The following is a 144,179-nucleotide window of genomic DNA, read 5'->3' as shown; positions in this document are numbered from 1 at the left end:
TTTTTCATAAAAGACAGTGTTGATTTCTGAGTTCTTAATTCAATTCCATTGGTGTATATGTCTGTCTTTATGCTAATTCCATGCTATCTTTAATGTGATTTTCTGAAATATATTGCATATTCACAAATCATAACACCCAAATTGTAAAATCAGTGTCTCATTATATGCTGTGCATTCATCACAAATTTTGAACATTTTGATTATCATAAAATATAAGAATGAAAATAAAGATAAAAGTAAAAAAAAAAGCCCCAAAACATTCCAAACTCCATCTCCACCTCTTACTGACATTTAACTTGGGCATATTGCCTTAGTTATCAATAATAGAAGTTTATTACAATGTTATTGTTAACTATACACCCTAGATTGCACTGTATGTATTTATTTCCCTATATCATCACATTTTGATATCTTGCAATATTGACATTCATTTGTTCTTACTCATGAAAAAATATTCTTATATTTGTACATTTAATCATCATTATTTTCTACTCTAGTCTTTGCTAACTTATAAGCATCAGTCTTATCCTTTATCTCTCTTTCTGGTGTCATACATGGCCCCAGTCTTCCTCCTTCAATCATACTCACACCCAGCTTTGTTCAACATTCTTATATTATTGTACTGCCATCAGATAGTATGCTGCTATTCATTTCTGGATCTTTACTATCAATCCTCTTGAACATTTTATGCTTCTTCAGCATTAAATGCCCTATTTCTACCCTCTTTCTATGCCCTGATAATGTGTGTTCTTGACTTTTTCCAAATTCATTCACTAATATTAACATTAATTCATATTAGGGAGACCATACAGAATTTTTGATTATGGCTAATATCACTCTACATAATGTCCTCAAATTCATCCATGCTGTTTTATATGTGCCATGACTTTATTCCATATTGCAGCTGTGTAATATTCCATTATATGTATATACCACGTTTTGTTTAGTCACTGGTCCATTGGTGATATTTTGGCTGTTTACATCTCTTGGCAGTCATTAATAACTCTGCTATAAATATTGGTATGCTTCACATCCTTGTGTGTTAGTTAGATTCAGTTGTCAACTTGGCCAGGTGAGCATACCTAGTCTTGTTGCTGTGGACATAAGCCAATGGTAAATGAACCTCATCTGTTGCTAATTACATCTGCAGTCGGCTAGGAGGGGTGTCTGCTGCAGTGAGTGATGTTTGACTTAATTGGCTGGTGCTTAAATGAGAGATCACAACGTAGCACTGGTAAGCAGCTTGGCATTCCTCATCTCCACACTTTCAGCTCAGCCCAGGCCTTGGAGATGCAGAAAGAAGTCACCCCAGGGAAAGTTGTTGGAACCCAGGGCCATGGAGAGAAGACCAGCAGAGACAATCCTGTGCCTTCCATGTAAGAAAGAACCTCAGTGGAATGTTAGTTGTCTTTCCTCTGAAGAACTAACAAAATAAGTCCCCTTTTATTAAAAGCCAATCCGTCTCTGGTGTGTTGCATTCCAGCAGCTAGCAAACTAGAACACCTTGCTTTCAGTTTCTCTAAATATATACCTGATAATGGAATTGCTGGATCATATGGTAATTCTATGCTTGGCTCCCTGAGGAAACATCAGATAGCTTCCAGAGGAGATGCACTGTTATACCTGCCCCACAACAGTCAATAAGTGTGCTCTCTCCAGATCCTATTCAGCACACATCATTTTCTATTTCTTTGAGAAAGAGCATTCTGGTAAGTGTGAGATGATAGTTCATTGTGGTTTTGATTTGCATTTCCTTAAGGACAAGTGAGGTTGGCATCTTTTCTTATGTTTTGAGCCTATTTGTATTTCCTCTTTATAAAGGGTCTGCTCATTTTTAAGTAGAATTGTTTGTCTTTCTGTTGTTGAGTTGTTGTATCTCTATATTTTATGGATATTAAACATTTAACTGGTATATGATTTCCAAATATTGTCTCCCATTGTGGAAGCTGCCTTTTTACTTTTCTGACCAAGTCCTTTGATGCACAAAAGTGCTCAATTTTGAGTAGATACCATTTTCCTATTTTTTCTTTCATTGCTAATGCTTTGGGGATAAGGTGTAGGAAACCACCTATGCTCACAAAATCCTTGAGATATTTCCCTTTATTTTATTCTAAGTGTTCTATGTCTTTGGCTCTAATTTTTAGACCTCAGACACATTATGAGTTAATTTTTGTATAGGGTGTGAGATAGGGATTCTCTTTCCTTTCTTTGGCTATGGATATTCAGTTTTCCAAAATCGTTGGTTAAATAGGCTGCTCTGTCCAAGTTGAGTTGACTTAACTGCCTTATCAAAGATCAATTGGGAGAGTGGGATAAGATGGCCTAGTGAGATGTGGAATTTAGCTCATCATCCATAGCATCTAACAAACAGCCAGGAATGGTATAGAACCACTACTGGGGGAATCCAGTGACCAGAAACACAGAGTACATCAGTCTGGATTAAGTGGAATGCAGAGACCCCACTCAGAACTATAAGTCCCCCAAGTTGCAGAGACCAGAACCCTTCTCCAAGGGCATGGCAGGATTGTTCCCAAAGGGAAAGGAAACTAGCAGCAAGGGCTAACTCAATCAATCTTCAATTTCAGAATTAACAAATTCTACATGGAATAAGGGCTAAAGGAACTAGGACTTTCTGCACCAGCAAAGAGGTGACTGGTTTGACACACCAAGAAAAAGCAGAGATTTTTTTGAGTTGGAAAGCATGAAACACTGAAATTTGCTGAACTCCAAGTGAAGAGATACAAAGAGCCTTGAAATGCACGGGGCCATATAGACATTCAAGCTATTCATTGATAAACTCAAGGAGCAGAGGTCCAGCACTGAAAAGGCTTTTTTCCTTTTTCACTGCTTAAACATCTCATTAGATAGAACTGGAAGCAATCTCAGGCTCCAGAACTACCACAGGCAAAGGTGAAAATAAGTCTTTTCTGAGAAATAATGTAACTAGTGAGTAAAAAAGAGTTAATTCCTTAAAGAGTGTATTTCCACCCAAGAGAAAAGAGATTGGGCCCAGCTCAAGTACAATCTCTCCTTCAAGGAATTCAGGACCCAGGGACTGGAAAACAGAAGCAACTAAAGTCAACCTACTTTAACTCTGTATAATTCTGTCTTGCAGGGAGAGTCTACTGAAACTAAAGGCACTCAATCACTTTAAGCTGGTGGGAAGTTATGGACCGACACATAATATGATGGGTAGAATAAGAAAACACAGAATTCAGGGAATTCATAGGAAAATCTGACAAGCTTCTGGATCTCATGCAGGGAAAATTGTAGTATATTCGTTCCTTCTGAGACATGGTATTGTGTGGCCTGGGAAAATCTGACTGTGGTCAACCATATTTAAGAAGACTCTCCTCAAAAAAAGGGGGGTCTATATAGATAGTACAAGAAACAGAGAAAAAGAACAGAAAAATTCTGATCAGTTGAACAGAAATGATGCTAGAGGTCTAGAGTAATTTAAATTGAATGTCAAAGAACAGAAAGAGAACAAAGCCATCCAACAACAAAACCCTAGGTAAAAGAGTGGAAACAACCTTCAGAATAAACTGAATGAGGAAGTCAAATGTCTAGACACCAATAAAAAAATGAGTTGTAGTAAGAAAATCAAAGATATGGCCCAGTTAAAGTAACTTACCAGCATTTCTGATTGTGCTGGTTTGAAAGGAAGTATGCCCCCTAAGAAAAGCCATTGTTTTAATATAAGTCCCATTTCATAAAGGTAGAATAATCTCTATTAAATACTATATGTTTGAAACTGTAATTGGATCACCTCCCTGGTTGATGTGATTTAGTAAAGAATGGTTGTTAAACTGGATTAAGGAACGACATGCCTCCACCCATTTGAGTGGGTCTTGATTAGTTTCTGAAGTCCTATAAAAGAGGAAATATTTTGGAGAATGAGAGATTCATAGCGAGCAACACTACAAAGCAGAGAGTCCACCAGCCAGTGACCTTTGGAGATGAAGAAGGAAGACGCCTCCCGGGGAGCTTCATGAAACTGGAAGCCAGGAGAGAAAGCTAGATGATTCTGTATTCACCATGTGCCCTCTCATCTGAGAGAGAAGCCCTGACTGTGTTCACCATGTGCCTTCTTACTTGAGAGAGAAACCCTGAACTTCATCAGCCTTCTTGAACCAAGGTATCTTTCCCTGGATGCCTTTGATTGGATATTTCTATAGACTTGTTGTAATTGGGACATTTTCTCAGCCTTAGAACTGTAAACTAGCAACTCATTAAATCACCCCTTTTAAAAGCCATTCCATTTCTGGTATATTGCATTCTGGCAACTAGCAAACCAGAACACTAATGAAACACAGAAGTTGAACCAGCTAATTCAGGATGTTTGAACAGACATGGAAAATCTCATCAAAAATCAAAGCAATGAGTTTAAGGAAGGATATAAAGAAGACACTGGGTGAACAAAAGGAAAAACTTGAAAGTTTGAAAAAGCAAGTCACAGAACTTATGGGAATGAAAGGCACAGTAGAAGATATGGAAAAAAATAGAAAACGTCAACAGTAGATTTGAAGAGGCAGAAAAAGGATCAGTGAACTAGAGGACTAGAAATCTGAAATCTGACACATAAAAGATAGGTAAAACAATGGAAAAATACATGCAAAGTCTTGAGTTGAATGAAAAATTGAAGCACATGAATATATGTGTTGTGAGTGTACCAGAGGAAAAGATTAAAGAAAAGGAAGAGGAAGGCTAATAGAGGAAATAATCACTGAAAATTTCCCATCTCTTATGGAAGACATAAAGTTACAGATCCAAGAAGTATGGCATACTCCAAACAAATTAGATCTAAATAGATATTCTCCAAGATTCTTACTATTCAGATTGTCAAATGGCAAAGACCAAGAGAGAATTTTGAAAGGAGCAAAAGAAAAGCAATCCATCATACACAAGGGAAGCTCAATAAGACAATGTGTGGATTTCTCAGCAGAAACCTTGGAGGTAGAAGACAGTGGTAGGGTATATTTAAATTTTTAAAAAGAGAAAAACTGCCAATCAATAATTCTATACCCAGGAAAATTTGTCCTTCAAAAATGAGGGGGTGATTAAAATTTTTTCAGACAAATAATCACTGAGAGAATTTGTAACTAAGAGAGCAGCTGTGCAAGAAATACTAAGGGAGAATTACAGGCAAATAGGAAAATGAAGGAGAGAGAGGTGTGGAGAAGAATGTAGAAATGAAAATTCTCAGTAAAGGTAAAACAAAATTCATTTTGACATATGAAATCCAAAAGACACAGTGTAGAAGAAAGTACTGTCTTTACAGTAATAACATTAAATATTAATGGGTTAAATTCCACCATCAAAAGACTTAGGCAGAATGAATTTAAAAACAGGATCAATCTATATATTGTCTACAGGGGACCTATTTTAGACCCAAGAACAAAAATAGATTGAAAGTGAAAGGTTAGGAGAAGATATTTCATGCAAACAGTAATCAGAAGAAAGCAGGACTAGCAATACCACTAACTGACAAATTAGACCTCAAATGTAAAACATAAGAGAGACAACAAAGGACACTATGTATTAGTAATATAATCAACTCAGCAAAAAACATAACAATCAAGGACATTTTTGCATGGCACCAGAGTGTTCCAAATTATATGAGGCAATCACTGACAAGACTGAAGGCAAAAGTAGAAACCCTACCATAATAGATGGGAACTTTAATTCCCTGATCTCATCAGTGGATAGATCATCTACAGAGACCAATAAGGAAACAGAATTTGAATAATAAAATAAATGAGGCAGACCTAGGGTGCATTTCTGCAGCCCTATAGCATGGCTAGTGTCTTGGTTTGCTGTAGGAGAGGGTGGCTGTAGGAAGGATTTTTGTCAACTGAGATAATTTCCAAAAGTACACATTTGAGCTTTAGTGAAAGGCATCAGAAATTAGTAGATGAAAAACACTCAAAAAAATTGCATGCCCAGGTGCTAAAAAAGGTAGAGAATCAAATTAAGGGAAATGATCAAAATCCTTGGGAACAGAATCATGACATAGGCCTGGAGAGTTAAAATACTCATGAGGCAGGGCCCTGAAGATATACTTCTGCCCTTACCAACTGAAATGCAAGCTGTTTGTGGTGGGCCTTAATGACTGCTATTGAGATAAAAGCATTTGCCAGATTAATAGCTCTATACAGGTACCAGCAATGTGTTAATTTGCATTTTGTATATTAAGCTTTATTTTCTGATACTCGACAATCCTGCCTTTTTATTTAATAAAATTTACTGGAGTTGGGATTAGATTAGGGAGATGCCTTAGTTTAGCTTGAAGCAATTTTTGGAAGGATTAGGGACATCATGTTCTCTTTTTGCTGTGTCTAGGTGAAGTTGGGGAAGGAAAAAAATTGCTTTGAGTCAGGCAGACACATCACTAATTGGGCTGTGACAGGAGCAGATTTTAAACTTTTGTTGTTTCAGGAGAAAGTTTTTAGAATTTTGCTGATTGGTTATGGCTGCTATTGGCCTGTGAATAAACTTAGACAGACATTGTAAGAGGTAAGGTTTAGAAGTAAAATTAATAGGAGGATAATTAAAGAGGAGGGAGTTGTTAACAAGATTTAAGGGCAAAGGATGAATTGATAAAATCAGTTGTTATTTTTGGAGAGTTTAGCATCTTCAAGTTTCAGAGCTTCTGAGCTTCTTTGGCACTGGGACAATTTGGAGGTTTTAAGTTTCTGAAAAACAAACTTCATTAGATTTTTTAAGGTTTTTAGGAACAGTGCTGGTTGGGATTTGCCAAATTGTGGCAGTTTGTAATATTTGGCTGAAGTTTGACTGAGAGTAACCTCCTGAATAACTTCTCAACTTGATTTGAAATATCTTAGCCATTGAAACTCTATTCTTCCCCCTTTGGTCTATTCATCCATGTCAGCATCATGCTCATTTTTGGAGTTTATGTCTCACAGTGCTTGGGCCAGCCATATTCTGCAATGATAAGGTCAGTTGTATTTTATGCTGTTAGTTGCCAGGTATATATCCCTGGAAATCATGTCCCATGCTGGGGATAAGCTCAGAGTTTGGCTTAGAGAGAGACCACATTTGAGCAACAGCAGATATCTAGAGATGGCTGTTAGGCACTAATTCTAAGTAAGCTTAGTTTTTACTACTACAGAAATAAATTCTATAAGGGCAAGCCTTAAAATTGAGGACTTGGCTTCTTGGTAATTCTGAATAGTTTTACTTTTCCCTGTTATTTAAGAGACTTTCCAGACACTTTTTCTTTTTTTTTTTTTGTCCTGATCACATTGAAATGTGAATATAAAACATTAACATGTATCAAATATCAAGATTTTGTTCCTTATTTTAGTTTTTACATTAAATAAAGTTGAATTACATTGTTTAATTTACTAGATAGATTAAATTAAATTAATTAGATAGTTTAAATTATGGACAAAATAAACTTTTAAAAAATCCTACACAAAAGTCAAAGTTTTAAAATATAGACTATTATTTTTTACCATGTGTATTGGTTTATTTTGGTTTTAACTATATCAGTTTCATTACATTGTTAACTGGAGTTTGAGGGTCATAAAGAATAAGTTACCTTGGAATGCAATGATAATAGTTAATTTTTACAATTTGAGCTTTAATTGTTATGAATATTTCTAAGGGAAGCTTTTTTAGAAATAAAAATATTAGACAGGGTGGGCCATGGTGTCTCAGCAGGCAGAGTTCTTGCCTGCCATGCCATAGATCTGGATTCAACTCCTGGTATCTACTCAATCAAAAAAAAATTAGGCAGTTGTTTATATTAAAAAATTATAGCAGAGGTTTTGTTCTATTATATTTTTACACTTTTACTAGAGTTATGTTATTTAACAGATAAAATATATTTAACAGATAAAATATAATATATATTTGTTTAACTTTTCTTTTAAAGTTGAGTACATACATATTTAGAGAAGCATTTAAGTAAAACAGTGCAACTGACAATTTGGCTGTTTTGATGATTTGTAGCCTCTTTTTTTAAATGACTAAAACCAGGATTAATAACACCATACCTTTGCTTAACATTATATAGATTAGTATTAGATATAATATTGATAGTGAGAATACTGTTAAATTTTTAGGAATTTATACAATGTTTAAATTTATGAATACATTTTATGCAATAGGTTAACTTATTTTAGTACCTTAGCACTTTATTTATACAAGGTTAAAGAATAAATTATTTGTAATAGTTTTTTCCTAACAGTGAGGCTTGTTTTTTGAAACAAAGGATAATGCCAGCATAAACATTAATAAGGATATTATTTTGATGTAAAATATTTTAGTCACAAAATTTGGATGATTAAGAAAAATCATTGTTTTAAATACTTTATATTAAGACCATATTAATAATTTATGTTAAAATAACAAAAATTCTAATTTTGTATGAATTTTTAGCATAAAACAAAAACTTTTCTTTATATGATATAAAGACATTCCATTTTGGTCAGTAATGACTATGAGAGACAGATTTTTATAAACTTCTTTATACTCTTTACAATCATTTTATGATTGATTGAACTCATTTCCAAAAATTTTCATAGCTTTTCACAAACATTCAGAACTTGTAATTAAAAATGGCTATAACAAGTAAAATTCATTTTCTTTCACTCTTTATTAATTTTTTATTCATTTGGGGCTTGTCATTTACAATCACTGTCACAAAATAAATTCTTTTTTTTTTACTTTTTATTAACTTCTTGATACATTTCACCTATAGTCTTTGTTTATTTAAATGCTATACAATTAGAAATAAATTTGATAATATATTTATAAAGCTTTTGAACCCTTATACTTCCTTTCAATAATAGCATTTATGAGGGGAAGAAAAGCCAGAGATTTATAAAGTAATAGAGGAAATAAAGACATTTATGTTTGGGTTTAGGACATGGCTAGGCATTTATATACTCTATATTTAGAACACAAAAGTGATTATTTTATAATATATTTAAACTTTTAGTTTAATTTAGCACATCCTTAAATTTTTTCTTAACAATATTTTTAATTTCTAAGTAATGCCAGAAATGTGCTAAGTAACAGTTTTTAAAAACCATTTTAGAGTTTTATTTGTTTAAATGCTACATTCTTATGTAAAGGTTTTATACATGCTATTTTTATGAGGTCATTTTTAAATTTTTTTGCTTTTTAAATTCTTTTGGTTGTTTTATTCCCTTGTTATCACTGTTTTATATAAAACCTTAATGCATGTATATTTTAACTAGAATATAAACCTTTAAAAGTTAAGATTTATGTCTTTTATATCATGACAGACTGGAGTTAGTAAAGTTATTTTATAACTTCAAATTCTTATATATGTTGAGGTAACAAACAGCTAAGTAAAAAGGGTTAGATTTTTCAAACTTCAGTTAAAGCTATAATAAATCCATTTATATTTTTATTAAATTTAACTGATATTTTAAATAAAATATACTTGAAGTATTGGCATATTTGAATTTTATTATATTTTATATGCCTTATTATTGTTAGGTTCATTGCTCAGCTTATGTAACCCGTTATGCTACTTTAAGAGAATTTTCAGAATGTACTTATTATATTAGCTACTTATTAGTGGGTTTATTTAAATTTCAGGAGAACATACTAAACAGAATAAAATTGCATTTGCTTATTTGAAAGATTCATTATTTAATTTCATCTATTGTTTTTATGATTTTCTAAAATTTCAAAGAACTTTAAAAATTATTGATTATTAACTTTTGGGACTATATTGAGTTATAGAATTTGTTTTAAGTTTAAATGCAGGAAAAATTTTTAACTGGTTGCATCAATAGGATGATATTAGGCTTAGTGTTCATTAAAAATTTTTTTATTAATTTGCTGTTACTATTTAGAAGTATGTGACTATACATTAAAAATGCATGCAGAGGAGAGTGCCAAGACTGCAGGTTAGTGAGGTGTGAGATTTAGTTCCTCCCCCAGAACAGCTACTAAATAACCAGGAAGAGTACAGAACAACTCCTGGAGCCATGTCAGTGACCAGACACACAGTATACACAAGTCTGGGCCAGCTGGACTGCCAGCAAGCCCCCCTGGAACCATGACTTCCCCAAGCAGCAGTGACTGACACCCATTCCACACAGGCTGTTTCCCCAAGGGGAAAGGAAGGGGGTTTTGCCAGCAGCAGGGGCTGAGTGCAACTAAGCTTCAATTATGGAAATAATTCTAAAAATAGGCCCCTCTAGCTCACCTGAACCTGGTCAAAGCAGAGGTTGCTGATTTTTGCCCCAGTGCTGAAGGGGCAGTGCTGACAGAAAAAGAAAAAAGAAAAAAGGAATCAGATATATTTTGGATTGGATAGCATGTAATACTTGAAAAGGTCTGGGCTCTGAAGGGAAGGAGGGGGCACATAAGATCTGAAGGTGCACAAAGCAACATACCAACTTATACTCTTTATTGGCAAACCTGAGGAATATAGGTCCTGCTCTGAGAAGTGTAGGAGCCAGGGTTAATGGAAAATCTGTGGAATTTATTGGGGGCAACTGGCTAAAGCATCAGCAATAAACTGTGGAGACTGCTATCTGCTTAATTAGAGGGCAGTCTGAGAGGGAGAGAATGTTTGTTTTCTCTTAAGCCCAAGGTCTTGTTAGCTATCTCTTGTATGTAGAGAGTAATATACTGACAAGTAGGTACTCTTTTTTTCATGAAATGTATGCATACTTTTAGTCACCTAAACCCTGTAGTACATAAGCAGGAACTAGTTAAGAATAAAGTTGTCGGTTGTCTCTACTGCTAAAGCTTCAGACCCCCTGATCACTTTCTCTCTCTCATTTTTACTTTAACACCCATTAGGGTCATACCAGCAGCCAACAGAGAAGGATTTTTCCCGTTCCTTTTTTTTTCTGTGGCTATGTTTCAACAAAGGCTGGACTGCCTTTGGAGACAGCTGCAAAGCTTCTCAGGCAGCAACTGCCCCAGGCATAGGCAGAAATAAGCTTCTTGCTGAGCTTGTCTGCAGTCTGTACCTTCCCCATGAGATGGGTGGGGCCCAGCTCAGGTGAATTCCCTCTCTCAAGGAATTCAGACCCCAGGTTTTGGAAATTTAAAGCAAGGAAACCCAGCCTACACCTCTCCTCTGTCTCCACCATGCCCCCAGCAGGGAGAGTCTGCCAAAGTAAAAGGTACCACATCACCTAATACTGGTGGGACCTGCAGGCAGAAAAGTGCCAATGTACTGGGAAGGATAGGAAAAACACAGAGTCCAGAGACTTCACAGGAAAGTCTTTCAACCTGCTGGGTCTCACCTTCAGGGAAAACTGATGCAGGTGACTCTTTCCTCCTGACAGTAGGCCAGTATGATCTGGGAAAATCTGACTGGGATCTATAATACCTAAGGAGACCCTTGTAAGTGGAGGGGGATGCACCATACAGGCAGGGTAAGAAAGAAGAGAACAAGAACTGAAAAATTCTCCTGTTAAACAAAACTAAGCTAGTGGCCCAGAATAAGCTGAACTGAATGTCAAAGAACAGATAGACAACAAATTCATCCAGTAAGGAAACCCTAGGTAAAGGAAGTGAAAGCAATCTCCAGAATAAACTAGTTAAGGTAATTAAATGTCTAGACACAAGCAAAAAAATAACAAATCACATCAGGAAAATTGAAGATGTGGACCAATCAAAGGAACAAACAGACAATTCAAATGAGATACAGGAGCTGAAACAATTAATTCAGAATATATGAACAGACATGGAAAACCTCATCAAAAACCAAATCAGTGAATTGAGGGAGGATATAAATAAGGCAAGGAATGAACAAAAAGAAGAAATGGAAAGTCTGAAAAAGCAAATCATGTAACTTATGGGAATGGAAGTCACTGTAGAAGAGATGAAAAAAACAATGGAAGCCTACGATGGTAGACTTCGAAAGGCAGAAGATAGTATTAGTGAACTGGAGGATGGAACATCTGAAATCTGACAAGATACAGAAACTATAAGAAAAAAAGTAGAAAAATCTGAGCAGGGACTGAGGGAATTGAATGACAATATGAAGTGCACAAATATATGCGTAGTGGGTGTCCTGGAAGGAGAAGAGAAGGGAAAAGGAGGAGAAAAACTAATGGAGGAAATTATCATTGAAAATTTCCCAACTCTTTTGAAAGACTTAAAATTATAGATCCAAGAAGTGCAGCATACCCCAAAGACAATAGATCCAAATAGATGTACTCCAAGACACTTACTAACCAGAATGTCAGAGTTCAAAGAGAAAGAGAGAATCTTGAAAGCAGCAAGTGAAAAGCAATCTATCATATACAAGGGAAGCCCAATAAGACTATGCATAGATTTCTCACCAGAAACCATGGAGGCAAGAAGACAGAGGGAAAACATATTTAAATTACTAAAAGACAAAAACTGCCAACTGAGAATTCTATATTCAGCAAAGTTGTCCTTCAAAAATGAGGGAGAAGTTAAAACATTTTCAGACAGAAAATCACTGAGAGAATTTGTGACCAAGAGACAGGCTCTGCAAGAAATACTAAAGGGAGCACTAGAGGCAGATGCAAAGAGAGGAGAGAGAGGTGTGGAGAAGAGTGTAGAAAGGAAGACTATCAGTAAAGGTAAAAAGAAGAAAAATTAGATATGACATATAAAACCCAAAAGGTAAAATGGTAGAAGAAAGTGCCACCTGTATAGTAACAACACTAAATGTCAATGGATTAAACTCCCCAATCAAAAGACATAAACTGACAGAATGGATTAAAAAACAGGACCCATCCATATGTTGTCTACAGGAAACACATCTTAGACCCAAGGATAACACTGGTTGAAAGTGAAAGGTTGGTAAAACATATTTCATGTAAACAACAATCTGAAAAGAGCAGAGTAGCCATACTAATATCCAACTAAATAGATTTCAAATGTAAAACAGTTAAAAGAGACAAAGAAGGACACTATGTGTTAATAAAAAGAAAAACCCAACAAGAAGACATAACAATCATAAATTTTTATGCACTGAGCTAGAATGCTCCAAAATACATGAGGCAAATACTGAAAAGAGAAATAGACACATCTGCTATAATAGTTGGAGACTTCAATTCCCCACTGTCATTAATGGACAGAACATCTAGACAGAGGATAAATAAAGAGACAGAGAATTTGAATAATACAATAATACAATAAATGAGCTAGACTTAACAGACATTTATAGGACATTACACCCCACAACAGTAGGCTGCACCTTTTTCTCAGGTGCTTATGGATCACTCTCAGGGATAGACCACATGCTGGGTCACAAAGCAAGTTTCAATAAATATAAAAGATAGAAATCATACAAAACACTTTCTCAGATCATAAGGGAATGGAGTTGGAAATCAATAATAGGCAGAGTGCCAGAAAATTCACAAATATGTGGATACTCAACAACACACTCTTAAACAACTAGCGGGTCAAGGAAGAAATTACAAGAGAAATAAGTAAATATCTCGAGGCAAATGAAAATGAAAACACAGCATATCAAAACTTATGGGACACAGCAAAGGCAGTGCTAAGAGGGAAATTTCTTGCCCTAAATGCCTATATCAAAAAAGAAAAAGGGCAAAAATTGAGGAATTAGCTGTCCACTTGGAAGAGCTAGAGAAAGAACAGCAAACTAACCCCAAAGCAAGCAAAAGGAAAGAAATAATGAAGATTAAAGCAGAAATAAATGAAACTGATAACATGAAAACAATCGAGAGAATCAACAAAACCAGAAGTTGCTTCTATGAGAAAATCAATAAGATTCATGAACCCTTAGTGAGGATGATAAAAAGAAGAAAAGAGGATGTAAATAAATAAAATCAGAAGTAGAAGAGGATTCATAACCACTGACATCACAGAGATAAGGGAGGTAATGAAGGGATACTATGAACAACTTTATGATAATAAATTTAACATTTAGTGTAGAAATAACACCAATGCCATCTAATTTTTTTCCATAAAAGAAAGGGAACAATTTCTGACTCATGATACCAAAACAAAAAAGAAGCAGCCCAAAATTAAATTACATCACATGATAACAGATGTAAAATTATCAACAAAATATTTGAGAATTGACTCCAGCAACATATAAAAAGAAAAATACTCTGTTATCGATGGGGGGTTATTCTAAAAATACAAAAATTATATTAATTAATATTTACAATAGGTAATCAAAGTACTATATCAATTTAATAGTGTAGTGAAGAAGAAAAAGTGTATGAAAAATTAAACTTGAATTCATGACAAAAACTCTGAGCACACTAGAAATAAAGAGTAAATTCCTCAACTTAATAAAGGAATTTGACAAATTCCTATAACTAACATCATTTAAAATGGTAAAAGATGAATATTTTTCTTTAAATACAAATAAGTCAAGGAAGCCTTGCTCACCATTTTCACTCAACACACTACTTTAAGTACTGGTCAACAAAATTAGGCTAGAAAAGAAAATTAAATTGAAATATATAATATGTGATCTCTTTTTTCTGTCCTCTCTCATTGAGCATAACATATTCAAGATTTCCATGCTGTATTATTTGTCAGTACTTTGTTTTCATAACTAAATATTATATTGTGTAAATATAACACATTTCTCTATATTCTCTTCAGCTATAGACATTTTGGTTGCTTCTATCTTTGATTATTGTGAATATTATCACTAGGAGCAAGTGAATATTATTTTTCTTTGAACACCTGAAAGAGCATTGCTTGGCTAAGTAATGAGCTCAACTTCAATGACTTTGGTATTGCTCAAGAAAAAAGATTTGATCAATAGATGACAGGGGACACAGGCTACTTATTGGGCATGATGCTTTGACTATTTTGACTAAGAGAAGCAGCCCCTCATAGCAGGAAACCTTCCAGTGATTTCAGTGAAAGGGAGCTTTATATACTTTCAGTGAAAGTATAAAGTCAATAGAAAACTCAAAAGATAAAGGAAAGGAATGGAGGTACTTACATTTTAGGCAATCTCACATGATCAATGCGGTAGGGATTCTCTGGTTCAAGCAAATCAAAGCAGATTTTGTATGAATACAGTTTGGATGCTCAATACAATTCCTTTATGTGTTTAATAAGAGCTGCCAATACAACCCATATGCAATAACCAGATCTATGGCACACAACACATTTAAAGATGGAGGATACCAGAGTTTCTAAAGTCCATCAGTCCAAGAGCCAACATAGGTGTGTATCAATAGTGATAGGTCTCAGAAGGTGGTCTGATATGGCATCAATGAAAGTATAAAGCTATTAATGGAATGCCAGAGCACAGTAGGAATTTAAAATCATCAATCAGAGTGGCAAGATGTCCATTTGCTTTGTTTATCTGATAATCACTGAGGTTGCATCTACCCTTGATTTTTATGTCTCAGATGCCTGGTCAGTAACATCCTTATTAAGGGTGTGCAATTCTGCAGTCATCAATTGAATCTATATCACATCTTCATATAAATTTTTTATCACTTGTTATAAATATGTTATTTTCTTAACTTGTTTACATTCCAATCGCATTCAACTTACAATGTTTTGGGTTTCAAGGTCACTACTATTTTCTTCAATGTACAACGATGTACTCTTTGATCTTGAATCACAGTAGTTTGCATATACTTTTTATAAAAATCTTTACACTTTAATTCCTAATACCATCGTTATGATAGCTACTATAATTTCTTTAACATGCTTGGACATCTTCTTTTCAAATTTCCAAGATTAACTTTCCACACTGTCTGAATGTTACTTTAACAAATTTTCTTCTAAGTATATATGATTTTTATAAAACTGGTGGGCATCCAAGAGCTCATAGCATACTGCAAAGTATTTTCCATTTATCTTAAAAGTGCAGTCATTTCATAACATATCAAATTCTGACAATGTTTTATTTACATTCATTTTGATTCGTTCCTTTTTAACCATATGATAAACCTCATTGTTCAATCTCAGAGTTCCTTTATCTTTTATGCTCAAGTATAATGAATTTTTCATCAATAGTAATGTTTCTAATTTGTTGAAATTTGATAGTCTTGGAGAAGAAAGTCCATATTCCTTTCCTTATTCCAATAAGTTAAATATATACAACTTATTTATATATATATATATAATTATATATTATTTTTAATATACATAATTTAAAAATATATAACTACATATTATTTTTAAATATGTATATTACAAATATATATATATTATTTTTCATTTTTGAAACATTATAATTACCCAACTACCTATATTATAAATTACTGGTTTCTCTGACATTTCAGCAAAAGTATTAGATATATTTATTTATGGTCTCTGTGTAGTTAGATATTAGGAACATAACTAGTTTACATATTCTATTCTGGTATCACTGTACCTTCTGTTTCTGTTGGTGCTTGATTTGTCCCAAGCATACAAACTCTGCTTCACATTTGGGTAATGCTGTAATATGATACCCTGATATCTTTTTCCTGCTTTAGGGGAATATCAATTTTTTGCATGCTTAATCACATCCATTGTCAAAAGTCACATCTAATTTGGATCTAGTTGGATTCTCAAAGGTATTTGCAGCCCAGTTGTTTCAATTATGAATAGTAGTCTTAAAATATTCTATATATCTTTAAGTTTCTGTGTTAGTGAAAGTTCTCTAGAGAAGCAGAACTCACTGGATATATGTATAAATCTGAGATTTATAAAGGTGTCTTATGCAAATGTGAGAGTCCAAAATCCGTACATCAGACTATGAAGCTGGCAGCTCCAATGAAGGGTCTGGATGAACTCCACAGTAGAGGCTCATTGGCTGAGGAAACAGTGAAAGAGTCTCTCATTCCTTAAGAGACTTCAACTGATTGGATTAGCTTGTTCTCAGCTAAAGCCGGCTGCAGCACTTCAGTGTGCTTTGGTTCTTTATCAGGAAAGTTGACCCGGACCTTTATTCTTGAAGTTTCTGGGTCTAGGTTGGGTTGTTGTGGTTTTTCATTGATGTTAATCACAAGACATGATGGTACTAAGAGATGCTGTAGGGGATCTCCTATATTCCCGGAAAATGCTTCTTTACCTCCATTGTGTAGCTGTAGCCCTATTCCCCCTTAATATTAAGGAATAACCCAAGACAAAGCATTAATCACCTTTTGTGGCTGTGGATTCAGTGGCATGAGAAGCCCAAAGTGGCCAGGTGACAGTCTTAACTTCCAGTTCAATGGAATCATTTTTGTATCTTCTGGTAGGAGTACTCATTCAATTGGACCTAAGACCTGTAGACAATCAAAGCTTAAGTTTTCAAGTACAAGAAGCAAAAATTCCTGGTGGATCATGAGGGGTGACAGTGAGTGGCACCACTCCTATTTCCATCTTTTGATTCCTGGACCCTTGAATCCTGACTATGTGAGAAACAACACCATAGAGTGGATGCTAATTAAGACCATACAACAATTTTATCCTCCTGGAGAAAATTTCCCTAGTCCTGCAAGGTAATGCCAAATAATTGGTACTGTAATGGGTCTTCAAAAAGCTATTCCACCATTCTATTAACACGGTTGGCTCTGGATGATGGGAAACAAGGTAAGAACAGAGCATTCTATGAACATGTGCCCTTTCTCACACTTCATTTGCTGTGAAGCATGTTCCCTGATCAGAGAAAAATGCTGTGTGGAATATCATGATGGTGGATATAGCAACCTATAAGTCCATGGTTGGTAGTTTTGGGGTAAGCATTGCATAAAAGAAAGGCAAACGCATATCCAGAGTTTATCTATTCTTGTTAGAACAAATCACTGCCCCTTCCATGATGGGGAAATTGTCCAACGTAATCAACCTGGCACCATGAGGCAGGCTGATCACCTCAAAGAATGGTGCCATATCAGGGACTGAATGTGTGTCTCTGCTGCTAGCAGATTGGACACTCAGCAGTGATCACAGCCAGGTCAGTCTTGTTGAGTGGAAATCTATATTGCTGAGCCCGTGTATAACTCCATCCCTACCACCATGACTATTTTGTTCATGAGCCCTCTGCCAAATGATAAGAGAACTGAGGAAAGAGGATGACTTGTATCCACAGAATGGGTCATCTTATCTATTTGGTTATTAGAACCTTCCTTTGCTGAGTCACCCCCATGGTGAGCATTCACATGGAACTATTTGGAACTATGTTCTTTGTACATGAAAAGATTTATCCACATACCTCTCCCCCAGACCTCTTTGTCACCAATTTTCCAATCATGCTCCTTCCAAGTCCATAACCATCCAGACAAACCATTAGTGACAACAAATGAGTTAGTACAAATGCATGTCTGGCAATTCTCCTCCCAAGCAAAATGAACAACCAGGTGCACTGCTCAAAGTTCTGACAAGTGGAAGGATTTCTCCTCAACAAGTGTCTTTTAAGGATATGCCTCTATGTGGCTAGAATGCAGCAGCTGTCCACTTCTGGGTGGTCCCTGCATGTCATGCAGAATCATCTGTATGATGATGAAACCAGACATGATGTTTCTCTTCCTCAAATAATTCACTGTAAATTCCACATGAGGACATAGTTCTGATCTGAAAAAGAGAAGATAGTATGACAGGTGCAGGGACCATGGACATTTGGACCACTTCCTTATGTAACTTACTTTTGTCTTCAACACCTACCTGCTTGAGACCTAACTCTCATATATCATTTCTATATTATTATGGAGTTGATAGAGTGCTGCTATGCATACCCAACCTTATGGCTTGGTGGTTCAGACAACATCCAGTTCATTATAGGGAACCCAGGTCTCATGGTAACTTGGTGCCCATCGTTAAGCATTCAATCTCTACTAAAAGCTGTTTTTCAAAAGAACAGCAGTCATCTGCAGTGAATGGTAAGGCTTTGCTCCAAAATCCTAAGAACCTGCATTGTGAGTTTCCTACATAGGCCTGCCAGAGTCTGTAGCCAGTATCCCTATACCACTGACACTTCCACACCTTTGAATCTGCTGGATTGAATGGTCCAAGTGGCAGAGCAGCTTGCACAGCAACCTGGACCTGACACAGGTCCTCCTTTTGTTCTGATCCCCACTTAAATTTATCAGCTTTTTAAAATCACTCAGTAAATGGACTGGGAGTAGCATACACAAATGCAACAATGAAAAATATGTTGTCTCCAAAATCCAAAGTGCCAACTAGACGTGCCTTCTTTTGTGTTATAAGAAGGGCCATATGCACAGCTTATCCTTCACCTTATAAGTGATATCTCAACATGCCCCATACCACAGACACCTAGAAATTTCACCGAGGTGGAAGCCTACTTTATTTTTGTTGGGTTTATCTCCCAACATGCAAATGCCTTACCAGCAAGTCTATTCTATAGTTGATACCTCTTGCTCACTAGATCCAATCAACATGATATCACTATAATGAACCATCCTTGAGAGGGAGAGAAATGATCAAGATCCTTGGGAACAGGATCATGACATAGGCCTGGAGAGTTAAAATACTCCTGAGGCAGGGCCATGAAGATATATTTCTTCCCTTACCAGGTGAATGCAAGCTGTTTGTGGTGGACCTTAATGATAGTTATTGAGATAAAAGCATTTGCCAGATCAATAGCTCTACACAATGTGTTAATTTGCTCAAACCACACCACATCTGGAACAGCAGTTGCAATTGGAGTCAACACCTGGTTAAGTTTATGGTAATCTACTACAATCCTCCAAGACTCATCTGTTTCCTGCACAGACCAAATGAGAAAGTAGAATGAAGATGTGGTGGGAATCACCACTCCTGCACCCATGCATTGTTTAGCTCCTTAAGAGTGACACTAATCTCTGCAATTCCTTCAGGAGTCCAGTATTGCTTCTGATTTATATTTTGCCAGTTAGAGCCAATTCCAGTGGCTTCCACTTGGTCTTTCCTACCATAATAGCCCTCAACCATGTGCTGGTTTGAAAGGATAGATGTCCCCTAGAAAAGCCATGTTTTATTCTAAATCCCATTTCATTAAGGCAGAATAATCCCTATTCAATACTGTATGTTTGAAACTGTAACCAGATCATCTCCCTGGATATATGATTTAATCAAGAGTGGTTGTTAAGCTAGATTAGGTGATGACATGTCTCCACCCATTTAGGTGGGTCATGATAACTTTCTGGAGTCCTGTAAAAATGGAAGCATTTTGGTGAATGAAAGAGATTCAGAGTGACATAGCCTTGAGAAGCACAGTCTGCCAGTCAACAACCTTTGGAGATGAAGAAGGGAAATGCCTCCTGGGCAGCTTCATGAAACAGGAAGCCAGGAGAAGAAGTCAGCAGATGATGCTATGTTCACTATATGCCTTTCCAGATAAGAGAGGAGCCCTGACTGTGTTCACCATGTGCCTTTCCAGATGAGAGAGAAACCCTGAACTTCACTGGCCTTCTTGAACCAAGATATCTTTCCCTGGATGCCTTTGATTGGACTTTTCTATAGACTTGTTGTAATTTGGACATTTTCTTGGCCTTAGAACTGTAAACTAGCAATTTACTAGATTCCTCTTTTTAAAAGCCATTCTATTTCTGGTGTATTGCATTCCAGCAGCTAGCAAACTAGAACACTCCACAACTCAGAGAACCAATGTGGCGATTCTGCAATTGCTGATTATGTCAATTCCACTTATGCATTTTGAAACTGGGGAAATGACCACAACTGTGAGACAGAACTGAGTTGAAACTCCATTGATTACCTGACCTTCTTAAGTCTCTACTCTGGCTGATGGACCAGGGTGATGGTTTGTGGTTCCTGGAATTAGTGTCATTTCTGGATCAATGTCTAATAATCCCTGAAATACTTGATCATTTCCTTTTCCCCAGTGCAGTTACCTTGGTAGAATATCATAAGTCTCCTTGGAGAAGTTTGGGAAGAAGGTTAAAGTGTAAATTTTGGGCAGTGTAAATGGTTCCTTCCCCAAAGATATCCCCCCCCCCTTTTTTAGGGGCTCTGAATCTGTAAACTGTCTCAAGCCTGGGAATTGATTAAGTGGCTGTGACTCTCTGTTTTTGTAATTCAACTTAGATTTCTGTTCATTTGAATTAGAATTCTTCTGCTTATACAGCCCAGACAAAAATTTGGTAGACAATCCATCTATTGTATTTCTAGGTACTCCATGATCTGCTTGCAATGTCACAGATCTCTGCAAATCAGATTACTTTGACTGCAACTTTGAGTCTGCTCTTCATTATTATGGCCATGCCCACCTTGGCTATGGTGATTAACTATCACCACCTGGCTTCTGCTACTTTGGATCTGATCACCCCCATTGTGTTAAAGGATTCCAGGTCAGTGACAACTGTTCCCACTGTAATATCTGACCTACAGAGAAGGGTGGTTACAGAGCTCTTCAGAGATGATGGAGCTTGTCTCACAAATATATTTCTTAAAGTTCTGGTGAAAAATGTGTCATCTTGACATTCTTAGGATGTGTGAGCAGACCTTCCATGATAAACCCACTCTAACTATCCAATCTCTCTAAGCCTTTGGATCCCCTCATCTACATTAAACCAGGGCAGTTCTGGCATTTCAATCTCAGGAAATGTTGGTTACCTTTTGATCTATGTTTCAGCCAACAATCCAAACAAACTGTTAATGTCTTTTCTAACCCCTTGAGATATAAAACTGAATGTGGAATTTCTGCTTATTGGACCCATATCAATAAATTCAGCCAGATCCAGCTTTATATTCCTTCTATCATTATACCACATACTTAACATACATTCTCACACATATTCCCATGAGTTCTGTCTATATTTATAGGAAAAATCATGCAGTTCTTTTGGAATATAGCATATCTCTTGATAGCCCACACTTCATACCTCATGTTTCAGGGCCTGTTGGGATTTTAGTCTACTTACAGATCTTGAAGAAAAGATGGGTAGTGGGGATGGGTCATGAAAAGAAATAGAATTGCTTTTCAAGCCAATTGCCACAGGGCATTCTGCAGCAATTTAATCTGGTGAAACAGGATGTGTTGTTCCAGACAGAAGATTGAGGACTCTTTCCCCAGGGGAAGTGGTTATAGGGTTAGCAGGCACTGAAGGGTTAATTTCATTAGCTGGAGGTTGGATGGTGGACTCTTATGGACAACTAGAGGCTGGAAGCTGAATCCTTCCAGGGTGGAAGTCAAGAAGGTTTATACTCAAAGCAGTCCATTATAGGTCTGTCTACGAAAGCCTGAAGATTCCAGAGATCCCATCTCTCCATCATCATCATTATCAAACCATATGCCACTCTCTCACGTTTCAGGATCCCATTATTTTCCAATCAAAGCCCTTATTTTAGCAGCAGATATCCTTCAAGGTTGAGATGTTAGATTATGTTGTAAATCTGATACTTAAGAATGAGGCTTTGTTTCTGGTTTTCAGAAAACTCAAGTCTAAGACCACAGGAAATAATATTTTCTTTCAGAACAAACATGGGAACATTTACATTATTCATATGGTGCTTAAATTGCAAATATGAAGACTTCAGCTCATCTCTTTCCCTCATCACCATATTCAGCATGACTAGCAACAACTAGCCAACACTATTATACCTCTTATATAATAGTGTGGAATTTACAGAAATTCCACAAATTTCTGTAAAGGTATCAAGAACACTTTCACTCAGCGACTTGCCTTATAAAAGTATACCATTAGTGGACTCTAATAGTGATATATTTTGCATGTCTCTCTTGCTGACTTATCCCATGGATCATCAGTGCCACATTAATTATTGGAAACAGAGTCATTTGTGCAAATGAGTCTCATCACAGTAGCAAACCAATTATAAAAACTCATTTTTAAAGATTCTATTTCTCAAGAATCCCTCTTGATACCAAGCCATATTAGTCAGGGTTCTCTAGAGAAAGAGAACTAACAGGAGATATCTGTAAATATGAAATTTATAAAGCTATCTTATGCAACTGTGGAATGGAGGAGTCCAAAATCTATAGGGTGGACTGTGAACCTGTTAGCTCCAATGAAGTGTCTGTATCCACAGGAGAGGTTTACTGGCTGGGGGAGCAGTGAAAAAGTCTCTCTTTTTCCTTAAAAGCTTTTGACTGATTGGATTATCCTTTTGTAGGAAACACACCTTAGTTGATCATAGATGTAATAGTCACAGATGCAATTAACCACTGATGATTTAATTTACCAGCCTTCTAGTTTATCAATGAGCCACTAAATATTTTAGCTATGATCAGGCCAGTGTTTGCCTGACCAGAAAACTGGGTATCATTACTTGGCCAAGTTGACACCAGAACCTAACCATCACAAGACTTAATAACAAAGATTCAAAATAAAGTTAAAACTGATTAAATTATAAAAAGAAATGGGGAAAGATAATAAGTTTAGCTTCTTTTCAAAACAAAGTTTTGAAGTCCTTTGCACTTCTATTCAACTTGTATTGTAAATTCAAGCAAATATCAAAAGACAAGAAAAAATAAAAGACAGACTAAAAATTAAGCAATAAAAAATAATCAATTTATGAATGGATCAATTACCTATACAGAAGCCCCTAAAGAATGTACAAAAGTACTATAGATTGAACAATGAATTCAATGAGTTTGCATGATGCAAGTTTATTTTACAAAGCTCAAGAGTATTTCTATAAATTAGCAATGAGTATGAAGACATTGAAACTTTAAGATAACATTTGCAGAAACATTAAAACATGTAAATCATTAAGTACAGATTTACCAAAAATGGGCACACTGAATGATGTGAAATATTACTAACAGAAATTTTAAAAGATTTAATTTAAGGAAAGATATGTCTTAATCAAAACTTGCAGTACTCTATGTTAAGATGTTAATCCTCCCGAAATTGATCTATAGATTTCATATACCTATCAAATAAAACTTTTAGCAGTCTTTTTGTATATATGATCTGATTGTAAAATTTATCTGAAAAATTATAAGAATGAAAAGAGCCAAAACAACTTCAACAAAGAACAACAAAATTGGAGCAACTATATAACTGATATCAAACTTATCTTATAAATATATACAAGTGGTCCAATGGAATCCAAATAGGCCCATAAATAATCTCATGCATAAATTAATAATTAAGCTTTGAACAAATGTTCAAAAGCAATTCAGTAGAGAACATGTATAGTCTTTTCAAGAAATATTCCTGAAAATCTGCGTATTTGTATGCAAAAAAAAAAATGAACATGACCAGTGGGCAAAAAATTCTTAGAAAATATGCTAAAATCAAAATCATATGAGAAAAAAACAAAAATTTAACTTTATTGCAAATTAAGAATGTGTGCTATAAAAGAAGGAAAAAGGTAAAAAGGAAAAGGTAAAAGAAGGAAAAGTTGAGCCAAATATTGGGAGGAAATATTAGTATATCATATACCTAGTATATCTTGAAGTTTGAATTATGTCCCCCCAAATATAATATTTAGATCCCAATCCCTGGACCTGTGGGTGTAAACCCATTTGTAAATAGTAAATCTTTGAAGATGTTATTACTTAAAATATCCAAAACTGAATGAGGGTGGCTTAATCCACTATGATTGAAGTTCTTATAAACAAAGGAAATCTGACAGAGGAAAAGAGAGGCCATGGGAAAGCAGACAGAAACTGGGTCAGCAGAACCTGAAACAGAAAGGACATGCTTTTCTATCAAATAGGGTCCCAGAGATTTTTTGCCATCCAGAATACTAGCTTCAGGAGGAAGTGAGTCATTTAGTCTCTGAAACTGTGGGCTAGCAAATTCCTTTTAATAATACAATCTATTTTATGATATTTGTGGTAGCAGTTGGAGACCTAAAACAGTATTTGGTACTATTACAAATACCTAAGAATGTAGAAATGGCTTTGGAAATGAATAATGGATAAAGGCTGGAAGATTTGTGATGCACTTGACTGACAAAGCTTAGATTGCTTTGGACATTAAAATAGAAATATGGACATTAAAAGTACTTCGAATGAGGCCTTAGAAGGAAGTGATTAATTTTTTTAAGAAACAGAAGGTTGGTGATCCTTATATTGAAGTAACTGAGAACTTGGACTATTTGCATTCTGATGTCAGAATTAAAGTGGAACTCATAAATTATGAACTTAAATACCTAGCTAAGGACATATCCAAGCTAAATGTGGAAGGTAGAACCTGACTTCTACTTGCAGATTATAGTAAAATGTGAGAGGAAAAGGACACTCTGAGGGCTGAAATATCAAGCACAAATAAAGCGACAATTAGTGGTTTGAACATTTCTCAGCCTATCCAGTTATTATGCTCTAAGTCTAGGGTCAGAGAAGTTCTAGTCATTCTAGTCAGGGACTTCCTCAGGATTCTCCAGAATTCCAGGAGAGCACCATTTCCATATAAGGATTTAACTTAATAACTCTTTGCTAAAGAGGGTGTGCTTATATATGGATTCATTTTTTGTCAGCCATTTTAGTGGATGTCAGAATTGGAAACCCAGTCATCCAGAAAATATCTGTGGAAATTTCCACTCTCTCATGGTTTGTTCCCATTGCCTCCCACCTTGAACAGCACAGAAACGGATAAGATTTTTCCAAAATTTGTATGAGCAGACATACTGCCATCTTGGACTGAAAAGGACAGAGATGGGATGAAATGAAAGATAAATGACTTCAAGAGCAGAAACATGGAAGCAGATGTCTGGACCAAAAAGATCACCTTGACCAAGAGAGCAGACACCAATATAAGTGGAGATGGTAGTTCTGGCTCTTTCTTGCAGGTGGCAGGCCTTGCACAGCAGTGTTCAGAAGAAAACTACCACAGGATGGCTTAAAGATAGTGAGGCAGTGTCTTCTGGCATTTGCAAAGACTCAGGCTGCACAACAATCTTTTGGGTTTAAGAGACTGTATCCCAGCATTTCCAGAGAACCTTGTTGCCATTCCAATTCTCAGAAAGGATATGGTCTATGCCCAAGTGTTTGGGAGAATATGGCTGCAGCAGAAGCTGCAAGAAACTGAGTTTCCACTCTCTGAAGCCCAGAGTGCAAAACGTCGAACCACACATGACCCTAATCGTTGAAATCTAATGAAATTTGAACTGTTGGGTTTTGGACTTTTGGGGGATGTAGGAATGCAGTGTTCATTCCAATTTTTCTCCTCTGGATTGAAAATGTCTAACCTATATTTAAACTGCCATTTTACATTCAAAACAGACATCTTGCTTTTTTAGGATTACAGGTTAATTGGAGAAAAATTTTACCTCAGACTGTCCATAAATTTCACTGATTTGACTAATATTTTGTACTTGGCATTGTCACTGGGATAACTTGGCTTTTGTGATGTTGTGGTAGAAAGAATGCTGTTGTAGTTTGCTAGCTGCTGGACTGCAATACACCAGAAATGAAATGGCTTTTGAAAAGAGAAATTTAATGAGTTTCTAGTTTACAGTTCTAAGGCTGAGAAAATATCCATAGAAGTCTATAGAAATGTCTAATCATAGGCATCCAGGGAAAGATAGCTTGATTCAAGAAAACCAATGAAGTTCAGGGTTTCTCTATCATCTGGAAAAGCACATGGTGAACATGGTCCAGGGTCCTCTCTCATCTGGAAGGGCACATGGTGAACATGGCATCATCTGCTAGCTGCTTCTCCTGGCTTCCTGTTTCATGAAGCTCTCCAGGAGGCATGTTGCTTCTTCATCTCCAAAGGTCATTGGCTGATGGACTCTGCTTCTCATGGCTAAGTCATTCTTCTCTGCTGTCTCTGAATCTCCTCTTCTCCAAAATGTTTCATCTGTTATAGGAGTCCAGAAACTAATCAAGCCCCACCCAAATGGGTGGAGACATGTCCCCACCTAAAGCAGTTTAACAATCACCCTTGATTAAATCACATCTCCAGGGAGATGAGCTAATCACAGTTTCAAACATATAATACTGAATATGGCTTAGAAGAAATGGCTGCCTTTACAAAATGGAATTAAGATTAAAACATGGCTTTTCTAGGGTACATACATCACTTCAAACTAGCACATTCCATACTCTGTACCCTAAAAAACCCCACGTTTTCCCCATATACAAAAACACTAATTCCATCACAATAGCAGAAACTTAAAACATTTCAGTAACAATCAAATTTCAGCAACAAACAAACAAGGTTAAAACCAGGACAAAGTCTCATCAAAGTTAGGTACAAGCATGTTCTGTACTCAGGCAAATTCTCCTCTGTTTCTGGACCTTTGAAAACTCACAAGAAGTTATTTGCTGCCAACACACAAAGGAGGAACAGCCATGGGATACATAAACACATTTCCATAGGGAGGAAGGAACACAGGGGTCACTGGACACATACAGTTTCAAAAACCCACAGGGCAAAGTTCATTAGATTTCAAAGTCTGAGAATCATTTTTCCCTAGGGCTTCTGAAAGCAGCAGTCACAACCTTTCTAAGGGCCTATGAAAAGGACTGCCTCTCTACAAACACAACCTTGGGGGACATTGGGTAAAGACAACCTTTCTTTCCAAGCATTAAGGCCACATCTGGGCTCTCTGCCATCTTCTGGACATATGCTCAACCCCTCCATGTGGTGGCAGACAGGCTCTCTCCAAACCCCCAAGGAATGTGCTTCAGCCTCTCCAAGACCCGAGGTGGTATGACTCTTCCACTGCAATGAGGTGGAAGGCCCATCCACCTCTTTTGGGGCAACCTCACCCTCTCCACATGCTTGGGTGGGTCTGCTCTCCTAGCCTGAGGCTTCTTGACTTCAGACCTCAGCCTTCATGATTCTGTCTCTTCGGTTATTTTTCTTCCAATGTGTCCCTTCTCTTGTCCCCCTCAGTCTCAACTGGCAGTGGTTCTCTTTATACAGATCCTGTAACATTCTTGTTGGCTTTCTATGCCATAGCCTAGCCATCAGACTTAAGGAGTTTCCACAAATCCTTCCTGGATAACTCCATGTCCAACCCTGGCTTTCTCTGAAATGGGCTGACTGGTTCCACACTTGGTCAAGTCCTCATGTGGGGCATTGCTATCTGGCATCTCCCTTCCAGGAAACCCAGAATTCTCTGGAACATCAGCTTCTGGTTTCTTTGTACCTGAGTTCAGTTCTCAGTTTATCTCTTTCCTGTTGCATTTCACTATAAGCTGTGAGGAGAAAGCAGGCTGCACTTCCCACATTTAATTTGGAGATCTTTTCTGCTTAATATCCAAGTTCATGGCTTGTAAAATCTGCCTTCCAGCCAAAGTCACTAGTCAATTTTGTCAGATTATCTGCTAATTTAAAACAAGGATTGCCTTTCTCCCAGTCTGCAACAGCGCATGCCTCATTTCTGTCTAGAGCCTGGTCAGAGGTATCTTTAGAGTCCACACTTCTACCAACAGTCTCTTCGAAACGTTCTAGGCCTTCTCTATCAGGCTTCTCACAACTCCTCCATATTCTCCCCCTTATCCATTTAAAAAGCTGTTCCAACATGTTTGGCATTTGCAAAAAGCAGCAATAGCACCCCATTCTCAGTACCAAAATCTGTTCTAGTTTGCTAGCTGCTGGAATGCAATATGCCATAAATGAAATAGCTTTTAAAAAGGTAAAGTTAATAAGTTGTTAGTTTACAGTTCTAAGGCTGAGAAAATGTCCATAGAAGTCTATAGAAATGTCTAATCATAGGCATCCAGGGAAAGATAGCTTGATTCAAGAAGGCCAATGAAGTTCAGGGTTTCTCTCTCATCTGGAAAAGCACATGGTGAACAAGGTTCAGGGTCCTCTCTCATGTGGAAGGGCACATGGTGAAAATGGCATCATCTGCTAGCTGCTTCTCCTGGCATCCTGTTTCATGAAGCTCTCCAGGAGGCATGTTGCTTCTTCATCTCCAAAGGTCATTGGCTGATGGACTCTGCTTCTCATGGCTAAGTCATTCTTCTCTGCTGTCTCTGAATCTCCTCTTCTCCAAAATGTTTCCTCTTTTATAGGACTCCAGTAAACTAATCAAGACCCACCCAAGTAGGTGAAGACACACCTCCACCTAATCCAGTTGAACAGCCACTCTTGATTAAATCACAGCTCCAGGGACATGATATAATTATAGTTTCAAACATACAGTACTGAATAGGGATTAGAAGAAACAGTTGCCTTTACAAAATGGGATTAGGAGTAAAACATGACTTTTCTAGGTATATACATCATTTCAAACCAGCACAAACATATTTACATGTGAGAATATTTTAGGGTCTAGGGGTGGACTTTTGGGGATTGAAGTGCATTCCCCCCCCCCCCAAAAAAGGCATGTTCAGTTTCCAAACCCTGCTTCTGTGCGTGTGAACCCATTTGTAAATAAGACTTTAAAGATGTTCATTGAGGTGTGTCCAAAATGAGTGAGGTAATCCTTAATACAATATGGCTGAAACCTTTATAACCAAAGGAAATTAGGGAGAAAGAAACACCTCAGGGAGTAGCTAGAAACTGGGAATCTGTGAAGAGACAGGAAGAGGTGTGCTACTTCCATTGCCAAGTGATAGAAAAGTGAAAAAGTCTACAAGCTTGCCAGCCAACCAGAGATACCATCCCAGGGAGGAGAGAGGTTGTTTAAATCCTGAAACCATGAACTGACAAATTGCTATTGTTAAACCAGTCTATTCGGTGATATTCGGTATCCTTGCCTTGGGGACCAAATGGGATCAATCTAGAACTCCAAAAAAAGTGTGATTTGCATTTAAGTGGATCGGCCCAAAGCTGATTGAAGGAGCACAACATTTGGCAACTGCCGTTCTACAACAGTCTCTCTTCCCCTACCCCTACCCCCTGAGGGCCCTTTTTATGTTGCACTCCTCGTGAGCTTGTGTTCTACTCTGGTTCTCTGTGGCCTTGGGTTCTCGTGCCTAGCTATGTGGAGTGTTTTAACTCATTGCAGTGAATGGCTTCAGAGTCTTCATCCCTGGTATGAGCTGGGTGCTATCTGTGCTGGCCACTTCCTCTTAGCAATGTCTTGGCCCCAACAGGGCCAAGACAGAAGTTTCCTATCTGATGTTCTACTCTTTGATTGATTCAGCATTTCTGGACTCCACCCATCTCTATCATCCTCCAGATTTATAAGTGTGGGGGATTTTTACTTTAATTTGCTGAATTTCTGTGGAGGATTCATTAAGGATGTCTTATGTCCTTGCTGACATTTTACATCTGCCCTTTAAAGAAAATACGATCTCATTCAAGTTTTAAAATTTATTTATTAATTTAAAAAATTTAATAAATGAAATAAAACATTAACATAGACAATCAGTAACGCACAATGTCATCACTTAGTTGCATATTCATCATTTCTTAGAACATTTGCATCAATTCAGAAAAAGAAATATAAAGACAATAGAAAAAGAAATAAAGCAAAAACAGAAAAAGAGATTATACATACCATACCGCTTACCCCTCCCTTTCATGGATCACGAGCATTTCAAACTAAATTTACTTTAACATTTGTTCCCCCATTACTTATTTTTATTCCATATGTTCTACCTATTTGTTGACAAGGTAGATAAAAGGAGCATCAGACGCAAGGTTTTCACAATCACACAGTCACATTGTGACAGCTCTATCATTATTCACTGATCCTCAAGAAATGTGGCGACTGGAACACAGCTCTACATTTTCAGGCAGTTCCCTCCAGCCTCTCCATTACATCTTGAATAACAAGGTGATATCTACTTAATGCATAAGAATAACCTCTAGGATAACCTCTTGACTCTGTTTGGAATCTCTCAGCCATTGACACTTTGTCTCATTTCACTCTTCCCCCTTTTGGTCAAGAAGGTTTTCTCAATCTCTTGTTGCTGAGTTTCAGTTCATTCTAGGGGTTTTCTCAATACCTTGATGCTGAGTCTCAGCTCATTCTAAGATTTCTGTCTCATGTTGCCAGGAGGGCCACACGCCTGGGAGTCATGTCCCACATAGACAGGGGGAAGGCAGTGAGATTGCTTGTTGTGTTGGCTGGAGAGAGAGGCCACATCTGAGCAACAAAAGAGGCTCTCTTGGGGGTGACTCTTAGGCCTAAATTTTAAGTAGACTTGACCTGTCCTTTGTGGGGTTAAGTTTCATATGAATGGACCCCAAGACTGGGGACTCAGCCTATAGCTTTGGTTGTCCACACTGCTTGTGAGAATATCAAGAATTCAATATAAGGAAGTTGAATTTCTCCCCGTTCTCACCATTCCCCCAAGGGGGCTTTGCAAATGCTTTTCCACTCACTGATTGAATCACTCTGGGATACATTGGGGCATCTGTCTGGATGAACCAACAAAATCTCATGTCCTACCTGAGATTCCAAGTACTTATGGTGTTCAATCAAACTATCTACATAAGTTATATTAGGAAATGCACGAGTCAATATATAAATTTTGTACCAAATATTTTTTGCTTTAGTCTCACACATAAGGTGAGATTTTAAAATGTTAATTACCATCTATTTTCAGCACCCTGTAGTAATGACATTCCTTTGTTCTTCCTTATGCACAAGCATTTTTAAAATTTGTACATTTAGTCACTATTATTATACACTCTAGTCATTCCTAGATTATACCATCTTTCTTTATGATTTCATTTATGCCCCCAGCCCTCCTCCCTCTATCATTTTCACACGCAGCTTCATTCAGTGTTTTAACATAATTGCATTACAGTTAGGTAGTATTGTGCGGTCCATTTCTGAGTTTTTATATTCAGCCCTGTTGTACAATCTGTATCCCTTCAGCTCCAATTACCCAATATCTTACCCTATTTCTGCCTCCTGGTGGTCTCTGTTACCAACAAAATATTCCAAGTTTATTTACTAATGTCAGTTCATATCTGACATTATGTGAGACCATACAGTATTCATCCTTTTGTTCCTGGCTAGTCTCACTCAGCATTATGTCCTCAAGTTCCATCCATGTTGTTACATACTTCATAACTTTATTCTGCCTTAAAGCTGCATAATATTCCATCATATGTATTTGCCACAGTTTGTTTAGCCACTCATCTGTTGATGGACATTTTGGCTGTTTCCATCTCTGTGCAATTGTAAATAATGCTGCAATAAACATTGGTGTGCAAATGTCTGTTTGTGTCTTTGCCCTTAAGTCCTTTGAGTAGATACCTAGCAACAGTATTGCTGGGTCATATGGCAAGTCTATATTCAGCTTTTTGAGGAACCACCAAACTGCCTTCCACAGTGGTTGTACCATTTGACATTCCCACCAGCAGTGAATAAGTGGCCTCTTTCACCACATCCTCTCCAGCACTTGTCATTTTCTGTTTTGTTGATAAATGGCCATTCTGGTGGGTGTGAGATGATATCTCATTGTGGCTTTGATTTGCATTTCTCTAATAGCCAAGAAAGTTAAGCATCTCTTCATGTGCCTTTTGGCCATCAGTATTTCTTTGTCTGAGAAGTGTCTGTTCAAGTCTTTTGACCATTTTGTAATTGGGTTGTTGGTCTTTTTGTGGTTGAGTTGAACAATCTCTGTATAAATTCTGGATACAAGACCTTTATCTGATATATTATTTCCAAATATTGTCTCCCATTGTGCAGGCTGTCTTTTTACTTTCTTGATGAAGTTCTTTGATGTGCAAAAGTAATTTTGAGGAGTTCCCATTTCTTTCTTTCTTCAGTGCTCTTGCTTTGGGTGTAAGGTCTATAAAACTGCCTCCATGTATAAGACTTATAAGATATTTCCCCACATTTTCTTCTAACAGTTTTATGGTCTTAGACCTAATGTTTAGGTCTTTGATACATTTTGAGTTACCTTTTGTATAGAGTGTGAGATATGGGTCCTCTTTCATTCTTTTGCATATGGGTATCCAGTTCTCTAGGCACCATTTATTGAAGAGACTGTTCTGTCCCAGGTGAGTTGGCTTGACTGCCTTATCAAAGACCAATTGTCCATAGATGAGAGGGTCTATATCTGAACACTCTATTTGATTCCATTGGTCAATATAGCTATCTTTATGCCAGTACCATGCTCTTTTGACCACTGTAGTTTCATAACATGCCTTAAAGTCAGGCAGCGTGAGAACTCCAACTTCATTTCTTTTCCTCCAGATACTTTTAGCTATTCGGGGCACCCTGCCCTTCCAGATAAATTTTCTTATTGGGTTTTCCATTTCTGAAAAGTAAGTTGTTGGGATTTTGATTGGAATTGCATTGAGTCTGTAAATCAATTTGCATAGAATTGACATTTTAACTATATTTAGTCTCACAATCCATGAACACGGTATGCCCTTCCATCTATTTAGGTCTTCTGTGATTTCTTTTGACAACTTTTTTGTAATTTTCTTTGTATAGGTCTTTGGTCTCTTTAGTTAAATTTATTCCTAAATATTTTATTCTTTTGGTTGCAATTGTAAATGGAATTCTCTTCTTGATTTCCCCCTCAGATTGTTCATTACTAGTGTATAGAAACACTGCAGATTTTTGAGTGCTGATCTTGTACCCTGCCCCTCTGCAGTACTCATTTATTAGCTCTAGTAATTTTGCTGTGGATTTTTCAGGGTTTTTGACATATAGTACCATACCATCTGCAAATGGTGAGAGCTTTGCTTCTTCCTTTCCAATTTTGATGCCTTGTATTTCTTTTTCTTGTCTAATTGCTCTGGCTAGAACTTCCAACACAATGTTGAATAACAGTGGTGACAGTGGACATCCTTGTCTTGTTCCACCATCTTAGGGGGAAAGTTTTCAGTTTTTCCCCATTGGGGATGATATTAGCTGTGGGTTTTTCATATATTCCCTATATCATTTGAAGGAAGTACTCTTCTATTCCTATCCTTTGAAGTGTTTTCAATAGGAAAGGATGCTGAATTTTGTCAAATGCCTTTTCTGCATCAATCGAGATGATCATGTGGTTTTTCTGCTTTGATTGGTTGCTATGGTGTATTACATTAATTGATTTTCTTATGTTGAACCATCCTTGCATGCCTGGGATGAATCCTACTTGGTCTTGATAGGTAATTCTTTTAATGTGCTGTGGGTTCGATTTGCTAGAATTTTGTTGAGGACTTTTGCATCTATATTCATTAGAGAGATTGGTCTGTAGTTTTCTTTTTTTGTAATATCTTTGTCTAGCTTTGGTATGAGGGTGATGTTGGCATCACAGAATCAATTAGGTAGCTTTCCCTCCTCTTCAGTTTTTTTTGAAGAGTTTGAGCAGTATCGGTACTAATTCTTTCTAGAGCGTTTCATAGAATTCACATGTGAAGCCATCTGGTCCTGGACTTTTCCTTTCGGGGGGCTTCTTAATGACTGATTCAATTTCTTTACTTGTGATTGGTTTGTTGAGGTCGTCTATTTCTTCTCAAGTCAATGTTGGTTGATCATCCCTTTCTAGGAAGTTGTCCATTTCATGTACGTTGTTCATAGTTGTTCTTAGTTGTTCATAGTATAAAGTGGTTCATAGTATCCTGTCATTACTTCCTTTATTTCCATGGGTTCAGTGGTTATGTCTCCTCCTCCATTTCTGATCTTATTTATTTGCATCCTCTCTCTTCTTCTTTTTGTCACTCTTGCTAAGGGCCCATCAATCTTATTGATTTTCTTCATACAACCAGATTCTGGTTTTGTTGATTTTCTCAATTGTTTTCGTGTTCCCAATTTCATTTATTTCTGCCCTAATCTTTGTAATTTCTTTCCTTTTGCTTGCTTTGGGGTTAATTTGCTGTTCTTTCTCTAGTTCATCCAAATGGACAGTTAATTCCTCGATTTTTGCCCTTTCTTCTTTTTTGATATTGGCATTTAGGGCAAGAAATTTCCCTCTTAGCACTGCCTTTGCTGTGTCCCATAAGTTTTGATATGTTGTGTCTTTATTTTCATTTGCCTCAAGATATTTACTTATTTCTCCTGTAATTTCTTCCTTGACCCACTGGTTGTTTAAGAGTATGTTGTTGAGTATCCACATATTTGTGAATTTTCTGGCACTCTGCCTATTATTGATTTCCAACCTCATTCCTTTATGATCTGAAAAAATGTTTTGTATGATTTCAATCTTTTTAAACTTTTTGAGACTTGCTTTGTGAACCAGCATATGGTCTATCCTTGAGAATGATCCATGGGCACTTGAGAAAAAGGTGTATCCTGCTGTTGTGGGGTGTAACGTTCTATAAATGCCCATTAAGTCTAGCTCATTTGTTGTGTTATTCAAATTATCTGTTTGTTTACTGATCCTCTGTCTAGATATTCTGTCTCATTGATGGGAGTGGGGAATTGAAGTCTCCAACTATTATGGTAGATGTGTCTATTTCTCTTTTCAGTGTTTGCCACATGTATTGTGGAGCATTCTGGTTTGGTGCATAAATAATTATGATTGTTATGTGTTCATGCTGAATTGTTCCGTTTGTTAGTACTAGTATCCATCTTTGTCTCTTTTCACTGTTTTATTTGTGAAGTCTAATTTGTTGGATATTAGTATAGCTACCCCTGCTCTTTCCTAATTATTATTTGCATGAAATATCTTTTCCCAACCTTTCACCTTCAACCTATGTTATCCTTGGGTCTAAGATGTGTTTCCTGTAGACAACATATGGATGGGCCCTGTTTTTTAATCCATTCTGTCAGTTCATGTCCTTTCACTGGGGAGTCTAATCCATTAACATTTAGTGTTATTACTGTATGGGTAGTACTTTCTTCTACCATTTTGCCTTTTGGATTTTATATGTCATATCTCATTTTCCTTCTTTTTACCTTTACTCATAGTCTTCCTTTCTACACTCTTCTCCACACCTCTCCCTTCTGTCTTTTCATATCTGTCCCTAGTGCTCCTTTTAGTATTTCCTGCAGAACTGGTCTCTTGGTCACAAATTCTCTCAGTGATTTTTTGTCTGAAAATGTTCTAATTTCTCCCTCAGTTTTGAAGGACAATTTTGCTGGATGTAGAATTCTTGGTTGGCAGTTTTTCTCTTTTAATAGTTTAAATATATTTTCCCACTGTCTTCTCGCCTCCATGGTTTCTGGTGAGAAATTTATGCATAGCTTTATTGGGCTTCCCTTGTATATGAAGGATTGCTTTTCACTTGCTGCTTTCAAGATTCTCTCTTTCTCTTTGAACTCTGACATTCTGGTTAGTAGGTGTCTTGGAGTACATCTATTTGGATCTATTGTCTTTGGGGTATGCTGCACTTCTTGGATCTATAATTTTAAGTCTTTCAAAAGAGTTGGGAAATTTTCAATGATAATTTCCTCCATTAGTTTTTCTCCTCCTTTTCCCTTCTCTTCTCCTTCCAGGACACCCACCACGCATATATTTGTGCACTTCATATTGTCATTCAATTCCCTCAGTCCCTGCTCAGATTTTTCTACTTTTTTCCCCTATAGTTTCTGTTCCTTGTAAGACTTCAGATGTTACATCCTCCAGTTCACTAATACTATCTTCTGCCTTTCGAAGTCTACCATCATAGGCTTCCATTGTTTTTTTCATCTCTTCTACAGTGCCTTCCATTCCCATAAGTTCCATGATTTGCTTTTTCAGACCTTCCACTTCTTATTTTTGTTTATTCCTTGCCTTATTTATATCCTCCCTCAATTCACTGATTTGGTTTTTGATGAGGTTTTCCATGTCTGTTCATATATTTTGAATTAATTGTTTCAGCTCCTGTATCTCGTTTGAATTGTCAGTTTGTTCCCTTGATTGGTCCACATCTTCAATTTTCCTGATGTGATTTGTTATTTTTTTGCTTGTGTCTAGACATTTAATTACCTTAACTAGTTTATTGTGGAGATTGCTTTCTCCAGAAACTTCCTTTACCTAGGGTTTCCTTACTGGATGAATTTGTTGTCTATCTGTTCTTTGACATTCAGTTCAGTTTATTCTGGACCTCTAGCTTAGGTTTTGTTTAACAGAGGAGAATTTTTCAGTTCTTGTGTTCTTGTTTCTTGCCCTGTGTGTATGGTGCCTTTCCCCCATCACCCTTAGGAGGGTCTGCGTAGGTATTACAGAGCCCAGCCAGATTTCCCCAGGCCAAACTGGCCTCCTATCAGGAGGAAAGATTCACCTGCATCAGTTTTCCCTGAGGGTGAGACCCAGCAGGTAGAAAGGCTTTCCTGTGAAGTCTCAGGACTCTGTTTTCTTTGTTCTGCCCAGTATGTGGCACTTGTCTGTCTGCATGTCCCACCATCCTAAGATGATGGAGACAGAGGAGAGGTTGTAGGCTGGTTTTAATGGCTTCAAATTACCAAGCCCTGGTGTCTGAGTTCCTTAAGGGAGGGATTCCACCTGAGTTGGGCCTCATCCCTTCCCTGAGGAAGGCACAAGTTCCAGACAAGCCCTCTGTCTATGCCTGCAGCAGTTGCAGCCTGAGAAGTACTGCCTCTGAATCCAAAGGCAGTCATGCCTTTGTAGAAACACAGCCACAAAAACCTCTGTTTCCTTTTTTTTCCCATCAGCCCTGCCCCCTTGGCAGCAGGGCAAAAATGAGCGACCTCTGCTTTGACCAGGTTCACCTGAGCTCAGGGCCCATTTTTCTGAGTCAGAATTTGTTAATTAATGCCACAAAATTCGTTGGGCTCAGCCCCTGCTGCTATTAAAGTCTCTTCCCTTTCCCCTTGGGAAGCAGCCTGTGGAGGAGGGGCATTGGTCACTGTGGCTTGGGGAACTCACAGTTCTGGGGTGGCTCGCTGCTGGTTCAGCTGGTCCAGACTGAGGTACGCTGTGTGTCTGGTCACTGACATGGTCCCAGGAGCTGTTCTGTACTCTTTCTGGTTATTAATCTCATTCATTTTTGAAGTACTAAGTTATCAAGTTGTTGTTTCGGGATAGATGCGCACCTCACAAAATTGTTCCTGAGATCATCTAGGTTTACAGATACATATAGCAAGACATGGAGTGCAAATTTTGCATTACAACATGAATAATTTCCATTATTGGTAATTAATTGCCAATAGATCCATGAAATGCCCTTTGGTTATGTTATGATGGAAGAATAGATTGCTATTTTTGAAAAGTATTATGGTTCAAAGGGGTTATTTTGAAGTCTCCAAAAAAAATGTCAAAGAGTTTATTTAGCATTAAAGGCCCAGGTGTTAATACAAATAATATCATGAAATATGAGAAATTTACAGGAATTTATAAAAATTAGAGACTTTTAAAGGAAAAGATATGACTAGGAACTAGAATTGATACTTTAAGATTCTGTAATGAATTGAGTGAAGGGATGAAACAGTTTAGGAAACTTATGAAGCCCCTCAAACAGAATTGAAATGTATGCTTGTAGTATATTTTACAGTGATAACTGAGAAGACATAGCTGCTGTATGAAATTAAGAATACTAAACTATTCTCCTTTGCCAAAGTTGGCTGGCATCAGGGTTTCTGACTCAAGTTCACCTGTTGAAAGAAGGGAAGCCTAGAGCTCCAGTGATTCTAGGGCTTTGAATGTAAAGGAGTGAGTAGGAAGGGAACGTTCCGCATGGTGGGTAGAGAAGTGGAGGAGATAGAGATTTTGAAATGGCACACATTACAGGATTTAAGGAAGCTGGAAAAAGAGATCTAAGGTAGTAACAAGCAGTAAGGTGATAAGAGTGAGGAAATATTACATGAACAAGTTTGGGGGGACTGTAGGTTTCCACAAGGCAGTATTGAAGTTTCAAATGACCCATAATGAAAGCTAGCATATTTTGCAGATATTGGGCACAAGTAATAATATAACATAGAGTCCACAGGGGAGAAGATGGGAGAATTGAGGAGCAATAATTACCCATTGGATTAGACTAATATTTTAATAAATAAAAGAGGTCTCATAAAAGAGACAGGAAGATTCCTCCTCAATGGTGAAGAGCTAGAAAGTGTCCTTCTCCACAAGAATAATCAGGAAGTAAGTCCCTATTTAAAAAGAGCCACAAAAATTTCCATCTAGGAAGATGGAAAAGCAATGGGATGAGTTCCATGAACATAAAACAAAAACATAGCAAAACTCCTTATGTTCAACAACAGAAAAACACCCAAAATACTGTATTAGCTGTTTTGATATACCACCAAAGATCCCAATTTTTATAGCCAAGAAGGATGCAAAGGGTCTGTGTTGGTTTGAAAGATGTATGTACCCTAGAAAAGCCATGTTTTAATCAAAATCCCATTTCATAAAGGCAGAACAATCCCTATTCAATACTGTATGTTTGAAACTGTACTCAGATCATCTCCCTGGAGAAGTGCCTTAATCAAGAATGGTTGTTAAGCTGTATTAGATGATGACATGTCTCCACCCATTTGGGTGGTCTTGATAGTTTCTGGAATCTTGTAAAAGAGGAAACATTTTGGAGAATGAAGGAGATTCAGAGAGAAGAGAGAATGCTGCAGCACCATGAAGCTGAAAGTCTGCGAGCCAGTGCTCTTTGGCAATGAAGAAGGAAAATGCCTCCCAGGGAGCTTCATGAAACCGGAAGCCAGGAGAAAAAGCTAGCAGATGACGCTGTGTTCACCATGTGCCCTCCCAGCCAAGAGAGAGGCACTGACTGTGTTCGCCATGTGCCTTCTCACTTGAGAGAGAAACTCTGAGCTTCATTGGCCCTCTTGACCCAAGATATCTTTTCCTGGATGCCTTTGATTGGTCATTTCTATAGACTTGTAATTGGGACGTTTTCTCAGCCTTAGAACTGTAGACTGGCAACTCATTAAATTCCCCCTTTAAAAAGCCATTCCATTTCTGGTATATTGCATTCTGGCAGCTAGCAAACTAGAACAAGGTCCAAGAAATTGCCAAGGATATCTGGGTGAGAAAAGAAGGTTTGGAGGAAGATTTATTCCTTCATCTAGTGTGGTATCATAAAACTGTCAAATAGAAACTAAAGTAAGGAAAGACTTCCTCTGAAATGCTTTTGCAATAGACATCTACTTTACCTCAACATTTGTAGTCATCTCAAATCAAATAGTAAAAGGTTTTTCTTTTAGATGAAGGATTAAGTAGTACTAGCAGGAATTTGTGAGGGAGAACACAAATGGATGGGATATGCAGTTGACTAAAGAGGGGTGGGGAACTTTAACAGGAAATGTTTATCTCTGTGGTCCAATGGTTCTCAGAACTGTTAAAAGGGGAATGATCTGCACCTTAATGTTTTAAAGTGTGCTCCATCATAGGGACAAGTTAAAATTCAGAGATCTGTAGAGAGAAGAAGAGCCTGATCATAGTTTGGTTAAGACAAAATTCAGTGGTTAGGAAATAGAAAACAATTGTACATTTAATCACAATTTTCTTTAGAAAGCCATAAAATGCAGTTTAAAACAAAGTAATTAATGTAATTTAAGCAACACATGCAACCTGTTTTTGAAAAATATAACTTTGCATTATTTATGTTGCACTCTTTTTTGAATTAAAAGAACGGATCCAATATGACACCTCCAAATCTAAATTTTTAAAAGTAAAATTCACTACCTGGAAATATATGAAGTGGTAAATATTAGAGCATTTCAGCTGATGAAAATAGCACAATAAAGAAGTAAAACAGTTGTTTCCTGCTATCTTAAAATTTAAAGCCACGAAGCTAATTAGTTTGATTGCACTGCATTTGTGCTTTTATATATTATTTAAGCTTCAAAAAGGAGCACAGCCACAGTATGATATTGTTACAGAACTGAGGAACAGGTGGCAGCTCCTACACATAGGAATTCACAGAGTTGCTTCTCAGGGTGGCTTCACTCCTCAAATACATAGGCCACACACATTCACCCTTCACACACCCACACAGATGCACACACATATACACATCCTAGTATGGACTGAATTGTCTACTCCCATTTGTACATGTTCTTCCTATTGGTTCACAGTCCAGTGGACCTGATTTAATTAATATCTTTGAGGATATTGCCTCAGTTAAACTGTGGCCCAAATGAGCTTAAATCAGGGATCCTGGAGTCTTTTATAAGAAAGCCAGACATAAAGGAAGAAAACTACCAGAAGAAGCTGGAAGTTAAAGATATCACCATGTGTACTGTCATGTAGCAGAAAACCAAGGACAAGGATCACTAGCACCTGAGCATCAGAGCCTTCTTGGATGCCTTGCTGTTGCCTCAACTTTGAACTTTTCCTAGCCATAAAACTGTGAACCAGTAATTCCTATTTTTTAAACCAACCCAGTGCATGGTATTTGTCTTAGCAGTGGGAAACTAAGACACATTTTGAAATCAGAAAGTGAAATATTGCTGACAAATATCTAAAAATTTGGGAATGGCTTTGGAGTTGGTTATTGAATAGAAGTTGGGAGAATTATGAGAAACCAAAACTAAGTGAGACCAGTAGAGAAAATTTGACATCTTAGAGAATACATAATTATTCATGAACTGAATGTTTGTGGAAATATGGCTGTTAAAATTTCTTCCAATGAAACGACAGAATGAAATGATGAATATGTTAATGGAGATAGGAAGAAAGGCAATCCTAATTATACAGTGATAGAGAGGGAAAAATTAGATTCGGATGTTGGATGGAAGGCAGGATTTGCTAGTGATTAACATAGATTTTTAGCTGAAATTTCCAAGCTAAGGTGGGAGGTGCAGCCTAGGTTTTCCTTGCAGCTTAAAGTAAAATATGAGAGGAACAAGGTGGGCAAGAACTGAACTCTTAAGCACAAAGAAACCACTAACAATTTGGAAGCTAGTAAGCTCTGAGATGAGAGCAAAAAGCAGGTCAGAGAACAGTGCTCCAAATGAAGTTTTGACTGAAAATCTCTTTGATAAAGAGGGCATGGCTATTTCAGTATGGACCCTGTCAGACATTTCAGTGGAAGACAGGATTAGAATGAAAGTTGATTTTAAGGAGTTCAGTTGAGTATCTTTAAGAGTAGGATCATGGAAACCAAGCTCTGGATGGAAGAGATCTCCCCCACGCCAAGAGAGGAGCCACTTAAGGTGTGTACAGGACAATTCCACCCATGACTTTGAAGCAGCATATTTGCATTCCAGTTCTCAGATTTTGTGGGGTCCGGCCCCTGGCATTTGAGAATATGGACACCAATTTGATACTTGGAAGGGGTAAAGCCTATACCCTAGTGTTTTGAGAGAAGATGGTTGCTGTGAAAGTGCTTGGAAGAGGTGGGGTTTCTGCTTCAGCAGAAGTGGAAGACAAAGAAACATTCTAGAGATAATTCTCAGACTGTGAGATCTAATGACTTTGCCCTGCTGTATTTCTGACTTGCTTGGGATATATGACCATGGTTTCTTCCCACTTTCTTCTGGATTGGAAATATTTATCCTATTACTGTACCACCGTTATATATTGGAAGCAAATAACTGTTTTCTGGGTTTCACTGTCCACCAGACATTAGACAAAGGAAATTTGTCCCAGGACAGACCATAGCCATAACTGAGTTTTTCAGACTTTGTACTTAGCATTGTTCTAAAATGGCCCCAGACCTTGAGAGTATAGTGATGGAATCAATGTGTTTTGCATATGGGAAGAACATGTCTTTTAGAGGTAAGAGGGTAAAAGGTAGCAGATAACTTGTGTGCCCTAGTTTGGAAGTGTTCTCCCTCTTAGTCTGCATCTTGATTGATGTGATCCCATTGTAAATAGGGTCTCATCAAGATGTTTTATCCATTAAGGTGTGGTCCTACTGAATCAGGTTGGTCTTCAATCTGGATTACATTGGTCCTTTATAAACAGAATGAAACTCCCACGTAGGGTTAGAAAGATGCAAGAAGGAGCTGAATGACAGAAATTCATCCCCATCCACACACCCCACAAGTATGTTCATACCCCTCTCACACCCCATCAGATACACACAGAACGACTAATTCACAAAGCACCCTCTAGATGACAGAAGTTGTCAACTCAATATTGGACAAGCAATAGAGAGAGTACCATGGCAGTATCAGGTAAAATCAAAACCAAACAAAGAAAAAAAAAAGACACACAAAACCTCCAAGACAAAAATTTCCCATCACTAGAAATAAATGGGAATTCTGCTCTTTCTTCTTACTTTAAAAAAACTGTTCCTAACAATGCCACCAACACACAAGCATACACATACATGCACATACACATGTATGCATACAGATGCAGGCTGCTTCAGGAGCGTTTCATGGTCCCTGGTGCCTGTGTGATGGGTCAGACTACTTCAATGAGGAATTGTGAAGTAGTTAGGTGATTCCATTCAGGAACCAATGGTTATCAATGGCATAAGGCAAGATCCTGAAAGAGTGGAATGAGTGATGGCAGGAACACAGGAATCAAAAAGGAAGCAGAAAGGTTAGCCCAGTCTCTGATGAGCCAATGAAATGGGACAGAATTCAAGGGCCAGGAAGAGAACTTGTTCTTTGACAGGGAGTTGCTGGTGAGTTTCACACAGGAGCAAGTTAACACTTCTGGGTTCCAGAAGCAAGTAGAAAGTGGATGTGTGTTCCACAGACTTTCCAGAGAAATATGTAACTTCATCACAGTAAGCCTAAGAAAGTTCCCATCAGGTCCAACAATAGTACAGTAGCTTAACACCCAGGAAACCCTTCACACTGACTGGCTATTCCCCACCTCATACCTGGTTAGTTTATGGAATTGCAGTAAATCCAAGAAAATCTGCTTTCTTTCATAAACTCTCCTCCTCCTCCCTAGGAACAACATATTTCCTCTTGGTCTCTCTCTCTCTCTCTCTCTCTCTCTCTCTCTTCCCCCACCCCCCCACCTGCCTCTCTCCCAAGTTGGCATCATGAAAGCTAAGATAGCTCTGAAAGAGAAGAATGAGCATTACATAAATAAGCATGCACAGAATCTTGAAAAGACTCAGGTATGCAAAAGAGTCAGTCCAACTATTCGGCTTTATAATTATTGAATTCAAGTATTAGTAATCATTTTGCTGTAATCAATTTGATCAATGTTTTGATTGACATTTTGACATATATGTATGTCATGTTTTTTGTTTTTTGTTTTTGCATGGGCAGGCATATCCCCATTTCTTTTTAATTTTTTTATATATGTTTATATATATATATATATGTATGTTTAAGACTCTGACAGAATCTGCTTTATTCTAGAATATTCTGAGAGGAGCAAAATCTTACCTGGTTCAGTTGATTTTTTTTATTTTTTCATTGTATAATATAACATATATACAAAGTAGAGAAACAAAAAACCAATAGTTTTCAAGCATTCTTCAGCAAGTAATTATAGGACAGATCCCAGAGTTTGTCATCGACAACCATGATTTGGACAATGATTCTCGCAGATTTTTCCTTCTAGCTGCTCCAGAAAGTGGGAGCTAGAAAATACTTTTTTTAATATTCTCAATTGACTTTTTTTCCTATTTTGTGAAAAATAACATACATCAAAAAAAGCAATTAATTTCAAAGCACAGCACCACAATTAGTTGTAGAATATTTTGACATGGGTTACAATTCCACAATTTTAGGTTTTTCCTTCTAGCTGCTCTAAGACCCTGGAGAGGAAAAGAGATATCAATTTAATGATTCAGCATTCGTACTCATTTGTTAAATCTTATCTTCTGTGTATAGATCCACCATCACCTTTGATCTTTCTATCTCTCTGTTTAGGGTATTTGGGCATGACCATTCAAATTTTTTCATGCTGGAAGGGCCAGTCAATAATATGGGGTAGGGAGATGAAACTATCTGATGTTCTGGAGAGGCTGGGTCCTCAAGGTTTCAGAACTTGTCTGATCCAGGGACCCATCTGGAGGTTGAAGATTTCTGGAAAGTTATCATAGTGCATGGAACCTTTATAGAATCTTTTTTTTTTTTTTTTTTTTTTTTAAGAGAGAGGGAGGAAGGGAAGGAAAGACAGAGAAGGAAGGAAGGATGGAAGAAAGGGAAACATCTTTTAAACATTTTCTTGTTTTATTATATTTTGTTTGTTTGTTTGTTTGTTTGTTTGTTTTACATGGGCTGGGGCCGGGAATCGAACCGGGGTCCTCCGGCATGGCAGGCAAGCACTCTTGCCCGCTGAGCCACCGCGGCCCGCCCCCTTTATAGAATCTTATGTCTTGCCTAGGTGCTCTTTAGGATTGGTTATGCTTTTGGTTGGGGGTTGGCAGGTTATAATAAGTAACAATGTTTAACTGAAGCTTGTATAAGAGTGACCTCCAGAATAGCCTCTGTACTCTGGACTCTTCCAACAACTGATATTTTATTAGTTACATTTAATTTCCCTCTTTTGATCAGGATAGAATTATTGATCCCACAGTGCCAGAGCAGGACTCATACCTGGGAGTCCTCTCCCATGTCACCAGGGAGACTTTCACTCCTGGATATCATGTCCCACAGAGTGGGGAGGGCAATGATTTCACTCGTAGAATTGGGCTTAGAGAGAGTGAGATCACATCTGAGCAAAAATCATGTCCTCCAGAAGTAACTCTTAGGCATACTGATAGGTAGGATAAGCTTCTCTGCAACCTACATAAGCTTCACAAGTCCTCTCCCATGTCACCAGGGAGACTTTCACTCCTGGATATCATGTCCCACAGAGTGGGGAGGGCAATGATTTCACTCGTAGAATTGGGCTTAGAGAGAGTGAGATCACATCTGAGCAAAAATCATGTCCTCCAGAAGTAACTCTTAGGCATACTGATAGGTAGGATAAGCTTCTCTGCAACCTACATAAGCTTCACAAGGGTGGCCCTCAAGAGCAAGGGCTTGACCTATTGATATGGGCATCCCTAAAGTTTGACACAGTATCAGGGGATTCCCTGGTGGTAAAGCTTAATAGTTCCATGTTTTTTCTCCCATCCCTCAAGTGATTTTGCCAATACTTCTGATTATTTGCTTAACATACTCTGTGATTTATCCAAGTGTTGCTTTAAACTATACAGGTTTAAAGGCCCTCTTTCTTGTTCTGGGCTCCCTGTGTTTCAATTGTTCAAATGAGCTATCCAGACAGGTTGGGTTAGATTATGTGCTACAGAAATTTTAGGTTCCAGACAATTAAACTTCTCTTCCTTTGGTCTCAATAAGTATGTGTGGTACTAAAATATAGACAGTGTTTCCTTAGCCCTTTGTTCTGAATTACTTTAAACCCGGCCTGATCAGCTTTTCATTATTAACTCTAATACCAAGTTATAGATATATATAATAGCCTCTCAACATCCAGAAATATTACCACTCCAGACTAAATATTAAGAGCCTACAATCTAGGCCCCTGTTTTCTTATAAGCATTTTCTAAAGGAGACTATGCAATAATTGTTCTTTCATTTCTGGCTTATTTTGCCTCACCAAATGTCCCACATGTTCATTTATATTGTCACATGCCTTATGACTTCATTCCTTTGGTAGCAGCACATTATTCATTCATATATATCCACCATCATTCACCAATCTACTTCTCAGTCAGTGCACATACATTAAGTAGAAATCATGTATAATGCCCAAAGTCCACAATGCATCCACACACTCAATTTTAGATAATTTTATTGTTCCCAAGAGAAAAATAGCCAATAAACATATGCTCACCAAACAGGAAATCTAAATCTCCTCTTAACTCTTGTCCTCCCCTCATTATTTATCTTTGCTGTTGCTGTGGTAGTGCTAATGTTTTCCTTTTAAACATAGCCCATAGCATGCAATAGCAGTTTCCCTGGACTTAAACACTCTTTGTACATGACTCATACCACTGAAATACTTCATGCAGGAACTAATTTACATTTCTAATGTTAATCAGTGCGGCACATAGGTATATAAAACCCCTTTCAATCTTATATATTATTAATATGGTAACATTTCTTATAGACCCACTAGAGAATGACCTTCACTTCAATTTATTCCCTTACATTGGAGTTCAACCTCATTAGCTAATGGTTCACCCATCTTTAGCTTTTGTGTATCCCTAAGATATTCTGCATCATAATATTCGGCATCATAAGACCCTGATTATATCTTTACTATGGTCATAAAAGTGGAATTATACAGTACCTATCTCTTTGTGTCTGGCTTATTTCACTCAGCATTATGTCATCCATCTTGTCATGCACCTCAGGATGTCATTTTGTCTTACTGCTGCATAATATTCCATTGCATGTATATACCACATTTTGTTGATCCACTCATCTGTTGATGAGCATTTGGTTTGTTTCCATCTTTTGGCAACTGTGAATAATGCCTCTATGAACAACAGTGTGCCAATATCCATTTGTGACACTGCCTCCAGCTCTTCTGGATGTATACCAAGTATTGTTATTGTAGGGCCAAAGGCAATTCGATATTTAATTTCCCAAGGAATCATCAAATTGTCTTCCACAGTGGCTGCATCATTATACATTCCCATCAGCGGTGCATAAGTGTCCTAATTTTTCCACATTCTCTCCTACATTTATAGTTTCCTGTTTAATAGCAGCCACTCTTAAAGGTGTGAGGTGACATCATTGTAGTCTTGATCTGTATTTCCCTTATGGCTAGTGAAAATGATGCTTTTGAGCCAAGTTTATTTGCTCTTCAAGAAGAATTCCTAGCCATATCTTTAGTCCATTTTATAATTGCATGTTCTTTTGTTGTTGAGTTGTATGACTTCTTTGTGTATACAGGATATCAAACCTTTGTCCAATATATGATTTCCAACTATTTTCACCCATTAGGTTGGCTTCTGTAGGAGCAAGGGTTAAAATAAGACCTGCAGAATTTGTTGGGAGCAGCTGGCATCAGGGTGGTGGCAGCAGTAAACTGTGGAGATTGTAATGTAGAGCAGTCTGGGAGGAAGAGAATGTTTATCCCAAGTGGTTATGTTAAGTATGAAGGAAGAGGGCACTGAAAGATAAGCACTCTGTTCCCTCAGGAAATTCATGCATGCCTTTTGTCACCCTGTGGTATACAGTCAGGATCTGGTTAAGAATAAAGTTTTCTGTTCCCTGTTATGGCTGATCTTCAGACCCCCTGATTCTGTCTGTCTCTTTCTTTCTTGTCATTCCTTAGTATCCTTCACACTCCGGCCCCATGGAAGCAGTATCTGGTGCCCAATGTGAGGCATGAAGAAGAAGAAGAAGAAGACCCCAAAACAATATTAAGGAACCAAGGAAAAGTCTCTGCTAGAGGGACGTTTGTCCAGGTGATAGAAGAGGACTGGAGTCATATCGGTAAAGTACGCCATATTGGTAAAAGTAAGCATTTTCCTTGTAGCATCAGGGTAATGGGTAATCATAATAGGTGGCTGGAGGAGTATGTTTGTATGTTAAAAACATTGTTAGAAGCTACAATCTAGCTTTCACAATCTCAATGAAGACTTCAGAGTCTCTAGAGCGCTTTTCTTTAGTAGAGAAGCATTGTTATTGGTTTCAGCCTTAAGGCTGTAATGTTTTAAATCTTAAGTAATGGAAATTGGTTATGAAGGCTTTGCAGTGAGCATAGCAAAACAGGGAAGTTACAACTGTTTCTATTTACTCATTGTGTTCAGTCAGGCAATGAACCACCTAGCCCCCATTTTCTCTTAAACTCTGTGTTGTACTTTTTCTCAATCTCCCACTGCCCCTTCTGGCCCTGTTTGGATAGTTGCTTGAGCTAGACTTGGCAATTGGTGCCCAGGCAGGGACCTGATAGGGGAACTCTTAAAGCATAAAGTGAGGGGATGCTCTAGGGGTGTCCACTACAAGTACTAAAAAGAGCTAATAAGAGCTACAAAAGGGTAAGGAGTGAATTGGGGATATTTTCAGCTAGGTGTGAAACATGGGGTATTCAGGTTCAGCAGAAAGGAAACTCTATAAATCCATGCTGTCCACTAGAGGCACAAAATTTTCTCAGCCTCAATTAGAAACTTTTCTTTGTCATGTACAGGATTATTGCCCATGGTTTTCAGAAGAAAATACAGTTAATCCTCAAACTTGGGCAAAAGTAGGAAAACAACTAAGAAGCATATATAAAACACTTAATCTTAAGCATACTCCAGTATGTACTTTTTCTCAGCTATCCAAATATATAGTTGATCCCACTTCTGGCATAACACTCCAACCCATACCTTCAACTTGGAAAACAAATGAGCTTTTGTGGGTTGAGTTGTCTACAGAAAAGTCAGAGGCTCTAATTCAGTTAGTTCAAGAACAAGTGGGACATATAGAAGAATCTCATAGTCCCTGGAATTCTCCAGTATTTATTATAAAAAATAAATCAGGAAAATGGAGACTGTTAGCTGATTTGATAAAAGTTAATGCTCTAATTCAACCCATAGAGTCATTACAATCTGGCTTGCCCACACCAGTTATAATTCCTAGAAACTGCTCTGTTATTATAATTGATTTTAAAAACTGCTTCTTTTCCATACCTTTAGCAGAGCAAGATAAAGAAAATGTAATTTCTAAGCTTGTTCTTAATGAGCTGCCTTTATATAAAATTTCATATATGCCTGAGTCAGAAAATATTCAATAGGAACAACGCCATGCTGAACAAAAGTCAATACTCATTAATGGTTCCTATGGAATTGTAACAGATTGTTCCCCTAAGGGGCATGCAATTCACAACTGTAGCTCTGACTCAAAGTGTTCTGTTAAGTTACCTTGGTTTAATCTAAATAATTATTCTACTGAAATTTATACCAGTGCTACAAATAAAATCTTGTGACAAGGAATGGTAATGGTAGCCCCATCTCCTTTTGTTAACTTAGATCCTCAACAAACAGCAATTTGGAAACTGGCCATGAGTTTAGCTCCTATTCATATTTGAAAAAGAAATATATTTTAAGAACTTTAAAACTGGAAATTCTTGTTAAAAACTATATATTGGTATTTCAAGTATGCATTAACTAAAGTATTTTAAGTATTTAACATTATTCTAACAAATTTAACTTTGATGGTAATTGTATGTGGCAAAATATTTGTTTAAAATAATGACTTAAGTATGAAAAATATAAAAGATGCATTTTTATTAATAGGAAAAAGAGAATAGTTTTATCCTAAGATGAGATGAATAACTGTTACAAAATAAGAAAAATGAAGGACAAAGCCTGAACTAATATAACAATTGCTGAGGGTTTGTAAAAATGGAAATTGTGGTCAAAATCAAGAAAGATTTAATGAGTTTAAAAATGACAACATTTTCTTGGACTCAGCCTGTTTTAATGAAAAGATATGAAAATTTTTTCTAAATAATCAGTGTAAAAAGCAAAGAGTTTGTGTTTTATCAAAATAACTTGTGTTAACTTTTATCATGTCAATTATCTGTATAAAAAATTCTGACTTTCTCCTAGGTATCATTATACCGGCAAAAAACTGTTTCTTTTCTTGCCCAAACCAGGTGGCTTAATCTGATAATGTAAGTGATATTGCTATAAATGAATCTATTACTGGCTAAATAATATTCAAAACATATAAATACCTAAATTCCTTTAAACCAAAATATTTTAGTGCTTTGTCCAGTGTTTGTATAAAACACATATGTATAAAGTACAATTATCCCCAAATAACCATGGCTTGTGTTGGGAGCAGATTCAGATTCTGAGGGCTGAATGCAAGGAAAAAATACATTTGTGGAGCCGGCTCTGTTCACCTGATGTTGCCAGTACATGAAACTGATGTGCCTATCATGTGACCTTGGTGAGAAACAGTTAAAAAGTGCACTCTAGCTAGGAGGACTGGTGAGCCTCTTAAAAGGAGATGTACTTTAATAAAGATATCAATGTCCCATTAAACTCCTCTTGGTCCCTAGACAGTTCCCAGAGGACCCAACCGGGCCCAGTCATGTAAGCAAATTGGAATCTGGCCACTATTGTGGGAAAATATCATAAAAACTGAATGCAGTACATTTGAAATCACCCAAAATGTACAGCCAATTATAAAGAATCCATGTTCCTGCATTTCTTTTTAATCAATCCAATGAATTCATTTAAAAAAATCTGATCATTTACTATAGGTACACATCACTATTGACACTCTGCTTTTATTTTTGCTACCTGCCACTTCAGGGATTCCTAATTAAATGTTACAGATCCTGTTTGATATTTTACAAGGAGAGTCTGGTTTATTAAGCAAAAGGCAATTAACAGCTGCAACTGAACAAGAATTACAATTAATTGAACAACACATTCAAGAAGGACAGCTTGTTCATATAGATCTAGAAAAGCATGTTGATTTTATTATTTTCTTTACCTTGCAATCTCCCACAGGTCTATTTTGGCAAGATGGTATTTTAGAATGGATCTTTTTACCCAACAATTGACAAAAAGCATTTAAATACATATCTGCAAAAAATCATTTCTTTAATAGCCAAAGGTCACCAAAAATAAAAATTAAGAGGTCATGATCCTAATTGCATAGAGCGTGATCTCACAAAAGAAGAGGTTCAAAGTCTATTTGTTTTCAATACCTCTTGGCAAGTAGCGTTAAGTGATTTTAAAGGCCAAATTGATAATCATCTGCCTATGTCAAAACTTCTACAATTTCTAAAAAGAACACAATGGATTTTGCCTAAAATAGTTCAGGCTTCCTTGCTGGAGGGAGGCATTACTATCTTTACTGATGGTAGTAATGGACAGGCTGCATATGTCACCCCAGGGGAAAACGAAAGTTGGAAAATGCCTTATACCTCAGCCCAGTGCACTGAATTAGCAGCTGTAATCCAAATATTGCAAAATTTTCCACAATCTCTTGATATTGTTTCTGATTCTGAGTATGTCTGCCAAACAGTTACTCACATTAAGACAGTTTCTTTGTTTGAAGGAGATGAATTGTCCCAAATGTTTTTACATTTACAAACACTAGTCAGGAGTCAAATTAACCCCTTTTTATCATGCATATAAGAGCTCATACTAATCTTAAAGGTCTTTGTCATTACAAAATCAGCAAGCAGATACTCTTGTGGGGGTAATTCAAGATCCCACAACATTTCACAAATTGACTCATATTAATAGTAAAGGGCTGCAAAAGAAATCTGTGTATTTATCTAAACAGCAAATTCAGGACATTGTTTGGACTTGTCTAACAAGTGGACCTTTAAATGCACTCCCATTTACATCAGGGGTTAATCCTCGAGGTCAAAAAGCAAATGAATTATGGCAACTGGATGTTATTCATATTTCACATTTTAATAAAATGCAATATGTACATATTATAATGGACACCTTCTCATTTCATCTGGGCAACCATACAATCTGGAGAATGTTTCTGCCATGTTCAATCACATTTACTTAATGCTTTTGCTGTTATGGGATGGCCTCAATCTATTAAAATGGACAATGATTCTGCTTATACAGGAAAGCAATTTTGTAAATTTTGTACTACTTTTCATATTACTCATATCACAGGAATTCCATATAATCCCTCTGGGCAAGGAATTACTGAACAAGCAAACCAGATGCTAAAATCTATGCTCATGAAACAAAAAGGGGGAGATGATGATCAGGAGAATGATGCTGTGAAAATAAGTACACCTAAAGATCAATTAGCAAAAGCACTGTTTACTTTAAATTTTTTAAACTTTTATGATAATTCATCACAGACTCCTGCAGAACAACATTTTAGTAATATGGAAAAGAAAAATGATGCAACCCAAAGAGAACTGCAGCTGCAGCCAATCTACTGGAAAGATGCTAAAGATGATCTATGGAAACCAGGCATGACAAAGATGTGGGGTAGGGGATTTGCTCTTGTCATTGCAGCTGACAGAACCTCGGTTTGGATTCCCTCAAAGAGAATAAAACCCAGATGTGTTGACCCCGACAAAAATAACTAAATGGGTAATGTACATTATAGGACATATAACTTTAATTGCTGAAGGACAGGGACATATTTATACTTATTGGGTTTATATTCCTAACCCACCTCTGCTGCAGGCCCTAACATGGGCAGATCCAACTTTGCCAATGTATCTGAATCCTAGTTTAGGATTCCCAGGTCCAGTAGATTCAAGGCTTCCAAAACTACTTAAGGAAGAAGAATAATGGTGTCATTTTTAAAAAGATCCATATGCATAACTCTAAGGAATCAAATGATACTTGCCTGTCAGGTGGGAAAGAGAGTTGGAATGGATGGAAATTATGTCATATGGATCGAGCAGTTATCATAATTAATGATTTCTATGGAATTGTAAGAGATGCAGCCCATGTGGAGCCTCCCGTCTCTAACTTGAAGATAATTGAGACTATGGAAAGGCAAACTAAATCAGGCCTTAATACATAGAGGACAATTTGTGCCAAATCCATGGGATGATAAATATAACATTAGTCAAAGAAATTTATGGAAAATTTTCCTAGGACTGAGATCAATTTTTATAACAAATTCTAGTAACCATAACTTCTCTTTAAATAGTGGCCATAAACACTATATGCAAATATGTACTAGAAATCCATATGCAATTTTTAAAGGTCATATGCACATAAGAAATCAAACTTTTAATTGTGAGAATTGTTCTCTATTTACTTGTCTCTAAGACTTTGTGTTGCAGGAAAATGAGACTATTGTAGCAACAAGGAGAAGAAGAGGTATTTGACTGCCAGTGCAGATGTCAAGATCTTGGCAATCCTCTCCAGAAACCCAAATCCTGATCCATTTGGCAAAAGATATCTGAAAAGGACTAGGAGACTAATTGGACTCATTATTGCAGCTGTCATTGGAATCATTGGAATTATCATGGTGGCTGTGGTCAGTGGAACTGCATTGCATCAAACTATTCAGATGCAGCATTATGTTAGAGAATGGCATAAAAATGCCAGTGAGCTGTGGCATACTCAATCTCATATGGATAAACAAATTAATAATAGCCTAAATGATATACAGATGACATTGATTCATGTTGGAGAGCAAATATATAATTTAAATTTTTTACAAAGTTTAAAATGTGGCTGGCATGTGAGAGCGGTTTTTGTATTACCCCTTTTAAGATACAACCTAACTGAATGTCCCAAAAGATGCCTCTTTTGCCTCAGCATATAATGCCTCTTTGGGGGCATTCAGATAGGTTATATCTTAACAAGGTAAAGAGGCATCTAAGATAAGTCTTGATATCTTAGAATTGCAAAAAAGGGTTTTAGAATTATCTCAGAATAGTTTACATGTAGCCTATGGAGATGATGCTATACAATCACTTACCCAAGAGCTAAAAAATCATAATCCTATTTACTGGTGGAAATCACATCATTTTTTGACTACTATAGGCTTAGGCTTGGGGCTATTTATACTCTTTCTATTCTTCCTCAGCTGTGTCAAACAACAAATGTTCAAAGTAGCAAGCCATGCCACTAAGCAAAGCCACACTAACAGTATGATTCTGGCAAAACCCATTGGCTCCCTCCCGAATCAAAGTCAGAGAGCTTGACTGTTAGCCAATGATGGGTAAGACCCTTCCTTCAGAGTTTAAGGGCAACCTAAGACAGGCACAGTTACCTTGGCTAATAAAATAAAAAGGAGGAAATGTAGAAGCAAGGATAAAAACAAGACCTGCAGAATTTGTTGGGAACAGCTGGCATCAGGGTGGTGGCAGCAGTAAAATGTGGAGATTTAATGTAGAGCAGTCTGGGAGGAAGAGAATGTTTACCCCAAGTGGTTATGTTAAGTATGAAGGAAGAGGGCACTGAAAGATAAGCACTCTGTTCCCTCAGGAAATTCATGCATGCCTTTTGTCACCCTGCGGTATACAGTCAGGATCTGGTTAAGAATAAAGGTGTCTGTTGCCTGTTATGGCTGATCTTCAGACCCCCTGATCCCATCTGTCTCTTTCTTTCTCATCATTCCTTAATATCCTTCATGCTCCAGTCCTGTGGAAGCAACAGGCGGCCTCTTCACTTTTTTGACAAAGTCTTTTGAGGTGCCCAAGCATTTGATTTTGAGCAGCTCCCATTTACCTATTTTTTTCTTTTTGCTTGTGCTTTGGGTGTAAAATTTAGGAAGCTCCCTCCTATTACTAGGTCTTGAGGACGTTTCCCTACATTTTCTTCTAGAAGCTTTATGGTGCTAGTTCTTAAATTTAGGTGTTTGATCCAGTATGAGTTAATTTTTGAATAGGGTGTAAGGTAGGGGTCCTCTTTAATTCTTTTGGCTATTGATATCTGGTCCTTCCATGCCCATTTATTGAAAAGACAATTTTGTCCCAGTTAAGTGGATTGGGGGCCTTGTCAAAAATCAATTGACATAAATTTGCACAAATTTCTATTTCTGCCCTCTCAATTTTGTTTCTACATATTTATATCTCCTTTCATTTCTTTCAGCAATGTTATGTAGTTTTCTCTGTACAAGTCCTTTATGTCCCTAGTTATTTTCTATCTTTATGCCAATATCGTGTTGCTTTGACACTGTGGTTTTATATCAAATTTTAAAAATCCGGGAGTATTAATCCTTCCACTTTGTTCTTTTTAAGGATGATTTCAGCTATTCAGGGTCTCTTGCTCTTCCTGATAAATTTGGAAACTAGCTTTTCCAAGTCTTCAGAGTAGGTCATTGGAATTTCGATTGGTACTGCGTTGAATCTATAGATCATTTGGGTAGAATTGACATCTTAACTATATTTAATCTTTCTATCCATGAACAGAGAATGTCTTTGCACCTATTTAGATCTTCTTTGATTTCTTTTAGCAATTCATATTGAGGAAGTTACCCTTGATTCCTATCTTTTGAAGTGCTTTTATCAGAAAAAGATGTTGAATGTTGTCAAATGCTTATTCAGCATCAACCACGATGATCATGTGATTTTCCCTTTCGATTTGTTAATGTGCTGTATTTACATTAATAGATTTTTTTTAAATGTTGAACTGGCTTTTATGCACTGGCAACAGCCTGCGGGGGGCAGGGAGGGGGAGGTAGTGCTCAGGAGGGGTGCAGGAGAGGTGGGTTGGGCTGCACTTGGGGTGGGGTGAGGGATGGGTAGGAACATGAGGGCTTGGCAGGTCAAGGGTGCTTGGAGCACAGGCAGTGGGCATGGGTGACAGGGTTCAGGTGCATGGGATGTGGGGTGAGTCATTGGTCAAGGGGCTGTGCTGGTGAGGGTAGTCCATTCAAGGAATGGGTTAGCTTACTTCCTAATCCCCATCTCCCCATCTGTGAACTCCTGTGGGCACTGGCCTTCCATATTAGGCTCCAGTTCTTTGCTTCTCAGTTCGTCAGCTTTTGCAGCCAGGGACAGCCTCGGTGGGGCAGAAGACTCTCTGCGATCAGTTACACTCTGGAATCACCACCTCAGTTGCCCTCCTGTTCCTTCCCTAACTTTTCCTTCAAGTAGGGATGAAGTCAATCTATCCAATCCCACCATATTGGGCATATCCCAGTTCAGGTGATTTTTTAAAGGTAACATCACTGACTGGAAGTAGACGCATTGAGAAGCGTCTTTTAAATGAGCACTTTGACCTTTAATCCTTTCTTCAATTTTCTGATATTGCCATGCTACTCTGCAAACCTAACTCTGTCATCAGGCAAGAAATCCCTTCCCAATTTGTCTACAAAAAGTACTAGCTGAAATGAGGATTTGTTGCATGCATGAAAAAGAGAATAGTATGCTTAGTTATATGTTGTACCAATTCAAAAGGATTTGGCACTTTCCTCAAAACTGAGTTAAAGATTTTGCATTGTAAAGTCTTTTGTAATAAATATGGAATACATCATAATGAATAGAAGTAGAATCTAAAGGAAAAGTGGTCACCATTGTATATTTTTTACTTCTGTTCTGTGAGATTGGCACATTGCAGCTGTACTAGTTGCCTGTATAAGGATATATACAGTATCAATGTAGCTGATGATTGTTCCATTACCTGACTGAGGAAACAAGGCAGGGGTAATTCTTTCTCAGAATGTCTGATTACAGTAGTGTCTAATGTTCTAACTCAATAAAAGAAAAAGCAAATGTAAGGCTTTATTTCATTATTGAATTACTGCATATGCATTCTGCAGGCATTTGATTTACATGGAGATATTTTAATAATGAAATATAACATAATATAGTTAACTTTGTAAAAGTACAGTAATATTAAGTGTACACAGCTTGATGGAATTTTACATACTAGCCACTACCAAAGTAAAACACCTATTTGTCTCCAGCACCCCAAATTTCCTTTAGGCTTTTTCCAGTTACTACACATCCCAAATTCCGACTCCAAGTTCCACATTCTGAATTATATCAGGAATAGTTTCATTTGTTTTTATGTTTATTATAAATGACATAAAATTTTATACCACTTTCTATCTGAATTCTTTTATACAATGACATCCATCCATTTTGTAAAATGACATTCATCCATTTTACGTGTATTAGTTTTGTTCTACTCAGGACAGCATTCAATTTTATGGATATACTTATTTATCATTTTTATATTGATTATTTGGGTTATTTTCCATTTTTAGCAAATGTGAATAAAGTTGATATAAATATTCATGTACATATATATTGGTGGACATGTGTACTCATTTATCCTGGTCACATTTCTAACCATGGAAGTTGGTGAAACAAAGAAATGGCATATTCTTAGCATTAGAGATACTGGTCGTTTTTCAAAGTATTTGTAACAAATTACTCCTGCAGAAATATTTGAGAATTCCAGTTCCTTTGCAAATTTACCACTTTATTACTGTTTCATGGTTTTAATTTAGTTTTCCCCACTAGGTAATGATGAGATCATTTCATATGTTTATTGGCTTATTTGGATATCCTTTAAGAAATTGATCCTAACTCTTTTGACCATCTTTATATTAACTTATTTTTCTTTTACCTTTGTATGGCTTTAAAATATTTGCATATGAATTTTCTGCCAGGTATGTGTATTGTAAATATTTTTTCAGACTGTGGCTTCAATTTTCATTGTCATAACTGTGTCTTTTGACGAATTTTGATGTAGTTCGTTAATCTTTTTTGTCTGAATTATGCCTAAGGCTTTTTGTGACCAGCTTAAATGCTTTGGTTATATTTGGCAATTTTTTAGTATTTAAATTTATATCAGTAAAATTGATTTATTTGGGCTTTCATGTTCTGTGATTCTCGACACTAGAGTAAATTCACGCAGCCACATAATACACACAAAATGGATGAATGTCGTAGCGTCTGTACAAAAGAATTCCGATGCAAAAAAATTTCACACTTTTGAATAGTTCTATCACAAGGAAAAATTTCATATTACCTCTTTGTAGTAACACCCTTCCCCCAACTAGTAGAATCATTATAATTTTGCTTTTCCTAGGATGTTGTAAAATAAAATTATACAGTATATACAATCTTTTAAAACTGGCTTCCTTCACTAAACATTATGCCTTGACAGTTCCAAGTTTCTGCATTTATCCAACAATGCATTTCTTATTATAGCTGACGAGCAGTATTCCATGTGATGGCGGCACCACAGTTTGCTTACTAATAGAGTTTTTGGTAAATATGAAAAGAACTGCTATAAATATATGTTGTGTGTGGATATGACTTATATGATCGAAAGTTTTCATTTCTCAGGGGGAAATATCTAGGAGTGATATATTTGAGTTATGTGGTAAGTTTATGTTTAACTTCACAAGAAGCTGTCAAATTGTTTCCCAGTGGCTGCAAAATTTTAAGTACTATATGAGAATTTCATTTATTCTGCTCCTTGCAGCAATTGATAGTATTTTTCACTTGTTTAAAGAGTTTAATAGGTATTTCATTATTTCATTGTAGTTTCAATCTGCTTTTCCCTAATGGCTAATCATGCGAATATCTTTTCATGTACTTTTTTTTAATGTGGATTTTCTATGCACATATTCCTTTTTTTGAAGTGACTAAGGCTTTTGGTCATTTTAAAATTAAAAATTTTTACTGTTAACTTCTGAGAGTTTTAAATATTTCTAGATACAAATTGTTTCCTAGGTATCTGATTAAGAAATGTTTTCTCCACATCTGTAGCTTTACCTTTTCATTCTTTTAACCCTATCTTTCACAAATGAAACAAAGATGTTTTTATTTTGATGAAGTTTTCAATGATTTCCTTCATAGGTTTTATTTCAGGTCACATCCAAGAACTCTGCCTTACTCTTAAATATTTTGTCTTATGTTTTCTTCCAAATGTTGTATAGTCTTCATTTTATACTTAGACCTCTGATGCACTTTGAATTAATTTTTGACTAAGGTTGAGGTTTGTTTTTATGGTTTTTTTTAAAGATGTCTAATTGTTCCAATAAAATTTGTTAGTAAAACTGTCTTTTCTCCATGGAATTTTCTTCATGTTTGCCAAATACCAGTTGGCCATGTTTCTATGTGGTCTTTTGGCTGAATTCTCAATTCTGTTCCACTGGTCTAAAGTCTAATCATTTGTCAGTGGCACACACTCTACTGATTATTATATCTTTGAATTTAATTTTTAATCGAGTATACTTGAAATTAAATTTAGTTTTTCAAAGTTTTTTTGGCTACCGTTAGTTCTTTTGACTTCTCAAGTAAATTTTTTAATCTCGTTACAAAAAACGTCTTGTGATTTCATTAGACTTCTATTGACTGTAGATCAATTTAACAGATATAGGCATTTTAAAAATCTTGTCTTTTGATTCAAGAACATGGGATGTCTTTCCATTTATGTAGAACTTAATATTTTTCAGTGGCGTTTCGTCATTTTTAGAGTACAGGTTTCATGGAGTTTTTATTAAATCCACATTTGACTATTGTATCAAATATTGATGGTTTTGAAGGTAGAACTGTCATCTTGATTTATTCTCCAGGTTGTTCATTGGTAGTGTACATGGAAACATATTTGATTTTATAAATTGATCTTGTATTTATATCTCATTTATTAGTTCTAATATTTTCATGTGTATCCTTAGGATCACATACAAGATCATGCCATTTTAGAAGTTTCTACATCTTGGGTTTTAGTCGAGGTACCTTTTATTTTTGTATCTTGCTAACTGCTCGGCTAGGACATGCAGCATGAGGTTGAAGTGTTAAGAGTAGGCATCTTTGTCTTGTTCCTTAAGTCTTTCAACATTAAGTATGATGTTACCTGTGATGTTTTTAGAAGCTCTTTATCAGGTTGAGGACCTTTTCTTGCATTCCTGATTTATTGAGTGCTTTAACTCAGTTGAAAGTGTTTTGGGTTTTGTCAAATACATTTTTCTGCATCTGTAGAGATGATTCTATGATTCTCCAGAAGTCTAGCAAAAAACTATATAAGTATATATATTAACATATATCAACATATGTTGGTTTTTGAATGTAAAACTTTGCATTCCAGTGATAAATTCTATTTGGTCATGATTTTATAGTATGTTTTATGTGGTGCTGGATTCATTTTCCTAGTATTTTATTAATGAAATTCATAATTTTATTATCAATCCATATTCATAAAAGTTACTGGTCTATGGTTTTCTTTTCTTTTAATAATTGTGTGTAGCCTTGTTGTTAGAGCAGTACTGGCCTCATGGAATTAGTTGTTTTCTCCTGTACTTATTTGGTTTTAGAGGATAGTGTATCTTCTTTTTCTGTCAACAAATTATTACAAATTTAGAGGCTTAAAACAACAGAATGTTTTTTCCTAATTTACATATGTCATAAGTCTGACATTTTTTACTTTGTCTCTGCTTATTGCCTCATAAAGCCAAAATCAAAGTTTCTGTGATGCTGGGTTCCTTTCTGAAGTCACTAAGGGAAAGTCCTTTCTTTGCTCTTTCTGAATCTTCATGGATTTCAGTGAAGATTTTTTCTTTCTTTCTTTTTGCTGTGGTTGTATAACTAAGTTTCCATTTACTTGCTGGCTTTTACCTTTTCTTATTAGCTTCTAGATAGTAACACTATTGCTTGGCCCATGTCCTGTTTTGTGAATCTAAAAACCGGAAATGGCAGGCCAGGTCTTTTTCCATGCTGCATCTCTATGATCAACTTTTCTGCTTTCCACTTCCACTATTTAGGATCTAATGTAATTACTTTTGGCCCACAGAGGTAATTCATAATGATCTACAAAAATTCCATGTGCACGATCCCTTTGCTATGTAAGATAAAACAACCACAGTCCTCATAGAAGGGGTTAAATGCTGTGCCAGTTAGAAGCAGTTATGGCAGAGAGTTATGCTGCCCCAATGCTTGGAGAGGGTGGAGGCAAAAGAAAGGTGTTCCCTTCAGTGCTCCCCAGTGTTGCCATCTTCACTCTAGCATTTGGAGAGAGCAAGGCCAGTAGGTAAGCCCTTCAAGGGGATGGAATTACCACTCTAAACTTGTTATTCTGTAAGTGCCTCTCAGACTGTGAAATCCAATGAACTTTGCCCTGCAGGTTTTTGGAACACTTTTCATCTGGTGACCCCTGTTTATCTCTCATTTTCTCCATATGGCATTGGGAACATATATCTTATGACTATTCATCCTCTGTAAATTGGAAGCAGGTAGTCTGTTCTGAGTTCACAAGTTAATAGCTGGAGAAGAATTTTTGCCTTAGCACAGACTATGTCTGAATTGACCTTGAAGACATTTTGTACTGTTTCTGAGTTTGTATTGCATCTGTATAGTTACTGAAATGATTTAAGGCATTAGTGATATTGTGATGGAATGAATGCATTTGTATATGGAAAGGACATGTCTTTCTGAAGTCCAGATGATGGAATGTGCAGTGACAAGCCATGTCCTTTCCCTGATACAATCTTGTGGGGGCACAGCCATGTTTCTTTTAATCCTGAGTCAATATTGTAGGGTGGAAACTTTGACTGCATTGTTTCCATGAAGATGTGAAACACCCAATTATGGGTAGGGTCCTTTGATTGGATTACACCCATGGAGATGTGGCTCTGCCCATTCAAGGAGGCTCTTGATCCCTTTACTGGAGTCCTTTAAAAGGTAATGCATTTGGGTCAGTGCAATGGTGGCTCAGTGGCAGAATTCTTCCCTGCCATACCAGAGACCCAGATTCAATTCCTGGTGCCTGCCCATGCAAAAAAAAAAAAAAAAAAAAAATGGGGGAGGCGGGAGTGTATTTTGGAAAAAATGCATTTGCTTCAAAGCCAACCGAGACTCAGACATTTAGAGATGCTTGGAGTGCTGACAGAGAGAACAGAGGCCTAGACACAGATGTTTGGAGATGCAAAGCCCAGAAGACATCACCCTGTGTCTTTCCATGCATTGTTAAGCAAGTATTGTCCCAGAGGAGCTAAATGGAGACCCACAGATGGTTAGAGAGGAAAGCACTGGCATCAGAATCTGGAAGCAATGGAAGTGGGGATGAGGACAAGCAGATGCCAGCCACATGCCTTCACATGTGGAGACATCAGCCTTCCAAGAGTCAGGGCATTTCTCTGGATGCCTTAATTTGGACATTTTTATGGCTTTCAAACTGTAAACCTATAATTTTGTGGAGGGCCAGGAGCAATTAATCAGGCCCAAGCAGGAGCAATCAATCAGGCCCAAGAAGGGAAAGTCCCTACACCATTGGGGCAGGATGTCCCCAAGAGTTAAACAATAACCAATGCTAAGAAACTGTGGGGATGGGACATGTTTTGGCAACAGCTAACAGCATTCTTCTGCTTCTATGAACTGCTTGTTTGCTAGCAACTGCAAAAAAACCACAGCATGATTTTAGCCCTTATAAGCACACCTTGAAAACCTCTGGGGGCTTCTCTCTGAATCCTCTTTCTTGGAGATTTCTGAGGCAGTCACCGGCTGGCTAATAAAGACTCCAAATTGGCTTGCAGTTTTGATTCGTGTGGTCTCTCTTTCGGTGTGCCCCACAACACTTAATAAATTCCCTTTATAAAAGGTATTTTGCAATCTGGCAGCATTAGCAAACCAAAATAAATGCCATTGGGTCAAAATTCTGCATACCACACACAGTGTTAATTCTGTTTTAAATATTTGTAGAATTAGTTATGAAACCATGTAAACCTTGTGTTATGGTCAGGTTCATGTCCCAATTTGGCCAGGTAGTGGTGCCCGGTTGTCTGGCTAGGCAAATGCTAACCTATCTGATACTATGAGGACATTTCATGGACTTAAATCATGCTCATGTAGGCAGCATTCACAGCTGAATTGTAATCAGCTAAGGGGAGTGTCTTCTGCAATGAGTGGTGCTTACTCTAATCACCCAAAGGCCTTTAAAGAGGATTCAGAAGAGACAATCACTCTTCCTGCTTCAGCCCATGAACCTCTCCTGAGGGTTCATTGAGGACCTTCTTTAGAACTGTCAGCTCATGGCCCGCCCTATAGATCTTGGACTCCACATCCCCACAAGTAGATGAGATATTTTATAAATTTCATATTTACAAATATCTCCTGCTGATTCTACTTCTTGAAAGAACCCTACCTAATACACCTTGGTTTATCATATGTGGAGTCTTAAAATGACTAATTCAGTCTATTGTTGTAAGTCACCCAGGTTTTCTATTTCATTTTTTTAGAATAATTTCATTTTATTTAGGTAAAATTCATGTAACACAAAATTCAATATTTTAACAATTATAAGGTTTAAGGCTTAGTGACTTCCAGCACATTCCCAGTGTTGTACAAATATCATCATCTAATTACAGAACATTTTCACCACCCCATCAGCCATCAGGCCCATCACCCCCTACCCCAACCCCTAACAACTACTAATCTGCTTTCAATGTTTATGCTTTTGTCATTCTGGAAAGTTTGCATGAATGGAAACCTACAAAAGTGGTCTTTTGCACCTAGTTTCTTTCACATAACATGTTTTCAAGGTTCAATGTTGTAAAGTATTCCTGTTTATGGGTGAATAATATCCATTTGCTTGGATATGCCATACATATTCTGTTTATCCATTCTTTGGTTAATGGACATCTTAGTTATTTCAACTTTCTGGCTGTTGTGGAAAATGCTGCTATAACTATTTGTGTATGACTTTGCAATCCTCCTGGGTATATATTTCAGATTGGGATTATTTAGTCATGGTGTATAATAACCCTTTTAATATGCAGCTGGATTGAGTTTCTTAGCATTTTGTTAAAGATTTTTTTGTATTTAACAAAAAGGGACACTGGTCTGTAGTTTTGCTTTCTGGTACTGTCTTCGGCATTAAGATAATATGGGCCTTATAAAAATAAGTTAAGATGCATTCTATTTTCTATTTTCTTGGTGGACTTTGAGAAAGACTGCTGTTTCTTTTTTTTTTTTTTTTATGATAGATTCACCAGTGAAGCCATCTTGTCCTAGACATTTTTGTTGCTAGAAAGTCTTCAGTTATTCATTATAGACTTATGCAGATTTTTAAATTCTTATCGAGTTTTGGCAGTTCTAGAACTTCATTTCCTCTAGGTTCTAATTTGAAGGAATACAATTATTCATAATATTATCTTATATTTCTGTAAATGTCACTAGTAATGTTCCCACTTTTTTTCTGATTTTAATAATTCGCACTTTCTTTTCTTCCAGGTCAGTCAAACTGAAAGTTTGCCTTTTTTTCATATTTTTAAATAACCAATTATTGGTTTCACCGATTCTACCATTTTTTCTATTTTACTTAGTACCAATCTAAACATTATTTCCTTCCTCATGTTGGCTTGGATTTCCTCTTCTTTTTATAATTCATCAAGGTGAAAAATCAGTTTATTGATTTGAGATCATTTTTTAATGTAGGCATAGCTACAAATTTTTGTGAGCATTGATTTGCTTCATTCCAGTAGTTTTTGGTATGTTTTGTTTTCATTTTCATTAACCTGTCAGCATTTATTAATTTCTTTGATGTATTATTTAAGAGCATACTTTTTAATTTCCACATATTGGTCAATTTCTTTCTATAGATTTATATATTTTAAAATTTCCATGTATTTATTAATTTTCCTTCTACTGATTTCTAATTTCATTCCATTGTGGTGAGAGATGGTACTTGACATGATTTCAAAATTTATTGAGCCATTTGTGGCCTGAAACTGTCTAGAATATTCCTTGTGCTCTTGAGATGAATATGTATTCTACGGTGATTGGTTGAGTTTCATATTAGATCTAGCTGCCTTATATGTTACTCAAATATTCTATTTCTTGGTTTATCTTTTGTCCAGTTCTATACAATGGAAAGTTGAAGTGTTAAAGTCTCCAAACACAACAGTTATTTTCCTCTTTATCTATCATATCTGCTTCATATATGTTGGGTGTCTCCTAAGTTTATGATTATTATATCTTCTTGATGAATTGACCATTTCATCAACATGCAATGTCCTTCTTTCTTTCTTTCTTTTTTTTTTTTTTTAACTTTTTTATTGTATAGTATAACATATATACAAAACAAAGAAATAAAAAGCAATAATTTTCAAAGCACTCTTCAAAAAATGGTTACAGGATAGAGCCCAAAGTTTGTCATGGGTTACCATGTGATCCTCTCATATTTTTCCTTCTAGCTGCTCCAGAATATAGGAGGCTAGAGGGCTTAAATGCTTTTTTATCATCACAATCAACTTTTCTTCGTTTTTTTTGTGAAAAGTGACATGTATACAAAAAAGCAATATATTTCAAAGCACATCATCACAATTAGTTGTAGAACGTATTTCAGACTTTGGCATGGGTTTCATTTTCACAATTTTAGGTTTCTACTTCTAGGTGATCTAAAATACTGGAGACTAAAAGAGATATCAATTTAATGATTCAGCATTCATATTCATTTGAATATGTTCATTCAATATGTTCATTCATTCATTTGTTAAGTCCTATCTTCTATGTTTAATTCCACCATCACCTTTGATCTTTTCACACCTCTCATTGCAGTTGTTTGGGCTATGGAAATTCTAAATTTTTGTTATTGGAAGAGTCTGTCACTAATATGGATTAGGGAGATGGAGCAATCTGATGCTCTGGAGAGGCTGTGCTAGATTTTAGGATTTATCTGGACCAGGGACCCATCTGGAGGTTGCAGGTTTCTGGCAAGTTACTCTAGTGCCTGGAACCCTTGAGGAATCTTATAAATTGCCATAGGTGTTCTTTAGGTTTGCCTAGAATGGTCCTTCTTTATTTCTTTTTTTTTTTTTTATTTTTTATTAACGGAAAAAAAAAAAGAAATTAACACAACATTTAGAAATCATACCATTCTACATATGCACTCAGTAATTCTTAACATCATCACATAGATGCATGATCATTGTTTCTTAGTACATTTGCATCGGTTTAGAGGAACTAGCAACACAACAGAAAAAGATATAAAATGTTAATATAAAGAAAAGAAATAAAAGTAGTAGTAATAGTAAAAAACAACAACAACAAACAAACCAACAAGCAAACAAAAACAAAAAAAACCCTATAGCTCAGATGCAGCTTCATTCAGTATTTTAACATGATTACTTTACAATTAGGTATTATTGTGCTGTCCATTTTTGAGTTTTTGTATCTAGTCCTGTTGCACAGTCTGTATCCCTTCAGCTTCAATTACCCATTGTCTTACCCTGTTTCTAACTCCTGCTGAACTCTGTTACCAATGACATATTTCAAGTTTATTCTCGAATGTCCGTTCACATCAGTGGGACCATACAGTATTTGTCCTTTAGTTTTTGGCTGGATTCACTCAGCATAATATTCTCTAGGTCCATCCATGTTATTACATGGTTCATAAGTTTATCTTGTCTTAAAGCTGCATAATATTCCATCGTATGTATATACCACAGTTTGTTTAGCCACTCTTCTGTTGATGGAGATTTTGGCTGTTTCCATCTCTTTGCAATTGTAAATAACGCTGCTATAAACATTGGTGTGCAAATGTCTGTTTGTGTCTTTGCCCTTAAGTCCTTTGAGTAGATACCTAGCAATGGTATTGCTGGGTCGTATGGCAATTCTATATTCAGCTTTTTGAGGAACCGCCAAACTGCCTTCCACAGTGGTTGCACCCTTTGACATTCCCACCAACAGTGGATAAGTGTGCCTCTTTCTCCGCATCCTCTCCAGCACTTGTCATTTTCTGTTTTGTTGATAATGGCCATTCTGGTGGGTGTGAGATGATATCTCATTGTGGTTTTGATTTGCATTTCTCTAATGGCCAGGGACATTGAGCATCTCTTCATGTGCCTCTTGGCCATCCGTATTTCTTCTTCTGGTAGGTGTCTGTTTAAGTCTTTTTCCCATTTTGTAATTGAGTTGGCTGTCTTTCTGTTGTTGAGTTGAATAATCTCTTTATAAATTCTGGATACTAGACCTTTATCTGATATGTCGTTTCCAAATATTGTCTCCCATTGTGTAGGCTGTCTTTCTACTTTCTTGATGAAGTTCTCTGATGCACAAAAGTGTTTAATTTTGAGGAGTTCCCATTTATTTATTTCCTTCTTCAGTGTTCTTGCTTTAGGTTTAAGGTCCATAAAACCACCTCCAGTTGTAAGATCCATAAGATATCTACCAACATTTTCCTCTATCTGTTTTATGGTCTTAGACCTAATGTTTAGATCTTTGATCCATTTTGAGTTAACTTTTGTATAGGGTGTGAGAGATGGGTCTTCTTTCATTCTTTTGCATATGGATATCCAGTTCTCTAGGCACCATTTATTGAAGAGACTGCTCTGTCCCAGGTGAGTTGGCTTGACTGCCTTATCAAAGATCAAATGTCCATAGATGAGAGGGTCTATATCTGAGCACTCTATTCGATTCCATTGGTTGATATATCTATCTTTATGCCAATACCATGCTGTTTTGACCACTGTGGCTTCATAATATGCCTTAAAGTTAGGCAGCGTGAGACCTCCAGCTTCGTTTTTTTTCCTCAAGATGTTTTTAGCAATTCGGGGCACCCTGTCCTTCCAGATAAATTTGCTTATTGGTTTTTCTATTTCTGAAAAATAAGTTGTTGGGATTTTGATTGGTATTGCATTGAATCTGTAAATCAATTTAGGTAGGATTGACATCTTAACTATATTTAGTCTTCCAATCCATGAACACGGTATGCCCTTCCATCTATTTAGGTCTTCTGTGATTTCTTTTAGCAGTTTTTTGTAGTTTTCTTTATATAGGTTTTTTGTCTCTTTGGTTAAATTTATTCCTAGGTATTTTATTCTTTTAGTTGCGATTGTAAATGGGATTCGTTTCTTGATTTCCGCCTCAGCTTGTTCATTACTAGTGTATAGAAAAGCTACAGATTTTTGAATGTTGATCTTGTAGCCTGCTACTTTGCTGTACTCATTTATTAGCTCTAGTAATTTTGTTGTGGATTTTTCTGGGTTTTCTACATATAGTATCATATCGTCTGCAAACAGTGATAGTTTTACTTCTTCCTTTCCTATTTTGATGCCTTGTATTTCTTTTTCTTGCCTAATTGCTCTGGCTAGAACTTCCAACACAATGTTGAATAATAGTGGTGATAGTGGACATCCTTGTCTTGTTCCTGATCTTAGGGGGAAAGTTTTCAATTTTTCCCCATTGAGGATGATATTAGCTGTGGGTTTTTCATATATTCCCTCTATCATTTTAAGGAAGTTCCCTTGTATTCCTATCTTTTGAAGTGTTTTCAGCAGGAAAGGATGTTGAATCTTGTCAAATGCCTTCTCTGCATCAATTGAGATGATCATGTGATTTTTCTGCTTTGATTTGTTGATATGGTGTATTACATTAATTGATTTTCTTATGTTGAACCATCCTTGCATACCTGGGATGAATCCTACTTGGTCATGATGTATAATTCTTTTAATGTGTTGTTGGATACGATTTGCTAGAATTTTATTGAGGATTTTTGCATCTGTATTCATTAGAGAGATTGGTCTGTAGTTTTCTTTTTTTGTAATATCTTTGCCTGGTTTTGGTATGAGGGTGATGTTGGCTTCATAGAATCAATTAGGTAGTTTTCCCTCCACTTCGATATGTTGAAGAGTTTGAGGAGAGTTGGTACTAATTCTTTCTGGAATGTTTGATAGAATTCACATGTGAAGCCGTCTGGTCCTGGACTTTTCTTTTTAGGGAGCTTTTGAATAACTAATTCAATCTCTTTACTTGTGATTGGTTTGTTGAGGTCGTCTATTTCTTCTTGAGTCAAAGTTGGTTGTTCATGTCTTTCCAGGAACCTGTCCATTTCTTCTAAATTGTTGTATTTATTAGCGTAAAGTTGTTCATAGTATCCTGTTATTACCTCCTTTATTTCTGTGAGGTCAGTAGTTATGTCTCCTCTTTCATTTCTAATCTTATTTATTTGCATCCTCTCTCTTCTTCTTTTTGTCAATCTTGCTAAGGGCCCATCAATCTTGTTGATTTTCTCATAGAACCAACTTCTGGTCTTATTGATTTTCTCTATTGTTTTCATGTTTTCAATTTCATTTATTTCTGCTCTAACCTTTGTTATTTCTTTCCTTTTGCTTGCTTTGGGATTAGTTTGCTGTTCTTTCTCCAGTTCTTCCAAGTGGACAGTTAATTCCTGCATTTTTGCCTTTTCTTCTTTTCTGATAAAGGCATTTAGGGCAATAAATTTCCCTCTTAGCACTGCCTTTGCTGCGTCCCATAAGTTTTGATATGTTGTATCTTCATTTTCATTTGCCTCTAGGTATTTACTAATTTCTCTTGCAATTTCTTCTTTGACCCACTTGTTGTTTAAGAGTGTGTTGTTGAGCCTCCATGTATTTATGAATTTTCTGGCCCTCCGCCTATTATTGATTTCCAACTTCATTCCTTTATGATCCGAGAAAGTGTTGTGTATGATTTCAATATTTTTAAATTTGTTAAGACTTGCTTTGTGACCCAGCATATGGTCTATCTTTGAGAATGATCCATGAGCACTTGAGAAAAAGGTGTATCCTGCTGTTGTGGGATGTAATGTCCTATAAATGTCTGTTAAGTCAAGTTCATTTATAGTAATATTCAGGTTCTCTATTTCTTTATTGATCCTCTGTGTAGATGTTCTGTCCATTGATGAGAGTGGTGAATTGAAGTCTCCAACTATTATGGTATATGTGTCTATTTCCCTCTTCAGTGTTTGCAGTGTATTCCTCACGTATTTTGGGGCATTCTGGTTCGGTGCGTAAATATTTATGATTGTTATGTCTTCTTGCTTAATTGTTCCTTTTAATAGTATATAGTGTCCTTCTTTGTCTCTTTTAACTGTTTTACATTTGAAGTCTAATTTGTTGGATATTAGTATAGCCACTCCTGCTCTTTTCTGGTTGTTGTTTGCATGAAATATCTTTTCCCAACCTTTCACTTTCAACCTATATTTATCTTTGGGTCTAAGATGTGTTTCCTGTAGACAGCATATAGAAGGATCCTGTTTTTTAATCCATTCTGCCAGTCTATGTCTTTTAATTGGGGAATTCAGTCCATTGACATTTAGAGTTATTACTGTTTGGATAATATTTTCCTCTACCATTTTGCCTTTTGTATTATATATATCATATCTGACTTTCCTTCTTTCTACACTTTTCTCCATGTCTCTCTCTTCTGTCTTTTTGTATCTGACTCTAGTGCTTCCTTTAGTATTTCTTGCAGAGCTGGTCTCTTGGTCACAAATTCTCTCAGTGACTTTTTGTCTGAGAATGTTTTAATTTCTCCCTCATTTTTGAAGGACAATTTTGCTGGATATAGGAGTCTTGGCTGGCAGTTTTTCTCTTTTAGTAACTTAAATATATCATCCCACTGTCTTCTAGCTTCCATGGTTTCTGCTGAGAAATCTACACATAGTCTTATTGGATTTCCCTTGTATGTGACGGATTGTTTTTCTCTCGCTGCCTTCAAGATCCTCTCTTTCTCTTTGACCTCTGACATTCTAACTCGTAAGTGTCTTGGGGAACGCCTATTTGTGTCTAATCTCTTTGGGGTGCGCTGCACTTCTTGGATCTGTAATTTTAGGTCTTTCATAAGAGTTGGGAAATTTTCAGTGATAATTTCTTCCATTAGTTTTTCTCCTCCTTTTCCCTTCTCTTCTCCTTCTGGGATACCCACTACACGTATATTTGTACGGTTCACATTGTCCTTGAGTTTCCTGATACCTTGTTCAAATTTTTCCGTTCTTTTCCGGATAGTTTCTGTTTCTTTTTGGAATTCAGATGTTTCATCCTCCAAATCACTAATTCTCTCTTCTGTTTCTTTAAATCTGTCATTGTAGGTATCCATTGTTTTTTCCATCTTTTCTACTTTATCTTTCACTTCCATAAGTTCTGTGATTTGTTTTTTCAGTTTTTCTATTTCTTCTTTATGTTCAGCCCATGTCTTCTTCATGTCCTCCCTCAATTTATCGATTTCGTTTTTGAAGAGGTTTTCCATTTCTGTTCGTATATTCAGCATTAGTTGTTTCAGCTCCTGTATCTCATTTGAACTATTGGTTTCTTCGTTTGACTGGGCCATATGTTCAATTTTCTGAGCGTGATCCGTTATCTTCTGCTGGCGTCTGGGCATTTAGTCAGATTTCCCCGGGTGTTCGACCCCACAGCTGGAAAGATTTTTCTGCGCAATCTCTGGGTTCTGTTCTTCCTATCCTGCCCAGTAGGTGGCGCTCGTGGCACACGCCTGTCTGTGGGTTCCACCAGCGAAAGTTGCTGTGGGTCCCTCAACTCTGGAAAACTCTCGCCGTAGGGGAGGTTCGGCAACCTAAGCGTCTTGGAAGAATGCCAGCCAGCCCGGGGTTCCAAACGTGGGGAGGGTCGCTGGCCGTCGCAGCACAGGAGAGCGTCCGGCCAAATTAGCCAGTCGGCGCGGGGCACCAAGCGTGGCGGGAGGGCGCCAGCTGTCGCAGCCCGGGAGAGTACACTGTTCCCAGCCGACGGGGGAGTCACGTGTTTGGAAGGGATCCCCCGGTCACTGTTCTCCGCAGTCTGGGGGTTTCCGACCCAACTATCTCAGTTGTTCCGGGGGGCCTCGTGTGGTGGGGGCACCAGCCGCCGTGGCCTAAGGGGACCGCCTGTCCAATTCTACCAGCTGGCCCAGGAAGGTGGAAGGGAGGGACTCCGGTCGCTTGTCGTCCCACCCAGGAAAGCCCGTGCCCCTTGGTGATCTCACCGGAGCTGGTTCTCCCAGATAGTCAGCCGTTCCAGGATGGGGTCCGCTGTCCCTTTGATCTCCGTCGTGGCTCCGGGAGCTGCTCTGTATTATCTCCACTCCCCCAGCAGCTGTTCTGGAGGAGGAAAGGTGAGGGCGGCAAGGCTGTCGAGGCTGGTGGCGGAGGAGCACGGTGAAGGCGGGGGAAGAGGGCACCGTGGTGGTTGGAGAGCAGCCGGAGCAGGAGGGGGAAGAGAGGGGGGAAGGAGGTCGGGCGGCTCGGCTGCTGCGGGGCGTGGGCGCCGCGCGGCGGGCCGGCGGAGAAAGAGAGGGGGGAAGGAGGTCGGGCGGCTCGGCTGCTGTGGGGCGTGGGCGCCGCGCGGCGGGCCGGCGGAGAAAGAGAGGGGGGAAGGAGGTCGGGCGGCTCGGCTGCTGCGGGGCTTGGGCGCCGCGCGGCGGGCCGGCGGAGAAAGAGAGGGGGGAAGGAGGTCGGGCGGCTCGGCTGCTGCGGGGCTTGGGCGCCGCGCGGCGGGCCGGCGGAGAAAGAGAGGGGGGAAGGAGGTCGGGCGGCTCGGCTGCTGCGGGGCTTGGGCGCCGCGCGGCGGGCCGGCGGAGAAAGAGAGGGGGGAAGGAGGTCGGGCGGCTCGGCTGCTGCGGGGCTTGGGCGCCGCGCGGCGGGCCGGCGGAGAAAGAGAGGGGGGAAGGAGGTCGGGCGGCTCGGCTGCTGCGGGGCATGGGCGCCGCGCAGCGGGCCGGTGGAGAAAGAGAGGGGGTAGGAGGTCGGGCGGCTCGGCTGCTGCGGGGCGTGGGCGCCGCGCGGCGGGCCGGCGGATAAAGCCCTTCTTTATTTCTTATAACAATTTTTGTGTTATCTGATATTGGTATAGCCACTCCTGTTCTCTTTTGGCTAGGCTTTGCGTCAACTATCTTTTTTCTTTCTTTCACTTTCATCTCATTTGTGTCTTTGGTTCTAAAGTGAGTCCCTTGTACTCAGCAATAGTTGACTCATAGTTTCATTAATCAGTTCTGCCAATTTCCACCTTTTAAATAGAGTTAAATCGATCTACATATAATGTAATTACTAATAAGGAAGGAGTTAGGTGGCCATTGGCTATTTGTTTCCTAGATCATAATTTTGTGGCTCAATTCCTCCATTGCTGCTTTCCCATTATATAAAAACTGGTCCTGTGTGGATCCATTCCCCATTCTTCCTGTTATTGTTACAAATTATATCTTTGTATGTTGCATGCCCACTGACATTGAATTATTATTTTATGTAGGTCTCCTCTAAATAATAAGGGGGAAAAAAGGTACTGAGCAGAAATACATATATACTGATTTATGTTTACACATATAGCTATCTTTTCCAGTCTACTTTATTTCTTTGCACTCAAATTACTTGCTAGTGTACTTTCACTTCAGGCTGAAGGACTCCATTTAGCATTTTTTGGAGGGTATGTTCTCTAGTAACAAACTTGATTTTTGTTGATCTGGGAATATGCTAAATTACCTTTCATTTTTGAATGATTGTCTTGTTGGATATAGTAATCTTGTTTGACAGTTATTTCCTTTCAGAATTTTGAATATGTCACTCCACTGCCTCTGGCCTCCATAACTTTTGATGAGAAATCAGCCATTAATTTTATTGAGGCTCTTTCATGTGTGGTAAGATACTTCTTTTTTTGCTGCTTTCAAAATTCTCTATCTTTGACTTTTGACAATTTGGTTATAATATGTCCCCAATGGGTTCTCATTGAGTTTATCATATTTGGGGCTTGTTGGACTTCTTGAATGTGTAGATTCATATTTTTCATCAAATTTGGAAAAGTTTCAACCATTATGTCTTCAAATATTCTTTCAGCTCTGCCTTCCCTCTCTTCTCCTTCTGTAACTCCTATGATACATATGTTGGTATGCTTGATGGTGTCCCAAAAGTTTTTTAGGCTTTCTTCAGTTTTCTTCATTCTTTTTTCATTCTCTGATTGGACAGTCTTAGTGAATTTAAATCGAGGTTTGTTCATTTGTTTTCTTATTTGTTTGTTTTTTTGGCTCAAATTAGTTGATCCTCTTTGGTGAACTTATTATTTATGTTAGTTGTTTGCCTTAATCAGTTCTACTGTATGTCATTTCAACTACTTAGAGAGCTGTCTTGCATTTCCCTTACCACACATACCACTATTTTCTGCAGCACTTTGAGCATGTCTACAATATTGGAGCATCTGATACTAGAAATACCATGTTCTGATTCCTGGAGTTTTTCAGGGGAGTTCCTTTCTCCCCCACCCCACCCTTTTTATATGCTGTATGGCGGGGGTCACATATCAATCTTTTTTGATATAAGTATCCCCTTATTGCAACATCACTTGCTGAATTTTGTTTGTTTGTTCATTTGTTTGTTTGGGAAGTGCATGGGCTGGGAATCAAACCTGGGTCTCCACCATGGCAGGTTAAGAATTTTACCACTGAAACTTCCTTGCGCACACGCACACACACACACACACACACACACACACATTCACACACACACACACCCTTTGTATAGGTTTTGGATGAATGCCTTGCCTTGTAATTCTTTGTTGAAAACTGGACCTTCCAAATATTACAAATATGTATACTCTGGAGTGAGGGTCTTCCCACTCCTCAGTTTGTTGTTGCTGACTGTTGTGGCAACTGTTGTTTGTTTAGTGACTTTGCTGAACTAATATTTTAAAGTTTGTTTTCTTTGACCCCTGAAGTCCCTATTTGGTTAGCTTAACACTCAACTAAGTGGTTTGAAAATTTCCTTAAAAGATATGAAATTAAGCAGCAGCAAAAACAATAAAATCTCCCAATTTCTGCCAGTGGGCTCCAAGTTTATTTAGCCACTCCTTTATACTTAGTTGGGCAGTTTACAACACTGCCTTTGCCTTCACTTGATCCTTGCAGAGCCAGAAGTTCAGTCAAAGGTGAGGACTTATGGCCTCCCCAAGTTTTTCCTTAACAATTTACTCCACCCTGGGCATGAATATGGCCTTTTACATTCACAGTAGTTAAGTAGTCTCTGCTGCTCTACAGGCTTTAGTTCCAGAAAAGTAGTCCTTCCAACAGGAGACACAGCAATGATTCCATTGAACTGGAATCTAAGACTGGCCATCCGGTCACTTTGGGCTACTCCTGCCCCTTATCAACAGGCAAAGAAGTGTATTAGCTTACTGGCTGAAGTGAGTAACCTACCAAGGGGTAATAGAACTGCAGCAATGGAGGTAAAGAATTTTCTTGGGATACAGGAGATGCCATAGCCACCTCTTAGTACTACCATGCCCTGTGTTCTAGTTTGCTAGCTTCCAGAATGCAATATACCAGAAACAGAATGGCTTTTTAAAAGGGAAATTTAATGAGTTGCCAGCTTACAGTTCTAAGGCCGAGAAAATGTCCCAATTAAAACATGTCTATAGAAATGTCCAATCAGTGGCATCCAGGGAAAGATAGCTTGGTTCAAGAAAGCCAATAAAATTCAGGGTTTCTCTCTCAAGTGGAAGGGCACATGGCAAACACCGAGTTTCTCTCTCATCTGGAAAGGCACATGGTGAATACGGTCAGAGTTTCTTTCTCACCTTGAAGGGCCCATGGCAAACACAGCATGATCTGCTAGCTTCTCCTGGCTTCCTGTTTCATGAAGCTCCCTGGGAGGCATTTTCCTTCATCTCCAAAGGTCGCTGGCTGGTGGACTCTGCTTCTTGTGGCTACGTCATTCTGTTCTGCTCTCTGAGTCTCCTTCATTCTCCAAAATGTTTCCTCTTTTATAGGACTTCAAAAACTAATCAAGGCCCACCTGAAAGGGTGGAGACATGTCGTCACCTAATCCAGTTTAACAACCACTCTTGATTAAATCACATCATCCGGGGAGATGATCTGATTACAGTTTTAAACATACAGTATTGAATAGGGATTATTCTGCCTTTATGAAATGGGATTCAGATTAAAACATGGCTTTTCTAGAGTGTGGAGAGCCGCCTCCCGGGTCGGGCCTAGTGGACACGCCGCAGCCTGCTCTAGAGTTCCCCCCGCCCATCGAGTGAGCCAAGATGGCGCCCGCATCCTGCCTCCGCGTATGACGTACGCGCCCGCCAACCCTGTCTACCAATCACCCTTGTATACGTGGCGTTAGCCCATTGGGTTTGGATTTTGTATATAAAGGCGTTACCCGGACGGGGAAAGCGAGACGACCCGCAGGGAGCCGTACCTGACGGCCGCATAGAGGTTGCTCCCCCGTGGGGTATTTTAGCCCGCGCGGAACCTGTTACAAAGAATGCAAGCTTAGCTCCAGTAAAGGTCTGTGCTCACAACCGCCGCGTGTTACGGATTCGTGTCTGCCATTCAAGTCGGTTTGTCTGCGTCTGTCTCTCTCTCCTCTGTCCCCTTCGCCGGCCGGGGACCAGAAGCTGAGCGAGACGGCGCCAGACAAGTGGTGGCCCGTACGGGGACCCTTCTTCTGCTGCCTTTCCCCGAGCTGGTGAAGACGTGCTCCTCGGGTTCACGGCGGAACCTCCGCACCTGATCAACGTGAGAGGGTAAGTGCTTTCTGCTACGTGAGAGTTAAGGGCTGTGGGCGTTCAGGTAGCCCCAGTGAATCGGGAGAGCTCCCCGATTGGTTAAGGTCCAGTGCCGACTGCAAGCATGGGGCAGTCAGGAAGTTCACCCTTGTTACCTCCCTTAAAGACCCTTTTGAAGCAGCGGGGTATCTCGGTTAAGGAGAGTTCCCTCCTGCGGTTCCTTGACGATATTGCTGCTTTTGCCCCTTGGTTCGCCCATTCCGGTAGCCTCAGTTTGTCTTCTTGGATAAGACTTGGTAACGACATAGATCGGGCGCGCCGGACGGGCCTATGCATGGACCCGATCCTAGTCCCTATCTGGGAGATCGTCCGTGCTTGTCTTGAGGCAGAGGCTGCTACGGGCCTCAGTCCGTCTCCTGCCCTGCTAGAGGCACGGCACGCGCTTCAGGAAACTCGGTCGGCTTCGTCTGCAGACGGCTCCTGTAAGATTGAGCCGCCACCTCGCAAGCCGCCAGAGTCAAGCACTAGTTCAGACACCTCTGACTCAGAGTCAGACGGTGATGAGACCGAGGGTGCAGACGCGCCTCCGCTGATCGATTGGGGGAGGCCCCCTGTCTCACCCACGCAGCCTTCCGCCCCGCCAGCGCCTGCTGCAGGGGCGCGGCGGTTTCCGGTGAATGGTTTTGGTGATCTCGCCAAAAACCCTCACCACGGGCTCCCTCTGGTGGCTGAATCAGGTAATTACAGTGGCCCTCCTTTGCGAGACCCGGAACCCCCTACAGGCTGGTCTAGGGAGGGGCAGTTACAGCTGTGCCCCCCGCCTGCGTACGCAGGCCCTCAGGGTCCCACGTCATCAAACAATAGAGGGAGGCATTTCTGGAATTGGATTCCTTTTTCAACCTTTAGACCTTTCGATATGCTGGGTGGTTACCAACCGCTTAAGCCAGAACCAGCTTCAGAAATGTACCCGGTTATTATCAATCCCCAAGGTAATAATCAGTATGAGTCATATGATTACAAAGTCTTAAAGGAGTTGAGGCAGGCCGTCCATCAGTATGGCCCCAATGCCCCTTTTACATTGAATATGGTTGAAAACCTTTCCGCCCTGAATCACACACCCGCAGATATATATCAGTTGGCCCGTGCTTCTTTGCCACCAGGCCGATACATAGATTGGAAAGCATGGTTTGAGGAGTTGGCTGAGGAACAAGCCGCAAAAAACGCAGCGGGGAGACGTGGCGGGTGGAATGCAGATATGCTATTGGGGAAAGGTGCCCATTCCCAGAATCAAACAGGGTTCCCTCAAGAAGTCTATGGACAGATTTTCCGCTGTTTCATAGGCGCCTGGAAAAAGTTGGCAGGCCAGGGAGAGGCTCAAGCTTCACTCAGTAGCATACACCAGGGCCCCACTGAACCATTCGTGGATTTTGTAGCCAGAATGCAAACTGCGGCTGAGAGAATTTTCTCAGACCCAGGAGTAGCAGAGACCGTAGTCAAACAAATGATATTTGAACAATGCAATAAAGAGTGTAAAGCTATCCTGGTACAAAACAAGGGAAAGAGCATGACGGAGTGGGTTCGTCTCTGTAGAGACGCTGGCAGCCCGTTAACTGCTGCAGGTCTAGCTGCCATGCTAGCCAGCTCCTTACAAGTAAATACAAAGAAAACCAAAGACTTAGGAATAAGACCTAAGGGATGTTATCACTGTGGCCGGTCAGGACACATTAAGAGAAACTGTCCCAATAAAGACCAACCACCCACCACTCAACAATATGATAGGCCGCATGCGATGACCAGACTATGTGGCCGTTGCCGCAAGGGACCCCATCGCGCAGAAGACTGTAGATCAGCCTTCGATGCGCAGGGCAAGCGCATTTCTGGCCGTCCTGAGCAGGTTCCAAAAAACGGGCAGAGGGGGTCCGCCCTTCCGGTGGGCCCCCTTGCTTGCCATACGACGACACAACACCCGTCCACGTTCGTGCATCCCCCGGATCAGCAGGACTGGACCTCTGTGCCACCTCCAGGCTTGTACTGACCCCCTCCATGGGAGTCCAATTGGTGGGGACCTCCTTTAAAGGGCCCTTACCAACAGGTACTGTGGGGCTCCTATTAGGGAGAGCATCCACAGCCTTGAAAGGATTAACAGTTATACCAGGTATTGTAGACTCAGATTTCACAGGTTATGTCCAGATTATGGTACAATCTCAGCAAGGTACTCTGGTCATTGAAGAGGGTGATAAGCTGGCACAGCTCCTGCTCTTGCCCAGCTTACATCCGCTCTTTCCGAGTAAAGCCAGACAAAGAGGAGATAAGGGATTTGGGTCTACTGGAGAAGTTTTTGAGGGCCTCCATATGTCTCTGGAGTCTCGACCCATGTTGACTATTAAGGTACAAGGCAGACCCTTCCTGGGCCTGCTAGATACCGGGGCCGATCGGTCGATTATAAGACAACAAGAATGGCCCTCCGCCTGGCCGACGTGCAAGGCGGAGGACACCATTAGAGGAATAGGCCAGGTCTCAGCACCCATGCTGAGTGCAACTGCCCTTCATTGGGCAGATGAAGAAGGACATCAAGGTAGTTTTCAGCCTTATGTGTTAGCCCTGCCCGTGTCCTTATGGGGAAGAGACATTCTAGCCCAGATGGACGTTACTTTGACCAGTAACTGTTCTCCAACTTCTAAGCATCTGTTAAAAGGAATGGGATATGTCCCTGGCAAAGGCTTAGGAGCCTCATTGCAGGGGCGCACAACACCTATACAGGCTGTCTCCAATTCTGATAAACGAGGCCTGGGTTTTTCCTAGGGGCCACTGAGGGGAGATTCCCATCCACACCTATAAGACTAAGGTGGAAAACCGAAACCCCGGTTTGGGTGCCTCAGTGGCCCTTACCAAAGGAAAAACTCTCAGCGTTACACACTCTTGTGTCAGCACAACTAAAAAAGGGCCACATCATTCCTTCCACATCACCTTGGAACACCCCCGTATTTGTCATAAAAAAGAAATCAGGTAAATGGAGACTGTTACATGACTTAAGGGCTATTAATAACTGCATGGAGCCCTTAGGACCTGTTCAGATTGGGCTGCCCCTCCTCTCAGCTCTACCAAAACATTGGCCTATTGTCATCTTGGATCTCAAGGACTGCTTCTTTTCCATTCCACTTCACCCTGAAGATACCCCAAAATTTGCTTTTACTGTGCCCTCTCTTAACCAAGAGAAGCCCTGTCACCGCTTCGAGTGGACAGTCCTGCCCCAGGGCATGACTAACAGCCCTACCATGTGCCAGTTGTATGTTGCTGCAAAACTGGCCGATACCCGGCAGCACTTCCCCCAAGTAAAAATCCTTCATTATATGGATGACATTTTGCTGACTCATAAAGACACAGATCTCCTTAAGACAGCTCTGTCACATTTAGTCCTTACACTTAGAAAAGCCAACCTAGAAGTAGCCCCTGAAAAAGTCCAGATAGCAGAGATTACCACCTTCCTGGGGGCAAAAATTACACCTACTCATGTATCCCCCCAAAAGGTGTCTCTTAGGCTAGACAACATACATACCCTCAATGACTTGCAAAAACTCATGGGAGATATCAATTGGATTCGCCCGTACCTGAAATTACCTAATGCCAAATTAGCGCCTTTATTTGACTTGCTAAAAGGGGATTCGAACATAACTTCGCCCCGGCACCTCACTCCCGAAGCGAGGCAAGCACTATATCAAGTAGAACAGGCACTCAGTAGCGCTGCTTTAAAAAGAATAAACCCCCATGAGCCCTTTGAGGCCTGCTTACTGCCAACAGAGCTACAGCCCACGGCGGTGCTGTGGCAACAGGGACCATTACTCTGGGTCCACCCCGGAGTTTCTCCTAAGAAGAGTTTAGAGCATTATCCTACGGCGATTGCAGAGTTGGCCTTAGAAGCCATAAAAAGGGCCGTACAACATTTTGGCCAACAACCTAAAAACCTCAGAGTACCTTACTCTTCCCAGCAACTTGAGACACTTACTGGATGTATAGATCAATGGGCCATTTTCCGGTGTACCTTTTTAGGAAGTATTGACAACCAATACCCAAAAGATCCCCTCTTGCAATTCGTTACCCGACACCCAGTAATCTTTCCTAGAGTGACTTCACCCAAGCCACTAGTGAACGCCCTCACCGTGTACACGGACGGTTCCAGCTCCGGTTCAGGAGCATACTGTGTGGAAGGGAGTACTCCCAAAACAGTGTTCTTCCAACCACAGAGACCTCAATGGGTAGAATTACAGGTCATTATTACAGTCCTGAAAGAAATTACCGATCCCCTAAATATTATATCTGATTCGATTTATGTCGTAAATTCTGTAAATATTTTAGAGACGGTGGGCATTATAAAATATTCCTCCTCAGTAAGACCATTCTTTATCAAACTTCAAGAGACAATATGTGCCAGACAACATCCTTTCTACATAACTCACATTAGAGCGCATACAGGCCTGCCTGGCCCCATGGCACAAGGAAATCACATAGTAGATGTAGCCACTCGACAGCCACACATCTTCCCTGCGCTGACACCATATCAGCAAGCCCGAGAATTCCATGACAGATTTCACATCAATGCAGGTACCCTAGCTAGGCGGTTTAATATACCACGTGCGACAGCTAGAGATATAGTCCGAGCGTGCGGAAATTGTGTAGAACAAAGAGCAGTCCCTTCAGTTGGGGTTAACCCTAAAGGTCTCATCCCGGGAGACATTTGGCAAATGGATGTCACCCATCACTCAGAGTATGGTAAAGTTAAATACCTGCATGTGTCAGTGGATACTTGTTCTCAAGTTTTATTTGCCTCTGCCGAATCAGGAGAAAGAGTCCACCAAGTAATTGCACACTGCCTTGCCGCTTGGGCAGCTTGGGGTAAGCCGAAAATATTAAAAACAGACAACGGACCCGCTTACACCAGCAAAGCCTTCCAAAGATTTTGTGCAAATATGGAAGTGCAATTAAAACATGGTATCCCCTACAACCCTCAAGGGCAAGGAATCATTGAAAGAGCACACAGGTCTCTTAAAGACTTGCTCAAAAAACAGAAAGGGGGAATAGGCCACGGCCTGTCCCCGAAGGCTCAACTGTCTGTAGCCTTATTTACATATAATTTTTTAAATGAAAATTCACTAGGAATGACACCTGCTCTTCAGCACACTACTCCGAGTCCTCCACATAGAGGTCTAGTCCGTTGGAAGGATGTCCTGTCAGGACAATGGCAAGGCCCTGACCCAGTGCTCAGCTGGGCCAGAGGCTCTGTTTGTGTTTTTCCCCAGGAACCAGGACGTCAACCTGTGTGGGTTCCGGAAAGACTGGTGAGAACCGTGACGTCGCCCGAGGACGCCAAGGAACTGTTGCCCAGAAAATTGATAAGCCTCCAACCAGAGCCACCAGATCCGGTCTCCAACTCTGCTGATGATGGCGACGAACGACAAGATGACAACAGGAGCGCTAGTCACCCTTCTATCGTATAGAAAGGGGACCAGCTTTAAAACCTCCCTACCTTTACTAACCTCTCCCAACAGGTGGATTCAGACCTTCGAGTGCTTGGGGATATCAAGTTGACCCCCGTTGATTTCGACCTTTCCAAACTGGGCGAGACTGTACAAAGTCTGTGGAACCGAGTCACCTCATGGTTCTCCTGGCCCAATTTGACTACTTGGATCCTCGTGGCAGTGGGACTATTAGTGGGTTTAGTCACTGTTAAATGTTTGTTAGAACGCTTGCTCCAGACACAGCAGCAATTACGTGTCACTACCATGTTGGCTATGTCACTCGCCCCTGATGCTCCTGGCAACGAACCAGCTCCCCCCTCACTGTATGACCCGTCCCGGCCACTCAGGGCGGGGCGCTCGAAAACAGGATCTGCTGCAAAGCCCATGGCCGTGTCCCGGGTGTAAAAGGCGGCACCAGAAGTCATAATTTTTGTCTAAAGGATGATCTCTACGGCGGAGTCACGGTCCTGGCCAGACTAGACTCCGGCCATTGCACAGAGACACCTAATGACGCTCTCGGCTCTGGTTGCCGCTCTCCTGCCCCCCTACATAACCCAGTTGCGAGGCGAAGCACTGCAGGGAGAGTCACGTTGTTTCCAGTTCACGGGCTCTCCGGTCTCTATATGAGGAGGCATTCTGGTTGGTGCCTAGCAAGCCTAGTCCAGACTCCCCAAAGCACCAAAACATGTAGTGGGCCTGAGTGGCCCACGGGAGCTCACTCATCAATGGAGACACTGGGTCAAAATGAATAAAAAAGGGGGAGATGTGGAGAGCCGCCTCCCGGGTCGGGCCTAGTGGACACGCCGCAGCCTGCTCTAGAGTTCCCCCCGCCCATCGAGTGAGCCAAGATGGCGCCCGCATCCTGCCTCCACGTATGACGTACGCGCCCGCCAACCCTGTCTACCAATCACCCTTGTATACGTGGCGTTAGCCCATTGGGTTTGGATTTTGTATATAAAGGCGTTACCCGGACGGGGAAAGCGAGACGACCCGCAGGGAGCCGTACCTGACGGCCGCATAGAGGTTGCTCCCCCGTGGGGTATTTTAACCCGCGCGGAACCTGTTACAAAGAATGCAAGCTTAGCTCCAGTAAAGGTCTGTGCTCACAACCGCCGCGTGTTACGGATTCGTGTCTGCCATTCAAGTCGGTTTGTCTGCGTCTGTCTCTCTCTCCTCTGTCCCCTTCGCCGGCCGGGGACCAGAAGCTGAGCGAGACGGCGCCAGACACTAGAGGACATACATCCTTTCAAACCAGCACACCCTGTGATTGAAGTCAATGGAAAACTGCAACAATCCAATCCAGGCAGGACCACCAATGGCTCAGAGACTTCAAGAATGAAGATTTAGTTCACCCTACCAGACAAAGAACCACAGGTAGCTGAGGTGTTTTTTGAGGGTAAAGGGAACATGCAACGGGTAGTTGAAGCAGGTAGTGATAAATATGAACTATGACCATGTGACCAGTTCTAGAATTGAGGACTCTAATGGTATGAATATTTCCTCCTTCCTTGGTAACGAAGTATCTATGTAGTTGTACATAAAAGAAGTATCTTTGCTTTCTCTGTATTTTATACCCTTTATTGTATAAGTTGTATTGTTCATGTTGCAGTGTTTAATATTATAGTATTATTGGATATTGTGTTTGTTATTATATGGTATCAAGTTTAAGAGTGAATATTACCCCAGTACTTGCTCCCTATCCTGGAGAGATGTAGTTTATTTCTGGTGGTATGCAATATGGTTGAGTATTGTGAGGTCTAGAAAATAAATCCCTGTTACCATTTTCTATTTTGAGATTAAGTATACTTTAATATGATCTGTATAGCTGTCATGTTGACAGGAGTGGACTGTGATGGTCAGGTTCATGTGTCAACTTGGTGGTGGTGCTGAGTCATCTGGTCAAGTAAGCACTGGCCTTGCTATTGCTGTGAAGTTATTTCATGGACTTAAGTCATAAACTCATAGGTTGTGTCCATGACTGATTACATCTGCAGTCAACTAAGATGAGTATCTTCTGCAATGAGTGGCACTTAATCTAATCACATCAGGGCTTTTAAGTGGAATGCAGAAGAGAGAATGTCTCTTTCTGCTTCAACCAGCCTCTTTCTGCTGGAGAGTTGAGACTCTTCTTTGGAGCTGCCAGCTCGTGGCCAGCTCTACAGATTTTGGACTCCTACAGCCCCACAATTGCATGCGACACTTTTATAAATTTCATTTTTACAGAGGACTCCTATTGTTTCTGTTTCTCTAGAGAACACTGACTAGAACAGGTATGTTGGCCCAAGAAAGGCCAATGAGGCCAATGCAGTTAGCATCTGTTGGGGTCCTTGGTTTTTTGTTTCAAGCAGCTTCCCCAGGGATGTTTTCCTTCTTCATCTCCTAACGTCTGGGTCTTGTGTTGGCTCTGAAGCTTTTTTCCAAAATGGTTCCCTCTTAAAAGATTCCAGTAAGCAACCCCACTTTGAATGAGAGGAGACACAACCCCAGTGGAAACCACCTAATCAAAAGGTCTCACCCATAATTAGGTGGGTCACATATCCATGGAAACAACTTCATCTAAAAGATCCCACCCAGCAATATGAAGCGAGATTTAAAAAAAAAAAAAACCTTGAATTTTTCGGGGTACATAATGGTATCAAACCAGCACCTTCCACCCCCAAAATACATGTTCTTACCAAACGCAAAATACATTAATTGCATTAAAATATCACAAATCCTTAAACCATTTCAGTAGCATAGCAAATACAATAAAATATCAGAAACAGTGCAAAATCTCATCAAAGCCAGCTATAGGCATAGGCATGGCCTGTTCTAAGGCAAAATTCACCTCTGGCTGTGGACCGTTAAAAAACAGAACAAGTTATCTGATGCTAATATACAGAAGTGGGACAGCCATAGGATACATAGTCCCATTTCCAGAGGGAGAAATGGAAAGGAACATGGTGGTAACTGGACACAAACAGTTCTGAAAACCTGCAGGACAAACTCGATTAGATTTCAAAGTCTGAAAGCCATTTAACCTCTTAGTTTTAGAAAGTGATTGTCCTACCCTTTCCATGCATTATGCAGCAGCCCTGTTCTCTCCAAATGCAACCTTGGGTGTCACTGTGGAGACCACCTTTTTCTCAGCTTGACCCTTTCAAAACATCCTTCTTTGGTGTTTTTATTCTAATCGACAATAGATTCATAAAGGTACAAACCCAGTTATATATTGTTTTATTATTTTATGCTTTTAACATGGCTGAAAGAAGAGAAAATAATATAATTACATTTAAAATATTGAACTTACTTATCATTTCTGGTTTATTTTTTTCTTTGAATATCAGTTGCTACCCAAGAACTCACTAAAAATACTGCTTTCTTCCCACTTGTCACCTTGTGTTACTATTAAATATGTCACATTTCCATGCATTATGTGTCTAGTGATACATAGTTTAAATGACTATGTTTCTTAAAAATTTCCCTGATTTCAGGAAATTATGAATATACAAATATTTTTACAATTAACATATGGAAATCTTAACCACCCAATATGGATATCTTAGGTTATTCATAGGTATATGTAAAAAAAAAGTCTAAGTAATCATCATAAAGCCCATTTATACAATATGTTTCATAAACCAATTTGAAATTAAAACAAGAAAGGAAAAAATCTATAAATACAGATATTAACGTTACTTGAATTCTAAATATTAAAAAGCACCTTAAACACCATTTGATTAACTATCAAAATATCAAGTAAAAACTTACTACAGATATGAACTTTGTTTCAGTCATGAGCTATGTTACTAAATATTTTCAAATTTTTGATTTCGGGAATTTATTGGATCTAATATTACTATAACTGCCTATAGTTTGCTTAACCTATGTTTTAGTTGTAAGATATAACATACATACATATATACATTCATATATATATACACACAAAGAAAAGAAGGGAAAGAAAGCAATTATTTTCAAAGCACACTTCAACAAACAGCCACAGAACACTTATCAGAGTTTGTCATGGCCTACTATGCCCTCAAGTCAGATTTTTCCTTCTAGCTGTGCCAGAACATTGACTGCTTTATCAGAGTCATAATAATGGAATCATACAGTATCTATCCTTTTGTTCGTCTGACTTATTTCACGCAGCATTATGTCCTCAAGGTTCATCCACATCGTAATATGTTTTGGGACATCATTTTGTTTAATTGCTTCCTAATAATCCATCATATGCATTTATCACATTTTGTTTATCCACTCATTTGTTGATGAGCACCTGGATTGTTTCCATCTTCTTAGCAGTTATGAATTGTACTCCTATGAAAATTGGCAAGCAAATGTCTGTTCATGCTACAGCTCTCAACTCTTCTGGGTATATACTGAATATTGGTATTGTTGGGTCATAGAGCTACTCAATATTTAGTTTTCTGAGGAATACCAAACTGACCTCCACAGCAGCTGAATCATTTTACATTCCCACCAACAGTGAATAAATGTTCCAATTTCTCCACATTCTCTCCAACATTTATAGTTTCCTGTATGTTTAATAGCAGCCATTCTTATAGGTGTGAAATGATATCTCAATGTTGTCCTAATTTGCATTTCCTTTATAGCCAATGAAGAGGAACCATTTTTCATGTGATCTTTAGCCATCTGTATTTGCTCTTCAGAAAAGTGTCTATTCATTTCCTTTGCACATTTATAATCAGGTTGTTTGTTCATTTGCTTGTGAGCCATATAATTTCTTTAGGTATGTATATCAAGTCTTTAGCTGATATGCAGCCAAATATTTTCTCCCATTGAGTTGGCTTCCTCTTCCCCTTTTTAATAGAGTCCTTTGAGACACATGGGCTCTTGATCTTAAGGAGTACTCATTTGTCTATTTTTTATTTCACAGCTTGTGCTTTAGGTATAAGCTTAAGAAGCTACTCCCTATTATTAGATCTTGAAGATGTTTCTGTATATATTTTAAAGAAGTTTTATAGTACTGGCTCTTACATTTAGGTCTTTGATCCATTTTGAATTAATTTTTGTAATTGACTTTTGTAAGACAGGGGTCCTCTTTCATTCTTTTGGCTATTGACATCCAGTTGTCCCATGCCCATTTATTGATAAGAATATTCTGCCCTAAATCAGTGGATTTGGAGGCCTTATTGAAGATCAAATGTCTATACATTTTTTGGTCAATTTCTTTACACTCTTGATTCTATTCCACTGGTCAGTCCTTCTATCTTTGTGCCAATTTGTTTTGTGCTTTCAATTTGTTAATGTGCTGTATTATGTTGATTGATTTTCTTATGCTGAACCACCCTTGCATTCCTGCTGTGAATCCCACTTGATCATGATGTATGATTCTTTTAATGTGGAGTTAGATATGATTTGCTAGTATTTTGCTAAGAATTTTCATATCTATGTTCATTAAGGAGATTGGTCTGAAGTTTTCTTTTCTTGTATTGTCTTTATCCAATTTTGGTATTAGAGTATATTAGCTTCATAAAATGAGTTAGGTAGTGTTCCTTTTCTTCCATTTTTTGGAAGAGTTTGAGCAGGATTGGTGTCAGTTCTTTTTGAAAAGTTTGAAAAATTCTACTGTGAGGCCATCAGGTTCTGGGTTTATTATTATTATTTTTTTATGTGGGAAGGTTTTGATCTCTTTACTTGTCATTGGTTTGTTAAAAAAAGAGATATTCTCTTTTTTTCTCAAGTCAGTATAGGTAATTCGTGTGTTTCTTGGAATTTGTCCATTTCAGCTAAGTAATCTAATTTCTTGGTATGTGATTGTTCATAATATTCACTTATGATTTTTAAAACTTATTCATGATCTGTGGCGACAATCCCCCCTCTCATATCTGATTTTATTTATTGTGTCCTCTCTCTTTACTTCTTTTTTAGTCTAGCTAGGTGACCATTAATTTTATTAATTTTCTCAAGGAACAAACTATAGTTTTGTTAATTCATCCTATTGTTTTATCATTCTGCTTTAGTATGTATTATTTCTCTTCTTTTATTTGCTTTGGGGTTAGTTTGCTGTTCTTTTTCTAAATTCTCCAGGTGAGCAGTTAAATCCTCAAGTTTTGCTCATCCTTGTTTTTTAATATAAGCAATGAGGGCAATAAATTTCCCTCCTAGCACTGCCTTTGGTGCACTCCATGGGTTTTGATGCCTTGTATTTCAATTATCATTTGTCACCAGATGTTTCCTGATTTCTCTAGCAACTTCTTCCTTGAGCCACTGATTATTTAAGAAAGCTCTGGTTCTTTGGTGATTATTAATTTCCAACTTTATTCTTTTGTGATCAGAAAAAGTTCTTTGAATGATTTCACTCATGTTAAATTTATAGAGACTTGGTTTATTTCCCAGCATGTGATCTATCCTGGAGAATGTTCCGTGTTCGTTAGAGAGGAATTCTGGTGTTTGGGGATGTGACGATCTATATATGTCTATTAGATCTGATTCATTTATCTCATTGTTTAGGCTCTCTATTTCCTTGTTGACCCTCTGTGTGGTTGTTCTGTCTATAGGAATGAGTGGTTTACTGAACTCTCCCACTATTACTGTTGATATGTCTATAGCTCCCTTCTGTTTTTCCAATATTGTGCCTCATATACTTTTCTTATTTAGGAACATGCACATTTATGATTGTTATTTCTTCCTGGTGAATCGTCCCTTTTATTGACATCTAGTGTCTTTCTTTGTCTCTTATGACATCTTTACATTTAAACTCTACTTTGTCTGGTATTAGTATAGCAACTCCTGCTTTCTTTTGGTTACATATAGAAGATGTTTTCCAATTCTTTCACTTTCAGTCTGTGTCCCTGAGTCTAAGATTCATCTCTTGTAGACAGCTTATAGATAATGTTTTTTTGATCCATTCTGTCAGTCTGTATCTTTTAATTGGTGAGTTTAGTCCATTAATAGTCAAAGTAATTATGGTAAAAACAGTTCTTGATTCTACCACAGTGACCTTTAGTTTTTGTCAGATCCATATATCATTTTCCTTCTCTCTCTCTTTTCCTTTAAATCACCTTTACTCATATTCTTCAATTCTGTGCCCTCCTCCAGACTTCCCTCTCCTGTCTTTTTTATCAGCTGACAGGACCCTCTTTAGTATCTCTTGCAGGGCTGGTCTCTTATTGACTATTTCCTCAATTTTTCTTCATCTTTGAAGATTTTAATCTTTCCTTCAATTTTGAAGGATAACTTGATTGGATAAAGAATTCCTGGTTGAAAGCCTTTTCTCATTCAGGATCTTAAAAATATCATACCACTGCTTTCTTGCTTCCATGGTGCCTGTCGAGGAGTTTTAAGCCAGTCTTATGTGTTTTCCCTTGTATGCAGCATATTGTTTTTTCTTGTGATGCTTTCAGGACTTTCTGTTTCTCTTCAACACCTGACAGTCTGATTAGTATGTGTCTTGGAGTGGGCTTGTTTGGATTTATTCTATTTTGAGTTTATTCCTTTGATGTGCATATCTGTGTCTTTTATATGGTTTGGGACAACCCTTTACTCTTCTCTTCTCCTTCAGGGACACCAATAATTCTTATATTTTTGCACCCATTGTTGTCCATCATTTCCCTAAGATCCTGTACTAGTTAGGTTCTCTAGAGAAACAGAATCAACAGGAAATATTTGTAAATATAAAATTTATAAAAGTGTCTCATGTAACTGTGGGAATGTAGAGCCCAAAATCTGTAGGGCAGGCTGTGAAGATGAAGATTCCGATGGACGGTCTTTGACGAACTCCACAGGAGAGGATCACTGACTAAAGCAAGAAGAGAACCTGTCTCTTCTGAAACCTCCTTAAAAGGCTCCCATAGATTAGATTAAGCATCACTCATTAAAGAGGACACTCCCCTTGGCTGATTACAAATGGAATCAGCTGTGGATATAGCTGACATGGTCACAATTTAATTCAATGAAATGTCCTCATAGCAAAAGACAGGCCAGCACTTGCCCAACCAGACAAACAGGTACCACCACATGACCAAGTTGACACATGAACCTGACCATGACAGACCCAACTGCATTTTTCCCATCTTTCTTGCCATTTGTTCCTTTGTGCACACTAGTTCTATCATCCTATATTCTAGCTTGCTTATTTTTCCTTCTGCTTCTTCAAATCTGCTATTGTGTGTCTCCAGTATGTTTTTTATTTGGTCTACTGTATCTTTCATTTCTGAGACCTCCCATTTTTCTACTCAAACTCCCAAATTCTTTATGCTCTCCTAGTGTCTTCCTGATACCTTTATTTCTTTATAAATATCCTTGAGTAGTTTTTTCACATTCTGTGGCCCCTCTGCAATTTTAATTTGGTTGTTTGCTTGGGCCATTTCTGGTTAGGTCTTCATGTTTTCGTGGTTTTCTATGGTGTTTGGGCATTTGATGGTCTTGATATTGTTATTATGCAAGTATTTTGATTTCCTTCGCTCTTCTAAAGTTTTGTACTTACTTAATTTTAGCTGAATGTTTCTTTTTGCACTTTGCTGGTTATTCTCTGCCAAATCAAGGTACAGATTTCATGTAGGGGGTACAATTCAATTTAAGGATGTATTATAAAGTAGGCTGGCATGCACATGTAATCCAGTGGCAGATAGGCTGACTACCACGTAGAAGACCCAAGGTGAACTCCTAGCATCCTGGGACCTGCAGTTCTGGACATTTTCTCCCCATCTTCTATCTTTTTTCATGGACCAGGAGTGAACTCACTCCACTCCAGTCCGCAATTTTTCTGGAAGCCCTAAATAATGCTTTTTAAAAAACTGTTGAGAATAAAGAAGAAAAAACAATAAATACATAATGTATATGTATATAAACACATACATACATATTTATATTTAGACAATCATTTCTTGTTGATTACTTAATTACCTTATTCAGTTTCCTTGTCTCTTTGTGTGGATTCAAACAGTTTGGTGATCCTTTCAGCCTCAAGAACGCCCATTTGTAGTTATTCCGTCAATGAATCTGCGAGTTTTTGTTTGTTCTGGAATGTCCATTTTGTTCTTATTTAGGAAGGTTTTGCCAGATGGAAGATTCTTGGTTGATCTCTGATTACTGCATTTTTGCCTCCATTGTTACTAAGCCTTCTATTAATGTGGTGACTTTGTAACTGCAGTAATTTTTCTCTTGCTCTTTTATTTCATTTTTTTTGCTTTTGACTTTCATCATTTTGGCTATATGATATACCTACCTATACCCTTCACAATTATCTTAGTTGGGGGGTTTCAGATTCTTGAATTGTAGATTAATGTTTGCATCAAAACTTGTGTTTCCAGACGTTATTACACTGAATATCTTCCTTCTCCTTTCTCTCATCTCCTTCTCATACTTCCACTATGTATGTTCTTGTCCTAAATGGGGTGTCATCCTTTTGAGACTTTGTTTACTTTTTATCAGTTTTACTTCATTTTTTGAGATTGCTAATCTTGACTGGTTTATCATAGAATACATTGCTTCTCTCTCCTCCTGATGTGAAAGTACAGTTGCTTCTCTCTAGTGAATTCTTCATTTGACCAATGAATTTATTAGAACTGCCTTAACAAATGACTAAAAACTAAATATTAAAAAACTGAATTTTTTTCTTTGCAATTCTGAAATCAAAGTCTCTTCTGGTCCTTCTAAATGACACCCTTTGACTTCTAGTTCTATAATCTCTGTCTTTATTATCACATAGCATTTTTTCCTATAAATTCATATATATCTTCTGTTTCTATAAGGATTTCATTAGGTTCAGGACCCACCCAGATCCAGCATTAACTCATCTTAACTTGATTACAGCTGTAAGGAACCTAATTTCCAACTAAGGTCACACGTATAGGGTTTAGGATTTGAATATATTATTTGGGGGTGTGTACTTTCAACACTGAAATTTTCATTTGGTTATTTTTTTAATACTTTTAATACCTTTATTAATATTTTCTATTTGATTAAGCACACCATCATACTTTCCTTTAATGTTTTAGATGTGATTTTCTTAATTCTTTTAACATATTAGTAGCTGCTTTGCAGTCTTTGTTTGCAAATCCAATTTTTGTGATTTTCCCGCTGCCACACAGATCGTAATTTCCTGTTTTCTGTGTATCACAATTTTGCTGAAAACTCGACATTTACAATAATAGTAGCAGTGCTGAAGTCTGACGCTTTCTCTATAGATTGTTGTTGTTAGCCTTTGCTTATTTATTTAGCGACTTCACTGGACTAGTTCACTGACTTCTGTTACCCAACAGTGTACAGCCTGAGGTGGTGAAGATTTGCATATATGCAGAGTTTTTCTGCCAACCAGGATTAATTGCATTAATTTCCGATTGCTACTTCAACAAATTAACTCAAACAGTGGCTAAAAACAACAAACTTATTATCATAGAGGTATAATGTGAATAAAAATGGTAAAAAAGCTCCTATATGGTTTTCTCCTTCATAAATGCAACCCCAAAACTGTCAATCTGTCTAAAGCAGTTTTTTTTTTTTCTGAGCTCTGGAAACTAATCAAAAGCTTGTCAAAACCAGAAGAGTACTTACTAAAAGAAAAGCCCAGTTCAATCTCAAAAAGAACGTGCTTTGTTTTTCTTTAAGTTACCAATCCCATCCTCCACACACTAGCTCTGCATTAGCTTTGGAAATAAAATTCTACAGTCCTGGTAATGCTGCCGAGGGAGCAGAATAGGCATCTTTCACCACAAATTGACATTGTTTTGACCTCTCTGGTGGCTTTTCTTTAACTTACCAAACATGAAGCTTGTCCAGTGCTAAAATCATTGTCCAGGGGATAAGTGAAAACAGAGGAAAATGTTTTAAATACAAGCTATATGTCTTAGTTTCCCAGCTGTGAAAACAAATAGAATACAATGAGGTGACTTAACAGTAATTTATTTGCTCCTGGGGCTAGAAGGCTTCTTTGCTCTGGGGGTTAATATCTTCTGGCTGACCAGCAATATATGTGCTTCTGTGGCTTAACTGTCACGGGGCATGCAAATGGTGGTGACTTTCTATTTCTCTCCAGTGTTACGTTGACTTCCAACTACTGATGCTTACCATAGGTTGTCTTGGTGTCTTCTTCTATAAGGCTCCCACTAGCAAAATTAAGTTCCATTGGCCATACTTAACTACGAACAATCTCATAGAGGGTGGGCATTAATGGCTCAACAGGCAGAGTTCTTGCCTGCCATTCCAGAGACCTGGGCTCAATTCTCAGTGCCTGCCCATGCAAAAACAAACAAACAAACAAACAAACAAAAACAATCTCATAGAAATGAAGGGATTAAGATTAAGAACAGTGCATAATCTAACTTTTTTCCCTGGGTATATAAGCTAATCAGGCAGAGTTGCACGTTGGGCCCCCAAAAGTCATGTTTTTCCTAAATGCAAAATACATGCATTCCATCACAACATCCCCAAAGCCTTAAGTCATTTAAATAGAAATGCTGAAAACACAGTCTTAAAATCAGTTCTGGGCATGGTCTGTTCTCTGGCAATAGTCTTCTGTTTGATGGAGTTCTAGAATATGTTATCTGCTTCCAGAACGCAATAGGGGACAGAAATAAAATAAACATATCCAGTTGATAAAGGGAGAAATGGAAGTAAAACAAGGATCACAGATTCCAATCAATTTAGAAACTCAGCAGGAAAGATTTCAAGGTCTGAGAGCAATTTGGTTTGTTGACGTTTTGTCCTCTGGGCTTGATGGGGCAGAAGCCCTACCCCTTTGTGTAGTACACAATTACTGCACCCAAGTAATTGTGATGTAGTTATGCTTTCTGTGAAAATTGCAGTGAGGTCAATATTTGCTCCAAGCATGGGGATAGTGGCCAGGCTCTCTACAAATCCTAGGACACAGTGTCCAGCATTTTTAATCACTGGAGTAGTGGCACTGTCCCTGACCAATGCAGCAAAGCCTGGCCCTCCGAGTGCCAAGGCAGATAGCCTACTTCCTCCAAGTGCAGGGGTGGATCTTCTCTTTTAACATGCATGGTTGAGATTGCTTTTATGGCCCAAGGAGGTCTTTTCAGCTTGGATCAGATCTTTGCTTCCCTGACCAGGTACATAGTTCAATCTACTGCACATAGGGAAGGCTTATCAAAAATAACAGATAGTCATAAATTTGGAAGAAAATGTTGGGGAATGAGACGCTGCATTAGTTTGCTAGTCTTGCCAGAATACAATATACCAGAAAAAGGGAATTTATTAAGTCATAAGTTTATAGTTCTAAGACTGTGAAAATGCCCAAATTAAGGCACTTCTAAGAGTCTACCTTTACTCAGGATAGGCTGATGCTGTCTGGAACACCTCTGGCCACTGGGAAAGTATATGGCCAGCATGTGCTGGTCCTTGTCCCCATTTCTATTGCCCCCGGCTTCTAATGCCAGACATTCTTTAAGTACCTCTTTCTTTCACTTGACTCCTCCAAGGCACAACTCTGCATTATGGCTTTCTTAGATCTCATGGAAAGGCATATGGCGATACCTGCTGGACTCGGCCCATGTCTAGGCATCTGCTCTCCCAGTCAGCACTTCAAACATCATCAGATATCTGTGTCTCTGTCAGCTCTGAAGAAACTTTTCTCCAAGTATCTACATCTCCATTTCCAAATATCTGTGTCTGTATCTGTATCTAAGGTTTCTTAATATTTTACCTCTTTTAAAGGACTCCAATAAAATGATCAAGACTCACCTTGAATGGGTAGAGTCACATATCCATCAGTCAAATGACACACCCACAATTGGGCATGCCTCGTCTTCATGGGGATAATCTAATTAAAAGGCCATACCCATAACTGAGTGTCATACCTTGATGGAGATAATCTAATCAAAAGAATTTCCAGGATGGGCCATGGTGGCTAAGCAGGCAGAATTCTCATCTGCCATTCCAGAGACTTGGGTTTGATTCCTGGTGCCTGCCCATGCAAAAAAAAAAAAAAAGTTTCCTTCCTACAATATTGAATGGGGATTAAGGGACAAGGTTTTTCTGTGGTACCCAAAACTTTCTAAATAGTACACACACTTTGGGAAAATACTTTGAAAAGTTCCAACATTTTTCTGGTAATTTAAAAGGCCATGTACATGTCCAGAACTATATGCATTTCTGAAAAGATTAAGAAGGTCCAGCTCTGGGAATTGGAGCTCTGCATAAAGTGATGTGAAGACAGAGTAGTAAACTGCCTAGCTGAGTGTTTAAGATGTAACTACCACATACACAGAACCCTTCTGCAAAGACTTGAAGATGGTTTTTGATTCTACGCATTTAAGGAAATCATCAGCTGACCAGTAAGCTAACGGAAAAAAAAAAAAAAAAAACTTCAGGATATAAAGAACATTGGCCTGTAAAATTATGCCAGAAATGTTACTAAAGTAAGGAAAACAAAAAGTAGCAATGGAAATATTGGGGAAGGCTAGAATCTGATTAAAGTTGCCACATTATACTACTCCAGTTGCCTGGTTTTCAACAATTTATTTTGAACCACATAAATAAAATTATAGCTACAATACAAGAAATGAAGTCATTATTTGTATCTGAGGAAACCCACACTTGGACTTATTAGACAGAGTTTAAATCAGCTATCTTTAAATATTCAACCAACTAAAGGAAACCATGTCTGGAGAACTAAAGGAAATTATGAGAATAATGACTCACCTAACAGGGTATCAATAAAGACACAGATTTAAAATGGAATCAAGTTGAATTTTGGAGTTGAGAATTAATAAAAACTTCACTAATGGGTTAGCATCAGATTTGAGTAGGAGGAACAAAAAAATCTGTGAACTAGTAGATTAATATTCATAAATAAATAGAACTATATATCCCTAATTTTGAATTATTCATTCTCAGCCAGTAAATGTGTACCTATATGAGAGAAGGAAGAAGAATAGCAGCGAGAGTGTAAGAGGGACCAAAAAGAGAATGTTAATTTGACTATTTGTATTTTGAACACAGTCTGCATTCATAGGAATAACACTAAAACTAGATAAGATGTGAATACTTTGACAACTGTTTACAAACTTGTAAACAAAAAAACAAAAATCAATCTTTGAAATTTGAAGAAAAATTTTTATCATGTGCTAAGAAGGTTTGCCAGTTTGAAAGAGTTTATATACCTTAGAAAGGCCATGTTTTAATCCTATTGAATCTTGTGAGAGGAATGGTTTCTTCTAGTTCCTATTTAGCACTATAGGTTGGAAACTTGATTAGGTTAACTCCACGCCGACGTGACTCAATCAGTTCTGGGTATTAGACTTCATTAGATGGAGACATGTCTCCACCCATTCTATCTGAGTCTTGATTCCTATAAAAGAGGAGACATTTCAGAGACAGTCTCTTTTGAGAATGAGGAAGAGAGCCACAGAACCATGACAGGAGGATGAGAGAACCACAGAGTCCACCAGCCAGAGATCTTTGGAGATGAAGGGAGCTTCATGAAGCAAGAGACTTGGAGAGAAAGCTAGCAGGGATGCCATCATGTTTGCCTTATGTCCTTCCAGCTGAGAGAGGAACCCTGAATGTCATCAGCCTTCTTGATCCAGGGTATCTTGCCCTGGATACCTTAGATTGGACATTTCTCTAGATGTTTTAATTTGGACAATTTCACGCCCTTAGAATGTGAACTAGCAAATTATTAAATCCCCCCTTTTTAAAGCTACTCTGTTTTTGGTATAATACATTTTGGCAGCTAGCAAAATAGAACAGAAGGTATTGTCTCTCCAACTGCAAAAATCACATGATACCATCCATCGTAGTCACAGGGATCAGAAAGTGAGGGACCTTTAGTAGTTTCCTATTGCTCTATCGTTGCTGTAACAAATTACCAACTTAGTGACTTAAAATATCATAAGCTTATATTGCAATTCTGTTAATCAGCAGATCAAATACTCTCAGGGGCTGAAATCAAGGTGTCAGGGGGGTAACTTTCCTTTCTGAGTGTTCTAGAGGAGAATCCATTTTCTTATTCTTTTCCAACTTCTAGAGGCAATCCTTCCTTCATGATCCTTTCTATATTCAAAGCCAAGTAATGTCACTTCTCTATGATCTCTGCTTTGGTGGTCATATCTTCTGCTCTCATGTGACTGTCTTTTACTATTCTCTCTTTTTAATTAAACAATTTTAACCATATTAATAGTAAGCAGTAAAAGTGAAATTACATAAAAAAAATAATAAATTACTATTCTCTCTTTTTGATTAAACAATTTTAACCATAGTAATAGTAAGTAGTAAAAGTGAAATTACATAAAAAAATAATAATAAAATAACATAAAATAAAAGGGTGGGCCACGGTGACTCAATGGCAGAGTTCTCGCCTGCTGTGCTGGAGACCCAGTTTGATTCCTGGTGCCTGCCCATGCAAAAAAGAAAAAGTACAATTACATGAAGAGATTGTATTTTACATGTTTAAACTATTTTTCATTGTCTTTACTTATTAGGTCTTGAAAGTGGGCCCCATTTCTGAGTCTTCTTTGTCATGGTGGAATGAAGTAGATATCGTTAATACCACTCCGAACTCAGGTTTGTTTGCCTAAATGAATTCACAAGTGGTCAGTGGTTTTGTTGTTGGAGAATTATCATGCAGTGAAGCCAATGATGCAATTCATGAGAGCACTATGCTTCCACCCGCATCATAGCATGTGCTCTTGGTATTCAATTCAGTAGTGTATATAACCCATCCTTGATGGCCTAGAGAAAGCTTGTTCCTTGTCTTCTGTTTGTTTCTATATTTGTCTCCACCCTCCCGCCCCCCCCCCCCCCCCCCACACACACAATACACGCAATTTATCAGTCCCAGAATTATGTGCCTGGGTGGAAGTGGCCAGTCATCAGCCTGCAGCCACCATGGGAAGGTTCCTACAGAAGTAGTTCTGTGTATGCCCCTTCTTTTCCTTTTAACAATATTTGCGATTATACAAGGACCACCTGGATAATCCAGTCTAATTTATTTTAAGGTAAATGGATTAGCAACCTTAATTCCTTCTCTGCCATATAAATTAATTGCTCACTGATCCCTACGATTAGGACACGGACATCTTATGGTGAAGGGAAGCACATTTTTCAACCCGCCATAGTGACTCAGACTTTATATTTTATACATCCTATAGTTCTATTATGTCAGACCTGCTAGAAGCTCAAATAACTCAACTACGTGTTACAGATAGTCAAGGTAAATAATGTTCTGTTACAAAGAATCCTTGTATCTTACTAAGATGACACAACAAACATTTCCCTTGCACAAAACAATGTAATGGCAGCTAACAGGGATCTCTCCTCTAAGCAAAAAAAAAGTGAGGGATCCAGCTGTTAAGCCTTCTACATTCTGCACAGATACATGGACTTGCAAGGAGGAGGTAGGTAGAGAGATCATGAACATGGCTCACCACCTCATAAAGTGATACATCAATTTTATCAATTAGATGTAATCATATGGCTCACCCAGAGACATGAGGGAGTAAATACAGCTTTGTTATGTGCCCCAAAACTTGACAGAGTATACCAAAGAACGCGCAATCTTAAATGAACGAAGGGTTTAGCAAATGCCTTTTCTGATTCAAAATGAAAAGGCAGATTTGGGTACTTACAATACTGAGCAAGCCTCATTTAAGAAACCAATGAAATGAAAATGTATTTTTTCCATGCCTAGGAAGAAAATTCCAAGTCCTCATTACTTTTTCCTCTCACTTTTAGATTTTTATCTTTCTTCAATTTAAGTCATAAAACCTAATTTCTTTCTTTCTTTCTTTTTTTTTTTTTGGCATGCTGTATGACAGGAATTACATTTCTTTTTCCAAGTGGGTATCCACTTACTGCAGCACCATTTGTTGACTTTTAATTTGTTTGCTTCTTTGTTTGGGAAGTGCATGGTCCAGGAATGGAACCCAGCCCTCCTGCATGGAAGTAAATTGATTTTTTAAATGTAAATAAAAGTGCCAACTTTAAAATATCAATCTTTATTCACAGGTAAGGCTTTTATCCATCTCCTTCCTTTCTCAGATGGAACTTAGAAATAGATATTTTTCCTTTCGGGGGGTCTGAGGGAGACTTCCATTTTACTTGTCCCTTTTCTTGTCCCTGTTTGCTATTATAATGTTAAGTATCTTTGACATTTAAAATGTAATATGCTAAGTGCTTATACTTAAAATCGTTATTGGAAACTATCTTAAGTAATTTCTTAGTGTCACTGCCAGTTTCTCAGCTATGGTCCTGTGACTTTGGAAAATGTACTCTTATTTATGCGGTTCTTTTTTTCAGTCCCGAGTAATTTGACCATGAAGATTTTGTTTTTACTGAACTCCCAATACCCTTCTAAGCAGATAGGATTTACCATAACTCACATTTTCTCTGGAATATAGATCACATAAAAGCTACAGGAAAGGCACATTATTTGTCATATATAGACACAAGAAGAACAGATTAATCCCAATCTAGCAAAACTTTTCCTGCCTGCCCTTTTCCATACTGAGAATATTCCTACTCCTTGGTTTCATGCCATTTGTCTCCTTTGTCTCATTACCTCAGGTTGATGGCTGCAGCCTCCAATTTTATGTTCTTCAAACATGAGGACCTCCCCAAATTCTAAGGAAGCCAGATTAGGCTTTCCAATGGTATTGACAAGCCCACTTTCTCTAGTCTTAAAGTGAATTATAAACATTCCAACTCTACACCCTTCAGTAGAGACAGTAGTGAGAGCATGGCAGCAGCTCTCTACAAAAAAATTCTCACAAATCATTCTCTTCTCTATTGTTTCAACTCCTTTATATCAAGGCAAGTCATTTAGGCACCATTTTTAAACTCTGCATCTTGATCTGACACCTTTAGGGACTAGGCTGCAACTGAAATCTACATGTTGTCAAACTCGTCAACAGAGGAGACAGAACCTCCTGGGAGGGAAAACTGAAATTACAAGCAAGAAAAGCATCTGAAGGCTTTATGAAAATACTTATTGTAATATTAAGGAGAAAAAAAAAAAGGAAACAGTCTGGGTTGCAAGGAAAATCTTTGAAGCAGATTAAGACAACAAATAAGACTACATCCAGGGTTTACCTCCCAGCAGACACCAGAAAACAGATGGAGAAGCTCAGTTGAGTGGGAGAGACAGTAGACAGGGGAGGAAGCTGGCCAAAAATAACTGTTTTACTCCCAAATATGTCTTGGCTTGTTACAGAGTTCCTGTGGTAATCTCATATTTACGATATTTAACCTATACCTGTGTACAGGTTAAACACAGTAGTCTCCCATTTATTGCTTTCAGCTACAATGACCTAAATTTGCAGTCTGAGCCATTACAACCCTATATAATCTACAGGGTCTTGCTGTAACATCTACCTCATCCTCCACATTTTCTTTATCTTTGAAAGGTTTCTGGGCTGGCTGTTTTTGGCCATCTCACTGGCCCTTAAGTCAAGCGACACTTTTTTTTGCCAGAGGCTGCAAATTTATGTCTAACTGGAGACAGCTCCTCTTTTCTTGCAAATATTAGTTACACTAATTTTAGACACTGAAGACATGGGAACAAGGAATATTAAAAGACTGACAAAAACAGAATGATGAATGATACAGTAACTCTACATTTGTATACAGGTAACAACAAAACAAAATCAATATGCCTGGATGGAGAGATAGATAAATCTATGGATATATAGATAAAACTTGTGGATTATAGTTGGAAACCTCAAAATCTCCCTCTCAATAATTCAGAGAAAAAAATAATCATTAACAGAAAAACTGAACAATATCAACTACAGAACACAATTGATTTTTAGAGAAACATTTGCTTCAATTCAAATGATAAAGGACTTCTCATTTGAAAAACTGAAGCCAGAAGGAAGTGACCTAATACTTTTCTCAAGAACTGACAAGTACTTAACAGTGAATACTACAATGGCAAAACTGTCATTCAAACATGAAGAGAGTATTGAATAAAGACACTGTCAGATGAGGGAAAACACTGATAGCAGACCTAAATTTTAAGAATGACTCTAGGAAGTTATTCAAACAGAAAAGAATCTTGGAACAAGGAGATTGATAAAGTACAATGAAAATAGTAAAAATAAGTTATATATAGTATCTCCATTATCCTTAGTTTTTAATATCATAATCACTGGTCAAAGGAAGTATCAGTAAAAGTCAGCCCATTAATCACTCTAAGATCATTACAAAAAAATCCGTCTCTGACCCAGAACACCTGATGTTCAGGATGAAATTGATAAAGATGAATATTTATTACCCAATAATAATCATTCTTAAAATGACCAAATTATGGAGATGGAAAATAAGTTAGTGAATGCCAAGTTAGGGAAGGCAGTGATGGCAGGGAGGATTGGGGAAAGTAGGTAAATGTGGCAATAAATAAGCAGCAAGAGATCTCAGAGTAATGGAAATTTCTCTATCTTGGGTATCATGGAGGTTACATAAAATTAGACAAACACATGTAAATAAATGAGTGTATGTAAAATTAATGACATTTGAATAAGACTAGTGGATCGTACCAATGTCAATTTCCCAGTAATAATAATAATAATAATAATGCCTTATAGTCAGGGAAACTGGGTAAATGGTTCATGGGATCTTTCCATATGATTTCTCACAATTCTACTTCAATCTACAGTTATTTCAATATATGAGATTAATGTAAAAATATTTTTCTGACTATAATAAAACTAACCAGGAAGTCATAAAACAAAAAAGACTTTATTACCTGATTTTAAGACTTGCTATAAAGCTACGGTAGCCAGACTGTGTGATACTGAAGAAAGAATAGACAAATCTATAGAATAGAACACAGGGTCTGAAAAATAAAACCAGACAAATATGGTCATCAAATTTGTAATGAGGTACAAATGTAATTCAGTCAAGAAAGGTTTTCAAAATATCATGCTGCAGCAATTGGACATCTCTGCAAAAAAACTCGACACATACCTCTCACCTCATCTCACAATTTCAAAATGAGTTATACATCTGAAAGTGAAATGAAAATACTATTGTCATATCTTCTAGAAGATAATAGGGAAGTCTGAATGACCCTGGATTAGAAAAAGGATTTTTAGAACTATATCAAAGACACTTCCAGGAGATATCTGATAAATTGGACTTAAAAAAAATCTTTTCCTCAGCAAAGTCATTGTTGAAAAAACAAACAACCGCAAACTTCAAGGAGATATTTGCAAAACACTTTTTGGTAGTGATTACCTTTATTTGGTAAGGGACTTATATCTGGAATATACAAACATTCTTAAAACTAAAGAAAGTCAAAACAATTCAATAAAAAATGAGCAGAAAATAGATGGATATAAGGACAAGAAAACCAGAGAAGGGTTCCAGTTCTCAGCTTCCTATTCTGTACCTACCCACATCTTTCTTCCAGTGATCTTCCATTAGGCACCAATGCCTTCAATTTTTCAAAACCTGTCTGTTGAAAATCTTCTAACATCTCCCATTATTATAGGATATTTGCACAATAAAGCCTATGTTCTAGTTTGCTAGCTGCCAGAATGCAATATATCAGAAACGGAATGGCCTTTAAAGGGGGGAATTTAATGAGTTACTGGTTTACAGTTCTAAGGCTGAGAAAATGTCCCAATTAAAACAAGTCTATAGAAACGCCCAATCTAAGACATCCATCCAGGGAAAGATACCTTGGTTCGAGAAGGCCGATGAAGTTCAGGGTCTCTCTCTCAAGTGAGAAGGCACATGGCGAACACAGTCAGGGCTTCTCTCTCGGCTGGAAAGGCACACGGTGTCATCTGCTACTTTTGTCTCCTGGCTTCCAGTTTCATGGAGCTCCCCGGAAGGCGTTTTCCTTCTTCATCTCCAAAGGTCTCTGGCTGGTGGACTCTGCTTCGTGGTGCTGCAGTATTCTCTGCTCTCTCTGAATCTCTTTCTCCAAAATGTTTCCTCTTTTATAGGACTCCAGTAAACCAATCAAGACCCACACAAACGGGTGGAGACATGTCATCCCCTAATCCCATTTAACAACCACTCGACTAAATCACATCTCCAGGGAGATGATCTGATTACAGTTTCAAACATACAGTATTGAATAGAGATTATTCTACCTCTGTGAAATGGGATTTGTATCAAAACATGGCTTTTCTTAGGGGACATACTTCCTTTCAAACCAGCACAGCCTACCACATGCACAAGGAGTCTTGCTTTATTCTTTTTTGTACTTCTTTATTTTGATGCAATTTCATACTGGTAGGAACGCTGAAGAATATTCTACTGACCCTTCCTAGATTCACAGATTATTTTGTCCCTTTAGATCTCTCTTCCTCTCATACATACACATATACACTGTTTGTTTTTGAACCATTTGAAACCGGGTTGGAGGTATCATGTCATTTACTAAATACTTCAAGATACATTTCTTAAAAGAACAATCATTTGTACAGCCACAAATGCAATTAAGATCAAGAAATTTAACATTGCTGTGATATTATCTAATACAGACTTTATTCAAATTATGTAAACAGTCTCAGTAATTCTCTGAAAACATTTTTTTTTTTTTACTATCTAACATCTAATCTTGGCTTAGGCATTACACATAATCATTATGACTCTTGAATCAGAACCGTTTTCAACTTCTTTTTCTGTGTCCATTTGCCTAATCGATGCAAGTTTTTGCAGAATGTGCTCCATTTTGGTTTGCCTTATGTTTCTATGTGAATGGATTTAGTTTTTCAAATGAATGCCACAAAAGTGATGTTTTATTTCAGTGCTTCAATTAACTTTTTTTTTTTTATTTTTAAGGTGTCTGCCAGATTGCTCCACTGTAAAGTTACTAATTTTGCCATATTTAACAAGTAATTTGTCAGGAGATATTTTGTTTCCTTTCAAATCTTTATATACCATATTCAGTACCAAATGATGGAGTCATTCACTCCACATTCTGTAATAAAGAAAAGCTTCCATTTTAAAGTTTATTTATAAATAAATAAATGCCTGTATGGGTGTATAGGTTCTATTTATTCAACTGGTTTAAAATAATTATTTTTATGCTTTTAGTTCAAAGCTCAAATTAACTCAGATTTGATCAGTGGGATCCTCTATAAACTGTCTCCTTTGTCTTTCGGATGTATCATTATTCTTTGACAACGTAGCTTGTTTTTCTGACATGTATCCTGTATTTTCAATGCCCTAGACAGTTTTGCAATGAGATCAGTTTTTTTGTTTGCTTGTTTCTTAAACGTGGAATAGCATCCCAAAACAAAAACTGGGTATTCACTTTACTCATTGCTAATGATATGTAGATATTTGTAGGTTCTGGTACAAAACAGAGCTAAGAAATAAATACATATGCATGCATATATATATACATAAAAGCATACATACAAATGTACATATGTTTACACAAGAGTTTGCCCTTTTGGTTAGCTCAAATTTCATTCTCAAACTGTATCAATGGTGACTGCATTTCCATGAACAAGATACATCTCTGGGTGCCTCTAAGGTCACATTATGACCCAATAAATGAACTTTTCCCACATTCATCTGTATCAATCAATCAAAGTTGGAAGAGCAAGGTGATGAGGAAGCTTTGAAAGAAGGGGAATGAGTAGACAACACAGTGAAGGGTTTATTTGAGCTTATTGAAGAGTTTTAGGTAAGCTGGATAATAGGAAAAGCTCTTTTAAGGAGTTAAGAAGAAATGAAAGAAAGCATTTTAATTGTGAAAATTACCCTGTCAAAAAATGATAAATTTGTTCACAAGGATAGAAGAAAATGGGGTGGAGTATTTTATAATTAGGAAGACTATATTTATGTGAGAGCAAAAGTACTGATCAATTTGGAAGCTAACGAGTTATTTTGGCTAAACTGTCCAAAATCTCACCCACAGGGCGAGATTAGTTTCTGAGTGTTTATTATCTCCCTTGCTTACCTGAGGAAAGTTGGGTATCATATCTTATTCACCTCTCTGTCCACGGTGGCACTTACAGCCCTGTGTTTTCTAGGGAACGTCTGATAAAAGTTGCAGACTTCTATCTCTTTACAACTTTAAACAACTGGCATTTATTACCTTATCAGTAAAACAGTAATTTAATTTTATTGTGACTCCTTTATTATTTGTCTCCCCAAAACTTTATAGGTACAGTTCAATTGGAAGGGATGCTGGGGCTATAGCAACAACCAGGGGACACTGAAGATGTATTTGACTTATGTAAAGGAACTATAGTTATTCAGCTGTCTATAGGATTGTAGCCTGAATTGTCATATGAGTCAGCTAATGGTAACAAAAAGTTATCTGAGTAGTTATGTATATAAATCACCTCAAGATCTGTTCTGCAAGGGAAAGTAGTAATTGGGGTAGGGAGGAGGCACTCAGCAGTGGAAAGAGTTCCACAAGTAGGAACTCTTGTTATCAAGTCCAAAGTGGAAGATTAAAAATGGTCACAAGGAGAAGATGGCGGCTTAGTAAGACGCGCGGGTCTTAGTTCCTCCTCCAGAAAAGCAACTAAAGAAACAGAAACAATACGAAACAGCTCCCGGAGTCACGACAGAGACCAAAAAGACAGCGTACTCCATTCTGGAACAGCTGAACGGGCAGGGAGAATCTGCTGCGGTGAGCTACCCGAGGGGCGCGCGTTTTCCCGGCCGGGGCGGCTGGCGACTGGGGTCCCCTCCACGCACGTGGCTCACCGGCCTGACTGGGAACGTTGGATAGCGGGGCCCTCCCTCACGCTTGGCGTTTCGGGCCAGCTGGGCAATTAGGACCGGCACTCTCCCAAGCCGCGGCGGCCAGCGACCCCTACCTCCACGCGCGGTTTCCCGGGCCGACTGCAGTGCAGACAGACGAGCGCCACGAGCGCCACCTACTGGGCAGGAAAAGAAAAACAGAGCCCAGAGATTTCACAGAAAAAGCTTTCAACCAGCTGTGTAACACACCCAGGGAAATCTGATCAAATGCTCAGACACCAGCAGAAAATAATGGATGACGCTCGGAAAATTGAAGATATGGCCCAGTCAAAGGAACAAACCAATAGTTCAAATGAGATACAGGAGCTGAGACAACTAATGCTGAATATACGAACAGAAATGGAAATATTCTTCAAAAACCAAATCAATAAGGGAGGACATGAAGAAGACATGGGCTGAACAAAAAGAAGAAATAGAAAATCTGAAAAAACAAATCACAGAACTTATGGGAGTGAAGGACAAAGAAGAAAAAATGGAAAAAACAATGGATACCTACAATGGTAGATCTAAAGAGGCAGAAGCTACAATTAGTGAACTGGAGGATGGAACATCTGAATTCCAAAAAGAAACAGAAACTATAGGGAAAAGAATGGAAAAACTTGAGCAGGGGATCAGGGAACTGAATGACAATATGAAGCGCACAAATATACGTGTTGTGGGTGTCCCAGAAGGAGAAGAGAAGGGAAAAGGAGGAGAAAAACTAATGGAAGAAATTATCACTGAAAATTTCCCAACTCTTATGAAAGACCTAAATTTACAGATCCAAGAAGTGCAGCGCACCCCAAAGAAAATAGACCCAAATAGGCGTTCTCCAAGACACTTACTAGTTAGAATGTCAGAGGTCAAAGAGAAAGAGAGGATCTTGAAAGCAGCAAGAGAAAAACAATCTGTCACATACAAGGGAAACCCAATAAGACTATGTGTAGATTTCTCAGCAGAAACCATGGAAGCTAGAAGACAGTGGGATGATATATTTAAATTACTAAAAGAGAAAAACTGCCAACCAAGACTCCTATATCCAGCAAAATTGTCCTTCAAAAATGAAGGAGAAATTAAAACATTTATAGACAAAAAGTCACTGAGAGAATTTGTGACCAAGAGACCAGCTCTGCAAGAAATACTAAAGGGAGCACTAGAGTCAGATACGAAAAGACAGAAGAGAGAGGTATGGAGTAAAGTGTAGAAAGAAGGAAAATCAGATATGATATATATAATACAAAAGCCAAAATGGTAGAGGAAAATATTATCCAAACAGTAATAATACTAAAAGTTAATGAACTGAATTTCCCAATCGAAAGACATAGAATGGCAGAATGGATTACGACCCAGCAATACCACTGCTAAGTATCTACTCAAGGGACTTAAGGGCAAAGACACAGACGGACATTTGCACACCAGTGTTTATAGCAGCATTATCTACAATTGCAAAGAGATGGAAACAGCCAAAATGTTCATCAACAGACGAGTGGCTAAACAAACTGTGGCGTATACCTACGATGGAATATTATGCAGCTTTAAGACAGACTAAACTTATGAAGCATGTAATAACATGGATGGACCTAGAGAACATTATGCTGAGTGAGTCTAGCCCAAAACTAAAGGACAAATACTGTAAGGTCCCACTGATGTGAACCGACATTTGAGAATCAGCTTGGAATATATCATTGGTAACAGAGACCAGCAGGAGTTAGAAACAGGGTAAGATAATGGGTAATTGGAGCTGAAGGGATACAGACTGTGCAACAGGACTAGATACAAAAACTCAAAAATGGACAGCACAATAATACCTAAGTGTAATGTAACTATGTTGGAACACTGAATGAAGCTGCACCTGAAATATGGTTTTTTGTTTGTTTGTTTGTGTGTTTGTATCTTTTGTTTTTGTTTTTTTTCTTTTTCCTTTATATATATATATACATATATATATATATTATTAGTATTATTATTTTAATTCTCTTCTCTATATTAACATTCTATATTTTTTTCTGCTGTTTTGCTAGTTCTTTTCCTAAATCGATGCAAATGTACTAAGAAATGATGATCATACATCTATGTGATGATACTAAGAATTACTGAGTGCATTTGTAGAATGGAATGATTTCTAAATGTTGTGTTAATTTCTTTTCTTTTTTTTGATTAATAAAAAAATTTAAAAAAAAAATGGTCACAAATCCTTTGATACTGTCTAAAGGTAGAGTAGGATCTACATCCCCTTCTCTATCTGCTTAGCTTGTGACCGTTTTGATGAATAAGTGACAGTGAGTCAGAAATGGGACTATTTACGAGAAGACCCTTAGCTGTGATGTAGTAAGCCCAACTGCTCTGAGGCCAGGATGCTGTGAGGAAGCCCACCCAAAGTACCCACAGTAGGGGTGGGGAGGGGCTGGGAGGTGGCTATTTGCTCAGCCTACCATCAGTTGTACCAGTCCCCAGATGTTCAATTCATTCTAACTGAAATCCTAAACACTGTGAGGCAGAGACAAAGTATCTTTCCAATGTCCTATACGAATTCTTGACCACAAATGGTTACACAGTAAAAGATAACTATAAAAGTCAGTGACTTGATCTTAGTGTTAGAGAAATCTGACAGATTGAAAGTGAGGTTAGAAGTACCTGGAAATATTGGTCTTGGGGAGAGGAAAGTTTGAGAAAGCAGGTTGGGTTCGAGACAAAAAAGCATCTTTGCATAAGCATCCTTATAGAAAAGTCACAAACACACACACACGCAATGGTGTTGGGAAGTCTTTTGGTTTTAAAGTAGTAGTAGAGAACGAGGTTGGAGGATGACACCCATATATCCCTCCCACATTTTCTGGATTGCGGATAATATGCAAAATGTACCTAATGTCTCTCAATGGATGAGGATTTCAAATTCTGTTACAACCATACAAATGAATACTACTTAACAATAAAGAGGAAGAAACTACTGAAAGATGAAACAACTGGGATGGGTATCAAGGGCATCACGCTTTATGATAGTCAATCTCAAAAACTGATATACTGTATATTTCTAATGATCACAAAATGACAACAATTAAGAAGGAAAACAACAATTTGTGTAAGATCTTGTGTAAACTCTTAAAAGTATGTGTAAGATCTGTCGTCAAAGAATATTGTAATATTGTCAATTTCTTTGTATGCTATCCTATATACTTACATAAGATGTCACTTCTGCATGATGCAGGGCAAGGATTCACAGGTCTCCATCTTTTTTGCGATTTCCTGTGAGTCTGAAATTATTTAAGAAGTTATACAGCAAACCTAATTGAGCATCTCATTTAAACGGTCAAAAAACAAACAAACAATTTCACTAATCTGGTTGGGACCAAGGTAATTCAGAGTAAAGGGTAAAGGATGATATTTTTTGTATTTTAGAACTTCACCTACTGTAGGAGATCTAAAGAAGAGAGGTTTATTTGCCTGTGGTAGTTAGGTTCAGGTCTCAACTTGGCCAGGTGAGGGTACCTAGTTCCGTTGCTGCAGACATGAGCGAAAGGTATGTGAACCTTACCTGTTGCTGATTACATCTGCAGTTGGCTAGGAGGTGTGTCTGTTGCAATGAATGATGTTTGACTTAATTGGCTGGTGCTTAAATGAGAGATCGCAACATAGCACAGCCCAAGCAGCTCAGCATACCTCATCTCAGCACTCACAGCTCAGCCCAGGCCTCTGGAGACACAGAAAGGAAATCACTCTGGGGAAAGCCGTTGAAACCCAGAGGCCTAGAGAGAAGGACAGCAGAGACCACCCTGTGGCTTCTCGCATTAAGAACCTCAGTTGAGAGTTAGCTCCTTTCCTCTGAAGAACTAATGAAATAAATCCTCTTTTATTAAAAGCCAACTGTCTCTGGTGTGTTGCATTCTGGCAGCTAGTGAACTAGAACATTGTTCAAAACCTAACTTTTCTGAATCCACTATCTAATTTAACCTATCTGGCCAGTTCAGTGAAACAACCTAAACACATGGGGCCTAGAATTGAGATTGAGGCCTTGCAGCTCTGTATAGCTTAAAGCAATACTTGGATATATTCCAGAAGTAGTGTTGTACAGATAATGTAAAAGTACTGACAAAGTCACTTGAGGGACTGGAGAGAAGATATAAACTATTAAACCTTCTGTGCTGGTTTGAAATGAAAAGCCATGTTTTAATCCTAATCCCATTTTGTAAAGGCAGCTGTTTCTCCTAATCCCTATTCAATACTGCAGGTTTGAAACTGTAATTAGATCATCTCCCCGGAAATGTGATTTTATCAAGTGGTTGTTAAACTGGATTAGGTGACATGTCTCCACTCATCTGGGTGGGTCTTGATTGGTTTACTGGAGTCCTATAAAAGAGGAAACATTTTGGAGAATGAGAGATTCAGAGAGCAGAGGACATGGCCATGAGAAGCAGAGAGCCCACAAGCCAGTGACCTTTGGAGATGAAGAAGGAAAACGCCTCCCGGGGAGCTTCATGAAAACAGGAAGCCAGGAGAGAAAGCTAGCAGATGACACCGTGTTTGCCATGTGCCCTTCCAGCCAAGACAGAAGCCCTGACTGTGTTCGCCATGTGCCTTCTCACTTGAGAGAGAAAACTTCATCAGCCTTCCTGAACCAAGGTATCGTTTCCTGGATCCTCACATTCAACATTTCTATAGACTTGTTTTAATTGGGACATTTTCTTGGCCTTAGAACTGTAAACTTGCAACTTATTATAATTCCCCATTTTAAAACCCATTCTGTTTCGGGTATATCACATTCTGGCAGCTAGCAGACTAGAACACTTTTCCAACCGGGAAATCCCTGCTACCCTCTCTAACATCTAGGAACTCCAAAGTTCACAGGTCAAAAGCCTTTGATCCTCAGGCTTGCTCCTATGAAACTTACATCTCTAAAGGAGAAGCTAAGCCTAACTATAATAAAGCCTCAGAGTTACTACCAGAGAATTCTTTTGTGGCTCAGATGCCACCTCTCTCCAGAACAACTCTGCAAGTAAAATCATTACCTCCCCCCTACATAGGACATTACCCCCTTCAGGGATGTAAGTCTCCGTGACCACTTCTAGGGATACATCTGACCCTGGCACTGTGGGACTAACACTGCCTACCTGACCAAAGGGGCAAAGAATGTAAAAATAAATAAAAAATAAACAAAATAAGGTATCGGTGCTAAAAGAGTTCAGAGTTGAGAGGCTGGTCTATGGACTACTCTCATGCAAGCTTCAGTGAGACACTGCCACTTATCATGGTTTGCCAAACTGATCAAAACCATCCCTGCCCTAAAGAACACCTAGAACTATATGAGATTCTACAAAGGTCCCATGGACTATGATTACTTTCCAGAAACCTACAACTAGTTGGGGTTTAGGCCCAGTAAGTCCTTAAATCCAGAGGGCCCAGCCTCTCCAGTTTATATCATTATGTTGATATTTCCTTTAGTCTCCCGTGTCTTGGATTGGCCAGAAGAAAAAACCTAAAATTGTGCAATTGTAACCTGAAATCTGTTCTACAATTGTTGTGATGCGCTTTGAACCTTACTGTTTTGAATATGTATCATTTTTCCCCAAAATTAAAAGCAAAAAACAAGGAAAAAAATATTTAAGCAAGAAGCGTTACTATTTTTTTTTTGCATTAAAGTCACTCTTAATTACCCATTCATTCCTAGTTCTTGTGAACTTCAGCAATCCATTCCATCAAGATCTATTCGTGAACAATGTCAAAGTATTACTGTTAGCATCAAAGAAAAGAAAAAGCTTTATAGGCCAACAAACAGCGGGAGTATAGAGACAACCTTTCAAGTGTCAACAAAGAAAATGAAATGTTTAGGTAAAAATCTAACAAAAAAGCACAAAACCTAGAGAAGAATTTTAAAACATGTTTGCGAAAGATTCAAACACATGTTTTTGAAAAATGGAAAGACATTCCTGCTCTTAAAAAAGATAAATCAACCTTAACAAGACAGCATAAATTTAATGCAGTCCTAACTAAAATGTTTTCAAGTTATTTCCTTACAGCATTAGATAAGGTAACATTTCTTTAGAAAACCCATACCAGAAAAGCTGTAAGACTCTGGAAAAAAAATCTATTCTGAATTGGAAACTAGTCCTAACAGATATTAAAGTACCTAATAAAGGCTTTGTAAAACAGTTGGTACTGGCATCTAAATACATAAATCAATGAACTAGTTAAGAAAGTCCAGAAATGGACCCACCTTCATATGGAAATTTGTTAGATTATAAAAGAGACATCGCAATGTGCTGCAGTAAAAATGGAACTTTTACAAATGTTTCTGGACAACTCAATAGCCATTTGGAAAGAGACAAAATTAGATTTCTATCTCAGATCAATGAGAAAAAATTACAGATCATGGTTCTAAATGTTAAAAGTAAACTGATGTAAGTACTAGGAAAAGCAGGTGAATTCCTCTCCATTCCTCCTGAACGCGGACGCAGGGAAAGGTTTTAGAAAATCTACTTGGATCTACAAGTCAAATTTAGAAGCAATAAAGAAATACAATTTTGACAGCAGCAGCTCGTACACAAAAACAAAAAACAAAAACCTTATGGAAAGACAAGTATTGCTGATGAACTGAGAAATGATATTCACCATATTTACCACAGTAAAATGGCTAAGTTCTAACATATTAAGAACTCTTAAAAATGAGAGGCAAAGTACAAATACCTGGCAGACAACAAAGGTGTGTTGAGTTGGAAGAAAGAAATGAGATAAAATAAAGTGTCAGTGGCTGAGAGACGTCAGAGTCGAGAGATTATCCTGGAGGTTATTCTTATGCATTATATGGATATCCCCTTACTCAGTGTAAGGTGTATTAGAGAGGCTGGAAGGAAGTGTCTCTGAAATTTTCTGCAATGTGACTATGTAATTGTGAAAACCTTGTGTCTGATGCTTCTTTTATCTATGGAATGAGCAGACGAGTAAAAAATACAGATAAAAAATAAATAATAGGGGGAACAAATGTTTAAATAAATAAATTCAACAGCTAGAAATACTAATGCTCAGTGAGGAGGAGGGGTAAGGGATATGGTATGTATGAGTTTTTTCTTTTTCTACAGTGATGGGAAATGTTCTAAAAATGATCATAGTGATGAGTACACAACTATGTGATGATATTGTGAGCCACTGATTGTACACCATGTATAAAATGTATAGTATGTTGTTTTTACAATTAAAAAAAAAAGTAGAGGCAAAGGACAAATACCCAGCAGACAATGAAGGTGTGGTGAGTGGGCAATTATATGAACAGAATATCCACTAAATGAGATACATAAATGGCCTTCAATTATATAAAAAATGTTCAGGCTCAAATTTAATTTGATAAATGTAAAATTAATTAAAACACCACTAAAATTTGATTTCCCATTACTAGAATTTCAAAATAAAAAGCGTGAAATATGGTCTCTGGTAAAGGTATAGGGAACAGGAACTCACCCACTGTGATGTGGGGCCACAAGAAAACACCTAGAAAGATAACTCTAACAATAAGAAAATACATAATCGTACAATGAATGCAACACTGTATAATTGTAAAATACTCAAAATGACCTAAATGTCCATATATGGACAAGTGCTTGAATAAATTACATACTTGCACACAATGGAGTAACACGTAGGTGTAAAAATTAATAATGAGGAAGATCTTTAATAATTGATCTTGTATGAGTTCCAGGATATACTGCTAAATGAATAAAGCACAGTGTTATGCATACCAACCTTCAAAGATTTAAGGAATAACAGAATGAACATATCACTCATTTGTGCAAAAGAACTGGAAGGATAAACTAAAGGGATCTAATCCTTACGGGGGTGGCTGGGAAAAGATTAGAAAGAAGGAAAAATCAGCAATTGGATAATAAGGATGAGTAGTAATTATGCAATTACTTTTTGCATTGCAATTACTCTTGTAATCACAGTAATGTTTCATACAGTCTCCCCTGCCCAAATATAAAATTATGCCAGGATGTTAGAGGCACCCAAAGAATATAAGCAGTATTACTTAAATGAATTGCAAATCATTAACAAACATACTGAAAGGGACAGGAAAGAAAAAGACACACAAAGTAACAGGAAAATTTTAGTTTGGATACTATAAGGCTAATGGAAAATAACTGTATTCAAGTTGTATACTCTGCTTAGTAAGCCTGCTTCTTACAAGGGTATAGGCTAGCAAACATGAAACTACTCTATATGTATTCTAGAACTGAAAAAATAAGGGAATATATTAGGATCACAGACTGAAAAAAGTTACATGCAAGGAAAGGGAGAGGCTAAAATGACCTCATGTGATATGTTAGAAGGAAAGATATTGGTATGAACTCATAGTTTAAAATGGGTAGATACATAGATATATTTGACTGATATGCACCCACGGGTTAATATATAATCTGTGCATACATATTTTTGAAGAGACCAAGAAGTACATAGAAGTACCGGCAGAGCAGAAACAATTGGCACACCCAGATTCCACATATTAGTTTTTAAGTGCCTTTCTCTAATAAAAAGAACCCAGGATCCCTGGAAGAATGGTTGATTCGGGAAGAGGGAAGATGTATAGGGAATACATAAGACAAAACTGGAAGAAGTCCTAAATCGAGGTATAAGCAAAGCAATGCTTTCTCGTGGAAGAATTTCACCTTCTGGGACTGGCTGCCAAAATCCTTGGCTTTTCTGTGACATGGAGGCATCTTCTTTCTCTTCCAGTTTCTGTTGACTCTCACCTTCTGTCTGTTTCAAATGGCTTGTCACGCCATCTGACTTTCACTCTAAATGTAAGGACTCCAGCAATCTGAATTAACACCGAACCTGATTCAACTGGGCCATAGCATCACTGAAAACACCTTGAAGAGATCTTACTTGCAAAGGATTTATAATAACAAGAATGGGTTAAGATAAGAACACGTTTCTCTAAGGTATATTACTCCAGATATGAACATGGTCTCAGAGAATTGTGGAATATGAAAAGCTACGGTTCATCAATGTTCCAGAGAGAAGCCATACTGAAAATGTACTTAAGAAATAATGCCTCTAAACTGCCCAAACCTTTCAAAGAGATTATTTGTACTGAACCAAAAAGCTTACCAAACCCAACAGGATAGACCCCGTGCCAAATGTATGAGATCAACCTTTGGAAAAACTAAAGACAAGGAAAAAAATCCTGAAAATACACAGAAAGAAATGACAAATTATTTTAAAAAGACATCCATTTTAATGAGTTTGCAAACCACGCAGACGAGAGGAAAACAACATTTCTCAACTGCTGAAAGAAAAGACCATCACCACACAGAATTAGATAGCTAATAAAAATAACCTTCAAAACGGAAGAGAAAATAAAAACATTCTCACGTGCAAAAAAAAAAAAAGAACATTTATTGAAAAAAGGCTAATACAAGTCCTGTAAGTAGAAAAGAAATGGTAACAAAGGCCTTGAAATAACAAGGAAAGAGGACCCTCAAAATAGTCAAACGAATGGTACATGTAACAGACAGTGATACCTTAAGTTCCTACATCTTATTTAATGGGTGGAACATAGTTTTAATACTAGCTGATATGATGCTCAGTAATCTTAAAGAAAATAATTCTTATAATTATACTTTAGAAATGGAATGGATATAAGAACCTATAGGAAAGTAAAATTTCTATATTTTACTGGTAGATTAAGTTACAGGTGCATACTGTAATACCTGAAACAACTATGGAGAAAACTAGGCAAAAGGATATGCTGTAAAGCAGTACAAATAAATCAATAGGGGACCTTATTTTCAAATGCTCCTTTCTTATGAGTTTAAAAAAAGAAAAAGGTACACAGAGGAGCAAAACCACAACAAAATAACAAAATGTCAGGTGCAAGCCTTAAAATATCAATAATCACCTTAAATGTAATTGGCCATATCAACAGGCCCAAAAGAAAAGCCACATGACACAAAACCAGAAAAAAAATGGAAGACTCCAACACCTGTTCATGATAAAAAGTCTTAGCAAGAAGGATAGGCGGGACCTTCTTCAAGTTGAAAAAGAATAATTCCAAGAAACAGGTAAATATACTTGCAAGTCAATGTTTTTCCACTCTCAGCACTCCTACTCAACATAGTAATGGATGCTCTATGCTGAAATAAGTTTATAAAAATAAAAGTAAAAAGGAATACAGACTGGAAAAAAGAAAATAAAACTGTCCTTATTGCTGCTGACTTGACTGTTTATACCAGTATCATCCCTGGACACTAATTAAGGAGTTCTGCTACATCACCGAATACAAGATCAACCCAGAAAAAAAAAAAAATGTGCTTCTGTGTACTAATTCCAGTAAAAGGATTAAGACCCATCTTGAATGAGCTGTCATATCTCAATTGAAATAATCCAATTAAAAGGTCCCACCCATAATACGTCTACACTCAAAGGATTAAAAGATGGCCTTTTCTGGGGTACAGAACAGTTTCAAACTACCACATTCAGGAGGCTAACTATAGAATTACCATATGCTCTGGCAATTCTATTACTGGGTGAATGCTCAGAAAACCTGAAAGCAGGGATGTTCATAACGGCACTATTCACAACTGCCAAAAGATGGAAACAACCCAAATGTCCATTAATCATTTGATTAATGGATATATAAGAAATGGTACATATGTATGATGGAATATTATTCAGTCGTAAGAAGAATAAACTAATGATGCATGAAACAACCTGAATGAACCTGAAGGGCATTATGTTGGGTGAAATAAGACAGAAAGAAGAGGACACACATTGTCTGATCTGATTAATACTAGTTAAAAGCAAACTCAAAGTGTTAGAATCTAGAATATAGTTTAGAAAATACAGGTTACCAGGCAAGAGAAAGGGGGTAGATACTGGGAAGCAGATGCCTAATTTGGGTAGCGTTTCTATTTCGCTTGATTATAAATGTTGGGGATGGATAGAGGTGATGAAAGTTCATTGTGAGTATAATTAACAGCACTGAATCAAGCATGTGAATTGGGATTAAAGTGGTAGTTTTGGGTCATGCATACTTAGAAGCGAAAGTAGAGGATAAACGTGGGACTGTATAACATAGTGAACTCTGTGTTTGGATGGTGCCTGTGGTGAATAGTACAAAAATAAGAATGTTCTTTCTTGAACTCTAAGAAATGTACATCATTATTCCATACTTTATATTTTGGAATAGTGCAAACTATAGACTATAGTATTTAATAATCTTTAAAAATAAATTAGGTTATACACACAATTACAAGAAAATTGTCATAAAAGGCTGGAGAAGGATAGAGAGATTGAGATGTTACTGCAAATGGGTTTTTTTTTTTTGAAGTAACAAAAATTCTCTAAAATTGATTGTAGTGATGAATAAACAACTCAGTGATTATACACCATTTATTAAACACTGGGATGGACTGTGTAGTATAAGAGTTTATCTCAATAAAGCCTCTTTAAAAAACCCAACCTACATCTCTTGCTTTAAAGAAAATTAACTCAAATGGATCATGGAATTAAAGGTAAAATGTAAAATGATAACCCTAAGAACAATCCAGACACCACCACCCCCCCCAAAAAATCTTCAGGATCTAAATTTAAGTAAAGAGTTTTTAAACTTGACACTAAAAACATGAGCCATAAAAGGAAAAAGTGGTAAACAGCCTGTCATCAAAGCTTAAAACTTCTGCTCAGTTAAAACCCCTTTAACAGTACGAAAAGACAAGCTACAGTAGGGGAGGAAACACTTTTAAACCACTTATCCAACAATGTATTAATATCTAAGACGTATAAGGTACACCCCAAATTTGACAACAATAACAATCCAATTAGATAATGGGTAAAAGACATGAAGAGATTTCACTGAGTAGTATACACTAATATGGCAAATAGACCCATTAAAAATATTCAACATCATTAATGCTAACTAAAACCAACGGAACTATTTCTACATATCTATTTATCTCTCTATGTATCTATATATCTACATATACACAAATATATATGTGTATATGTATATTAGAATGTCTAAGACAAAAAAATAATGACAACAGTATAAGATGGCAAGAATGGTAAAGAGAAACTGGGTCTCTTATTCTTGGCTTGTAGAAATATAAAACGGTACAATCACTCTGAAAAGCGGTGTGGCAGTTTCTTGTAAAATTAAACATGCATGCTCTAGCAATTTTCTAATGCCCCAATGTCCACATGAAAAACCTGAATATCAATGTCCATAGCAGTTTTGTTCATAATAGACCCAAACTGAAAACAATACAAATAGCCTTCAATGGACTGAATGATTAAACAACTGTTGCATATATATATTTACAGTACAGAATACTATTCAGCAATAAAAAGGAGCAAATTAATGATATACGAAACAACCCAGAAATATCTCCAGGGAATTACACTTTGGAAAAAAGCCCATCCCCCCAAATTACATATTTAAATGATTCCATCCCTATAGCATTTTTGAAATATCTAAATTATAGAAATGGGGTATGTAATTAAAAGTTGTCAGGAGAAAAATAGAAGAAAGAGGTGGATTTGGATACCAAAGTCCATTAAGGTAAAGGAAATGATCTGTACTTTAATAATCTCCGTATCCTGGATGCAGTGATATACCTTTTGGCAGGATATTACCATTGGAAGAAAGTGTATTAAGGGTGTCGTAAGCTATTTGTATTTCTTCTCCTGACTGCATGTGGAACCACAGTTATCTGAAAATACAGTCCAATTATTTAAAAAAATATATGGTATTCTAAGTTTAGACTATCAAATTCAAAATCACCAAAGATGCTTTGAATATGAACGTATAATAAGTATTCACCAATTCCAATATTTTTCTTAGGAAAGGTAGATTAGCAATTACTCTAGAAACAGACTGTCAAAGTTTGAATTGTCTTTACTTCTCTATCTGTTATCTGAAAAGTGGAGATGAAACACTTTATTTCAGAGGATTACCTTGAAGGTTGTAAGGTAAAATGAATGTAAAGTACTCACATGATGCATTTCACAAAGTGCATGGATAAATGGCAGGTGTAGTTAAGTTATACGTCTTCATTTAAAAGCTGAACTAGCTAAACACAGAACAACTTTGTGCCAAGCCAAAGGAAATTCCTTATATTATTATACTTTCAGCATGGTAGGAATATCTTTCTTCAACAGCTTTTATTTGAACAATATAACTTTCCCTGTTTTTTTTTTTTTTTTTTTTTTTGCCAGCCTTCTTCTCCTTTGCTATTTCCTCTCATGTGTCTTTTGTAAGCTGATGTTCCTTCGGGGTACTTGATTCATTTCTTACCTCACTTGTTAGAATTCCTGGGTGATCATATCTTCTTTATGGCTTTAAGTACCACCTTAAAAAATACAATACCTAAATCGTATTGTTAGTTATTCTTAAACTCTGGGCCCACATATCTGCCTGGTCTTTTCTAACAAATTAAAATTACTTGGAAGTCCTAAACATAACATCATCTTCTGTACCACATAGTTCTGTCCTATAGGATTTGTTCTCTTATTAAAAGCACCTCACTCCACTTGGATCTGATTAATGGGTCTATGGACTTTATTCCTTAAAATAGCTCTCATATCTGAACATTTACTTCTATTCTAACAATGAAAACCTCAAGCATAAATCATTTCTTCCTTGGTTGAAACACATCCCTCTGGCACATACAGAGAGAACAAATGGAAAGTACTAAAGTAATCTTGCAAATTTCTGCAAACTCAATGATATTCTTATCTATAAAACCAGTGAGCTGATGGTCCTTTTAAAATTATGTATGATAGTCTAAAAATCTAATATGGCTGATAAGGCCATTTAATACCACCAGGTTCCTGCTGATTTGTTAACTCTCCCAATGCTTTTAGTCATGCTAAACTACTTGAAGTTCCCTATTTTCATTCATGAGATAGAACAAGGGTTGGCTTCATTCTCTCCAGGAATGAAAATGATAATTCTATTTTTTTGTTATTTGTTTACGACAATCTTCTATTTCCACTGGTAAAAGCCCTATAGGGAGCTGGACACACATCTGAATCATTTTTTATTTTAGGAGATACTAAATAAACAAAAATGAAAATTTTCATTGAATAAAGGAAAATATGTATTACTGTAACAAAGTCTACACAAAAAAGGCTCAGATATGTCTAATGGGAAGACTTTTCATTTATGTTGAATTCAAGACATATGATCATCCATTTTAGTTGATTAATAGTATTTAAGGTCCTAATTCTCAATTTATTCTTTTGAAAAAAATAACTTAGGTTTTATTTTAAAACGTAAAAACAAACATTAAATAATTAGATAAGGAATTGCATATTCATGGTAGAAGCAGAACCTAATCCTCATAAATTATATGCCACAAAGAGAAGTCTCCATTTAATTGACAAAAAAAGAGAAAAGAATATGAGTGAGTTCCCACTTCCTGGGTTAATATCTGCTGTTCTATGCATTTTATACACAAGAATATTTTTCTAAATAACGTGTCTGCTATGATACAAATCTCTTTCAGTTGCAATTCACTTGGGTACAATGGGCCTTAAAAAATCATAAACCTTTCAGGAGTGAAAAGAATAAAAAAAAGATTATCTTTATTTCTGAAATCTCCTGTAATTCAATTAATAAAAGATGTTAATTGATGGGGAAAAAATCCCTTTTTTTCAAGGACTATGCTTATTTAGGTATCCCTTCCAAGTCATGTGAATATGCTTGATTTCTATTTGCTATTCTCTACCATTATTATTGACAGATGATCCAAACCTATTACAGAAACACGATAAGTCATGCTAATGCCCAGGTAAGTTCAGTCAGTTCGTTTTATATTAATCTTGGCCATAAATCATCCTAAAGTATAAGTATAATAAAATAGAAACGGTTCAAGAAAAATTCAGGCATAGTTTTAGTATTCCATGTAATCTTTCTTAAGAGTTGACTTGCAATTTTTGATTGGAAAAAATGAGTCTTACTTTTATTCTCAATGACCTTTGCATAGATTAACTACAAGACAACACTTAAAAATAGCATCTAAATTGCCTGAGCAATATGCACTTTTAAAAATTCTTTATCTAAAGCAGAATTGTAACTATTTCCTCCCGAAACTGGAAATGTGATGATAACTGTACAATGCCTGGAAAATTATTAACCTCATAGAATATCCGCATACTTTCATTCTTCAAACTATTTCCAGGAAGCCAAAACTCTAAAATTGTTTGAAAAAAGTGCTTCATTAACACAATCATCAAGACATTTCACCAGATAGGATTATAAATTTTTTAGACACTTCTATATTTTCTCATAGCAATCTATAATTCTTTACTAGACCACTCCGAAAAATGCTTAGAAAGAACAATATGATATGGAAATACACGCCAAATGCTTCAGAAAGTAGAGATAGAACAACAAGGTATTATGTTATAAAATGAGATACTATTGTTAATTAAAAGTAATTTGTTCACATAAAAGTTTCCGTAGAACTTATTATAATTTTTTATGATACAAGATTTGAATTAACTCACCAAACCACGTCATCAAAGAGGAAAGCAGAGCATTTCAAAATCACCCAACTTCAAAAAATAAGTCCCTTAATATATTTGCACTCTAAAATAGAACCCATCTTTTAATTATCTTTTCCATAATAAACTCCAGGTGAAAACAAGATTTAAGCCTATGTAATGCTCCTTTAAAAATCCCAAGTTCATTATTTGTTGTCTATTATTACAAGATACATTTTACCAGCAATGATTTGTTTGTCATTGCAGGAAATGCAAATTAACAATGAACCAGAATGAGATATTTCCTTTAAGAAGAAGCAAGTGTTGTAAATAATACTTTACAGTAGATATATCTACCCAGGTGTGAAACTAAAGCAAGAATTTTGTTCTAGACCTTATACAATTAAATATATAGTTTTCTATATATATCAGATATACATATGTAAGTACATACAAAATATATATAGTCAAGATTGGAAAATGAACAGAAACTATGCCTTTACAGAAGATATTTTTAGAACACAAAAAGTAGAAAAACCTTTTAACATTAAACAATTTTAATAAAAGTTTTTATGTACAATGCTAAGCAGTTTTATTTACACATAGAAAATGTAACAGGAGTCATGTTTAAAATTACAGAACTCCTTAATATTTAATGGCAGGTAACCCAGAAAAAAATAACAATGTTTCATTCACAAATATTTCCAAGCAATAAATATGTTTTTATAAATAGTGTAAATTTATATCAAGATTAGAAACAAAAATCACAACTCTGAAATTTATTCCTTTTTCTATGTGCAATCATTATCTTTGTGTCTTGGCTATTAATTTTTTTGAGGTTTATTGTGGAACCCAAGATAGCATTAATCATTGTGGCCTCTAAACAAGGCAGAAAAACATAAAATATTTAAAAAAACATTCCAACCTAAAAGACTTAAAATTTTAACTACCATATAAGGAAATGACTAGGAAAGTATTCTTCCCCCGAAATACTATAAAAGGACAAAATATAGGTGAGAGCTAAAAGACTAATCAAAAATAAGAAACATAAAAATGGTGGTCTTTAACGCAGCAGTCTGTATGACACTGCACAATTTGTCACATATATACAAAACTAGTAGTTATTATCGTTCCAGAAGTACAGCTGGAATAACTTTGTGAGAGTCTTGAAGTATGGGCAGTGATTTTTTTCCCTGTCCAGTTGGCTGACCACACTTTATTTGGAAGGTTTGCATAGACACAGCTTTTTATTCAGCAGTCTTATGAAATAGGTATGAACCAACGGTACAGAACTTTCCTGAAGAGCAGAAAAGATCTTGTTTAATATTCATGGAACAGTATCAAGATGAGGATGGTAATGAAGGAGCCTAAAAATAAAAATAAGGACTGTTAGTTGTTTTGGTATACAGCTCATGGCTATAAATAAAATACTGACTGCTGTTATATGAGTTAAAAGGGGGGGGACCCCCTCAAAGTTCAACAGCTTGCTTTATGAAGGATGTAAAAGTAACTGCTCTTATTATCTTCAGCTGGACAATGCTTCCTAAGAACCAAGACCATTACCTCAAGCAGTGAGTCATCCCATTTTTCTATACTTCTTCACCACTTACTAACAACTTTGGAAACTTACAAGGTTGACAAACTTTTAAATCGGTAAATAAGAAAGTCTCGTTGAAAAATAATTTAAAAAGTCAATGTTAAATTTTAGTAGTGAATGACTTAAAATCTAGAACAAAAGGTATTGGTAATACCAAATTTACTTACTAATGTAAACTGGTCATAGACATGCATCAGGTCCTCCATTTTGTACTGTTCTAGTACTACAAAGTTTTCCAGATTTCCACTTGTTTTTCGTGCACAATCTTGGCAATGTACTATATAGGTCTTTTGAGAATTGCTCTCATTAGTGACAAAAAGCAGATCAAAAACCTCCACCTGTGTTAAACAAGTGAAAAAGCATTAAAAAACTGGAACTTTTCCACTTTATTTAGCATAACAAGGGAAATTTGCTGTACATGAAATTGATGACAGTAGTTTTTAGCTAAATGTAGATACTGTAAAAAAAACAGTGCTGTATGTTTGACAAGTTGCATGCTTAGTTTTATTTTGCAGAATATCCAAAGACATCGGTCTTCCTTTAGGAGACTTACCTAAAGGAATTAAATACTCACTATAGCTAAAGCCTACTTCAGAGTTCATTAAATGATGGTCTATTTTCCACTTATTCAAAATAGCAGATACAGTAAGATGAAAGTGATAATAATTCTCTTTTTAACATCTCTGTGACAATTCTCATTATACTGTGTTTGCTTTTTATTTTTCATTTTTGGACCTTGAGAGCACATCAAATAGTGCTGCATGCGTAATCAAAACTAAAACAAAAAAAAACTTTTGCTGAATGAATATAATTATTTTCAAGATCCCATTTTAGAGAACAAAAAGTGTTCAGTTCCAAGCTTCATATTGTGAAGCAAAGTATGTATAAACAGAAGTGTATCTATAAGTATTAACAAAACTTAAGAGACAATTAGTCAATCTCATACAGAAAGATTTATGAGTTTATGAGGCCCAGGCAGGTAAGGAATAATCTAATAAGTGATTTCAAATAATGGAAAGATACATATTTAAACAGGGAGTAACAACACCCTAGAGACTTAAGCTAAAAAATTTCAAATTCTCTATTGTATAATTTCAAACTTTCAAAACAACTGTAAAAATAATTCAAAACCCAACTGGAGGATTTTGTCATAGTACACACTCCAACCAGACATCCAATCCATCAACTTCCAACATTTGCCTTACTTGGCAAATCATTCTATCCACTTGTCTACCCATCCATCCATTCATTCATTTTATGAAAATGTGAGAGCAGGATGTAGACATCACACTCCTTGAACACTTAATATTTCCATGTACACTTTCTGAGACCAAATAAATTCACTTAGGCAATCCACTCAAGTACAGCCATCAAGTTCAAGCAATTTAACATTGATCAAAAGCTTACAGTTTATTCACATGTCCCAATAACGTTCAAGGGCTTTTACTCCTCCATTTTAGTTCTAGTACAAAACTATGGATTCCAATTGTCATTGTCTCTTTAGTTACTTTTTTCTAACCAAATTGTGAAACCGTATGAACCACATACTTTCCCATCTCAACAACCCCCAAACATTCATTTCAGCAGAAATGATCTTATTCACAATGTTTTGCTATCCTCATGAGCATTCACTACCAGAACCTCTGCATCATCCCATTAACAAATTAATTCTACAACAATTTCATTAGAGTTTGATACTAAGTTAACAACAATAACAAACACATACTATGTTCCTACATCGCTCCATCCCCACCACGTTTATGTAATATCTTCACAAATTATATATTGTATATTGTAAGTTCAAAACCATTGATTTATCAATACTTTTATGTATTTGCATTTTAAAACCTGAAGGAAGTAGAAACAGTGGTTTTAAGTTGCATGTTTACAAATCCAAACCAATGAAAATGTCCACAGTAAGGCATTCAGGGAAGATACCTTAATTCAAGAAAGATCGATGCAGAGTTTCGGGTCAAGATGGAGGCTTAACAACGTGCACATTTTAGTTTGTCCTCCAGAACAACTACTAAATAACCAGAAACAGTACAGAACAGCTCCTGGGGCCACGTCAGTGACCAGACACACAGTGTACCCCAGTCTGGACCAGCTAAACTGGCTGCGAGCACCCCCACCACCCCGAACCGTGAGTTCCCAAAGCTGCGGCGGCCGGCGCCCCTCCCCCACAGGCCGCTTCCCAGAGGGGAAAGGAAAGGACTTTACCAGCAGCAGGGGCTGGGCACAATGAAACGCCAATTGTGGAACTAATTAACAAATTCTGACTACTAAAAATAGGCCCCCAGCTTAGGTGAACCTGATGAAAGTGGAGGTTGCTCATTTTTGCCCCGGCACCAAGGGGGCAGGACTGACAGAAAAAGGGGGGGGGGGGGAAGAAGGAAACAGAGGTTTTTGTGGCTGTGTATCTACAAAGGCGTGACTGCCTCTGGACACAGCAGCAGGCCTTTTCAGGCTGCAACTGCCCCACGCATAGGCAGAAGTGAGCTCTTTTGGGGGCTTGTCTGAAGCCTGTGCCTTCCCCAGGGGAGGGGTGAAGCCCAACTCAGGTGGAATCCCTCCATCAAGGAATTCAGACCCCAGGGCTTGGTCATTTGAAGCCATTAAAACCAGCCTACAACCTCTCCTCTGTCTCCACCACACCCTCAGCAAGGGAGAGTCTGCCAAAGTTAAAGGTACTGCATCATCTTATGCTGGTGGGACCTGCAGGCAGACAAGCGCCACACAGGGCAGGATAAGAAAAACGGAGTCCAGAGACTTCACAGGAAAGTCTTTCAACCTGCTGGGTCTCACCCTCAGGGAAAATCAATGCAGGTGACTCTTTTCTCCCGATAGGAGGCCAGTTTGGTCTGGGAAAATCTGGCTGGGGTCTATAATATCTAAGTAGACCCTCCTAAGTGTGTGTGTGGGGGGGAAGGCACCACACAAGCAGGGCAAGAAGCAAGAAAACAAGAACTGAAAAATTCTCCTCTGTGAAACAAAACTTAAGCTAAAGGTCCAGATAAAGCTGAACGGAATGTCAAAGAACAGACAGACAATAAATTCATCCAGCAAGAAAACCCTAGATAAAAGAAGTGAAAGCAATCTCCAGAATAAGCTAATTAAGGTAATTAAATGCCTAGACGCCAGCAAAAAATAACAAATCACACTAGGAAAATTGAAGATATGGCCCAGTCAAAGGAACAAACCAACAATTCAAATGACATACAGGAGCTGAAACAATTAATTCAGAATGTACGAAAAGACATGGAAAACCTCATCAAAAACAAAATCAATGAATTGAGGGAGGATATAAAGAAGGCAAGGAAAGAACAAATAGAAGAAACTGAAAGTCTGAAAAAACAAATCACAAAACTTATGGGAATGAAAGACACAGTAGAGGAGATGAAAAGAACAATGGAAACCTACAATGGTAGATTTCGAGAGACAGAACATAGGATTTCAAAACTGGAGGACAGAACATCTGAAATCCGACAAGAAACAGAAACTATAGGGAAAAAAATGGAAAAATATGAGCAGGGACTCAGGGAATTGAAAGACAATACGAAGCGCACGAATATACGTGTTGTGGGTGTCCCAGAAGGAGAAGAGAAGGGAAAAGGAGGAGAAAAACTAATGGAGGAAATTATCACTGAAAATTTCCCAACTCTTATGAGACTTAAAATTGCAGATCCAAGAAGTGCAGCGTACTCCAAAGAGAATAGATCCAAATAGACATACTCCAAGACATTTACTAATCAGAATGTCAGAGGTCAAAGAGAAAGAGAGGATCTTGAAAGCAGCAAGAGAAAAGCAATCCATCACATACAAGGGAAGCCCATTAAGACTCTGCGCAGATCTCTCAGGAGAAACCATGGAGGCGAGAAGACAGTGGGATAATATATTTAAATTACTACAAGAGAAAAACTGCCAACCAAGAATTCTATATCCAGCAAAACTGTCCTTCAAAAATGAGGGAGAAATTAAAACATTTTCAGACAAAAAATCACTGAGAGAATTTGTGACCAAGAGACCAGCTCTGCAAGAAATACTAAAGGGAGCACTAGAGACAGATACGAAGACAGAAGAGAGAGGTGTGGAGAAGAATGTAGAAAGGAAGACTATGAGTAAAGGTAAAAAGAAGGAAAATTAGATATGACATATAAAACCCAGAAGGCAAAATAGTAGAAGAAAGTACTACCCATGCAGTAATAACACTGAATGTTAAGGGATTAAACTCTCCAACCAAAAGACATAGTCTGGCAGAACGGATTAAAAAACAGGACCCATCTATATGCTGTCCCTAGTCAAAGGACACGAGGCCAAGGACACAAATGGACATTTATGCACCAATGTTTATAGCAGCATTATTAACAATTACCAAGAGATGGAAACAGCCAAAATGTCCATCAACAGGCAGTTGGCTAAACGAACTGTGACATTTACATAAGATGGAATATTATGCAGCTGTAAGACAGAATAAAGTTATGAAGTATGTAACAACATGGATGGACCTTAAGGACATTATGCTGAGTGTGATTAGCCAGAAACAAAAGGACAAATACTGCATGGTCTCACTGATATGAACTGACATTAGTGAATAAACTTGGAATATTTCCTTGGTAACAGAGACCATCAGGAGATAGAAATAAGGGTGAGATATTAGGTAATTGGAGCTGAAGGGATACAGATTGTGCAACAGGACTGAACATAAAAACTCAGAAATGGACAGCACAATACTATCTAACTGTAATACAGTTATGTTAAAACACTGAATGAAGCTGCATGTGAGCATAGAGGGAGGAGGGCTGGGGACATAAATGAAATCAGAAAGAAAGATAGAAGGTAAAGACCGAGATGGTATAATCTAGGAATGCCTAGAGTGTATAATAATAGTGAAACGTACAATACACAAATTTTAAAAATGTTTTGGCATGAGGAAGAACAAAGGGATGTCATTATTGCAGGGTGCTGAAAATAGATGATAATTAATACTTTAAAACGTCACCTTATGTGTGAGATTAAAGCAAAAAAATGTTTATTTGTTACAAAATTTATATTTTGACTAGAGCATTTCCTAATATAACTCATGTAGATAGTTTGATTGAATGTCATAAGTACTTGGAATCTCAGATAGGACATGAGATTTTGTTGGTTTGTCCAGAGTGATGCCCCGATGAATCCCAGAGTGATTTGATCAGTGACTGGAAAAGTATTTCCAAGCCCCCTTCTGGGAATGGTGAGAGTGGGGAGAAATTCAACTTCCCCAAGTTGAATTCTTGATATTCTCACAAGCAGTGTGGACAACCAAAGCTATAGGCTGAACCCCCAGTCTTGGGGTTTGTTCGTATGAAACTTAACCCCACAAAGGATAGGTCAAGTCTACTTAAAGTTTAGGCCTAAGAGTCACCCCCAAGAGAGCTTCTTTTGTTGCTCAGATGTGGCCTCTCTCTCCAGCCAACATGACGAGCAGTCTCACCACCCTCCCCCTCTTTGCATGGGACATGACTCCCAGGGATGTGGACATTCCTGACAACGTGGAACAGAGATCCTGGAATGAGCTGAGACTCAGCATCAAGGGACTGAGAAAAACACTAGAATGAGCTGAGAATTAACATCAAGGGATTGAGAGAACCTTCTCAACAAAAGGGGGAAGAGTGAAATGAGACTAAGTGTCAATGACTGAGAGATTCTAAACAGAGCTGAGAGGTTATCCTGGAGGTTATTCTTATGCATTAAGTAGATATCACCTTGTTGTTCAAGATGTAGCGGAGAGGCTGGAGGGAACTGCCTGAAAATGTAGAGCTGTGTTCCAGTAGCCATGTTTCTTGATGATGATTGAACAATGACATAGCTTTCACAATGAGACTTTGTGAATGTGAAAACCTTGTGTTTGATGCTCCTTTTAGCTACTATATCAACAGAAGAGTAGAACATATGGAATAAAAATAAATAATAGGGGGAACAAATGTTAAAATAAATTTAGTTTGAAATGCTGGTGGTAAATGGAAGCGAGGGGTAAGGAGTATGGTATGTATAGCCTTTTTTTTTCTCTGTTGTCGTTTTGTTTCTTTTTCTGTTGTCTTTTTATTTCTTTTTCTAAATCGATGCAAATGTTCTAAGAAATGATGAATATGCAACTATGTGATGATATTAAGAATTACTGATTGTATATGTAGAACAGAATGATATCTTAATGTTTTGTTTGTTAATTTTTTTAATTAATAAAAAAGTTAAAAAATAAAAAGAGCTAAAAAAGAAAGATCGATGCATTTGGAACCCCTCTGTTAGCTGAGAAGGCATGCTGGTCCCTTGATCCTGGGCTCAGTTTCTTTCAGCCTCTATTCCCAAAGAGCTTCCTCAGTTTGCTTCTCCAGGGCTGGCTTTCATCCCTTGGCTCCCTCCAGGTTCTGGCTTGTTTAACATCTCATGGTAATGCTGATGGGCTCCAAGCATCTCTGAACATCTGTGTTTCTGTTCTCTAAATGTTGGCATCTGTTTCAGCTACGCTGTGACGTTTCTGTGAGCTGTACTGTTTTTGACTCTCTCCAAAATGTTTCCTCTTTTAAAGGATTGCAGTAAACTAATCAAAACCCACCTGGAATGGGTGAGTCACATCTCCATTTAATGTAAAGATCACACCTACAACTGGGCAAGGCAAATCACCATGGAGACAGTCTTATCAAAAGTTTCCAACCTACATTGCTGAATGACGATTAAAACACAGCTTTTCTGGGGTATGAATACTTTTAAACCAGCACATAAGTAAAAAATAGAATATAAATATTTCCCTAGTTTTTTATTAGATAACCGTATTTCTTCATAAAGTTTCAATTTATAGTTTAGAGTCCTTTTCCTTCAACCTGAAGAACTCCCTTTACAAATTCTTGAAGGGTTTGTTTAGTGGTGATGGTGTCTCTCTCCTGTTTATCTGTGAATGCTCTATCTAATTTTTGAAAAAGCTTTTTTGGATAAAAAATCCAGGCCATGTTTTCCATCAGCACTTATCACTCCAGTGCCTTCTTGCTTTCATGGCTTCTGAGAGCAGGCAACGTATCTTATTTAGGCTTCATGGGTAGCATGTTGCTTCTCTCTCTCGGATTTCAGAATTCTCTGTATTTAGCATTCAACAGTTTAGTTATATGTTATGTTGTGAATATATACAGGTTGCTGTGGTTAGACTGATTTTTTTCAATTTTATGGAGATATATTCACATACAACACAAAGCATCCAAAGTATACAATCACTGGCTAAAACTGTCATCACATAGTTCTACATACAACCCCATGATCAATTTAGAACGTCTTCATTATTTCCGAACAGAAATAAGAGTAAGAGAGAAAACCCAAATGCACCAAACCCCTAATCCACCCCTACTGCTGACATCTGGTATTGCTGAAGAAAATTTGTTACTGTTGACAAAAAAATATTAAAATATTACTGTTAACTATAGTTGATAGTTTGCAATTGTTATGTTTTTTCCCATACACCCATCTATTATTACTATTAGATCATTATTTTTCAGCGCATAGTGTTCATCCAAATACTTACTTAGATACATGATTTTAAACAGTGACTATCAATCAAATTCACCTACAATATGTTACTACTACTTATAAATGCAATGAGCTACCTGCTCCTCTATTTATTCCCACACCTTTATGTTCAACCTTGTTAACAATTCTATACATATTAGAGAACTGTTTCCTTTTCTCAAGCTTCTTTTTATCTCTAGGCCCTCTTCATTTTACATTTTAAGACTCTGAGTTAACACTTCTGGTTAGTTTATATTAATGAAATTATTATGACATTTGTCCTTTTGTATCTGGCTATTTCATTTAGCACCACGTCCTCAAGATTCATCCATGTTGTCAGATGCTCCAGGCCCTCATTCTTTTTTACTGCTGAATAATATTCCATTGTATGTATAATTTGTTCACCCATTCATCTGCTGATTAACTCTTGGATTGTTTCCATCTTTTGGCAACATGAATATTGTTGCTATGTACATTGGTGTGAAACTGTTTGAACATTGAACATTGTGAAATTGTCAAGAACATTGGTGTACAGACACATGTCCCTGCTTTCAGATCTTTTGGGTATATGTTAGGTAACATAACTGTTGAGCTGTAGGGCAACTTAATATTTTGTTTTCTGTGTAACTGCAAAATTGTCTACCACAGTGGTTGTTCCATTTTACATATCCATTAGTGGTGAGTAAGTGTGTCTTGTTCTTCACAGTCATCCTCTCCAAAAACTGTAATTTCCTGTTTAACAGTGGCCTCTCCGGTAAGTATGGGATGGTATCTTACTGTGTTTCTTTATTAAAAATTCCCGAATAGTTAATGAATATGAATAGCTCTTCATGTGCTTTTTGGTCATTTTCTCTTTGGAAAAATGTCTATACTGACCTTTTGCTGATTTTATAAAATGGGTTATTTGTCTGTGTACTGTTGAAGTATAAGATTTCTCCACATATAGTGGATATCAAACCCTTATCAGTTACATGGTTGCCGAATATTCTTGTATCCTGGCACTTTATTGGCTGCCCCTTCACGTTTTTGACAAACTCACGTGAGGTACAAAAATGTTAAATCTTGAGAAGTTCCCATTTATCTATTTTCTTTCATTACTTGTACTTTGGGTACAAGGGAGTTAAGAAGCTACCTCATATCATTAGGTCTTGAAGATGTTTCCCTGTTATTTTCTTCTAGGATGTTAATGGTACCGGCTCTTATATTTAGGTAACTCTGATTAATTTTGAGTTAATTTTCATATATGGTGTGACAGGGGCCCTCTTGCTTTCCTATGGATAATGATGTCCAGTTCTCCAAGCCCAATTCACTGAAGAGACTATTCTGTTCCAGTTCAGTGGATGCAGGAGGGGGCTCTGACAAAAATGAAATGTCCATATATCTAAAGGGCCTCTCAATTCAATTGTGTTGACTAATGTGTTTGTTTCTGTGCCGTCCCATGCTGTTTTGACCTCTACGGCTTTACGGTAAGCTGTAAAATCAGGAAGTGATAGTCCTCCCACTTTCTTCTTCTTTATTAGGAAGACTTTGGCTATCCAAGCCCTTTCCTTTGCAAATGAATTTAATGACTGACTTTTCCAAGTCTGCTGTTGGAATTTTGACTCTCTAGATCAATTTGGATAGTATTAACATCTTAACGACATTTAGCATTCCTATCCATGGACATGGAATGTCTTTCCACCTTTATAGGTCTTCTCTGATTTCTCTTAGCAATATTTTGAAGTTTTCTGTTTAAAGGTCCTTAATATTCTTGGTTTACTCATGGATACTCAATTCCTTTAGTTGCCACTGTGAATGGAATTTTTTCCTGTTTCCTCTTTGCTTAGGTCATTATTTGGTATAGAAATACTATTGTTTTTTCCATGTTAATCTTGTATCCTGGCACTTTATTGAATTTATTAGCTTAAGTAGCTTTGTTCCACAATGAATTTCTTGGGATTTTCCAGATATAGGAAATAATGCAAGTAATTATTTGCAAATAATGAGTTTGTCTTCTTTCTTTCTGACTTGGATGCCTTCTATTTCTTTTTCTTTCCCTCAGTGCTCTTGCTAGAACTTCCAGCACAATGCTGGATAACAGTGGTTACAGAGGGCATCCTTGTCACATTCCTGATCTTAGGGGGAAAGCTTTTGGTTTCTCACCACTGAGCACAATGGTGACTGAAGTCTTTTATTATATTTATATTATACTGAGAGAATTTCCTTTGACTCCTCCCTTTTGAAGTGCCTCTATGAAGAATGGATGTTGAAATACTTCAATTTGCTCAAGAAAATACACACTCACATGGAAAGTATTTCTCGGATCAAAAACATAGTAATTACATATTTTCAGTGCAATGAATGAAACTGTTGCATTTACTGGAATGTTATTTATTAAACCTCCATGTATTTGAAGAGATATTTTCTTTAAAAGCCAAGTTACCTTCTTATATACAGCATTTTTAGGAGGCATGTTTTTTTTTTTCTTTCTAACAGCTGTTCTTCGAAGCATCTTTACTTAAATAAGGAATTAATATCTTCTTCAATAAGGGTAATTTGATTATGATGTAACGGAGATAATCCTTGTACATGCATCAACAGATACCCTGACTGGGTACGCAAATGATTATTTTCTTTTTATTATTTATAACTGGGAAGTTCTGTTAATGAGAAGCACTGTTTCCATGATTAACAGTGTTCCATGCACAATGAAGCACCTAAACAACGCTTGTGTTAATACATTTAACACACAGAAGTAAAAATTCAGCCTCAGTTTCATGCGATACCAAAGTTATATCGATACAACTTATGTAGGTCATAGACATGCTAAAATATCACATAATTCAATTTTTCAGTCGATGAAGACATGGAGAGAATAGCAGTGAATTGGCCTGGATGTTCTCTGGCAAGCCACAGTTCTAGCAAAATACTGAAATACAAGTTTAGGATACAGATGTTTGACAGTCATTATTTATATTTTAAAGGTTATATATTAAGCCATTTGGGATTTGCTAATGGGAGAATCACTGGAGTTATAGAGTAATTAGTCACAAATTCTAGAAAATACTGTTATTTAGTTCAATGCACCATTTTTTGTTGCAGGAAGCTACTACACCACAGAATGCTCATACGCCGGTAGTACCCAGTATCTGCTGTATATAGGTCATTGCAAATATTGTTTTGAAAGAGTTAACTTCAAATTTCAGAGTTACAATTTTTGAAGTAAGTAATTGTTTTAAATTGAAGATAAAAAGCACAACAGAATTTCTGGAGTACAGGTTAAACTATTCACACTAATAAAATAACTCTCCCTACCAAAAAAAGAAATCTCCCTACAAAAAAAATTTTTTAAATGGATGCTGAATGCCTTTTCTGCATCAATCAAGATGATCATGTGATTTCGCCTTTTCATTTGTTAATGCATTCTATTACACTGACTGATTTTCTCATGTTGAACACCCTTTGCACACCAGAATAAACCTCACATGGTTGTGGTGTATATTTCTTTTAATGTGCTGTTGGATTGACTTATAAGTATTTTATTGGGATTTTTGCATCTATATTCACTAGAGACAGTGGCCTGTGGTTTCCCTTTCTTGTAGTATCTTCATTAGGTTTTGGAATTAGAGCGATGTTTGCTTCATAGAATGAGTGAGGTAGTGTTTGTGGCATATTTCTCAGGGACTGGAGCCTAGCCATGCTTAAAATTTTTTAATCCTTCTCTCCCTCTCTACATTCACTCTCTGCCCTCTGTACCTGTAACCCCCCCTCTCTGTTCCCCCCTTCCCCCTCTTGTTGTAGACCGCCCATTTCCGTAGCTCACCACTAAACCGCAAGCCTTCCTGTTATTCTCTTCACTCCTCTATACCTAACCTAAGCCCTCAGCCTAGCAACTGCCTCCTGCCTTGTGTGATTGGCTGTCCCTTCCTGACGTGTGCGCCCAAGACTCCACCCCTCCCCGAGAGTACTTAAGCCCCACGCTTACCCCGCTCTGGGTCGTCCGAGCCCCGGGGTCTTCGGACCCCAGACGTCTCACTCCTCGGGTTCCCGGGTGGCCCATCCCGGAGTGTAACAATAAAAGCTTAAAACCCGCATCTGGCCTGAGTGACGACTTCTCGCGACCGCCGGCTGGGGAAAGCGCCGGCTCCGGCTTACCCAGGTTAATTCCTGCGAGCTTGCCCCAAACCCACCCAGTGTACCGGTCGCGCAGCCCGGCTGAAGCTATCAACGGCAAGTGCTCCCTTTCTTTCTTCAGATTTTTGTAAGAGTTTGAACAGAGATGGTGTGTATTCTTGGAATGTGTGTAAAATACCCCTGTGAAGCCATCTGTTCCTGGGCTTTTCTCTGTAGGGAAGTTTTTGATGACTTATTCAATCAGTGTGCCTGTATTGGTTTGTTGAGGTCTTCTATATCCTTTCAAAGTAGTATAGTGTGTTGTTTGTTCCCAAGAAATTGTCCATTTCATCTAAACTGTTTAGCTAGTTAGCATACAGTTGTCCATAGTATCCTCTTATGATTTTTGCAAAAAATTTCTTTGGATCCACGGTAGTGAGCCCCCCTCATTTCTGATTTTATTTATTTGTAACTTTGTCAGCCTAGCTAATGGTTTGTCAATCTTGTTGATCTTCTCAAAGAACCAACTTTTGGTTTTATTGATTCTCTCTACTGTTTCGTTCTCCAAATTGTTTATTTCCACTTTAATTTTGGTATTTATTTTCTTCTACTTGATTTAGTTTCTTCAGTTGTTCAGATAAGTTTTAGGTTTAAGCTCTTTGCTCCTTTTTAATGTAGGGTTTAAAAATTTCTGGCAGTATCACCAGTGCGGCATTCCACGGGCTTTGATGCTATTTATTTTCATTTGTTAAGTTTCAGGTTTAAGTCCCTTTTTTTGTCCCTTTTTTTTTTTTGCTCCTCACATGGGCAGGCTCTGGGAATCGAACCCAGGTCTCCGGCATGGCAGGTGAGAAGTCAGCCTGTTGAGCTACCGTGGCCCGCCCTCTGTGTTCCTTTTGAATGTAGGGTTTAAATTTCCCGCAGTATCACCTGTGCTGCATCCCACAGGCTTTGATGTTACATTTTTATTTTCATTTGTCTGCAGGTATTTACTGATTTCATTCGCAATTTCTTCTTTGACCCATTATTGTTTAAGATCGCGTTGTATATCCTCCATGTGAGTTCCAGTTCTCGGTGGTTATTGATTTCTTGCTTCATTCCATCATGATCAGAACAAGTGTTCTCGGTGGTTTCAACCCTTTTAAAATATTTTAAGGTCTTCAGACCTTGGTAACAATGTATATCTTGGTGTTGGGGGAGCAACAATCAATATATGTCTGTTAGGTCTAATTCATTTATCATGTTAAGTTCTCTAATTCCTTACTGATCCTCTATCTGGTTGTTTTATTCATAGAAGAGAATAGCATGTTGACATCTCCCACTATTAGTGCAGAAACATCTATTGCTTCCTTTAGATTTGCCAGTGTTTGTTCATGTACTTTGGAGCTCCTTGATTGGGTGTATAGAAATTTATGAATGTTATTTTTTCTTGTGAATTGCCCCTTCTGTTAATAAATAATATCCTTCCTTGTCTTTTATGGCATTTTTACATTTATAGTCTATTTTTCTCGATGCCAGTATAGCTAACCCAGCTTTATTTGGTTATTACTAGTGTAGAATATCTCTTTCCATCCTTTAACTTTCAAGTCATTTGTATCTTTGAGTCTAAGATGAGTCCCTTGGCAACAGCATATAGATGGATCATATTTTTTGATCCACTCTGCCAATCTATGTCTTTTAAATCGGAAGTTTACTCTGCTAAAATTTAAAATTATTACTGTAAAGGTGGTTCTTGATGCAATCATCTTATCCTTTGGTTTCTATGTCAGATCTTTCTCTCACTGTTCTTATCTTTTAAGCTACCCTTACTAAGACTCTTTAATTCAGTGTGCTCCTCCAGAACTCTCTCATCTGTCTTTTCTTATTCAACTGACAGAACTTCTTTTAATATTTCTTGCAGGGCAGGTCTCTTATTAACAAATTCTTTCACAGATCTGTTAATCTGTGAAAACTCTAAAGTCTCTCTCACTTCTGAAAGACAGTTTTGCTGGATAAAGAATTCCTGACAGCGATTCCCTTCTTTCAGAATCCTGTGTCTATTGTGTCACTGCCTTCTTGCCTCCACAGTGTCCAATGATTAGTCAGTGCTTAATCTTATGGCTTCCCTTCTATGTGGAGACTTCACTTATTTCTTGCTGCTCTCAGGACTCTCTGCTCTTTGGTTTTAGACGGTCTGACTCAACTGTGTATTGGAGTGAGTCTATTTGGATTTATTCCATTTGAAGTTTGTTGAGTTTCTTTGATTTGCATAGTTTTGTCTTTTATAAGGGCTAGGGAAGTTTTCTCCAATTATCTCCTCAAATAATTGCCCTAGGCATTTACTTTTCTCTTTTTCTCTGGGACTAAAGGATTCTCATGTTTGTGTATTTCATGTTGTCAATCATTTCTCTGAGACCCAAAATAATTTAGTCTAATTTTTTCACCATTTATCTTTTCTACATTCAAATTCTTTTGCTCTGTTCTTCAGTTTGTTTATTTTTACTGCTTACTAAACTTTCTGTTGTGTCTCTAGCGTATTTTTAATTTTTCTTTTTTTTAAAATTTTTTTTATTAATCAAAAAAAAGAAAAGAAATTAACACAACATTTAGAAATCATTCCATTCTACACATGCACTCAGTAATTCTTAGTATCATCACATATATGTATGATCATCATTTCTTAGTACATTTGCATCGATTTAGGAAAAGAACTAGCAAAACAGCAGAAAAAGATATAGAATGTTAATATAGAGAAGAGAATTAAAATAATAATACTAATAAAAAATATATATATATAAAAAAAGGAAAAAGAAAAAAACAAAAACAAAAGATACAAACAAACAAACAAACAAAAAACTATATTTCAGGTGCAGCTTCATTCAGTGTTCCAACATAGTTACATTACACTTAGGTATTATTGAGCTGTCCATTTTTGAGTTTTTGTATCTAGTCCTGTTGCACAGTCTGTATCCCTTCAGCTCCAATTACCCATTATCTTACCCTGTTTCTAACTCCTGCTGGTCTCTGTTACCAATGATATATTCCAAGCTGATTTTCGAATGTCGGTTCACATCAGTGGGACCATACAGTATTTGTCCTTTAGTTTTTGGCTAGACTCACTCAGCATAATGTTCTCTAGGTCCATCCATGTTATTACATGCTTCATAAGTTTAGTCTGTCTTAAAGCTGCATAATATTCCATCGTAGGTATACGCCACAATTTGTTTAGCCACTCGTCTGTTGATGGACATTTTGGCTGTTTCCATCTCTTTGCAATTGTAGGTAATGCTGTTATAAACACTGGTGTGCAAATGTCCATCTGTGTCTTTGCCCTAAAGTCCTTTGAGTAGATACCTAGCAGTGGTATTGCTGGGTCGTAATCCATTCTATGCCTTTTGATTGGGAAATTCAGTCCATTAACTTTTAGTGTTATTACTGTTTAGATAATATTTTCCTCTACCATTTTGGCTTTTGTATTATATATATCATATCTGATTTTCCTTCTTTCTACACTTTACTCCATACCTCTCTCTTCTGTCTTTTCGTATCTGACTCCAGTGCTCCCTTTAGTATTTCTTGCAGAGCTGGTCTCTTGGTCACAAATTCTCTCAGTGACTTTTTGTCTATAAATGTTTTAATTTCTCCTTCATTTTTGAAGGACAATTTTGCTGGATATAGGAGTCTTGGTTGGCAGTTTTTCTCTTTTAGTAATTTAAATATATCATCCCACTGTCTTCTAGCTTCCATGGTTTCTGCTGAGAAATCTACACATAGTCTTATTGGGTTTCCCTTGTATGTGACAGATTGTTTTTCTCTTGCTGCTTTCAAGATCCTCTCTTTCTCTTTGACCTCTGACATTCTAACTAGTAAGTGTCTTGGAGAACACCTACTTGGGTCTATTCTCTTTGGGGTGCGCTGCACTTCTTGGATCTGCAAATTTAGGTCTTTCATAAGAGTTGGGAAATTTTCAGTAATAATTTCTTCCATTAGTTTTTCTCCTCCTTTTCCCTTCTCTTCTCCTTCTGGGACACCCACAACACGTATGTTTGTGCGCTTCATATTGTCATTCAGTTCCCTGATCCCCTGCTCAAGTTTTTCCATTCTTTTCCCTATAGTTTCTGTTTCTTTTTGGAATTCAGATGTTCCATCCTCCAGTTCACTAATTGTAGCTTCTGCCTCTTTAGATCTACCATTGTAGGTATCCATTGTTTTTTCCATTTTTTCTTCTTTGTCCTTCACTCCCATAAGTTCTGTGATTTGTTTTTTCAGATTTTCTATTTCTTCTTTTTGTTCAGCCCATGTCTTCTTCATGTCCTCCCTCAATTTACTGATTTGGTTTTTAAAGAGTTTTTCCATTTCTGTTCGTATATTCAGCATTAGTTGTCTCAGCTCCTGTATCTGAATTGAACTATTGGTTTGTTCCTTTGACTGGGCCATATCTTCAATTTTCCGAGCGTCATCCATTATTTTCTGCTGGTGTCTGGGCATTTGATCAGATTTCCCTGGGTGTGGGACCCAGCTGGTTGAAAGGTTTTCCTGTGAAATCTCTGGGCTCTGTTTTTCTTTTCCTGCCCAGTAGGTGGCGCTCGTGGCGCTTGTCTGTCTGCGGGTCCCACCAGTAAAAGATGCTGTGTGTCCTTTAAATTGCCAATCCGAATCTCGCAGTCTGTCCGGGAAACCGCGCGTGGAGGGGGGGGTCGCCGGCCGCCTTGGCTTGGGGGAGTGCCGGTCCAAATTGCCCAGCTGGCCCGAGACGCCAAGCATGGCGGGAGGGCCCCACTATCCAACGTTCCCAGTCAGACCAGGGAGCCACGTGCGTGGAGGGGACCCCAGTCGCCAGCCGCCCCGGCCGGGAAAACGCACGCCCCTCGGGTATCTCACCGCAGCGGATTCTCCCTGCCTGTTCAGCCATTCCAGAATGGGGTACGCTGTCTTTTTGGTCTCTGTCGTGGCTCCGGGGGCTGTTTTGTATTGTTTCTGTTTCTTTAGTTGCTTCTCTGGAGGAGGAACTAAGACCCGCGTGTCTTACTAAGCCGCCATCTTCTCCGGAAGTCCCCGCGTATTTTTAATTTGATGTACAGTATCCATTTCCATAAGATCTGCTATTCTTCTATTTATTCTTTCAAATTCTTCTTTATGCTCTTCTAGTGTCTTGTTGATATTCTTTATGTCTTTAGCCAAAATACCGAATTTATTTAGGAGATTTGTTTGAACGTCTTTGATTCAGTGTTCAAATTCTATGCTTCCTTCAGCTTTTTAATTCAGTTATTTGGCTTGTCAATACCTTCTTGCATCCTAATGTACTTCGTGATTTTTTTTGTTGTCGGTTTCTCTGTATTTGATTTTGTTGATATGCTTTTTTTGAAAGTTGATTTCCCTCATTCATTTAAGATGGAAGGTCTCCTTTGAAACAACTGGCTTGTCAATAATCCCCAGTTAACACAGGGTCTGGGCCTCAAACCAGGAGCGCAACTGTTTTCAGAGATCTTTTAGGGATTGGCTGGAAAAGCAGTTGACAGACTGCACTTTCCCCATCTTCCTAACAAACGGTACTCTCCAGCCACCACTTCCCAACAACCCCCACTCCCCAGCTGTAGTGGCCTTCTGGGCCAAGACCCAACCAGATAACAAGGCTTCAGTTTTATGTGTATCTCGGCTGAGACCTAGTCTATGGGCATAACACGTGTGGTGATTCCCAAGCTCCTGCACGGAAAGGCCTCAGGCAGTGGGACTGAGGTTAAACTTCCCCAGTGAACAGCTGGCCCAGGAGTGCTCTGCTTTTTACCAGCCAGCAAGACCTGGGTTTGTTGTAGGGCACTGCTTTGACAATTGGCTTATCCACATTCCTCAGCCAAAATAGGGCCAGGTTCCTAGCATGATGTGTAGACCAGCTCCACTAGGCCTAAGACAAGGTCTGGAGAGGCTCTAAAAAGCCCTACAATTTCCACCCTGCCAGTAGGTGTCACTATTTGGGGACTTAATCATCCTCAGAAGGGTTTGCCACCTGGAGCCCAGATACTGTCTAACCAAGTGAGACTGAAGCTGTGAGGTTTCTGGGACCACACTTTGTCAGCCAAAATCTGGCTCAATGTAGGGCTTTCTCCCCCACTTTGCTTGTGCCAGAGGATTCTCCAAGCTGCCACACTCTGCAGCAATACCCTAAGCAAACATCAGGCCTCCTGCTATTTCCCTCAAGGACGAGGATGGGCAACAGGACCCACAGCTGTAAATACCCTCTCAGTCATTTTCTCAGACTCTTCATCTCACACTGTGTCTTGAAGCATCCTTCTCTGTTCCTGGGTCCCCAAACAATTGATTTGGGAATGTTCAACCTGGCTTCTGTTGCTTTTCAAGAATATTTTATGGATCCCTTCCTAGTCTCCCACAGTGAAAAATCCTCCTCCCTGCACTTTAGTATTCTGTACCCCCAAACCACCCCATGCTCCTGTGACTAGGTCCTGTTATGGGTCTCTGTGGGCTTAAGTCTCTGTCTTATATAAGTGGGAATCTGCCTTATAGCTGTAAGAGATTTTACAGTGTCCCCTGCAGGAGGAGGGAGAGATCCCAACTGTTGCCTCTGTGCACTTTTCAGGACGTGTCAGACTGAGCGAGTGGGAAACGAGGACTGGCTGGTCTGGGATGGCAATTTCCTACCCCATACTTTTCTTTGGTCATTTCAGTGCTTGTGGGATCCTCCTCCAGTCTATATCTTCCTGCAGAGTTCTGAACAAGTGAGAGTTAACTTTTTTTTCCACTGAATATCTGGGGAGAGATTTTCAGTGGCTGTTTACATCGCTATATTGATGAGGTCACCCATGGATGGTATTTCAAGGGCTTCTTAGGTATGTTTATTTATGTCTTTTGCTAGATTTTAGGAAACTTTTAACCATTACTTTTTCAAATAATTTTTTTGCCCCTGTTTTCTTTCTGCTACTTCTGCTGTATCAAACACAATTCCTATGTTTGATGTCCTCCCAGGGGTTTTTCAAGCTTTTGTTTTTTCAACACTACATATGTATTTATATATATAATAATTGTACATGTATCTATGTAAATATGGCTGACACAGTTGAGGAAACTGTACAAAGATGTCCAGCACTTTATTTTACCCTTCCCACATGGAGTTTAGACTAAGGAAGACAGCATGAGGAAATGGAGCAAGAAACACAAAAATTATATACAATTACAAGTGACAGTCAAGGAGTTTGGGGGCTAGGGGAGTCCAGAGATCCTCCTCTTTCCAGACCTTCCTTTCCAACTTTTTCCTAAACAATCTACATGACAGCCTGAAAGCCTGAATGGCTAGTCAGAAGAGAAGTGTATACACATACCCACTCCCCACACATGCACGTCAGCAAGTCCACAAGTTATCCTTACCAGGCTAAATTTCTGCTGTGTTAACAATTTGTGAGGTGAGAGAGCAGGAAAGGATTAAAGAATCTCGCTCTCTTAAACAGCTAGTTCTCACCCTGGTCCTTTCTGTGATAACTAGCAGTTTGCATTAAGTAAGATTCAGGCCAAGCTGGTGACATCCAAATAGAAGACTATCTACCCCCAATCCCTTTCCTTCACCTGTTCAACAATCAGCACTGCCTTCTCTCTTCATTGCCCAGAAGCTGGGTTACTGAGTTCTAGAAAGGCAGAGATTTCTTAGTCTGCCTTCCCTTTCTCCCTCTCCACCTTACCCAGCTTCCTCTAAGGTGAATCATCTCTTAGGAACAGGTTACTCCAGCTCTGCAGTAGTACTAAGCCCTGGGGCCTGCTCCATTCATCCTTTTCTTCCTTTCTCCCTAACAACACACCTGCATCTGATAACATCTGAAATGTGCGGCTCCAAATGTGCACGACTAAGCACACTTCCTCAGGACCTCAGCTCTGCTACCAGAGCAGTTTAGCAGCCAAGGCCCAGATGTAGCCAGGAAAGAGGGCAGGTGGCAGAGGCAAGAAACTTCCATGGCTAGTTTCTTAACTTCCATGGCTAGTTTCTTAGGAGTTTTCTCCCCTGATCCTCAAGCCTATAATATGTTTGGAATCCTCTTGTCTAAGTTCAAAACTCTCAAAACTCAACTTCCTCTCTCCATGCAGCACTCACATGGTTCCCCTCTGCTACTTTCTCAGAAGAGGCTTGCCTGTGGGTTCTGCCTCATTTTTAGGTTTAAAATAAATAGCGCAGAGTCTGTCAGCTGTTAGTCACAGGAATTTAGAATCAGAATCAAACTTACATATATTGAATTCTGTTTTACAGATAGAAATGTATGGCTCTCAAGCCCTTTTAACTTTTATCTATTCTTTTTTCTTTAGATTCTGTGAGTCAACTGATTTCAAATATCTTATTTTCCAGTTCACTGAGTCTCTCTTATGCCAACTCCAATGTGCTGCCGCTCCACTGTAGAAAACGTTTAAGTTTTGATTGATGTGGTCTTTCAGCTCTTTATCATAATCCTACATTGTTACTAATATTCTTTGGATTCATGCATTGTTTCCTTGATTTCTTTCAGTTCTTTGTTCATGTTTTTCTCTAGTTTTTAAAGTGTAACAAACAAATATGTATGCTTATCCGTACAGGCAGCTTAGAAAATAGCTTGAGGCAAAAGCAAAGAGTCCTTAACAGATTTTTTTCACATTCATCTTGTCCTGGAACCAAGAATTTTGATTTTGATGGATAAAAATGTCCTGTTTTGTCAAACAAACAAACAAACAAACAAACAGTGCTTTCTCATGGTTCTGAAGGAGAGCTTTGCAAGCTGCCTCCAGGCTCAGGGTTAAGTTCCAGGAGGATAAGCATGTATGTTGGCTCATTTACTCAGGAAACCCCCAGATCTATCTATCACACAACCTAATATGTGTTGAGCATCTCACTGTGTCATCTTGATTCTGTCCATGTGGAATTCTTCAAATGCCCTTAATCTGCATTTGTACAACTGTTCTGTTAATTTCATTTTCTGGGAAACTTTTTATGAACTCCCCCCACCCTTTTATTTATTTATTTTTAAAATTACATTTATTATATTTTTAAAATGCCAAAAAACACCAAACAAACACAAGCATTTGATCATTCCATTCCACAAATAAAATCAGTAATTCACAAAATCATCACACAGTTGCATATGCATCATCACGATCATTTCTCGGAACATTTGCATCTATTCAGAAAAATAAATAAAAAGAAAACAGAAAAAATTCTTCCATTCCATACCCAGCCCCCCCCTCCTCACTGATCACCAGCATTTCACTCCAAATATATTTTAATATTTGTTTCCCCTATTATTCATCTTTATTCCATATGTTCTCCTGGTCTGTTGATAAGGTAGATAAAAGGAGCATCAGACACAAGGTTCTCACAATCACACAGTCACATCGTGAAAGCTATATCACTACACAACAATCTTCAAGAAACATGGCTACTGGAACACAACTCTCCATTTTCAGGCTGTTCTCTCCAGCTTCTCCACTGCATCTTGACTAACAAGGTGATATCTATTTAATGCGTTAGAATAACATCCAGGATAACCTCTCGACTCTGTTTGAAATCTCCCAGCCATTGACACTTATTTTGTCTCATTTCATTCCTCCCCCTCCTGGTTGAAAAGGGTTTCCCAATCCCCCAGTGCTGAGTCTCAGCTCCTTCCAGGATTTTCTCAATTCCTTGACAGCTCACTCCAGAACCTCCGTCCCATGCTGCCAGGAAGGTCCACACCCCCGGGAGTCATGTCCCACGTAGACAGGGGGAGAGTGGTGAATTTGCCTGTTGTATTGGCTGAAGAGAGAGGCCACATCTGAACAACAAAAGAGGTTATCCTGAGGATGACTCTTAGGCCTCATTTTAAGTAGGCTTGACCTATCCTTTGTGGGGGTAAGTTTCATATGAACAAACCCCAAGATTGGGGCCTCAGTCTATACCTTTGATTATCCGCACTGCTTGTGAGAATATCAAGAATTCAACTTGGGGAGGTTGAATTTTCCCTGTTTCTCACCATTCCCCAAAGGGGACTTTGCAAATACTTTTTTATTCACCGTTCAAATCACTCTGGGATTTACTGGGGCATCACTCTGGACAAAACAACAAAATCTCATATCCTACTCAAGGTTCCATGTCCTTATGGCATTCAATTAGGCTGTCTACATAAGTTATATTAGGAAATGCACTAGTGAGAATATAAATTTTGTACCAAATAAACATTTTTTGCTTTAGTCTCACACATAAATTAAAATTTTAAAATATTAATTACCATCCATTTTCAGCACCCTGCAGTAATGACATTCCTTTGTTCTTCGTCATGAAAAAAACATTTTTTAAATTTGTACATTTAGTCACTATCATTATACACTCTAGGCATTCCTAGTTTTTATCTTCTCAGTCT

This window comes from Tamandua tetradactyla, chromosome X (assembly GCF_023851605.1).
Source record: "Tamandua tetradactyla isolate mTamTet1 chromosome X, mTamTet1.pri, whole genome shotgun sequence".
Lineage (NCBI taxonomy): Eukaryota > Metazoa > Chordata > Mammalia > Pilosa > Myrmecophagidae > Tamandua > Tamandua tetradactyla.
Note: the sequence above shows the minus strand (reverse complement) of the source record.